At 53.4% G+C, this 124541-nt stretch overlaps 8 protein-coding genes across 15 annotated transcripts; 5 read left to right on the top strand and 3 right to left on the bottom strand.

The window, feature by feature from the left end:
- Positions 1–25271: 25271 nt before the first annotated feature.
- CSK (C-terminal Src kinase) lies at positions 25272–43213 on the top strand. Its single transcript, XM_036844258.1, has 13 exons — positions 25272–25925; positions 38226–38305; positions 38658–38771; positions 38875–38987; positions 39337–39556; positions 40357–40450; positions 40645–40710; positions 40794–40893; positions 40983–41073; positions 41564–41637; positions 41721–41916; positions 42025–42111; positions 42360–43213. Exons 2-13 carry the CDS (start codon positions 38291–38293, stop codon positions 42540–42542), a joined length of 1353 nt encoding a protein of 450 aa, XP_036700153.1. The 5' UTR covers positions 25272–25925; positions 38226–38290; the 3' UTR covers positions 42543–43213.
- Positions 43214–46691: 3478 nt separating this feature from the next.
- On the top strand, positions 46692–59600 carry LMAN1L (lectin, mannose binding 1 like). The gene is made up of 15 exons (XM_036841991.1): positions 46692–46742; positions 48167–48482; positions 50816–50970; positions 51084–51191; positions 51283–51341; positions 52794–52893; positions 53262–53382; positions 53957–54012; positions 54641–54773; positions 55079–55230; positions 55911–55976; positions 56338–56405; positions 57365–57488; positions 58147–58280; positions 59347–59600. The coding sequence occupies exons 1-15, from the start codon at positions 46692–46694 to the stop codon at positions 59492–59494; spliced, it is 1791 nt and encodes a 596-aa protein (XP_036697886.1). The 3' UTR covers positions 59495–59600.
- Positions 59601–60458: 858 nt separating this feature from the next.
- CPLX3 (complexin 3) lies at positions 60459–64855 on the top strand. Its single transcript, XM_036843957.1, has 3 exons — positions 60459–60726; positions 61897–61984; positions 63703–64855. The coding sequence occupies exons 1-3, from the start codon at positions 60563–60565 to the stop codon at positions 63925–63927; spliced, it is 477 nt and encodes a 158-aa protein (XP_036699852.1). The 5' UTR covers positions 60459–60562; the 3' UTR covers positions 63928–64855.
- A 3213-nt stretch (positions 64856–68068) lies between these two features.
- On the bottom strand, positions 68069–75039 carry ULK3 (unc-51 like kinase 3). Its single transcript, XM_036844853.1, has 16 exons — positions 74893–75039; positions 74073–74213; positions 73868–73988; positions 73200–73304; positions 72256–72399; positions 71994–72076; positions 71298–71453; positions 71021–71126; positions 70795–70835; positions 70475–70577; positions 70274–70338; positions 70109–70187; positions 69993–70033; positions 69579–69626; positions 69336–69402; positions 68069–69215 (listed from the first exon to the last, which is right to left on the bottom strand). Exons 1-16 carry the CDS (start codon positions 74992–74994, stop codon positions 69199–69201), a joined length of 1419 nt encoding a protein of 472 aa, XP_036700748.1. The 5' UTR covers positions 74995–75039; the 3' UTR covers positions 68069–69198.
- Positions 75040–75993: 954 nt separating this feature from the next.
- SCAMP2 (secretory carrier membrane protein 2) lies at positions 75994–98527 on the bottom strand. Of its 2 annotated transcripts, XM_036843665.1 has the most exons (10): positions 98351–98522; positions 88014–88121; positions 86172–86240; positions 85635–85733; positions 83549–83666; positions 82890–83018; positions 82034–82193; positions 80809–80910; positions 77782–77899; positions 75994–77525 (listed from the first exon to the last, which is right to left on the bottom strand). In XM_036843665.1, the coding sequence occupies exons 1-10, from the start codon at positions 98405–98407 to the stop codon at positions 77391–77393; spliced, it is 1095 nt and encodes a 364-aa protein (XP_036699560.1). In that variant the 5' UTR covers positions 98408–98522; the 3' UTR covers positions 75994–77390. The 2 variants fall into 2 exon arrangements, with proteins under 2 accessions (XP_036699560.1, XP_036699561.1); XM_036843666.1 differs by lacking the exon at positions 88014–88121 and having other exon boundaries at positions 98351–98527.
- LOC118890609 (60S ribosomal protein L31-like) lies at positions 91269–91747 on the top strand. The gene has a single exon (XM_036843672.1). The coding sequence runs from the start codon at positions 91316–91318 to the stop codon at positions 91691–91693; it is 378 nt and encodes a 125-aa protein (XP_036699567.1). The 5' UTR covers positions 91269–91315; the 3' UTR covers positions 91694–91747.
- A 4474-nt stretch (positions 98528–103001) lies between the features above and the next one.
- Positions 103002–110342, top strand: MPI (mannose phosphate isomerase). Of its 6 annotated transcripts, none has more exons than XM_036843659.1 (8): positions 103002–103075; positions 103560–103687; positions 104629–104829; positions 105877–106018; positions 106354–106536; positions 108245–108418; positions 109108–109316; positions 109625–110342. In XM_036843659.1, the coding sequence occupies exons 1-8, from the start codon at positions 103060–103062 to the stop codon at positions 109841–109843; spliced, it is 1272 nt and encodes a 423-aa protein (XP_036699554.1). In that variant the 5' UTR covers positions 103002–103059; the 3' UTR covers positions 109844–110342. The 6 variants fall into 6 exon arrangements, with proteins under 6 accessions (XP_036699554.1, XP_036699559.1, XP_036699558.1 ...); XM_036843662.1 differs by having other exon boundaries at positions 103048–103075; positions 104613–104829; positions 109625–110340; XM_036843660.1 differs by having other exon boundaries at positions 103048–103151; positions 109625–110340.
- Positions 110343–111497: 1155 nt separating this feature from the next.
- FAM219B (family with sequence similarity 219 member B) lies at positions 111498–117291 on the bottom strand. 2 transcript variants are annotated; one of them, XM_036843670.1, is made up of 5 exons: positions 116820–117291; positions 116529–116616; positions 115720–115797; positions 115231–115279; positions 111498–113745 (listed from the first exon to the last, which is right to left on the bottom strand). In XM_036843670.1, the coding sequence occupies exons 1-5, from the start codon at positions 117016–117018 to the stop codon at positions 113581–113583; spliced, it is 579 nt and encodes a 192-aa protein (XP_036699565.1). In that variant the 5' UTR covers positions 117019–117291; the 3' UTR covers positions 111498–113580. The 2 variants fall into 2 exon arrangements, with proteins under 2 accessions (XP_036699565.1, XP_036699564.1); XM_036843669.1 differs by having other exon boundaries at positions 111498–113748; positions 116820–117271.
- Between the last annotated feature and the right edge of the window lie 7250 nt (positions 117292–124541).

Here is a 124541-nt window from a genome sequence, read left to right as displayed (position 1 = left end):
GGAGGAAATATTTCCAAATCATATATCTGATATTTTGGTTAATATCCAAAATATATAAAGACTCACACAATGCAATAGCAAAACCCCCAAACAGTCCAATTTAAAAATGGGCAGAGGAACTGAATAGACATTTTTCCAAAGAAGACATACAGATAGCCAACAGATAAATGAAAGGTGCTCAATATCACCAATCATCAGGGAAATACAAATCAAAACCACAATGAGATATCACCTCACATCTGTCAGAATGGCTATTATCCATCCATCCAACGGTCCATCAATGGATGAATGAATAAAGATAATATGGGATATATATATATTATGATTATATATATTTATAATTCAGCCATAAAAAAGGAAATCTTGCAATTTGCAACAACATGAATGAATCTTGAGGGCATTCTGCTAAGTGAAATAAGCCAGGCAGAGAAAGCCAAATACCATATCAACTAACTTATATGTGAAATCCAAAAACAAACAAGCAAAAAACCCCAACACCCCCAAACAAACAAAAAGACCAAGCTCATGGGTATAGAGAACAAATTGGTGGTTGCCAGAGGTTCGGGTGAGGGCAGGGGGTGCAAAATGGGTGAAGGGTGTTAAAAAGTACAAACTTCCAACTATAAAATAAATAAGTAATGAGAATGTAATATACAGCGTGGTGACTAGAGTTAACAATATTATACTGAATATTTGAAACTTGTTAAGAGAGTAAATCTTAAAAGTTCTCATCACAAGAAAAAAATTGTAACTATGCGTGGTGACTGATGTTAACTAGATTTATTGTGGTGATCATTTTGCAATATATACAAGTATTGAATTATTATGTTTTACACCTGACACTAATATAATGTTATACGTCAATTATATCTCAATTTAAAAAATGAACATTAATGTGTTGGTGAGGACATGGAAAGATTGTGGCCCTTGTGCATTACAAGTGGGAATATAAAATGGTACAGTCCCTGTGGAAAATGCTTTGGCAGTTCCTCAAAAAGTTAAGCATAGGGGCTTCCCTGGTGGCGCAGTGGTTGAGAATCTGCCTGCCAATGCAGGGGACACGGGTTCGAGCCCTGGTCTGGGAAGATCCCACATGCCGTGGAGCAACTAGGCCCATGAGCCACAACTACTGAGCCTGCGTGTCTGGAGCCTGTGCTCCGCAACAAGAGAGGCCGCGATAGTGAGAGGCCCGTGCACCGCGATGAAGAGTGGCCCCCGCTTGCCGCAACTAGAGAATGCCCTCGCACAGAAATGAAGACCCAACAGAGCCAAAAATAAAATAAATAAAATAAATAATTAAAAAAAAAAAAGTTAAGCATATAATTACGTATAACCCAACAAGTTCACTCCTAGCTATCTACCCAAAAGAATTGAAAACAGGTGTTCAAACAAAAACTGGCACAGGAATGTTCATAGCAGCATTATTCTCAATAATTAAAAGGTGGAAACAACCAGGGTCCAACAACAGATATTTGGATAAATAAAATGTGGCCTAGACATACAATGGAATATTATTCAACCATAAAAAGGAATGGCATTCTGATGCATTCTACAACACAGGTAAACTTTGAAAACATTATACCAAGTGAAATAAGCCAGGTACAAAAGGACAAATATTGTATGATTCCACTTACATGAGGTATCTAGATTAGGCAAATTTACAGAGAAAAAAGTATTGTAGAGGTTACCAGGGCTGGGGCAGGTGGGGTGGGGAGGGAAGAGTAGAGAGTTATTGTTTAATGAGTTCAGAGTTTCTGTTTGGGACAAAGAAAAAGTTCTAGAAATGAATAGTAGTGATAGTAGCACAGCATTGTGAATATACTTAATGCCACTGAATTACACATTTTAAAATGGTTAAAATAGTAAATTTTATGTATCTTTTACCACATTTTTTTTTTTTAATCTTTTGGCTGCACCGCACAACATATGGGATCTTAGTTCCCTGACCAGGAATCGAACCCGCGCCCCCTGCATTGGCAGCATGGAGTCTTAACCACTGGACTGCCAGGGAAGTCCCTTACCACAATTTTTAAAGGCAAGTAACACAATAAAACATTGTGTGCAATAAAAAGAAACAAGCATCAAAACCACGAAAAGACATGGAGGAACTTTAAATACATATTGCTAAGTCAAAGAAGCCAATCTGAAAAGGTTACCTATTTTATGAATCCAACTATATGACATCCTGGAAAAGGCAAAACTATGGAGACCATCAGTGGTTGCCAGGATTTCAGGGGTGAAGGGGTGGGTGGGAGGAGGGGGAGATGAACAGGTGGAGCACAGAGGGTTTTTAGGGCAGTGAAATGATTCTGTATTATACTGTAATCGTGGGTACACAGCATTATACACTTGTCAAAACCCAAAGAATGTACAACACGAAGAGTGAACCCTAATGTAAACTATGGACTCTAGTTAATAAAAGTGTATCAATACTGGTTCATCAATTGTAAAATAATTACCTACTAATGCAAGACATTAATAACAGGGGAAACTGGGAGCAGGGAGGGCAGGTACATGGGCACTCTCGGTACATTCTGCTCATTTTTCTATAACCTACCACTGCTCCAAAACTAAAGTCTATCAGTTAAAAACACAAAAGGCAAGTAATCCAATAAAATATTGGCAAAACATGAGGGGAAAAAGGCCCAGGCCTTACCCTCTCTTCACACAGCCCTGGGGGTGGAGCACGCACTGAGCTCACTTCCATAGTGCCAGAGCCCCCTTTTCTGCTCCGAAGCTCCCTAATTTCACCTCCAGTGTTTCCACCTGCAAAATGGAGGCAAAGAGTTAAATTAGTTTATCTCATAAGAGCCCTCGATTCTAAGTGCATAAGAAGTTTGCTTTGGTCTTCGCAAAATGAAAGACCTGTTCATTATGTTTTATACGCAAGAGCAAGGCCCTTCACCACTGAAAAAAATGGATACAGAAAAACAGAGCTTGAGGATGCTGAGATTTGGGCTTTGTGCCTTCCCACACACACTTGAACTGACCACTGCTTCCTTATTGCCCCTCCAGCCCAAGGCTCTTTCCAAGGACATACCTTTATGCCTGGAGGGATCAACTGGGTATAGTGTGACTCCAGAGTACCCACCCTGGGGTTTGGGGATGAAGGAAGGAAAATGATGGAGGAATTCTCAGGGAGGATCCTAGAAAGAGATAGAAGAGAATGACACAGAAAGAATGGCTGTGCCTGCACATCTATCCTGATGCCCTGCTTTCTGGAATAGCCTCATACAGCCACATGGGCAGTAGAGTGGATCTCTGCAAAGTGAATCCTATTTTCCTATTGCCTTTCATTACTGCATTAGAGATGTGTTCTGTAGGGAAAATAGCCACTAATAGTTCAAAATGAAAATTTAGTAAGAAGATGGTTCAAATAGTGACCAACCCCTAGCTGTTGTGGTCCTAGGAGTGAGTTTACAGAGTTTTGACCCTGCCAGCGCTCCTTTCCAAGTAGCCCATATACATGGCTGCTGGACCTCACTTCCTACCACTTCTGAGCAGTAACCACAAGGACTAATAGGGCTAAGCTGTAATGCCACCCGACCAACAGGAGCTGCTACCTAACATATGCCATCTGCACTCTTGCTGAAGCGTTCCTTCAGTTTGTTTATTTTTGTTTTTTTTAAGGGAACTTTATTATTTGTTTTTTTTTTTTATTTTTGGCTGCGTTGGGTCTTCATTGCTGCGCGCAGGCTTTTTTTAGTTGCGGCGAGCGGGGGCTACTCTTTGTTGTGTGCGGGCTTCTCACTGTGGTGACTTCTCTTGTTGCAGAGCACGGGCTCTAGGCACGCGGGCTTCAGTAGTTGTGGCGTGCGGGCTCAGTAGTTGTGACTCGAGGGCTCTAGAGCACAGGCTCAGTAGTTGCGACGCACGGGCTTAGTTGCCCTGCGGCATGTGGGATCTTCTGGGACCAGGGCTCGAACCCGTGTCCCCTGCATTAGCAGGCGGATTCTTAACCACTGCGCCACCAGGGAAGCCCCTTCAGTTTGTTTTTGCCTTCTCTATTACTAATCAAGACTCGGCCTTATCTGTCCTGCAAATTATGATTTTCTGAGATGAGATGAAAATGAGCCAGACCTCATTTTCAAAGTGTTCATCCAGTGGCAGAATTGCCCCAACATTCTGGAAATAATCACGGCTGTCTGTGGCTTTGAAGAAAATAATAAATTTAAGAATAAAATCAGCCGGATTCTGTGCTAAAGTCCTGGAAGGGAGGAAGCACCTCACCTGAACTCCACTTGTTTGTCCTCAAACCCACAGCAAACTCCTCAAGGAACCCGTTGAGGAAACTCAGCTCACCTGTCAGACGAAGGAGGCCCAGCTCTGCCCTAGGGAACTCCAGTCTGAGGGGGAAGATAGTCCTGTCCTGGGAACCTGAGGCTGAGCAGGACGTGACCCTGTCCTGCACGTCACAAGCAGAGGGAGGAGACACAGGCCAACCTGGGGACTCCAGTCTGAGGGGGAACTGAACCTGCTCTAAAAGTCCCAGTCTGATGAGGAGGATGCAGCCCATGCCCCGGAATCTCAGGAAACACGGCCCCGTCTGAGGAAAGAGACAAGCCCTTGTTCTGGGAGCTCCAGTCTGTCGGGGACATGGTCCTATCCTTCAGAGCCCCTAACTAGTGGAAAATTCCATTGAAGCACCCTAGTGGCACACGTAAAGACCCCCAACAAGCAACAAACAGACATTGCCATACTTTGTCAATCCAAGACTCAGCCGAGGCCCAGCTCCCTGGGAAATTTCAGGCCCAGTGGTCACTCAGGGTCACTGCCCTGTCTGGCTCCCTGTGGTCAGGAACTGGCCTGAGCTTCTCACGCACACCTGGCCAATCTTTAACTCATTTGGGCTGGCTTAGGGCTCCCCTCTGGCCAGAGCCACAGGAGGAGAAATTGGACATGGAGACTTTGCCCCCCACAGCAGGCTGGAGGTAGACTGCAACGGTTCTGTCCTGCCCCTCCCTGGGCAGGTCCTGGACACACACCATCCCAGGCTGTTCTCACAACAACCCCAGGAGGCAGACACCATTATAGCCCCTTTAGAGATAAGGAACACAAGGCTCGGAAAGCCTGAGCTGGGAAATGGTCGGGGAGGGACTCAGGGCTGTCTCTTATACCCTGTGCAGAGTCTCTTGCCCTGCCTCACCCACATAGCCAGGACTGTTCGGATAGAACAGGGCAGCTCAGAAAGGCAACATGAGCATTGAACCGTGTGCAGAGTTGGAAAGAACACTGGGCTGGAGGATTAGGAACCCTGAGCTCAGGTTTTACCTGTGGGTGACCTTGGGCGAGTCCCTCCCTCTCTCTGGGCCTCAGATCCCCCATCTTCAGCCACCTCTGAGGTCTTCTCCAGCACCATAAACCTGAAGATCAGGCCACTGGGAATGACCCCTCGTCTGCCAGCCTCCCTTAAGGCTGTGGGCGAAATCCTGTGAGAATCTGGCAAACTGTGGGGTGTAGTGCACTGGGGAGGGGTAATTTGGTGAAGATGAAATGGTGGGAAAAGCCCTGGGCTGGGAATCCCACGTCAGCCTCACAGGGAAAATTAAGTGATTTTCTTAAGTCTCCTAGCTTATCCAGTTCAGTCTCTCAACTCCTTTTATCTCAAGCATCCACCACTAACCAGCTCTTTCCTTTACTTAACTCAGTTCAGGTTCTTGAGAAAGGAGTTTGATTGAACCAGGCCATGTGTCAGTCAGTGTTGAGTCCCCTTGGAGCAACATCTGTCTTTGGTCCAAGTAGTCACAGCACACATGCCACCTTGGCAGGTGGACCCTTCACACCAAGCCCAGAGAAGACAATGGTACAGGAGAAAGCTTACAGAGTCACACAAAAGACTCCATTTGTTATTTTCTCCTGCCCTGCCCACCCCTCCCCATACCTTTAGTGCAAAGCAATCTTGCCCTCACTCTCAGTCTTCCCTGAGACTCCAAAAGGTTAGGTTTCTTGACAAATTACAGAAGAAAACATCACTATTCTTATTTTGGCCCAGCTCATCCTTTTTCTGATAGGGACTGTGACACAGGGGTAGGTGGTCCTGCCTGGCCCCTTTTTTCCTCAGGGTGACCTCCTCCCAGGATCCCCTTGGTCCCTGTGCAAATAAACCCAGTCACTGGGGACACCCCCCAGATCTGCCCAGATAAGTCTTAGTCCAAAGGCAACTTGCTCCCCAAGGAAGGATTTTCCAAGTGACAAAGGACTCGGAGGAGGGAGCAGACTTCTGAAAGAAGAGTGGTGAGTGCACCATCTGGGTGGGGGAAACCAGACGCTGGGTTTTCCTAGTCCAAAGTTTATATGGTTCAAAGAGGCAATCCATGAGTCAGCCCTCCACCTTATCCCTGTCATTGGCTCCTGTCCCTGAGGGGGGGGCTGCCACCAGAGGTCATCACACCCTGAGCCAAGTTCCCCATCCCTTAATGATCCCCTCTCTCAAAATTTGCCCCCCAAGATCCTGCACTCTGGTTACCCCTGTACCACGACATAACACCAGGTTCGCAGGATGCCCCTGGAATTGGGGCCGTGATTCAAGGTTGTGCAACTGTAGCAGCAGCTCTCAGGTTGTGCAGGGGAGCCTACCCAACAGCCCTCAACCTGCACTGATGAGGGAGACAGCCTCTGGTCTCCACTGAAGCCACTTGTGCTCTCCCTGCCAGCCCTGCATGCCAGCAGATGTTTCTAGTATTAGAAGGATGACATGGTGATACTTGATATGCTTCCCCAAGCCACCCCCTCACCTGTGCACCCTCTATGCTATCCTGGGCCAGTAATTAATGATAAGAGTCTAATCCCCAGCAGGGCCTGGGAAAGGGAAAGGGGATAAGGTAGGAGGCTGGCTCGCAAAGAGAGGTGTAAACCCCAGCTCGCCCACTGATGCTGGGCCAGTTGCATAACCTTCCTGAGTCTAGATTTTCTCAGCTTGCAACTGGGGATGATAATCCTACCCTGCAGGGTTGGGGAGGGCCTAATGAGATGGAGTGTGTAAAGTGTCAGGTATTAAATCAGTGCTACACACACACACACACACGCACACCGGGAATGCTGGGAAAGGTGGTCTCGGGGCAGGACTGAACCCGGGACATGGGCATGGCATGTGCAGCTGTGCATATACCAGGTCCATGTGTGTGAGCCGGCATTCCCGGGACCCCACACCCTCTCACTGGGGTCCTGCCAGGGCCTGGGCTCAGCCTACTTCCTTCCACTGCTCCCCCCACCCAGCAGCTGGGGAGGGCTGGGGGTGCTGGCGTGCCAGGGAACAATGGGCCCCCAACCCCTTCCGGCCCATTGCGTGAGAAGGAGCTGCCGGAAGGAAACTCACCTCCCAGTGGGACAGGCCACCGCCCCCCTGATGACTGCCCCAGGGAAGACTGGAGACCCCCCATGCTGCTCAAGGGGAGGGATTGTGCACTCTAGGCCTCTCATTCTTGGTACATTCTGTCCTTGAACCTGGACTGGCCTCCCCCACTTCCTTTCAGAGGCATCCCTGACCCCCTCCCCAGGGGCTGGGCTGGGTCCTCCTGCAAGAGTCCAGGGCCCTGTTCTCATTCATCTCTGTGGCCCCAGAGTGGCCTGGCTAGAGCAGTCCCAATTGATGAGTATTGACCAACTGAGTAAGTAACTGAGTGCAAGAAGCCAGTCCAGGGATGGTCAGGGCCCAGGGGCTGAGCCAGGAAAGATGAGAGACAGAAGGATCCATCTCAGGGCTCAGCCAAAACTCCTACATTGCAGATAGGGATGAGGTCACAGCCCCAGAAATCCCTCCAGAGAGCACAGGGCACGCTGCTGGGGGACCAAGGATGTTCTCCCCCCAGAAGTCCTTCCGGTACGCAGGGTTTCACTTATGTAGCAGCATCTTCACCTACACCCCCAACTTCCTCTCTCATGCACAATCACCCTCACCCCAGGTGGGTCCAGCGCCTCCACCCTCAGATGGGGAGCCCCCTGATGTGGGGGGAGGGGGCCCTTCCACTGTGCCTGTCCACACCCAGCAGGTTGTCTCGGAGGGTTCACCCCTGGTGGGCTGCTGACCAGAGGCTCTGGACAAGATGCACCCTGTCTGGGCCTCAGTTTCCCCACGTGGCAGCCTGTGTGGGGAGTGGACTGGGTGGGACCATCCGCGTAGCTGGGCCCTCCTGGCCTGGCTGCCCAGCGCACAGCTCTGTCTGATCTGCATCTCTCTCCGCTACTCCTTTTCAACACCACAACTCCCCAAAGCTCTGGGCAGGGTCTCAGCTTGCCCTGTCCAGGCAGATGGCGTCACCAGATCCAGGTCTCCAGGCTCTCAGGCGTGACCATCGTCAGCGAGCGGGAGGAGCAGAAACACGTTTCGCAAACCTGACTGGTTACCCCACCGGCCGCCTCCCCACCTCCACCCCCACCTCGGAGGACGTGCTAACCTGGGGCCTGAGAGATTCCTCAATTCCCACGGCAAGAAGGACTCTCAGGCACGCGAGCAAGCAGCTCCCGTGGCCCTGAGGGCGCAGGAGACAGCAGGCACACCTGCAAACACACGCCTGGCTGCAAGCACGCACATACCTGGCTGGCATGCTGATCCACCTGAACGCACACCTGGCAGACTCACGCACAGGTACACCCCTGACCACGCCAGGCTCGTGCTTGCCCATGTGCACGCACGCACAGAGAGAGGGTGCCCCACACCTGTGGGCTTATCCACCCCCCCAGGACTAGCCTTGACATGCATGCCCACCCCCACCCCACTCCCCACCAGCCCACTGGTACTCTTGGCTGGGCCACCCTGCAGGAACGCCACCTTCTTTTTTTTTGTTTTATTTATTTATTTATTTATTTATTTATTTATGGCTGCGTTTGGGTCTTCGTTGCTGCATGCGGGCTTTCTCTAGTGGTGGCGAGTGGGAGCTACTCTTCGATGCGGTGCGCGGGCTTCTTGTTGCGGTGGCTTCTCTTATTGCGGAGCATGGGCTCTAGGCGCGCAGGCTTCAGTAGTTGTGGCGTGCAGTTTCAGTAGTTGTGGCGCACGGGCTCAGTTGCTCCGCAGCATGGGCTCTAGGCGTGCAGGCTTCAGTAGTTGTGGCGTGCAGGCTCAGTAGTTGTGGCGCACGGGCTCAGTTGCTCCGCAGCATGTGGGATCTTCCCAGACCAGGGCTCGAACCCGTGTCCCCTGCATTGGCCGGTGGATTCTTAACCACTGTGCCACCAGGGAAGCCCTCCACCTTCTTATGGACCCACACCATGTCCACTTTGGCAGCTCAGAGGATACTAGGGGTATGGCAGGGCTTTGGACATGAACCCCAGGCAGGGCCCAGGGGTAAACATGGGGTCTAGTGCTATGGAACAAATGATACAGCAGTGAGTTTTTGTGCCCAGAAATGCTACCGATTCATTCATTCATTCATGTAAGTTTTTACTAAAAGGTAACATTTCAAATTAATGGGGCAAAGATATGTTACTGAATAAATCATGTTGAAAATAATTGGAAAGATCGATCTTACTACATAAAAATAAATCATTTCTACATTTAAAAGAATCATAAAGTCAAAAGACATACAACAAATGTGTGCTGGATTTCTTCCATTTTGCCCCTCCAGATCCCCTCTCTACCCTTGTCTACCCTGCTCTCTGTCTTGTGAAGCTGGTCTGCAGGGGCCTCAGCCACAGGGTCCCTTGCCCTCTGGTTTCTAGTTGGTTTCCTGGAACCAAATCTCTAATGGGAGATGGGAAAGGTGACCTCTCAGGCATCCCTCCGCGTGCAGCTCTTTCCCTGAGGGTCTAGTAACAGCTCCCTCTAGTGGCATCCTTCGGGCAACTGAACTACCCCGAGAGCCCCCACTACTCCCTGCCTATATACCCTTGTAAATAATCCCTTATTAACCCTTCCCCAAATTAACCTGAATTGAGAATTCCATCTGTTTCCTGCTGGAACGCTGCATGATACACAGATAAAAGAATAATGTCCTTAATATGCAAAGAGGTCCAACCAAAAAACAACAATCCAATAAAAGATGGACAAAAAACATGATTAACAGAAGAGGAAAATACAAATAAATTTTAAACTATAAAGAGATACTTATACAATATTGTACATCAACTATATCTTAATAAAAAACAAAAGAGAGAGATGCTTGACCTCGCTTATAATAAAAGAAATATAAACGACATACAATTTTTCACCAATCAGATCGGCAAAGATGAAATGTCTGCTAACGCACTGTGCTGGAAAGGGTGTTGAAAACAGACCCTCATATTCATTTTGGTGAAGGTGCATTTAAGTTAAAAGTAAACCTCTAAAAAATAAATCTGGGGCTTCCCTGGTGGCGCAGTGGTTGAGAATCTGCCTGCCAATGCAGGGGACACGGGTTCGAGCCCTGGTCTGGGAAGATCCCACATGCCGCGGAGCGACTAGGCCCGTGAGCCACAACTACTGAGCCTGCGCGTCTGGAGCCTGTGCTCCGCAACAAGAGAGGCCGTGATAGTGAGAGGCCCGCGCACCGCGATGAAGAGTGGCCCCCACTTGCCACAACTAGAGAAAGCCCTCGCACAGAAACGAAGACCCAACACAGCCATAAATAAATAAATAAAAATTTTAAAAAATAAATAAATAAATAAATCTGACAGTATTCATCAAAATTTTCGAAGTACATACTCTTTGACCCAGCAATTCCACTTCTAGAAATTGATCCTTCACTTAAGCTTACACAAATGACAATAATATGTTCAAGGATCTTTGCTGCAGCATTCCATTATTTCCAATAATCTGGAAATGACTAAGTAAATTATTATTATTATTATTTTTAAATGTGATTTTTCAGGCTTTATTTATTATTTTATTTTTTTCGGCTGTGTTGGGTCTTCATTGCTGTACGCGGGCTTTCTCTAGCTGCGGCGAGTGGGGGGCTGCTCGTTGTTGCAGTGCAAGGGCTTCTGATTGCAGTGGCTTCTCTTGTTGTGGAGCACAGGCTCTAGGTGCATGGGCTTCGGTAGTTGTGGCTTGCGGGCTCTAGGGCGCAGGCTCAGTAGTTGTGGCTCGCGGGCTTAGTTGCTCCGCGGCATGTGGGATCTTCCTGGACCAGGGCTCGAACCCGTGTCCCCTGCACTGGCAGGCGGACTCTCAACCACTGTGCCACCAGGGAAGCCCCTAAGTAAATTATGATAGATCCATACAAAATAATATGCATGATATGGACGATTCTCCAGAACAAAGTATCTAGTTTTGTTACCATTTATGTTTTTGTGTTTTTTTTTAACATCTTTATTGGAGTATAATTGCTTTACAATGGTGTGTTAGTTTCTGCTTTATAACAAAGTGAATCAGTTATACATATACATATGTTCCCATATCTCTTCCCTCTTGCATCTCCCTCCCTCCCACCCTCCCTATCCCACCCCTCTAGGTGGTCACAAACCACCGAGCTGAACCATTTATGTTTTTAAACACACTATACTAATACATGCAGAGAAGATCCTGCAAGGATGTATAAGAAAAAGTAAGTCTCTTCTCTAAAGAAAGTAACGGATGTCCAGAGGACATGTGTTTGAGAGAGATTTTATCCTTTTGTAACTTTTGAATTTTGTATCATGTGTATAGATTTCCTATTCCAAAAAAAGGAATTTACATCATATTGATTGAATATCTACTATGTACTAGGTTCTGTGCTAGCTGGTGGAGACACAGCTGTGAACAAGATTAGCATATGGTTATTTCTGCTCTCATAGAGCTTAAAGTCTAGTGAAGAAACAGACTAAAAAAAGTAAACATACAAGTAAATACCCAATTACAAATTGTAATGAGATTTCTGAAGAAGAAGCAAAAGTGCAATAAAGATACAAACAAGGATGATGGCTTTAGATGGGTGGATCAAGGCAGGCTTCTCCCAGGAGGTAGAATTAAATAGGAAGGGAAGAGGAAAAAAGAGTTCTGGACAGAGGGAGCAATATGCACAAAGGTCCTGAGGCAGGAAGGGGCTTACTGTGTGCCCAAGGCAAATCACCGCCCTTCTCAGGGAAGGCACAGCCTCACAAGTGAAATAACTCCATTGAAGAGATGGAGAGACAGAGCCTCAGACAGGGAAGACGGCTTCCCCAGGAAAGTTGGCGTGGCAGGACCGACACCTGTATCTTTTGAGTCCGTGAACTCAGTGCTATTCTCAGTTCATTTGGGGACGTTTTTTGCAGGATCACAGAGACCAGGAGCAGAGGTAAAGAGGGGAAAAGTTGGCCATTCCCCTGGCTCTTTCCACGATCTCAGGGCCTGAGGGAGGGGGAAATCAGAGACTTCGTGCACGTGCAAGCGTGTACACACACACCATGAGCACCAGCCACACCCCATACAGCTGAGCTGCTAACCTACCGTGGTCATCTCAGGCCTGAAGTCAGATACTCCCTCTACTGTGCCCCAGACTTTGAAATGTGCCTCTTTTAAAACAATTTTTTTTTTAATATTTATTTATTTATTTGGCTATGCTGGGTCTTAGTTGCAGCACATGCGATCTTTTTTAGTTGCGGCATGCAGGATCTTTAGCTGCAGCATGCAAACTCTTAGTTGCAGCATGTGGGATCTAGTTTCCTGACCAGGGATCGAACCTGGGCCCCCTGCATTGGGAGCACGGAGTCTTAGCCACTGGACCACCAGGGAAGTCTCGAAAGGTGCCTCTTTTAGAATGCTGCTTCTTTTGTGTACAAACCTCAGGGCATGCAAGTATGTGTGTCCTTGTGTATCTGCAAGCTTATGTGTGAGTATTCTCAGTGTGTTTATACTGAGCGTTCCCCAAGAACAGCATCCAGTTCCCATTTTCCTCGTTGTGTAATAATAATTTAATCAACAATCCTATGGGGCACACACTACTATTCACCCCTTTTTACAGATGAGGAAACTGAGGCCCAGATCATCACATAAATTGTCCAGCAAGTAAGTGGCAAAGACTCAGACCCAGGGGTGTGAGATGGCAAAGCCTCTGCCCTTAGCTCAACACTAGATAAACATGCAATGAATAAATGAATAAGTGAACCTCATGGCATAGATGGGGAAACTGAGGTCTAGATAGGCACCTAGCAAGCTGATGTAGGCAAGGCTAAAACCCTAGCCTTCATTCTTCCCAGGCGGGCCCCCTCCCAGGAGCCACCCTCCTCAGGACTGCAAGATCCTGTCCTCCTGCCAGGCTCCCACACAGCTGGGCAGGCAGGCAGTAGATGGGAACGGGCAGGATATCCTCTTTGCCATCCTGGCATGTGGCTGAACTCTCTGGCCCCTGTCCTGTACCCCCAGCTTGCAGCCCAAGGGAGTCCTGGCCTTCTCTGCCCTGCACCCGCAGGGATGCACCAGATGATGAGTGTGACAAGGGGCTGCCTTCCCCCTAGGCTACTCCTTCACCCTATCTCCTCATCCAGAGAGGGCCCCAGGCCCCACTCTGAGGGCAGGTGGAAGTCCTTTGCTTACCCACAGCTGTGCCTGTGCTAAGCCCATGCAGAGCCCAGGGGAGCAGCTGACCTGGGAGGAGGCCAGGAGCTCTGAAATGAGCATACTCATTACACACAGGCCTGCTCCCTCCCACACCAGAGCCCCCCTTTAGCCTCCTTTCCCTGTGAGGTCTGTTTCCCTGGAGGGATGTGCAAGCCCAGGATACTGGAAAGCCTGCACCACGGTCTTCCCTCCCAGGGGATGATGAGAGGTACTCCAGGAAGGGCTATAGACCACAGCTCACCACCCCCCATGCCTCCCACCTGGGGTCAGCACTGCCCTCCAGGCTCCTCTCCTCCTGTGCTCTAGGCCCCCTCTTCCCTCCTCCCAGCAGCCATATGCTTACATTCTCCTTGCCCCAGAGGAGGGGGAATCTGTCCCTAGAGTGCCCCACCCCTGCAGCTGTTCGATTCTGTGCCCCTCTTCCTGCCCCCAGATCTCAGATCAGGATCTGCCTCCATCCTCCTGCTTGGAGCTGGAGCAGCGATAATGCAGTCTGGGCTGCCCCCTCGTGACCACTCAGAGAAGCACATGCTTCCCAAAGCCACTGACCCATCACCTGCAGCCCTGGGAACCCCATGCCAAATAAATAGACAATCGAAGGAAAAGTGAGTTTATTTCGCAAATGCAGCTTCAAGACAACTCTCAAGTCCTTCCTTCCCAGAAACTGTGGATGGGGAAGCCACTAAGAATGGCCAGAGGACTCTCCTCCCAACCCCTTCCCTCTCATTCCCCGGCCTGGTCTTCAGAGACACACCTAAAGTAGAAATTCCCTGTCCAGCTTCCTGATAGGCATTCACTTCCATTCTCTTACTTCCAGAGACAGGGAACTCGCCCAAGGCTGACCCATCATCTTTTCTGTTCTGGGGCACCAGGAACACTGACAGTGTAGACCCACTCCTGATGTCCTAGGACTCACACTGCTCAGGTAAGCAAACAAGGGCCTCAGGTGCACTGACCGGCACAGAGATGGGCGTGGCCATCTACAAGGACCTACACATTCACCTACCTCTTCTCGGGGGTCTTTTTGGGTTTTTTTGGCTGCGTTGGGTCTTCGTTGCTGCGCGCGGGCTTTCTCTAGTTGCAGCGAGCGGGGGCTACTCTTCGTTGTGGTGCTCGGGCTTCTCATTGCAGTGGCTTCTTTTGCAGCGTAGCACGGGCTCCAGATGTGCAGGCTTCAGCAGTTGTGGTGCGTGGGCTCAATAGTTGTGGCGCACGGGGGCCTAGCCGCTCCGCGGCATGTGGGATCCTCCCGGACCAGGGCTCGAACTCGTGTCCCCTGCATTGGCAGGCGGATTCTTAACCACTGCGCCACCAGGGAAGCCCTTCTCAGGGGTCTTGTAGTCAAAGGAATTTAGCCCTGGAATCTTGAAGATATCTGGAGGCTGACTGCCCCCTTAATTCTGCTTGAGAATCAGCCAGAGTCCTGTGAGCACTTGCTCTCTGCCAGGTCCCTCCTGGTACTTTGCCCCACTTAGAACTCACAACACTGTGAGGGCAGTGCACTCGTGTCTGCTGGGCAGATGGGGATGGGGTGCAGAGCGGGAGGTCACCCACCCAGGATGTCATGGCTAGTCATTTGCAGAGTTGGACTTGACCTCAGCCTTGCTGGTGGCTCCTGCGGCTCATGCAGAATACCCTGTCCCAACGCATGACGTCTGGGCCCAAGCCAGACCTGCTGAGAAGGTTCAAGGTGGACTCTGAAGCCAGAAGTTTGATCCCAGCCTGCCCCCTCATGCCCCTCCCTTCCAGCTCTGCCTCCACCAGTGCCCCCACCTTGAGGCCCAGGGCCATTCCAACCAGACCCTCCTGCCCTGCACCAGCAGCTCCTCTATACCTCGAGGGAGGACTGGCCGGCGGGATGTAAACATCCTCCCCACAGCTCACTGCCCCTTCACTGCCAAGCAAACCTATGGCCTGGGGACTCTGGAACTGCCGTCTGAGACCAACCTCATGGGGCAGGAGAGAGAGCCCAGGCTTTGAGATGGTTCTGCAAATCACCTTCTGTGGGCCTCCCTTGCCATACAGATAAGATCTAGATGCTACTGTTTTCCTTGAAGGATAGTGATCAAATGAAATCCAACGTACAAACACCCAGCACACAGTAGGTGTTCAACAAAGCATGCCTTCCTTATCGACCTTGCCTTGCTCTTGTTATTCGGAAGAATACCAGGAGCATCAGCAATGCTCAGGCCAGTCCAGGCACCTGGGACCAGTGTGGTAATGGCCTTGGAATCAGAGAACAGTCCAAGGTGGGGGACCCTGGGGAATTCTGGCAGCCAGGACAGATCTGGCTGTCCCCCACCAGCATCCCGTGTGGAAAAGCCCTTCCAGAACCAGACAACAGCCACTGGGGGTGGTTTCTGGAACAGCTGGATTCTGCCCCTCTGTAAAGGGATGACCAACCCACCCATGCTTTCCAGAAGTGGCCGTATCTCCTCCCCTTCTAGCTGCCCTGGGTTCTCTGTCCTCATCTACCCTGGCCAGTCCTGCTCAGAACCCACCCTGTGGCACTCTCAGTTGGTGAGGGTCAGCTCTGGCTCTGGCCCTCGTTGAGCCCTGGACAGGGTCCTGCCCAGGCTTCTAGAAGCCAACTTTTTCAGAGCAGACACCTGCTCTTCAGGTGAGGCCCTGGGGCTGTTGGCCAGGACCTTGTGACTGCCTTGCCTCCAGCCCCATCACTTTCCCTTCCCCTTGGGATCTGCACTCTGGCCACCAGGAGGCGCTGTTCCCCCTCAGACCCGATGAGACCACAGGCCTCATCGTTAAATGAGACCAAATTCTAAGAGACAGCAAAAGGCAAGTCATAGCGGAGACTGCAAGGGGAAGACAATGGCCTTTGTCTAATCGCTGCTATGAATCTGGCACTTCCCACGCAGGACCGTACCTCATCCTCCAGCCGCCACGATGGGGGCGGGGTCGGGGGCACGGGGTGGGGTTCTGAGTCACAAACAACAGAAACCGACCTCTGGCTAACAAGCAAAAAATAAATGTGCTGTTCACCAAAACAACAGAAAAGATAGTCACTCAAAGAAGACAGCCAACATCAGGCCTCCAGTGTGGTTTGAACAGGATGCTGCCCCCAGCCTCTTGGCTCCCAGCTGCAACTGAAAATAATCAAGGGTCCCTAGAGTTCGTGGCACTGCTTTCCTCTGTTACACACCCTCACCCTAGCTGACTTTGAAGCTTCATGTTCCCTTTGCACCACGAGCTCAGGGAAGCAACCAGCTCCTCCCAAGTTTTCGACCTATCACCCCAACCTTCATCCTTCACTCATATCAACATCAGGCACCTAGGACCCAGTCTCCCAGACTCAGGCAGGCCTGCCTTTCCTCTGAGGCTGCCACCCTCACTGCTGACTGGCCACACGGTTGAGGGCCAGGGGGAGTGGGGGAAGGCTGGCTGCACTAGGTGTACCTGAAACTGGAGTTGCATGGCCCCAGGGATGGGGGGGGGGTCTTTGGAGATAAGAGGACCACCTCTACAACCAGAACTGGCTTTGGCTGGAGAGAGATGTGACCTGGACCTCTATGTCAGGAGAGCACTCCTGGAGACCCAGTGGTTAAGAGCAGCAGTCTAAGAAGATGGGCTGGGGGGAAGGACAACAGGGAGGCAGGCAAGGCCCTTTTCCTTGGGATGGGAGCCCTGAGACCCATGGCAAGAATGGCAGCCAGAGACCCCAAGGAGAACTCGGTTGCTCACTTATTCACTCAATACACATTTACTGCTACAGGCTCTGTTTGCCCCATGGAGAGACAGTCCCTCTCCTCTCCACCCAGGCACCCACTCTTCAGAACTAAACTCTGAGGGCCTTAAAAACCAAAGGGAAGGGACATTTCCCTCCAGGTGCCCGTCCCTGTCTCAGGCAGCTTCTAAAACCTCCTCCGCTCAGGGAGGATCTCCTCCCTGCGCAGTTTCACCCCACTCTTCCAAAAGCTCCCCCGATCTCAGACACAGACACACAAGTTTATTCACAGGTACAACACCTGGGCAAGAGGATTTGCATGTGATTTGCAAAAGCTTGGCCTGAGGCTCACCAGCACCCAGCTGTTCTCCCTTTGCAGCCCAAGCCAGGCAAACTTCCTGCTCCTTCTCCTTGCCCACCCCCATCCTAGGCCAAGTTTCCAACTTTTGTACCGTGAAGAACCCAGAACCCCTTTTCGGCTTTCCCCCAAACAGTTCCCAAAAGAAAGGCAGAACAACACCAACTGGGTTTCCAATCTGTGCAGTTGAGCCTGGGGACTTCTGGGTGGAGGTTGGTCCAGCTCAAAGATGACACGTGGCAGGAGAAGGTCTCCAGGCAGCCTTGAGGGGGAAGCATCAAACTTTCAGAAGCTTTCCGAGCCCAGGACTCCAGGTACCAAGAACCAAGGAAGCTCTGGCCCTGCCTGACCCCAGGGGCTCTGGTGCCTGGGAAGTAGTACACATGCCCTCAATATTTGGGGCATGGATGGAGGAGGGTTACTGTTCACAAGCCATTGTGAAACTGTAGGCTCAGGAACAGACAAAAGCCTCAGGAAGCTGGACTTAGAGGACAGCAGGGGAGAGCCAGTACTACACAGCCTGTTTCAGGAGTCAGAGAAAAAATATTCATCTCACTGCCAGTGAGTGCAAGTGTGCCTGGGGCCAAAGCACTGTGCTAAGTGATTAACTTTTCTTCTTCTCTGTTTAGCATCACAAGTGAGGTGAGCCTCTTATTTTAGAGATCAGGAAACTGAGGCTCAGAAAGGTTATATGACTTTTACTTAAGGTCACACAGCTGGGCAGGAGTGAGGCCAGGACTCTAATCCAGAAGCTGTTAAAATAAATCGGGTGAGAATGATACAATGGCATCCTGAATCCTTCCTCTCCTACGCAGGGTCTGGTGGCTGAGTTCCCTCATGGAATCCCCTTCAGTTCCTTTTCTGCAAAACGGAGAGAATAATGATACATACCTTGCAAATATATTACAAGGATTAAATGACACTTAAGACATGTAAAGTGCTTACGACAGTGTCTGGCGGCATATGGTAAAGCCTATATCAGTGTTAACTATTGTTGTTGTTATTATTATTATTATTATTATTAATTAAAATTCACATCACTCAGTCATTCAACCAACATCTGAGCACCGTGTTTCAGCCTCCAGTGGCAGACCAGGAAACTCACACAAAGCAGGTAGTCAATGCTACAAAGCTGAGAAGAGGGCCCACTGAGGGGCACAGCAGAGGGGAGTGATCTAGCCTGGGGATTTGGGAAAGGCCATTGCAGCTTCCTGGAGGACAAAAAGCCAGTCAATTCTCCATCAACTGGAAGAAGTGATCTTTTAAAAATGCAAACACAGGGACTTCCCTGGTGGCACAGTGGTTAAGAATCCGCCTGCCAACGCAAGGGACACAGGTTTGATCCCTGGTCCGGGAAAATCCCACATGCACAGAGCAACTAAGCCCATGCGCCACAACTACTGAGCCTGCGCTCTAGAGCCCGCAAGCCACAACTACTGAGCCTGTGCGCCACAACTACTGATGCCCGTGCACCTTGAGCCTGTGCTCCACAGCAAGAGAAGCCACTGCAACACAAAGCCCGCGCACCGCAACGAAGAGTAGCCCCTGCTCGCCGCAACTAGAGAAGGCCTGCATGCAGCAGCAAAGACCCAACGCAGCCAAAAAATAAATTAATTAATTTTTAAAAAATGCAAACACACAGCTGAGGCATTGGCGAAACCCTCAAAGAGCAGGGTCCCTCTGCCCTGAGGTGGACACAGGAGGCCCTGCAGGCTCTGGCCACTGACCTCTGCTCCCAAGACTGCCCCCCATGCCCTGCACCTCAGCCCATCCTGGCCTGTTTCTGCTTCTCCCAAAGCTCAACCCCTTCCAGCTCCAGGGCCTCTGCTCCTATTATCCCAGGCATCTCTCCTCCTGCAGGGTCTGAGCGCTCAGGTGAGGAGCGCTCCTCTGCTGTGCACCTGCATCACACCTGCACATCCCTCCCAGTAACTCTCATCACGCTGTTTAACATCTGTGCCCCACCAGACAGAACATTCCAAAACCAAGGACCAAGGAGGAAAGAAATATGTGCCATGAGGAAGGCACCAGATAGTTTGCAGGGATCCCAGGTTCCTTGACCAATTCATGTCATGAACTTGGCTCTGCATCTGCCTGCTCCAGAGAGATTCTGAATTGGGAAGCCCAGACCCATGACCTTCAAGGTTAGGAGACCAGCCAATTAACCCCTGTGGTGTGGTCGAGGAAGCCCTATGTACCGGCTGCCTCAAGCCACAAGAGTGAGGTCCTCCAGCTCCCAATGGCCTCTCGGTTGGGTCACCACCACCGCTAACACCACAAAAGCCAAAAAGCCACCAAGCCATCAGCACCAAGACTTCTGCCACCATCATGGCGGAAACAAACAAACAAGTTTCCTTAGAAATCCCCTTAGAGCAAACTGTTGCGGTAAAGAGAAGAGACCTTAATCTGACATTAAAAATGTTTGTGGGCTTCCCTGGTGGCGCAGTGGTTGAGAATCTGCCTGCCAATGCAGGGGACAAGGGTTCGAGCCCTTGTCCGGGAAGATCCCACATGCTGTGGAGCGACTAGGCCCGTGAGCCACAATTGCTGAGCCTGCGCGTCTGGAGCCTGTGCTCCGCAACAAGAGAGGCCGTGATAGTGAGAGGCCCGCGCACCGTGATGAAGAGTGGCCCCCACTTGCCGCAACTAGAGAAAGCCCTCGCACAGAAATGAAGACCCAACACAGCCATAAATAAGTTAATTAATTAATTAATTTAAAAAAAATGTTTGTGCATAGTAAGTGTCCAGTAAAAATCAGTATCATCATCAATAATAATAATAAAGTATCGGCACATAGCAGGTGCTCAGTAAATGGTAGTTCCCTGGTCCCAGGGGGACAGAAGTTGGAGTCCGTTGGCAGCTGCCCACCCTCCCCATGGCCAGGGCCTCCACTTGTGCACAAGGAGTCAGAGCTGCAGGAGATCACCAGATGCAACCCTTCGGTACACAGGAGGGGAAACTGAGGCCTGGATGGGGAGGACTTGCCCAAAATCAGAAGCCAGTCTGTCCCTAGAACCTGGGTCTCCCAGGCCAATGCCTTGTCCTCATGATAAACTCAGCCAGCCCAAGGAGGGAGGTTTTCAATGCGTGATGCCTCAGGATGCAGGTGGGCAATGCTTACTCCCAAGGACAGCTTTGTGAGGGTGGGGTCTCAGGCCCCTTGAGGAGAGCACAGGGCTTATCTGGAAGGTCAAGGCTTTGCCTCTGCATGAGGCAGGCGTAGCTTCTTGCCTTGACGGAGCCCACGGAAGCCAGCTCTCCTGCGGGTCGGGAAGGGAAAGAGGTCACAGGGGAGGCCCCTGGTTCCCTGAGCCTTTAGCAGCTGTGGATATCAGCTTGGCCAACCCGCCGAGCGGTCCCTGATGTTGAGATGGCCACTGTGGCCACTTGCTTTCTCCTGGTTCTGCCCTTCCCTAGGCCTCTCAGGCCCCAGCATTGGTCCAGTCTCCCTGGCTACCTTCCCTGAAGCCCCCCTTTGCATTGCTTCTACCCCTCGACCCACTCCCACAGGCAGTGAGACCCTACAGCAAGAAGTGGCATTCACACCAGGCCTGAGCGATCCCAAAGCCCATGCCCTCTCCGCCTGGTCTCACTGCCTCCTAGGTGTCCTCAGGTGCTGTTTCCTGTTGGTGCCACCACTAGGCCTCCTTCCACCTTCCACAGCCTCTTTCTGGAGGAGGCTCATTCCCCCAAGGGCCTGGCAGGAGCTTCCTGTGGGGATGGTGATGACGAGGTTGAAGAACAGCTCCTAAAGCAGGAGAGCCGGCCTCTGCAGAGCCACCCAGAGGTGCTGTCAGCAAGGGAAGCTGCTCACAGTCAGCTCAGCCTGAGCACCTGCTCTGCAGGAAGTAGAAGGGGACTTTGCTGGAAATGTGCCTTTAATCTTGGCTTCCTGTTTTCTGCCCTGAGGGACTGCCCAGACATCTGAGTTTCAAACTATTTCACACCAGTTTCTCTAAACTGTCATTTCAGAGCAAAGAGGCTCGGGGAGAGGAGGAGGCTGCTTGGCGGGAGGTCCTTCCCTTCCCAGGGGACCCTGGGATCAGAGCTCAGTCCACCCATAAAGGTGCTTAAGCTCTGGACTTCTGGCGACCAACCCAACTTTGCATCGAGCTACTGCGGTGGCGTTGTGTCATCAAAGGCAGACAGAAGTCCTAAGCCCTGTTCCCACATCCAGGGGTCTCAAGCCTCCCCTCTTTTTCCATTCCCCCAAGGTGGGGACAATAGCTCAGCCTGGGAAAGCTAGCACTTGAGCCTACCTGGCAGGGAGGGGCTCCTCTTAAATTTCCTCCCCTGTCCTAAAACCCGAAGACCCTTCTCTGATGAGTTCCTTTCCTAGGGTCTGCTGAGAGGGGAGGCTGTTTGGTGCCCCAGGCTTTGGAGGTCCTCAGACTGGAACCCCAATTCTGGGAGGGGGACTCTGGGAAAGTTCTGAGTTCTTCGAGCCTCAGTGGCCTTGTCTGTAAAACGTGGCTCCAAACGCCGACTTGACATCTCCTTGTCTCACAGGTGTCTTAACTTCAGCTTGTCCAAAGTACAGCTCCTGAGCACTACCCCCAGCCTGCCCTTCTCCCAGGTCCTCCCTACCTCAGCAAAAAGCACCAGCATTTCCCCATGTTCCAGCTGTACCGGAGGATCAGGCCCACTTTCTCCTGGGGCCTCACTCCCCCAAACAGCCCATCACCCAGAGCTGCCACGTGGCTCTCTTTTGTCCACTGGGGTCCATGCCCATCATCACTGGCCATAATATGCAAAGTCTCCTCACTGGTCTCTTGACCTCTGCTCAATCGTGTCACTCCCCTGCTTAAAAATCCTTCAGCGGCTCCCCATCGCTCATGTAATAAAATCCAAACTCATGTAATAAAACCCCCGCCCCATAACACCCTACCAGCTCCAGCCCCTTCCTCTCATACTACTCCCCCTCGCTTGCTGGTCTTGTCACCTTGGCCTTCTGGCTGTCCCTTAAGCCGCTGGGCCCTCTGTGTCTGTTTCCCCGCCCCGTGCTCTCCTCCATCAAGCATTCATTGCCCTCATGCCACAGTGTCTGATTGCCCTGCTTATTTATTTATCCCATGAGGCAACAACCATGGTGGTCTTTCTCGCCCCTTCAACTCCTGCATCCAGGATAGTGCCAGGCACTTAGTAGGTGCTCAGTAAGTATTTGAGTGAGGGAATGAATGAATAAATGAACGGTGGTGAGGCTGGAAATTCATTGGCTCTTCCACTCGAGGATAGCTCTGTGGGGCAGGACCCTTTATTGATTTGTCCCCTGTGCCTGGGGTTCAGGGAAGTTAACAAATTTATTTCATTCTACCGTGAAGAGGTGGAACCAGGATGCAAATACAAGTCTATTTGACTCCAAAGTTCACACTTAGGCCACAGCAAACCCAGGGGAAAATGTCAAACGCGTCTGGGGGTAAAGGAAAACAGATTGGTGAAAAACTGGGGCAGGGATTAGAGCATTTTCCACATATCCCCACAGCCCTTTCCCATTTTGCCAGCTTATTCAGTCAGGGGAGGGGAGATATCAACTTGGCACTTCCAGAAGCCTTCGCAGAGCTGCTGAAGTGCTTTCCTTTAGGCTGAGAGGTGGCCCCATCCGGTCCCACTTTATCATTCCATCTTGACCTCAGAGGAAAGAAAGGGAAACCAGCTAAGCTGAGCACCCTCCCCACCTCCCCCACCCCTAGGCCATTATCTTGCTGAATCTGCACCATCTCTTGTGAGACAGTTGCATTTTGAGCTTGATCTTACAGAGGAGGAAACTGAGCTCAGAGACGTTAAGTAACTAACCCAAGATCACACAACTAGGAAGTGGCCCAGCTGAAATTTAACTTTACAGTTCGAACCCCAAATCCATGCTTTTTCCTGTTACACCATAGCTACCTCTGAGACTTACTGGATGTCTCCTCAAAGGGCAGTGGTGTGACTACCACTTCCCTCCTTGAAGGGCTGGCTCCTTTCTGGAAAACGGCCAAGGGGTGCATTGGGTCAGAGGGCCATCCTGCAGTTTGTCTGGGGAGGCACACCCAACTCCTGTTCTTTGCAATGTACAGCTACACTGTCTTCTCAACTCACTCTCCTCCAGGACCCTAGTCCCTCACTTATTTTGAATTTCAAGACTTTGCCAGGGGCTTCCCTGGTGGCGCAGTGGTTGACAGTCCACCTGCCAATGCAGGGGACACAGGTTCAAGCCCTGGTCTGGGAGGATCCCACATGCCGCGGAGCAACTAAGTCCGTGTGCCACAACTACCGAGCCCACGTGCCACAACTACTGAAGCCCATGCGCCTAGAGCCCGTGCTCCACAACAAGAGAAGCCACTGCAGTGAGAAGCCTGTGCACCGCAACAAAGAGTAGCCCCCGCTCACTGCAACTAGAGAAAGCCCGCGCACCGCAACGAAGACCCAACGCAGCCAAAAATAAATAAATAAAATAAATAAATTTATTTTAAAAATAAATAAAGTGAGGCAGGCAGGGTCTTGAGACTGGCTGGGACCTACCCACAATAATGTCCCAAATGGGGATCCTTGTTAACTGCTAAATGAAAATAAAAAGATAACATATAGAGAAAGGCCCCCTTCTTTAAAAAAAAAAAAAAAAAAAGACTTTGCCTGTACACCTCATTTTCCCCACCACAGAATGCCCCTCCCCTCTGCCCCGCCAACCCTGACCCTTCCTTCAGGGCCCAGTCCCTAGGAAGTGCCCTGCCTCCTTGTACCCACACTGGAGTCTCTGGTCTCTCCTCCATCATTGCCCCCGCCCCCAACTCTATGCTCCCCCCTCACACACACACGCACACACACGCACACACACACACACACACACTGTCTGCTCCTGAGCTCAGAGCAGATCACGCCCTGCTCCTCGTTAACAGTAATATATAATAACAGGTGATACTTAGCTAAGGGCTGACCATGTGCCAGCCGCTGCACGCTAAGCACTTTAAGGGTATTAACTCATTTCCTCCCCACAAAACCTTAAGAAGTTGGTGCTATTACTTTCCCCATTTGGTAAACTAGAGCACAGAGAGGTTAAGTAACTTTCCCAAAATCACATAGCTATTGACAACTTCCTCACTGCTACCAGGCTGAAAACAAAGTCCAGGAAAGTTCCATAAGGGCCTTTGGATCTCTCTTGTCTCTGGGGCTTGCAGGGACCCCATCTCCCACTACTTTCCTGGACCCACACAGCAAACTGCAGCCGTACTGAGCTATTTACAGTTCCCAGAGCCATCAAGTGCTCTCACCTCTCCCTACCTTTGTCCATGCTGTTCCTTCTGCCTAAGGTCCCAGCTCTGTGAAGTCTCATTAGGCCTTCCCTCTTTTCTGCTTCCTGTGGACTTTGTACATCACTTCTTCACTTTTATCAGTTATTTCTTAGCGCTTGTCTGTTGGCCTGTCAGTACTGGGAACTCCTTGACGGTAACGAAGTGGTCCTACTAGTAGACTCCTGAATTGTCACATTGTCAGCGCCAGGAAATGCTTGTGAATCTATGAATGCTGCTGTGAGTGAGGCCCACTCTCCACAAACAGATCCGAGGAGAGGGGACCAGGCATGGCCTCAATCGCTTCTACATCGAGGGAGCTGCGCCCGGGGAAGGCTTGCACGTTGCTCCAAGGCGGGCTGGTCGGCCCTCGGTGAGGGACCTTCAGGATCCTTCAGCGCCAGTGGGCAGGTGGGGGCAGGGCGTGGGCGCGGACACACCCCCCCGCAGTGCCCCCGGCGCCCGGCAGGGGGCGCCGCCCCGCCGGCCCACGCCCCGCGGCGCGCCGGGCCGGCTCCCTCGCGCAGGCGCGCTGCCGCGGGCGGAGGATCCGGGCCGCGCTTCCTCTCGCCAGGCCTGCGAGCTTCCTCCCAGCGGAGCCCAGGGCGAGCCGAGCTTGGCCGCCGCCACTGAGACCGCCGTCGCCCTCCCGCTCTCGCCCCACCCCGCACCCTGCCCGGAGGTCTTGCCGGGGTGGGGTCCGAGCGGGGCGATCGCCCGCCCGCGCCGCCGTCGGGGCCATCCCCCGGCCAGCGGTCTCTCCCGCTCCAGCCAGCCTGTGGCCGCCGGAGCCTCCGGGACGTGGAACGCGGAGACCCCCCTGCGGCCCCGATCCAGGGTCCGGGGCAGCCCCGGGCACCCGGCGCGACGTCCCCAAATCGAACCTCTGTGGCGGCGTTCGGAAGCGGAACTCTACCGGGGCCGCGCCGGCTACATTGTTTCCTCCCCCCGACTCCCTCCCGCCCCCCTTCCCCCGCCTTTCTTCCCTCCCCGACCCGGGCCGCGAGGCCATCCCCCTGCCTCTGTCTGGCCGTCCCTCCTCCCCCTCCTTTCGCACCCAGACCTCTTTGTACCGCACAACCCGGGGACCCCTGCGCCCCTCCCCTCCCCCCTGGCCGCATGGACTGCCCCGCAGGCCGCTGATGCTGCCCGCAGCGAGGTGGACCGGACCGCAGTGCCCCGAGAGAGGTGAGTGCCTGGCAGACCTGGAGGAGGTGGGCGTCCGAGTGCTTCCCGGCGGGAGGCGGGTGGAGGTCGCTCGTCCCGCTTCTGTTGCTTCTGTTGCAGCTGCCGTGGCGTCCACACCCATCCCCCACCTCCCTTACCCCCTCCTTCCCGGGTTCGAAATCTCCCGGGAGTCACTGTCAGCCCGACTGGGAGGGGAGCGCACGAGGGAGGTACTGCCTTTCGAGCGCCACAGACTTGTCTTAGGCCACCCCGAGTCTGTCCTCCCCCTCTTGTGGGGGCTGGCTGGAGCCTGGAGGGAGGGGGTCGGCATGGGCCAGGGCCCAGGGAAATGGGCGGTTTGCCATTCCCGGCCCAGGGCCTCCCTGCAGGTTCCTTGGCCTGCCTGGTTCTGACCCCTCCCGCATTCCCCTGCGGAGGCCCTGCCGTCTCCAGGAAGCCCAGGGCCCAGCCACCTCCCTTGAGCCTGCCAGAGGTTGAGCCTGTCACCCTCGGCCTCCCAGAAGACCAGGCCTAAGCCAAGGGACCTCTGACCCTAGGGTGGGGAAACTGGGCAGGGCCTCTGTCCTGGGTGGAGGTGACACTGGGCATTAGGACCATGCCCCCACCTCCTGGCAGCCTTGTCAGCCCATTCTCCCAGGCTCCTCAGGGCCCAGCCAGGTGTCAGGAAGGGGCGTGTCCAGCCACTAGATTCTTGGAGCTTAACTAGGGGTTTATTTTCCCTCCTATTTTATAGACCAGGGGACTGAGGCTTAAAGGGGGAAGTTGCTATCCCAGGCCTCTGGCAGAGTTAGGCTGTCTGTCCTTTCATCGCCCCTGCTCTGCAGGGCTGGACTGATGTGGGTAGCGAGAAACCAGGCAGGTGCCTTTACCCACCAGGGACATAAGCCCCCAGCCTGGCCCATGGGTCCTTGCGGGGTGAGCACGTGCTCCCCTACAGAGAGCTAGAGAGAAGGGAGAGGGCTTCCGGCCCTGGCTCTGCCTGGGTCTGGGCTCGGGCAGCATCGGCACTGCCCGTGGGATTTCCCCCTGGTGCCTGAGGCTGGGCCCCACTGAGGGATGCGGTGAGTGTGTGGGGCACCCACGGGGTGCAGCCCTAGTGCTGAACTGAAACAGCCTGGTGGTCATTCCTGACCCCTCCCTCCTATACACCTTTGGCTCAGCTGGTGAATGGGATCTGGATGGGGAAGGCGAGAGCCCCGTTTCCACAGGGAGCACCCTACAGCCTTGGCATGGGAGCATTGTCAGAGTGGGGACACCCAGGGGGTGTCTTCCAAGTTCCCTACACCCTGGTGTTCCCAGTGTCTTTCTTGGTGGGGCCCCAGCAGGAACAGGGTGAAGGCAGCAGGAAGGAGATTGGGACTGTGGCAGGATCCTTTTGCTGCTGGAAGTGTGGGAGGTTCCCTGGAGGATACTTAGCCATGTCTGGGGCCCCTTGGGGCTGCTGGCAGTTTTGTCCCGCTCAGGCCTCTGCCCTTGATTTAGAGTTGTTTCCGGTTGCCCTGACATGCACAGTGGAAGGGACACAGATGTGTTGGGCCTGTGAGGCTCCCCTCACCCAGCCCTAACTTCCTTGCCAGCCTGAGGGCCTGGGGCTGAAGCCTGACGTGGTTGGATGCCTGTGAGCTGTTGGGTGCAGGCCGGGGTCCCAAGACCCTAGTAGAAAGGGGTCTGGCCTCAAGCAAGCACGTGTGCAGGGCTTCACTTTTTGTGTGGCGAGCTTGGTGCCTTCCTCCCTGCTCTTCTCTCTGCCTTGGGTCTGAGACAGAGAAGGACCAGAAGACGGTCCCCAGCACCACTGCAGAGGGCACCAGGCCCCAAGGGGTTGAGCCATCACAGAACAGACCAGAGTACAGGCAGAGACAGAGGCCCAGGGCTCACAGTGTGACGTGGCCGCCCCAACAAGCCTGATCTGGCAGGACGGCTTGGGTCCAGTTCTGAGCTTGTTCTTTGGGAGGTTTTGAATCTCATTGTCCCCAAAGGTGTTTGATCTGGGAAAGAGAAGGTAGGGAAGGACCCTCATGTGTCTGAGGGGCTGTCCCAAATCAGAAAGGCCATCCCTTGATGTCCCAGACACCAGGACCAGAGCTGGGTGGCAGGTGGGTCCCCAGGAAGCAAATCTGAGCTCATTACGAGAAAACTACGTATGTAGGTAAATAGTATTAGGGTTCTTAATTAAGAAAGTAACAAAACAGCGCTACAGAAAATTTAGAACACGGAAAATTCACCCACTGTTTCTTCACCGGCACAGTGACTGTTAGTATCTTGGAACTCCCAGCCAGTCTTTTCCTGATCTTTTTTTCCTTTGTCGCTGTTTTCATTTGGGTGTGCGTGCCATCACACCTTTTTTCATTTAATACCATATCTGGGCATTTTGTCATGTTGCTACACAATCTGTGCAACTTTGCCCCTAAAAAGCTATAAAATATTCCCGAAAGCTCTGCCACAGCAACCTCACCCCAACCCTCTTACCAAGCTTGTGCATTGTTGTTTCCCATCTGTTGCTGTTGTAATTGTTGTTACTGCAGGCCCCCAAAGCAGCTGAGGGTGTAGGAGAGAGTGGGCAGCTTGGCACGCAACCAACGTGATTCCAGGCCCAGCTGTGCCATTTAGGCCAGGGAAGAGGGACCTTGGACAGGTCATCCTTTGAGCCAGAGTTCCTTTATATACACAACAGGGACGGTGATACCTACTTCAGAGGGGAGTGTGCGGACACGGAACTAACTAACCAAGGTACTAGAAGGTGCCTGGCACACCCCCTGGCATCCACTAGGCGCTCTGTAAGAAGGGGTAGGCTTTGTTGAAGGAGTGCCCACTGCAGGCTGCCTCAGCGTGTGCAGAAGACACCCGGGCCAGGGCTGGCTGATGGCTCACCTAGCCAAGGGTGGTCTCTGCCCAGGGAGCCCTTCAGAAACCCTGTGTTCAGAGACTGCTCTGGCCAGTATCCTGTCCCCGCCTCTGCCTTCCCCCATCCCCATCACCATGTGGAAGGTGGGCTACTGGTTGGTTTCTGGGGCCTGGCCCTACCCATTCTCCCTCTGTTCTTCCAGCATCAGGGCTGAATGGACGAGGCCTTTTCCCTGAGAGCCTGGCCACCTCCTGTCCCCCAGCTTCAGCTACTTCCTAGGCCAGCCCCACATGTCCCCAGTGGAGACAGAGGCCTACTTTCCCTGGGAAAACTGAGTCTTAGCAAGGAACCCAGGCATCCTGAGCCCCAAGCCAGGGACAGCCATGCCTGCCTCATCCTCCCGCCCAGCGGCTGGGGAAGGGAAGACAGTTGGGGTCAGAAGGCAGAGATTCTAGAGCCTCCCAGCTGGGAGTTGAAGGGGAACATAGATGGTCCACAAATCACTAGGGAAGTCTTGTGTGTTAGTGTCCTTCTCTTCAGCAGGTGCTCCCCAGGTCTAATCTGAGCGTGTACTGCTGTGACATCGCTTGCTTCCTCTTGTTCCACTTCTGTGGAGATCAGAGAACTGGGAATGCCCTGCTAGGGTCAGCCCATGGACAGTAGGAGGAGACCAGTCTCAGCTTGGCACTCCCAGGGCCTAGGAGACCATAGCCCCAGATGACCCTGGTATGGCTCAGGACTAACCTAGGTAGAGGGTTCTCCCCAAGGTGGCCCATTCATTGCAGAGGGCTCCCAGGCGCATGACCTCGGACTCTGGCCGCCAGACTTTTGCCTTTGGAGTGTCCCCCTCCTCCCTGGTCTTGGCGCAGGGGAGGCGGGCATTACAACTGCCCTCCTGTCCCACAGCTCGGGCTGGGATGAGGTCACAGGGTGCGGTCCTCTCCAAGATGCTGGCCTGGCTGGGGTGAGCACTTTGGGAGTTTCTCAGTGCCCCCCCTCCTTGGTTGGGGACAGGATGGGTGGAGGAGGCAGGCCACCCTCCACACCAGGCAGGGAGCACTGCCTCCCCTCCTCCTCTCCTCTGGGTCCCTTCATCCAAGGGCTGGAAATAGAATCCGCTAAGTAATGATTAAAGTCAAATTCAGACCTAAAAATAAAGAGCTGGTGAGGAAGAGCTAGTGTGCTCCCTGCGTGGCTGAGGGGAGAAGCAAGCAGGGCGAGGCTGGTTTCGGGGGGCCAAGCCCTGCTACCCGGGAGAGGCCAGAGCCTGCTGGGGGACCAGGAGTACTCCACTAACTGGCGGGGGGGGGGTCTCTTGTATCAGGCATGATGCAGCCCGTACCAATCAGGGTCACACTGGCAGGACCAGGGAGAGAATCCCATTTTTCCCATGGGGAAACTGAGGCCTGGGAGGGACAAGTGTTTGTCCAGCGACTGTCCAGGAGCTCCCCTTGGCAGGCCCCCAGGGACCTGAGGGCCCCATGCAGCCCAGCTCGCCCTTCTGCCAGCTCGGTTTCTCTTCCTGGTTTTGAGGTACTGTGATGAGGGTAGCTTCTCATCACACACCAGCTATGTACGCCTCAGTGGGGCTGGGCCTCCAACCGCAGCTTCCCTCCGCCTCCCCCTCCCCTTCCGTGGTCTAGGCCCCTAGAAGCAGGAGAGGCTGCCTGGTGCCCCCCTCCTCCCCGCGGGTCCTGCTCTCTGCACAGTTGGAAGCCTTGTGAGTGGGTGAAAACCTGGGTGTCATCTGACGCCTGCACACCCTGGCTGCTGCTTCTCAGCCCTGCCCAGCCCAGCCCCTGCTCCTCACCCGGGCCGGACATCTGTGGCCCATGCTGTCAGGGAGACTGGAGGGGAGAGGAGAGAAGGACCCGTGAAGCCCCCCTGCCGACCAACAGAGGAGGCCAGAGTCAGAGAGGAGTCAGTCAGTGGGGAGAGGCCTGTGGTTCCAACTTCCTGGCGGGGCTGGGGGGAGCTCAGAAGCTGAGGATCTGTGTAGGCTGGAGCAGCCAGGAGGGCTTCCTGGAGAGGAAGGGCCATGAAAATCAAGAAGCATTTGAGAAAGAGACAGGGTAGGGGCAGAGGTCCTTGCTTAGAGCTGCTACACTCTCTAGGGCTGCTGGCTTCTCTAGTTGCTGTGCGAGGCACGGTATGGCACAGATGTAACCCATCCTTCCCAGAGCAGGAGGGCCGATCTCTGGGTGGACCTCCCCTCAGCCGCCCACTCTCACCTCTCTGTCCAGGGTGTCATCTGTCCTGCCTAAGGAAAGGGAGGGGTTTTCTCCCGACCAAGTTCAGACAAATCTGAGCTGAAATCCTTGCTCTACCCCTTGGAAGCTGGGTGATCCTCCTCAGCCTGGTTCCTCCTCTGTCAAACAAATCAGCAGGAAAACCTCATGGGGTTTTTTGGAGGACTAAGTAACTAAGGCAGGATTGGGTCAGTAGGCTCTCCCTCTTCGTGCTTTCATTTTTACAGTCCATCCTGTGGGGCGAGGGTGTTGGTAACCCTTCTCCCTACACTGGGTAGCAAGGCTGCACGTCCTTTGAGTTGGGGCCCCTCAGCTTTACCTTCTGAGCCGTGTGTTCTCGGGGTCCCAGTTCTGAGATGGGGAGACCAGGAATCTGGGGGCCAGCTCACCGGCCTCTGGCCCGCAGTCTCCCCACCTATAACGTGGCTAGGGGACTTTGGGTTGAGGGACAAGGACACTCTGGTTTTTAAGGGTTCGTTGGAGGTGGTTTTTAAGGGTTCATTGGAGGTCAGTGCTGAGAGGCTGTATGTAAATGTAGGCAAATGAAGATGCAAAGACCACAGCCTGTGCTGAGGGGGGTGGCGGAACAGAGGCCTGGAGTCCCCACTGCCCAGTGCATGTAGGTAATTAGGCTCCTGAGCGGTAATTAGAAACCTTTCTGGGCCAGGAGTGTCGGCCTCAAGCTGCAGCGGTGCCTGGGGAAGGAGGCTCCCCTTCCTTATTAGCCTCCTCTAGCTCCAGCCCCCACTGAGCCATTGGAGGGCAGGAAAAAAGCCAGTGAGTTGCTGTAATTTGGTTTTTAACACTTTGCAGCCATTAAACTCACCCCTCCCCTTAGGGCAGGGGTGCTGGATGCTGAGGGAACGCTGGGGGTGAGGGTGGGGCAGCTCACACTGGAGACAAAGTGGGACCGTCCATCCTTCCAGCCCTCTCCTGACCCCCAGGGAGGTTCGGGTCTCTCCAAGGGTCTTGTGCCCAATTCTGCAGCTGCCCAGCTGAGGGCTCTGGGACCACCCATCTGGCTCAGTGGGAACCAGCCTCCAGCCCATGGCCTGGTGTGTGGCCAGGGGCATCACAGTGCCATCAGCCTGGGTGCCCTGTGCAGAACCAGAGGTGGGGCTGATTTTACTGCTGCCAAACCAGCCCAGCTGCTGTTGGTGCCCCGCCCTCCTCAGGTGTCTTTCGGAGGGGCGTGCCCAATCAGAAACGCAGAGCTGTGTGCCAGACTGCCTGGGTTCAGAGCCTCTGTGGACCCTCACCCCCCTCACCCTGAGCCTCCTCCAGCCTTAATTAACTCTCTCTGTACCACTGTTTGAAATCCTAATCCTGGCCCGATCTAGCACAGTCGCTTCTACCTGAGATCCTCCCCTCCCCTCCCCCTCTTCCTGGAAGCCTTCCCCAGTGGCCTTTGTCTCTCTCCTCTGCTGAGGCACCAAGCACACCTGGCCGTGATTGATCACCTGGTAGCCAGGAGGGCTGGAGCAGGGCTGGGGACAGAGGAGAGATGCTGGGTAGCATTCTTGGGGTCCCAAGGGCAGGACCTCCTGGGCCCTTCCCCCCTCCTGTCCCTCCTGGCCCCCACACATGGAGCTGGGCTCACAGGGAGCCTCTTGAAACAGTGGCTCAAAGAATGAGAGGGCAAGGTGGACCTGCTTGTTGCCTCTGGGGGCTGCCCTGCCCCGCAGAGGCTCCAGCTGGGTCCTGTGGCAGGACCAGAGTCTCTGGGGGCTGTGGCCCCTAGAGTTCCCCCAGGTCTCTTGTGCACTTCCCTTTTCAGTGGCTATTTTTAGCTGGGTGTAAACAGTTACAGAAGGCTCCCACGCCCCATTAGGCAGTGGAGTTTTGGTGAGGGGGGCAGGGCAGGAGCCCCTTAACCTACCCTGGCCCTCAGCACGTGCTAGGCTGTGAGGGTCTACAGCTTCCCCAAGGCAGGGAAAGGGCAGTTGCTGGGCTTCCCCCCTCCCTGCCAGCCTGGGCTCCCAAGAAAGGCCTGCCTGAGGCTGTGGCCACTGACCTCAGCGCTTGGGCACAATACCCAGCCTGTTCCCGGGACCCCAGCACAAGAACTCCTGGGAGCAGGGTTTGGGGCAGGAAGTCGGAGTGAAAGCCCCCTGTCCCCCAGCCCTGTGGGGGTGGGGTGGCAACTGCTGTCCCTTTGGGGTTAAATATAGTCCTGTCAGTTACGGGACCACAGTGTGGTGCAGCCAGCCTAGCTTCCCCCTGTTGTTTGTTGGTTCATTCATTCATTCAGCACTCACGCGCTGAGCAGCCGCCCTGGGCCCGGCTCTCCTCCTGCAGGGGCTCCCAGGCCAGGGTCAGTGAGCTTCTCACTGGAGCGTCGGGCGTGAGAGGCTCTGGAGGCCCGGAGCAGCCGCCACAGCTGGGGAGCCACGGAAGGCTCCTGGCACAAGTGGTTTTCAAAAAGTTATTGAGTTTCTTACTAATCTTATTTTTAGGGGGAAGGTAATAGATGCATGTGGTTAAAAAAACAAAAGTTAAAAGAACAGAATAGCAAATATACAACGAACAGTAAGTTTCCCTTGAACTTGATACTCACTACTCCTTCCCATTCCCAGAGACAACCTCTGTTATCAGTTTCTTCTGTCTTTCAGAGATAATCCGTGCATATCTAAGGTTAGGGGTGAATGGTATGTCCTTTTAAAAAACAATAATTTGTAATATACCATGGGGGATGTCCTGCACCCTGCTTTTTTTTTTTGGTCTTTGAGTATTTCAGACCTACCAAGAAGCTGAAATAATGGTATAATGAATACCCATGTATACTTTACCCAGATTCACCAGTTCTTAGCATTTTGCCACATTCGCTTTACCTCTTCTTTTATATACATGGACGTATGTGTATACGTATTTTTTTTTGCTGATTTATTTGAGTGTTAGTTGCAGGCATCGTACCTTTCTCTCCTAAGTACTTTATCATGTATCTCTTACATAATCACAGTACCATGATCACAGCTAAGAAAATTAACATTAATTCCATAACATTATCTAACATTTCATTTTCCCAGTTGTCCCCAAATGATCTTTATAGCTATTTTTTCCCTCTGATCCAGAATCTGATTCAGAATCACTCATTGAATCTTGCTATCATGTGTCTTTTCTTTTTTTCTTTTCCAGCTTTGTTGAGATATAATTGCGATTTAATGTTGTGTAAGTTTAAGGTATACAGTGTGATGATTTGATATATGTGCATATTGTGAAACGATTACCACGATAAGGTTACTTAACACATCATTCATCTCACGTAATTACCATTTTGTTGTTCTGTCATGTTTCTTTTGTGTCTTGTTTAATCCAGAACATTCCCCAGCCTTTCTTTGTTTGTTTTGTCTTTTATGACATTGACTCTAAGAGTCCAGGCCAGTTATTTGGTCTCTGTCTGCCTACGTCTTCCTGACTGGAGTCAGGTTAAGCAGCTCTGAGGGCCCATCGCACAGAGGATGCTGTGCCCTCCTTAGTGCAGGAGGCACTCAGTGTGCTCCTCTCATTATTGGAGATGCTTAATTTGATCACTCGGTTAACGAGGCATCTGCCACATCTCCCTGTGGTGGAGGTGCTTTTTCCTCTCTGTGATTAATCTGGAGGGTGGTACTTAGATGCCATGTCACTGTCCTATTCCCCCAGCAATGTTTCCTTCATGACTTGAGCTGGCTTTTTGCCATTTCTACTTACTCTGTCATGGGGAGGTTTCTGTATCAGCACCTAGAGATCCGTCCTGGCCCCATAACAGCTGGAGTTGTGTTGTTGCCTTTTAGGGCTATCTGGTCATTTATTTACTTGGTTCTTTATTAACGGACATAAAGCTTGTCTCCCAATCTCTTGCTACAACAAACAGTACTGCAGGGACTGTCCTACTACATTTTTTTAGGCACATGTGCAACCCTGAAGGTTGAGTGGAAGTTCCTTGGGTAGAGAAGTGGGGAGGGAGTGGAGAGGGAATGCCAAGGCGGGGAGGTGGGTGGGGCACCGGGGTCCTAGGAGCAGCAGGTGAGAAAGGGATCTGGTTCAGGTGCTGGAGAGCCAGTGAGTCCCAGAAGGGTCAAGGGACTTTCCCAAGGTCACACAACAAGTTGGTGGCAGAGCCAGGAACAGGACTCAGAGCCCTTGACTCCCAGGATGATGTTCCTGCACTTCTTCCACAAAGTGGCCTGAAACAAGGTTCACATAACCCTGGAAGGGCCCCTCTGTGCCTGATCAAGGCCTGACTAGAGGCCTAGGTTTGCAGTAGCCCCTCCCAGCCACTCTGACTCTTGGCCTCTGACCTGGAGGGGGATAGCCCAGCTGGACCCTCAGAGCCCTAAGGACGGGACTGGCCTGGCCTCATGACTTCACCAGGGAGGAGCCGTCAGAGAGGGTCTGCAGCTCCTGCTGGCAGGATTTCTGTGGGAAGAAAGCAGGCTTCAGAACAGCCCTGGGAGCTGTAGGGTTGTCACCAGCCCATTGTACAGATGGGGAAACTGAGTCCTGAAGTCATAGCCAGTAGAGCAAAGGGGAAAGGCTAGCTCCTTCCTCTCGTTTCCATATCTGTCATCGTCAAAACCCAGACCCTCAAGGAAGGCCACCCTGACCCTCCTGGCCTTGCCCCTTCCTCTGAGCACCGCTTGCTTCTCCCTCTTCCCTTGCACTCTGTTTTCTAGGCCAGTGTGGTCCCAGCCTGCTGGCAGCCCCCGCGTGGTGCGTGCATATAAGGCAGGGATGCACCAGGGGTGGGGGTCAATGCTCAGGCATATGACACCTGCGTGGGGCAGGATGCTCACTGGAGGTGTAGCCTCAGGTAAGGCCTCTTGCCTCTCGGCCTGGCTCAGCATGCTCATCTGTAAAATGGGGATAATAATGGCCTCTCTCTCTCTCAGTTGTTAGAGGATTTGATGAGCCATAATGTGCCAAGGACAGGGCCCGGCACAGAATAAGTGCTCAGCAAACAGGACCTATTATTATTTTTGTTATTATCATCTCGTCAGTGGGGAGGCGGCAGCAGCAGCTGCAGGCCTGCAGGGGAGGGAGTGTTTGCAAACTGACAGCTGGGAGGGTGACTAATGGTGCCTCAGCCTCCTTGCCCTCTCGCCCTCGGTGGTGGTGAATCTTGCGAGGGAGGGGGAGGCATGGGGATGTGGAGAGCTGGCAGAGCCCCTATTCAGAAGGTCTTGAAGGCTGGGGACCCAGCCAGCCACAGAGGGACCCCAGTTCAAGTTCCGGACCATCACCCCTAACTAGCTGTGTGACGTAGGGCAAGTTGTTCAAACCTTACGAGCCTCAGTTTCCATTTCTATAAAATGGGGGCAAGAGGAGCTCACGGCTCCCACATGTGGTTCTTGGGAGCCTGGAGGTGCTTCCTATACTCATGGTGGCTCAGTCATGTCAATGTATGTGTGTGTAAGGGAGTCCAGGCTCATCCTTCTTGTGCCCCAGGCTCCCTGCCCAGATGGCAGAGGTTGACGGGCTGGCTTTGGGACAGGAAGCACTATGTATTCCGGGAGGAAGGGAAGCCTGGAAGCGGGGCCTGGACGCCATGGTGCTTCTCCCCAGCTCTGTTCTCCCCGGCTCCTTCTGGTCTCCAAGACCACACACTCCCCTGCTGAGGCCCCCAGACCCCATGGCCCTCAGAAGCAAACCCTATTTCTTCACATCAGCATGTGAAGCCCCCGCCATCCCTGCAAGTTTTGTGCCAGGCGGACCCAGTACACACGGTCCCCTGCAGCAGACTGACAGGGTGCTCAGACCGTCAGGGTCTGTTTCCTGCCCTCCTCACCATGGGCTTCCAGCCTGGGGTGCCCCTGCCTTTTTTAGCCCTCCAGCCTTCAGGGCTCAGCTCCAGCGCTCCCTCCTCCAGGAAGCCCACCTAAGCTCTGCAGTCCTCACTCACCTCACACCCCTAGGCACTTGCACTCAAATGTCTTCTTCCACCGCCTGGCCTGGGGTAGGTGGTAAAGTTTGTGAGTGTCAACCAGGCCCCAGGCCTTGTGTGTCCTGCAAATGAGCCTGAAAACAAGGCACATTGAGGAGTTTTTCTTCTAACATACTGTGAGCACGGAGTAGTCACTGGCCCTGTCTAAGCCTCAGTTTCCCCATCTGTCAGAAGAGAACAGTAGCCCCATCCCTCTGCTTCCTGGGACAGGTACACGGGCGCTCTGGGCTGTGTTTGGGAAGATGCTGGTCATAGAGGGAGTGCTGAGCTGGGGCCACAAAGAGTGTGTGTGCAAGACGGGGTTGACTTGCTGCTCTTGGGGCGTGGGGTTGGCTGGGGTAACTTTCTTGGAGTAGTCAACTTTATTGAAGAAAACACATACACCAAAACGTATACCAGCCACAAGGCTACAGCTCAGTGAAGTGCTACAGAGTTGAGCTTGCCCCCTTCCAGTCACTGCCTCCTCCAAGGGGAGTCGCCATCGTGCACTGGAAAATCCCGATTGTGAAGCTTATACAAATGGAATCACACGGCACGTGTGCTTTCTGTCTGGCGTCTTGGTTAGCATGTTTACATGCATCAGTGTTGTTTCATAGCTGTAGTTTATTCATGTTTACTGCTGTCCAGTACTCTGTGAATGTACACAGTTTATCCATCACTCCTGTAGGGCATCTGGGCAGTTCCCAGTGTGAGGTCTGTTACAGATCGTGCTACTGTGTGTGCTCCTGTGCCTGTCTCAGCAGTGCCTGGCCTGTTTTCTCTTGGGCGTGTGCTGGGAAGTGGGGCTTCCAGGCCATGGGGTTGGCATACATTTGGCTTCAGAGATACTGCCTGGGCGAGTTTTTATAGGTGACAGAACTAAGAGGCCCACAGAGGACAAGGGACTTTCCCAAGGTCCCAAGCACCTTCCCCAGGTTCACAGCTGCCCTGTGGTCCCCCACAGACCACTTAGCTGATATCCAGCCATGGGGCTGGTGGGGCAGGCACTACTCACCCCCTACGCTTTGTAGCCTCTGTTGGTCATTCCGAGGGCTGTAAGGCCACAATGGGCTCAGGGTTGACAGCCCTCTGTCCTTGGGGGTCCTCAGCCCTCATCCCCTGCCTCCTCCCCTGCCCAGTGCCCTCAGCCTGCTGAAACTGGAGAGGACAGCCCTTGCCCCAAGTCCCAGCCCTGGAAGCCTCTGGCATCTCTTCGCATTGCTATGGGGAAGGAGCAGGGTCTCAGTGACGGAGGGAACTATCTCCTCTCACAGCCTTCCCTCAATCTTCCCCTCTCCCCACAGCTCTCATGGTACCAAGTGACAGGTTGGCCTTCCTGTGACACGGGGACACCAGATCTTCTGAGAAGATGTCGGCAATTCAGGTACTGCAGGGGCAGGGGTCTAGGGCAGTGGAGTATCCCCACCACCACCACGGGGTGCTGAGAAGAGAGAGAATGAGGATTCAGGTCGATTCACTCCCCTTTTCCCCAGTCCTGGCTTTCAACAAAATGGAATTCCAGGGCCCACTGTCAGATGGGGGGCCCTCAAGATGGGAGCACAGGTCTGGGGGCAGTGGGGAAGTCTCAGCTAGAAGACACCCAGAGCTCTCCGGCGGAAGGGCACCTCACCCAGACTCAGGGAGGCCAGCCAAGAGGCTGTGACCTTGAGGGCTTGCAGGCAGGTGGGTGGGGGCTGCCCCAGGCTGCACCCGCCCACGTGTCGCCTGCCCTGCAGGCTGCCTGGCCATCCGGTACAGAATGTATTGCCAAGTACAACTTTCACGGCACTGCTGAGCAGGACCTTCCCTTCTGCAAAGGAGACGTGCTCACCATTGTGGCTGTCACCAAGGTAACTAGGGACTTCACACCCCTACCCGCTTCCTACCTCTGGGTTTTGTCTCCCCTGCACGTGAGGGTGAGCCTGAGAGCTGTCTGGGCTCCCCTCTCCCCAGGACCCCAACTGGTACAAAGCCAAGAACAAGGTGGGCCGTGAGGGCATCATCCCAGCCAACTACGTCCAGAAGCGGGAGGGCGTGAAGGCAGGCACCAAGCTCAGCCTCATGCCGTGAGTACCTCTGAGGAGCGGTTGGGAATTCCCAGTCTGGGAGGAAGGAGGACGGGGAGCCCTGTTACCCCTAGAAGAGAGTCAGGAAAGCAGGGAGGCGAGAGTAAGGGGCTGGGATGTCCATGAGGGCCTTTCGAGACGAGGGGAAGGGCCTGGGTGCTGGACCTCAAAGGGGAGGACGGAGCTAGGAGGGCTGAAGAAAGAAGGGCAGGAGGCAGAGGATGAGGGCCTCCAGAGCCTGTCTGAGCCCTGAACTGTGGAGAGGTGCCAGCCAGAGGGAGGGCCTTCGGGAAGTGGAGCCTGGCAGTGCCCTTGGGCCACCATGACCCCAGGCCTGGCCTCCCCGCAGCTGGTTCCATGGCAAGATCACGCGGGAGCAGGCAGAGCGGCTCCTGTGCCCGCCAGAGACAGGCCTGTTCCTGGTGCGGGAAAGCACCAACTACCCCGGGGACTACACGCTGTGCGTGAGCTGCGACGGCAAGGTGGAGCATTACCGCATCATATACCACGCCAGCAAGCTCAGCATCGATGAGGAGGTGTACTTCGAGAACCTCATGCAGCTGGTGGAGGTGAGCGGCCCTGATTCTGGCTACAGTCCCACCGCTCTAGCTGGGTGACCTTGGGCATGTCCTGCAGCCTCTGCAAGCCCACATTTCCTCACGCCTCGATAGAGCCCATGCTGTGTGCCAGGGTTGATCTCTGACCCCACAACGCCTGCACAGGGAGGTGGTCCCCCAGTTCATAGGCCAGGAAACAGAGGTTCAGAGCAGTTAAGGGACCTGCCTCTGGTCACACAGCTGTGAATTGGAGGTGCCAGGACTAGAATCTGAGTATTCTGATCCCAGAACTAGCTTCCTTCCAGCCGCTCATAGAACTGTATGTCCAGCTGTGTGTACGTAAACATGTCCTCATGAGCTTTACCTTGATGGCCCACATGTCCCTGCAGCTCCCAAGGCCATCTCTGCCCCAGGCAGCCTCCAGATGCCTCCTGTACTCACTCTCAGCACATTCCCCCTGTTGGCCTGGCTTGGCCTATGGCAGGGGAGGGTCCTGTGCACACCTGGCTAGAGGCTGGTATTAGACTGAGCCAGGACTTGTCCTCTGCTTTGGGATGCTGGTGAGGCCCAGAGTGATCACAACATCCCGGTATCCGTCCAGCACCTGGGTGTGGGGTGGCATGGGAGATGGGCCATGTGTCTGGGGCCTCCCTAACCCCTGCTAGAAATGGAGAGCCCTCCTGACCCAAACCAACTCTGGGCTGGGTGGGACAAGCCTCTGCTGCCGTCTGGTGGTCAGACCGGGGCAGTGCATGGGAGCCGCGGGTGGTGCACAGGGGGCTGGCCCTGATCGCCTGCCCTGCCCACTACAGCACTACACCTCAGACGCAGATGGACTCTGTACTCGCCTCATCAAGCCAAAGGTCATGGAGGGCACCGTGGCGGCCCAGGATGAGTTCTTCCGCAGTGAGTGCCACCCCCCCACGCCCACTCCTCACTTGCCCACTCGCCTCCTCCCACCCAGGCTTCCTGGCACCACCCCATCCTGGAGGCTCTGGAGACGCCCAGGGAACCCCACATAAGTCACAGTCCAGTCTGCCTCTGCTGTGACCCCTGCTCTGACTTCAGCACCCCTCACTCACCACCCACTCCCCCCACAGGCGGCTGGGCGCTGAACATGAAGGACCTGAAGCTGCTGCAGACCATTGGGAAGGGGGAGTTTGGAGGTGAGCCAGAGAGGGTGGGAGCCCTAGGAGAGGCTGGTGACTGGGGGGAGTCCAGGAAACGACCCCCAACTCTCTTGCCCCAGACGTGATGCTGGGTGACTACCGAGGGAACAAAGTCGCCGTCAAGTGCATTAAGAACGACGCCACTGCCCAGGCCTTCCTGGCTGAAGCCTCGGTCATGACGTGAGTTGGGGCAGGGGGTGGGGAGGTCACCCGGGGCCAAGAGGTGATGGGGAGGCTTGGCAGGCTCTGACCACCCCGTCCTGCCCCAGGCAACTTCGGCATAGCAACCTGGTACAGCTTCTGGGCGTGATCGTAGAGGAGAAAGGTGGGCTCTACATCGTCACCGAGTACATGGCCAAGGTGTGTGCCTGCCCCGCGATCCAACTGCCATCCTGGAGCTGAACACTGGGGCTTGAGCCTTCCAGCCGCCGCAAGCCCCCCACCATACCCTTGGGTCCCTGCTCCCTCAGTCCCTTCTCTCCAACTGGTCTTTGAAGTCACCAGGGCTTGGCTTTTGTCTTGGCTCACCATTTATTCACTACGACCTTGGAAAAGTTGTGTCACCCCTCCAAACCTCAGGTCCTCATCTGTGAATGGAGATAGTAACAAAGTTTACCTCAGAGATTTATGAAGATTAAGAGATAATGCATGAAAATTGCTGAGCACAGCGTCTGGCGTCTAGACTCTGATATTTCTTCAGTAGTGACGTCCTGACCTCTCCCCTGCCCCTCCCCTCTCCTCACACCTCCCTTGAGTGTCGCCATTTACCCAGCCCCAGACCCACTGTTCCCAGGGTCTAGAGGGCAAGTCTGACCTATAGGGCCTGTTGGTCTGTCTGTCCTGCCCCTAGGGGAGTCTGGTGGACTACCTGCGGTCTCGGGGCCGGTCGGTGCTGGGCGGAGACTGTCTCCTCAAGTTCTCACTGTGAGTGAAGCAATGCCTGATTGGGAGGGGGGGGCGGCTATGGGATCCCTGTCTGAGGGGACATGTGGCTGGCTCGCCCCCAGAGATGTCTGCGAGGCCATGGAATACCTGGAGGGCAACAACTTCGTGCACCGGGACCTGGCTGCCCGCAACGTGCTGGTGTCCGAGGACAACGTGGCCAAGGTCAGCGACTTCGGCCTCACCAAGGAGGCTTCCAGCACCCAGGACACGGGCAAGCTGCCAGTCAAGTGGACAGCCCCCGAGGCCCTGAGAGAGAAGGTGGGCGCGCCTCTCCTCAGGGCCTGAGCAGTGGTGGATGGGGTTCCCGGGTCACCCGCACCCCCCAGTTCCCAGGACCTGACACTGCCTCTCCCATCCACGTGGCAGAAATTCTCCACCAAGTCTGACGTGTGGAGTTTCGGGATCCTCCTCTGGGAAATCTACTCTTTCGGGCGAGTGCCTTATCCGAGAATTGTGAGTGTGGGCGCTGGGGCTGGGTGGGGCTTGGAGCAAGAGAGGGGGTGACGGGGAGGGGTACCGGCTGGGCCCCGCCTCCCCGGCCTGAGCCCTAGAAGCTGCAGACCTGCCCTCGGGACCTTCCAGGCCGCTCCCCGGGCCGGGGCTGAGGCGGAACTAGGGGGTCCTTGGAGAGCAACGCTGAGTGGGGGTCCCCTCGGGGTCAGGCCTTACACCGATTCGTACCACCACCCACCTGCCCGCAGCCCCTGAAGGACGTTGTCCCGCGGGTGGAGAAGGGCTACAAGATGGACGCCCCTGATGGCTGCCCACCTGCGGTCTACGAGGTCATGAAGAACTGCTGGCACCTGGACGCCGCCCTGCGGCCCTCCTTCCTGCAGCTCCGTGAGCAGCTGGAGCACATCAAGACCCACGAGCTGCACCTGTGACTGCCGGCCTCCGCCCAGGTCGTGGGCCTGTGGGGACTGAACCCGGAGAGGGTGCGGACCTGGCGCCCCACTCGCTGGGCCCAAACCCGAACTGAGCCCAGCAGGACCGTGGGCCTCTTTTCTCTGTCGCAGCCTGCGCCCCTTCTGGCCCCCGGAGACCCCGCCTAGGCCTGGCACCTTCTCTCATGGACCCACCTGTGGGGCTTTGGGAACCCCGCCCAAGGGCCAAGAAGGGAGGAGGCTGAGGAGCCCTACTGGGGCCCGGCTCCCCCTGGCCTCCCGTATCTCGCCTTCTTAGAGTTTTATCCCTTTCCTTTTTTGAGATTTTTTTCCGTGTGTTTATTTTTTATTATTTTTCAAGATAAGGAGAAAGAAAGTACCCAGCAAATGGGCATTTTACAAGAAGTACGAATCTTATTTTTCCTGTCCTGCCCACAAGGGTTGGGGAGACCAGGCCCCTCTCTCGGGACCCATCGCCCCAGCCTCGTTCCCCACCCCGTGTTCCTTGTCCGTGTTGCCTCGGTCGCCCCGTGTCTGCGCTTGACCATGTTGCACTGTTTGCATGCGCCCGAGGCAGACGTCTGTCAGGGGCTTGGAGTCCGTGTGCCGCTGCCGCCCGCCCACCCACCTGCCTTGTGAGATGGAATCGTAATAAACCACTCCATGAGGACCCCGCTGCCCGGTCTCGGCGCTTCCTCCGCCGAGCCTGCCCGTCCCACCCGGCCTCCCATCCCCGTGCCATCTTGTCCAACCCCCTGTCTCTGTGAGTGAGGCTGTGCTTGCCCTGTGAGTGGGGCGGGGTGGGGAGCACCGCGGGGAGATGTAGCCGCCGCCTATGTCAGCTGCACGAGCGAGTGTCCTGTGTCTGCCGTGGGAGAGCTCTCACTACCCGCCTCTCCCAGTGTCCCGCTGCCGGGCAGTCTCGGCCCTGAGGCCGTCCCGGGCTTGGGTCCCGTCCACAGGGTGATGCCTGAGCATCCCGGCCGCCTCTCCTGCCGTGTTGTTCAGGCCCTCAGCACGAGGGGGGCTGGAGCCACGGACGGGGGAGAAAGGCAGGCCTGACCAGCTGGAGATGGGCTCCCCTTGGTAGGAGGCAGGATAAATGTCTCGTGCTTCAGAGGAGATGGTGACCTGGAGCGGGATGGGGAAGGGGAGACTCTGATACGCCGGTGGTTCTCACAGTCCGCCTAAGATGTAGCACTGCCGCCCCGTCCCCAGCCCTATGTGTGCCCAGCCCCGTGCCTGAGGACGCAAAGGTCGGGGGGGGGGGGTCTTCCCCACCCCACCTTGTGGGGCACAGATGGAGAATGTGGACCAGCCATGGGATTTTCTCCTCTCGGGTTCCCCAGGGCCAGTGGTCAGTGCAGAACCTCTGAGGGCTGTGGGGGGGCTCACCGCATTCACTGAGACAGGCAGCAGGGGTGGGGTTCCCCTTGTTGTTGGCACTCTGCGCCCGCCTTTCCTAGCCAGCAAGCCCTGAAATCCAGGCAGTTCTGACTTGGCAGTAGGCCTCGCATCTGCAGCTCCTCGGCCCGCTGTGGTCCAGCACCATCACCTCCCACAGCCCAGTGCTGCCACCCCTCACCTCCCCGAATCCGTTCTCTCTGCACACAGCCAGACTCATTTTTCTAAAACTAGACTGTTCATTCAACAACAAATATTTGGATACCTGCTGTGTGTAGGACTGGGGTTCAGCAGTGAGAAAAACAGACCCCGTGGAGTTCACAGTTGGGAAGACAATCACATAGACAATTACAAACTGATAAGTGCTGTGAAAGAAACGTATATCATGGGAATCGGGCCTTGACTGTAGATCAGGGAGGACTTCCCAGAAGAGGCAGCATGTAAGCTGAGGTCAGAAGGATGAACGGGAGGGCAAGGGAGTGGGTAGCAGCATACCAAGAGGGAGGAGCCAGCTGGTCCCCGCTTCCCAGAAATCATGGGAGAGGGGAACTGAGCCTGCCATAGGTGTTAGCCACAAGGAGGTTGCTGGTGACTTTAGCAAGACCTGAGTTTGCTGGGGGTGGATTCCAGATCACAACGGCTAGAGGAGGTGCGAGGAATGCGGGAGGGTAGACAATCTTTGGAGGAACCTAGCTGTAATGAAGAGGAGAGGGGGTGAGAAGATATTTAAGGCAGCAGAGGCTTGAGCAAATCTGACTGCCAAAGGGAAGGACATTTACCTTGGGATAGTGTCCACATACTGAGAGGGAGGCGGAAAATATAGAGGGGAGGTCATGGTAGTGATTGAAGGTGGAACCTTCCCTAGAGCAATGTCGGGCAGCTGGAATCCAGACCGTAAGGGGCAGTGGGTCTGCGATGGGAGAGGGACTGTCCTGGTGAGACAGCCGAGGAGAGGGAATCACGCAGTGGCACACTGGTAAATGTCTGACACTCAGGTCTAGGGCAGGTGTGGGGGAAGGGAGCTCTGATGTATAGTGTGCCGGTGTCCATGGTGTACCCTCTGCCAGGGTAGATTTCATGCTACCAACCTGACTTCATTGAAAGCAGGGATCAGGGTGGATTTTGACAATTGGCTCTCACTAGCTGGTCCGGAAGCCAGTTCAGGTTCAGAAACATGCAAAGATGCCTGTGGCCATGAGGTCACAAGAAGGGGCCAGGCAGGCGTCATAATGGAGAATTGCACCAAGTGTGACAAGCAAAAATAAAGGGGCAAGTTCGGCTGATGGGGCGCTGCGGGAATGCAGGCGCAGGTAACGGGATGTTCCTTCTACCTGGTGGCATGTGAGCCCCCCTCCTGCCCCCATTCCTTCATTACTTCTCCCCTCTCTCCCTTGGTTTATGGTTTTTTATTTTCCCCCTCTTTCTTCTCTCTCATCCTCCCCTTGTGCTCTACTGGCAACTACTGGCAACTGGCATGTCATAGATGAGCGAGACAGAGTTCTCACCCAAGGAGCTTACAGACCTGGGGGAATCCGCTCAGGACTCAGCTCGGTGCCCAGACATCTGGTGGGTGTTGCCCACTGCCAGCACCGAACCAGTGAGGCAGAGGACGGAGGCGTGGGGCGGCTTCTCAGACGTGCGGAGAACAGTCAGGGACAGGGTGCCGTGATCCTGGCAAGGGAAGGGCACTGACTGGGCAAAGGCGGTGAGGTGCTTAAGTGTGGCCGGGCTAAGGTGCCAAGGGGTGTAGTTTGGGAGCAAGTGAGGCTGAAGAGAAAGCAGGGCCCAGACCCCACCTGGCTTTGCAGGCCCCTGAAGGAGTTTAACTTTATGCAAAGATGACCAAGAGCAATTGAAGGATTTAGGGCAGAGTGACATAGATCTGCATTTTAGAAAGATCATTCTGGCTGCAGTCTGGCTAGAGGAGGTTGTTGCCAAGATCTTGGTTCTCTGTGCACCGCTGCCGAACGGAAATACAGAGACAGAGTTATAGAGGAGAAAGAAAGAGTGGCTTTATTTCTTTGCCAGGCAAAGAGGGAACACAGTAGTCTAGCGCCTCAAGAACTCTGAGCCACTCTTTCTTTCTCCTCCATAACTCTGTCTCCGTATTTCTGTTCGGCAACAGTGCACAGAGAGCCAAGATTTTGGCAACAGGGTGGTGGTGTCTGGAGTGGAGACAGGGAGATGGTGGGGAAGCTGAGAGGCCAGACAGGAGGTGACTGATGGTGGCCTGGACTGGGGAAGCTGGTAGGAGGTGGAGAGGAAGATGAACACAGTTGGTGTTTTACTGAGCTGAGTTCTGTCACGCCTTGTTCTAATGGACGTATTACCTCACGTAACCCTCCAAACAACTCTTGGAGATATACGCTATTATTATCTCCATTTTACAGATAAGGAAAGTAAGGCTTGGAGAGATTAAAGCATCAGGTAACAGTATGGGAGTGGCAGGAGCAAATTGAAGAGCTCCCTGATGGCTGATGCGAGGATGAGGCAGAGGAAGGGATCTGGGGGGATTCCAGTCTCCAGCTTGATAAGGTGGGTGGTGCCACCCATTTCCCCCCAGCCCTGGAGGAGGATGTGCTGGGGGTTGGAGAAGAGGAGTTTGGTTTGGACATGTTGTCTGGTTTGGACATGTTGTCTGGGGGCCTTTGAGACATCCGAGCAGAGAGGTCTACTCCAGGGTTAGACATTCATTCGGGGCTGTGGCTCCAGGAGAAGCCAGGCTGAAAGTAGAGATTTGGGATCATGGGCACAGCAATGGTGGTTGAAGCCATGGACGTGGACGAGCTTGGCCAGGTAGCACGTGGAGCCTGAGGAGAGACGTGACCCGTAAGGGGCCAGGGAGGGAGAACAGTGACCAAGAAGCAGGTCCTGGGATGGCCCAGGGCAGCAGAGAGGCAGGTGAGCCCTGGGGCAGGGGTTCTCAGAGCAGGGGGAAGAGAGTGGGTGTCCACAGCATTTCACGTTGCAGAGACTGTGTTGAGAATTGTCCACTAGGCACAGAGAACGGGCATCGTCAGGCCTTGCTGGAGCAGTTTTCCTGGGAGGCGGAGGTGGGGAGGGCAGGAGCTGGAAGGACTTAGGGGGAGGCGAGGAAGCAGGGCTGGAGGGGAGCCCACCTTTCCACAGCTTGGCTGTGAAGGTGAAGGGGGAGAGCAGGTGGAGGTAGCTGAGGGCTTAGTGTAGAGAAATGAAGTTCTTCTTTTAGCGTGTCCTAAAATTTTCCATTTACAGCCTTGGTTTTAATTACCTTGTGGAGCTTCAGAATCTTAATCCTACTGGGGGTTTACAAAGTACAGTAAAACTTCAGCTACCCAGAAATCTTGGCAAGCGAGCTACTCTGGAAAACCAAAATGTATTTGGATGAAAATATTTGAAATATAGGATTTCTTACTTTTTAAAAACTTTTTTGATTATGGAAATTATCAAACAGTTAAAAGTAGAAAGAAGAATATAAGGAAGCCCCACTACCCAACTTTATCACTTATCAGCTCAAGGCCAATCCTGTGCCATCCACACCCTGTTCCCCTCAAGCTCTGGGATATTTGGAAGCAAATCCTAGATGTTACATCAGTTCATCCGTAAAGCTTTAGTATGTTTCTCCGGAAGACATAAAAAAAAAAAAAAAACACTACCACAATACCACTATTACTCCTAAAAATTCTAACAAGAATTCCTTAATTTAATCAACTATCCATTGTTCAAATTTCCCCAGTTGTCTCATTTTTTCCCCCATTTAGTTGGTTAAAATTAGGCTCCAAACAAGGTCTATGCATTGCATTTATTTACTCTGTCTCTTAAGACTCCCTTTCTATTTTCATATACTTTATTTGTTGAGGAAACCAGGTTGCTTGGAGGCATGAGCGTTTGGGAATATGGCAGAGAGCCGAGTATCGCAGCAGGGAGAGCAGGATAGGGAAGGATGGGGTGGGTAGGTAATGACCAGACAGTGGGGACATCCATCTGTGGGAAGGAGGCAGGATGTAGGGGCCCATCCCAGGCAGGGAGGAAAGTCAGAGCTGCGGAGGGTGGCCCGTCCCAGTGATCCCTGAGGCCCTGCAGCCGCTGGGGCAGAAGGGAGGTAGAAGGATGGCCTGAGCCAAGGAGCAGGGGCAGAGCACAGGTTGGCAAGAGGTCGGGCTGCCCGTCAGGCTGGAGGTGAAGTGACAGGCGGGGCCTGAGGTCAGGCCTGGAAGGAACAAGATGTCTGTGCTGGGCAGGTGGGGAGAGGACAGTGCCAAAACCCAGCTCCTGGCCCATCCCAGCTCCTCCCCACCTGGCCCCATCCCAGGAGGCCCTCCCTAGCCTCCCAGCTGCAAATCCACCCTTGGGCCCGGATACCAGATCCTTTCACAACGCTGGTGGTCCGTGGCCTGGATCCCTTGCTCAGCTTTCTCCTCCTCCTCTTACTCCTGGACCCTCACAGCCCTGAGTGGGGCCACCCTCCTCAGCGAAGGTTTGAGTACAAGCTCAGCTTCAAAGGACCAAGGCTGGCATTGCCTGGGGCTGGAATACCCTTCTGGAGCCATCACGGAGGTAAGGGGACCAGCCATGCCCAGGGTGGAACACTGGAGGGGCTGACCAGCTCTGAGTGGCTGTGACTTGGTGGGGAGCAGGCCTGCCAGTACCAGCCACTGCCCAAGATGGGGCCAGGCCTGGGCAGCCAGTGCCAGGGGCCCAGGACCCCTCCCAGACCTGTCTCCTGCTCCACGACAACCCCACCCCCACCCAGCAGCCTCAGTTTCTCCTCTCTGCTTCTCCTCTTCTTTGCCCTGGGACTTCTCTCTTCTCCTTTTTTTTACCCCTCCTTGGAGGACCCCTCACCCTGCCTCTTGGACCTGTGAACACACACACACACACACACACACACACACACACACGTTCATATGCTGAGTCCCAGACACACAGACACCAGGCAACTTGGACCAGCACCAACCTACACTTCGGCTCCACGCTGTTGGGTCTGTGGCTGTCCAAGAGAACTAGGGGGCTGCCTGGAGGGAGGCATCCCCATGGCCAGCTGTTTTGCCAGAGAGGGCCCCAGCCCTGCCCTGTATGTTTGTTGGGTGGAAGCAAGCATGAGAGCATCTTAGCCCATACTTTGTATCCAGGGCCTTCCAAATCCAGACCTATGAAGAATCTGTCTTCTGCTTGGTCTTGTTCTAAAAAGATTCTGGAGGACTTATAGGGACCTATGCAATGGAGAGAAGTTTAAATTAGGAGTGAGCAATAAGAATAAGACTTAGGGTTGAGGCCTGAAATGAGTTCAAGAATGTGGCTTGTTGCCAAAACATATGCTGTGAAGTCTGCCCACCCTTCAGAGTTGGGCCATGGATCTGGTTCAGAGCCTCCTAGCAGACAAACCAAAGAGAGAAAGCAGATCCATTGTGTATTTCCGTGTCTGTGAGATGAAATTTCTGAAAAACAGCATGATTCCTAACTGAGACCAGAACAAATATCCCTTTAAGAAGATGGGCCCTCTCAGCAGGGTTTTAGGCCCAGTCCTCCCTCACAGAGACACAGGAGGTAAGCAAAGGAGGGGGCTGTCCCTCATAGCCCCGAGCCAGGCCCTGCCTCAGGGCCAGGATGCCTGAGGGCCAGGATGGCCAGGCCCGTACCACGCTGGCTGCTCTGGGCCATGCCAAGTCTGGGGTGTTCCAGGCCATAGAGGGGAGCAGAGGTATATTCCTCAAGGTCACCCAGTGATATGCTCATTGTCCATTCATTCATTCCTCCTTTTGTCAGACTCACCCCATGCCCTGTGTGCCCAGCCCAGAGACACAGGGCTGAGTCTGGTTCAAGGAGCCCACAGTCTAGGGGGAGGTCCCATGAACAATCCACATGAGGCAGAGCACAGAAGGGTGGCAGGTGTGGGCAATCTCTGCCTCCTGCCTGCCACTCCAGAGGCAGTGGTGGCTCCCAAGGGCTCCAGCACTCCTGGCCTTGCAGCCCCTGAGCCTCCCTGCCCCCAGCTCTGGCCTTTGCCAAGCAAACAGGCTGGGTTATCAGTCTCTAGAACGGCCGGCAGAGACTGGGCCCTGGGCCAGGTTCCAGGCTGGCAGGCCGCAGAGGAGGGGAGCCAGCAGGGGCGGGGCCTCTGATCGCCCTTCTCCTTTTCCTGCCAAGCCTGCCTCAGTTTCTCACCCCTTTCTTCCCTCCTCCCCCACCCCACCCGCACCAGTGGTAATTCTCACACTCTCTCCATCCCTCACCCTTTCCTCAGTCCTGCAGACCAGTTCCCACCTTCGCTTTCATACTTTCCCCACCCTGAGATGTCCCCTAGGTGCCCCCATCAGGAAGGCCCAGCCGCGCATGGACACACCCAAGTGTCCGTTCAGGGTCTAGAGTCCTGACCCTCCACGTGGTTATTCTCTCCAGGTGATCCCCAGTGTTCTGTGGTCTCAGGCATGTCCTTTCCCTCATAGGGCCTCTGTTTCCTCATCTGAGAAACACAAAGGGTTGGACACAAATCTCTCTCATGGCGGAAAAAGCTTGTACTTTGGAGTCAGACGGAGCTGAGTTCCAATTCACTCAGTTCCTTAACTTTTCTGAGCCTCAGCTTCCTCATCTATAAAAGGGGGTCTTATAAAAGCAGGCCACACAGACCTGTGGTGAGGCTTACATGAGAATGCGGGGAAAGTGCTCTGTGTGGGTTTGGCCTCCGTTGCCCTCCCTTGGCAAAGGCCCATCCAGCCGTGCTGGGGTCCCACTTCTTCGGTGGATTCCTGTGTTGGACTAGCCAGCCTGGTATCTAATGGCTGTGATGTTACCTCCTTCCTCCTCCTGGAGCCCAGCCTTGACCAATGAGAGAGAATGATGGGGGAGCAGGGGCTGGCGGGGCCCAGGCTCTGAGCTGCCCTGGTCCGCAGATGCCATCCCAGGCCTGGAGGAGGTACGGCTGGCCCCAGCCATGCAGAACCGGAATGACGCCGTGTGGAGCAGGACCCCTGTCCTCTTCTCTGCCTGGGAGGTGGAAATGCAGATGAGGGTGACGGGGCCGGGGCGCCGGGGAGCCCAGGGCATGGTGAGTGGCCCCACCAAGGTCCAGCAGAGGGGGTGAGTCAGGGGGGCTGGTGGTGAGCCCAGGGTTCCAGTGTCCTGCAGGGACCCTTGAGCTGAGCAGCTGGGGACCCGCAGGCCGTGTGGTACACCCAGGGCAGGGGCCAAGTAGGCTCTGTCCTGGGGGCGCTGGACTCGGGGGACGGCATTGGGATCCTCTTCGACTCCTCGGCTGAGGATACCCAGGTGAGTCATGGTCTCCTGCCCGCCGTCCCGCCCACACCCTCACCCTCCTCCCTGTGCCCGTGGCTCAGGCTGCTTGTCACCTCCCACACAGTACAGCCCTGCCATCCGTGTGCTGGCCAGTGATGGGCACACCCCCTACGAGGTGCTTGGGTAAGGCCCCGCCTGGCCTGGCCTGCACCCCATTCCTGCGCTGCGAGGGGCTTGGCGGTTACCCGCTCTGCCCACCATGCCCCTGCCCTGGCCTCTGGCGGGGAGCCCCGCTCCTAGGGCGGTGCCCTCCTTTCTGGTCTCTCATCTAAGCTGATGGCACTGCCCTGGGACTCCCTCCCACTCGGTCCCAGCGGTGCCTCCTCCTCCGGGGCCTGGGACCAGAGTTTGCTTGCTGTTCCTGGGAACCGCCCACTGAGTCCTCAACTCCTTCAACCCAACAGCCCCAGGCAGTGGGAGCAGAGAAATGATGCGGGGTGGGGCCCATGCTCAGTGTTTTCACTCACATCATCTCATGTTGACACTCTTGAGAAGTGGGGATTATTAGTGCCCAGTTACAGGTGAGGACGCTGAGGCCCAGAGAGGGGAAGTGATTTGCCCCAGGTCACACAGCTGTGCACAGAGCTGAGCTATGAGGGCAGACTTGCCCATGAGTGTCCACGCCTTTCCCGCACCAGCTGCCTGCCTGCCTGCACCGGCTCTTTCTCTCAGATGACGCGGCTGCCCGTCCCTCCTCAGCCAGGCTGCCTCCTCAGTAGCTGGGCCAGTTCGTCAGTGTCTCTCGGCAGACATCCCTTAGCTCGTAACAATTAGAATAATTGCTAACGTTTATGACCTGAGCTTACTGTACACCAGGCACAGCGCCAAGTGCTTCACATTCATTACTTGGTTGACCCTCATAACAATGTTATGAGGGAATCTCAATTATTATCTTCATTTTAAAGGTGGGGAAACTCGTGTTTGGAAAGGTGAGGTAACTTGCCCCAGGTCACACGGCTCAGAATGCAGATACGGCGGCAGCTCTGGAGCTGGCTCTTCCCCTGCCCCGCGCCGCCTCCCTCTTGGCTGAAGGCAGTGGTGACAGGCTCTCTGGTGTGAGAGCTTCTGCGTGTCCATGAGCCCAGAAAGACTCAGGACGGCTCGGGCTCAACACTCCTAACGCCCAGAGCAAGCGGCACCGCCCCTGGGGGGAGGCAGGCTGGTCATACTGTCCTTGGCTGCTAGGGTGAGTCTCGTGTTGTCTGTCCTGCTGCAGGCCAAGCTTGGCAGAGGGAGAGGCAAGAGAAGCCGTACCCAGAGGGAAGCCCGTGGGACGAGGCCTGGGGGCCTGGGGGTGGAAACCCCACTGTTGGTCCAGGCTCTGCCCCCTAGGGAGGAGTCCCAGGGAGGGTCAAGTCCCAGCATTCTGCCAGGTAAGGCCTGCTTTCCCGCTCCCCTCTCTTCTGCTACGGGAGCAGAAGACAGCAAGGGAGGCTCGAGCTAGACAGCAAGGACAGGTCCTGCACCAGTGGGGGTGGGTGGCACTGCAGGCCTGGGCAGAACGGCCTCTGGGACCACCCCTGCTGGTTAGGCCTTGGGTCCTGTGCGGCCTGGCTGGATTCCAAGTGCCCACAGGGATGGAGCCAGCCGGGTGCTGGGCTCCTGCCACCAGGACTTCCGGAACCAACCTTACCCCTTCAGAGCACGGATCACCTACTGGGGGCAGAGGCTGCGTGTGAGTCGCCCCTCCTGCTTTTGTGGGCCCACCGGGCAGGGAGTGCAGATGACAGGGCTCGGAGCTTTATGAAGGCCCATGACCCCACAGACACACCTGTGACACCACACAGGGTCCCTGGTACATGCGAGCAACACCCCAGGGATCCTCCTCCCTACACGGACTCCTAACTGGCCCTGAGCACATGCTTGGGAGGGCTGGCGTGAGACCAAGTGTGCCAGCCCCTCCGCACCACTCTGACACCAAACTGCTGCCTGCCTTCCGGGCCAGGGGAGCCAGTGAGTAAGGCGGGGACGATCCCCTTGCCGGGGTCAGCGGAGAGGAGGGGGCTCCCTCTGCAAGGGGCTCACGCCCTCTGTGCCCCTCAGGTGTCTTTGAACAGTGACCTCACTCCCAGCGACCCGGATGAGGTCTGTGTCGATGTGGGGCCCCTGCTTTTGGCCCCTGGAGGTTTCTTTGGGGTCTCGGCAGCCACCAGCACCCTGGCAGGTGAGGGCCCCTAGCTGGGAGCTGCGTGGCAAGAGGAAGAGGGACAGCCGCAAGGGACATTTAGAGAAATGGGGCAAAGGGATGTGATATAATAGAGAACCCATGGAGGAACTCAGCTGGAAAGCAGGGAGCAACCAGAGGTGGGAGTCCTGGAATGCCAGGGCTTTGGTCTTTAGACTCTGGGTGCTGGGGAGCCATGGAAGGTTTCTGAGGAGAACAGTGACATGGTCAGAGCCATGCGCAGGAGGCGGCCTCCCTGTGGTGGCTCCTGCCGGCAGGGCCTGGGCCTGAGGGTGCTGCTCGGCCTGTGGTCACGGCTCTAGGTCAGGACCGTCCAGTTTTCTCACTCACTGGGGGTCCCCCTCTGGCTCTGTGTGTGGGTCAACCCTCACAGCCCACCCATCTGCTAGTCTGATCCTCACGCCTTTCCCATGCAGTGAACAAGACAAGGGTCAGAGCTGCCCAAAGTCACAGATCTCTTGCCTGCCAGGAACGTAATGGAGGCTGGGGAGAGAGGGCTGAGTGAGTGAGTTGCCGGGTGGAAGCTACCTTCCCTCTCTACCCCCTTTTCCAGATGACCATGATGTCCTGTCCTTCCTGACCTTCAGTCTGCGTGAGCCGGGTGCAGAGGTAGCGCTGGCCCTGGGCCTTCCCTGGGGGTAGGGCTGGGGGAGAGGCAGCCCAGGGTTCCCTCCCCTCCCCGGATGCTCTGCTCATGTCCAGCTACCAGACCTGTCATTCCAACCCTTATCTCTACCTGCTCATGGAGCTCTGCTCAGGCCAAGCCTTGTGCTAGGCAGTGCTGGGGACCAGAGGTGACCCAGAGCCAGGCCAAGTCTGTCCTCAAGGACCTCCCAGCCTGACTATAGGAGCTATGGGAGCACAGAGGGGTCCTAACCAGCCAGGAGAGCAGGGAAGACCGCATGGCAAAGATGAGCTTGAAAGAACACAGGGAGTGGCATGGACAAAGGCCTGAGGCCTGAGAGAGCTGCTGGGGTCTGGGCTGCAGCAGGAGGGAAGGGTGTGAGGGTCGGCAGTGCAGTGGGGCTGGGAGGACTGGAAAGTTCTGGGCCTGGTGGCGGAAGGAGAACCAGCTGTATGGGGAGGAGAACCAGCGGGGCGGGGGTGTCTTCCCATGCTGGGGTGAATGTTTGGTCAGGGAGGGGGGACTGGGCTTGTGGGAGGCCCTGTGAGGAGACTCCCCGGCCCCCAGATCTCCCATGGGTTTGGGGCCTAAGTTTTCATCTTCTTCCTCCAGCCTCCCCCGCAGCCCTTCCTGGAGACAGAGCAGCTTCGCCTGGCGAGGCAGCTGGAAGGGCTGCGGGCAAGGCTGGCCCTGGGCACCAAGGAGGACATGATTCCAAAGCCGAACTGTGAAGTCCAGGAAGAGGGTAGGGACCCAGGGAACGGGCAGGTGGGGCATGGCCCCGATTGAGGGTCACAGGATCCTCTTCCCTTCGAACCAGGAGTCCTTTAACCAGTGAGGACATGGAGGCCTGAGGATGCCATATGTAAGCAGGCTCTGGGGCCCAGGTGATGTGTCCTGTCCCTGCCCCACCACCCAGACACCTCTTTCCAGGGGGTCTTGGAGGCAGAAGCCACACCTTTCTGGCCCTCCAAGAAGCCTTCGAAAGATAGGATCTGTTGCCCCACCCCAGCTGCCGGCTGCCTGTCCCAGCTCTGCCCCAATCCCCAGGGGAAAGAAGCTTTGACCTGGAGGAGACACTGCACAGACACAGCCAGATTCTGCAGGCTCTCCAGGGTCTCTCCAAGCACTTGGCACAGGCTGAGAGGCAATGGAAGAAGCAGCTGGTGTCCCCAGGCCAGGCCAGGCCGGAGGGAGCCTGGGTGAGTGGCCCCTCAGGCATCCAAGGGTCTGCCTGCAGGCCTGGAGAAGCCGAGCCCCATAGGCACTGGGTCTGATGGCACCAGTGGGCTCCCTCTGTCCAGAAAGAGGAGCAAGCACCGTACTTGGGAACTAGTCTCCCCCAAGGTCTGGAGGGAAAGGAGGGCAGGGGTGAAATGCTGCAGGTCGCAGGATGGGGTGGACCTGCCAGGCAGGGGAATGGGCAGGAGGGCGGCTCTGCACAAGAGAAGGCTCACAGAGCCCCACGGCTGGCGCTGGGGAAATGAGTTGCCACGTATTTAGATGTGGGTCTCCAGACAAGTGACAGAAATAGACCGGGTGTTTATCTGCATGTAGCTCCACGTGTGATTTGATTCACATACGCTTGCTTAATGCTCAGAGGCACCAGAATCCTCGTTTCCCCTCCACTGCCATCCTGGCTTCTCCCCTGGGGAGTCATGTCCCACGGCAGACCCAGCCTGGGGCCTGACAGCTGAGCTCAGTCAAGATGTTAGATGCTGGGCAGAAGAGGCCAGCGGCTCCTGTGAGCTTTGCTGGGCTCTGGCAGCTCGAGGTTTGAATCATGTCCTCAGGACAGAGCAGCTGAGGCTGGGCTGCTGGAGTGGGGCAGAGGGGAGGGAGGCCACACTCCAAGGCCAGGTCTCCCTGATCCTACTGCCAGACCCAGGACTCCCCCTGCCAGGTTCTACCCACCCCTGAGAGAGGTGGCCAACTCTCCAGGTCACTCGTCAAGACAACGGCCCAAGCACCGGGAGTTGACTGTGCCCTGGGGGAAGTGGGGAGGAGAGGACTGGCCTCCTTTGGGGGCAGCACCACTTCTGGAAAGGGGAGGGACTTTGAGAAAGCTCCCAATTGGCCACTGTCAAGGGGGAAACCACCATCCTCAAGGAGAGGCTTTGAGAGGAGGGAGGAGTCAGAAGCCCAGGTGGAGAGGGTCAGATAAACCTAACGTATCCCAAATGAGGAGGGTCCAGGTAATGGGGTAAGGCCTCTAGAAGGAAGAGGGCTGCAAACCCCTGGGGAAGGTGAACTCTGAGAAGAGAGGGGCTGTGCCCTGGGCCATAGAGAAGAGGCTGGCACTCCTGCAGGACTCAGCTAAGGTCAGTGCCCTACTCCGTGGACAGTGGACTCTGCTCCAAGGCCTGCAAGAGATGAGGTAAGGGCACAGGGAGATGAGGATCCTGGGGGAGAGGGAGGAGAAGTCCCCATCCACCAACTTGGCTTCTCTGCCTGAAGACCCCCCCATTAGTCCTCTATTCCTTTCATCATTTCCTGAGCACCCAGCACAAAGTCTGGAGCATAGCGAGGGGCTAGGGGCCGAGTTAGGTTTGTTGAACTGACCTGAAATTAACTGAATCAAGTTAAAATTTTGAAACTCCTAGTTTAAGCACAACTCCCTGAGACATTCTCACCCCAGGGAGCGTTAGTAAATTTGAGCCTTCCTTCAGTGATAGCTTCTGGAAGGAGGGAACTTTTTTTTTGGCTGCTCCACGGGGCATGCGGGATCGAACCTGCACCCCTTGCATTGGCAGCGCGGAGTCTTAACCACTGGACTGCCAGGGAAGTCCCAGCAGGGAACATTTTGATGGGGTTCTTGGAGGGAGCCCAAGCAAAATCAGGCCCAGTTTTGGGGTGGGCAGTCCATGACTTCATTTTACCCTCCTCTGGCCTCCCAGCATCCCTCTCTAGGCCAGGCCTCTGGAGTTACCCACGGAGCCCTGGGTGCGGGGGGTCACCTTGATGCCACGGGAGGAGGATGGCTTCAGGTTGTATGCTGTGGCTGCACCCAACCCCAGCCCTCCTCCCTACATCTAGATGCCTGGAGGAGGGAAGATGGGATGAGGAAGAGGATCTAAATCCCTGGGGGCCAGAGACTGATGGCAGAGCCCAGGGAGCCTGGGGTTGAGACAGACAGCTTTAGGGAGATGCTTCTCTGAGCTAAAGCTGTCTTGAGGAGAAGCTCTGGGGTAAAAAGACCAGTCCCCAAAAGGAGCCGTATGGATGGTGCCTGTTCCTCACCCAGGTGCTGCCTTTGGGGATTATGAGAAATGGTTAGGCAGTTTGGGTGCAATCAGAGGGGATAATGAGCTCTTTCCCTTGGTTTCCACCCTCCAGGGATGCAGCTGCTCACATGGCCTCAAGAGCCCAGGTCTTCTATCTGCCTGTGGGCACCAAGCATCATTTCTTAGAGCTGGCCCAGATCCTGAGCCTTCTGCAGAAGGACCTGCGGGGTCCAGTGGTGAGGGGCAAGGAAGGGGGGACCGTGGGGCTCAGCCCCCTTCTTCCAGCACTTCTGCAGCCCCAGGCCCCTCCTGCCTTTGCCCTCCCCTCCTGGGAATCCTGTCAGGCACACCTGTGTCTGTGTCTGTGTGTGCATGCACACAGGCATGCAGGCACATGGAGCTCATCTTCTCTCTGCCTTCTCTGCTCTCTGGAGAGTCCCACAGACCTCAGAACCAGCAGAGCCCTGGAGACCACTTGGCCCAACTCCCACAATGACCAGAAGATAAATGGGAATGGGCTGTGCCCAAGATCATTCAAAGCTTCGTGGTGAAGTCCACTCTTCCTTGTGCCCCGCCCCATCTTGCTCTTTTCCTTGCCCTCTCCATCACGCTGTCTTTCGCTCTCTACTTCTCTCTCTTGCTTATCTCTAGAGACTTCGGCCCCCTGGAGATCCCAGGCCCCAGGCCCTCCCAGCTGTTCCCACAGATGGAGCCATGGGACCTGGGGTGGGGAGGCAGCTTTGTACTCTGCCCTCTCTCCAAGTTCCCTGGATGAGAGTCAGGGTACCCCAACACTGGGAGGGGGAAACAAAGCCAACAGTGGCCCAGATTCTAGGTCCCCTCCCTCCTTCTGGGTAAGAAGCTGATCCAGGATCTTAGAACATCTCCTTTCAGAAAGCGGCAGCCAAGCACTCCTGCCCACCTGGTCGGCCCCGGCCCCCAGAGGTTTCCTCGTGCCTGCAGCCTGGCATCTTCCTGTTCTTCCTCCTCATCCAGACTGCAGGCTTCTTCTGCTATGTACACTTCAGGTGGGCCTTCCCATGGCAGGACTCCCCACACCTACCTAGCATCTCTTGGGTCTGGGCCATAGCCATTCAATTTGAGAGAGGGGATACTGAGGCCCAGCGGGGGACCTGCATGGTCCACCAGCTGGCAAGGAGCAGCACCCAAGTTAGGACCCATTTTTTCAATAGAGACTACTGACTATCTGCTCATCTGCTGGTCCCATCTAGGTCCTACCCTCACAGAACTCACTCTCTAATGTGAGAAACTGACAAGTAACTGACAGTCACATCCTTTGTGGTCAATGCCATGATGGCAGGAAGCTCAGGGGCGTTAAGAGCGCAGGAAAAAGTACTTGAGCCAGCTTGGGGAGATCAGGGAATCACCTGGAAGGGACATTTGATATGGGTCATCAAGGCCACCAGGAGTTTTCCAGCCTGACAAGATAAGTAAAGGCATTGATATAGAGGAAATAGCATGAGAAAAGGCATGGAAGCATGAAAAAATATATATTTTGGAGAAAAAGTGGCAAGTTCAATACTGTAGAGCAAAGGGTGGGACCAGTTTGTGAAACTGGGCAAAGAGAATTTAAAAGGTTGGGGGGAGGTCACTGTTTCTGCTTAATGAGTGTTTGTAAATGAATGAAACACTTAGAGATGTAAGGTGTGCTAAGGAGCTTAGAAACGAGACAGTCCTTGTTGGTGGTATTTCGAGACAAGAAGAATCAGTGTGCGTTGGGATGGTCCTGGAGGAGGAGTGAAGTGTGCTGAGTTTTAAAAACACAGTGGGAGAGGGGATGGCCTGCAGATGTGGAGAACAGCAAAGGTATGAGGTGGAAATGATGACAGGCTTATGTGTTATATATGATTGCAATGGTGGCCATAAGGCTGGAACCACCTGGACAGACCTTGAATGCCAGGAGGAAAGTGTGGTACTGATGGAGCAGGCCCAAGGGAGCCATAGAAGGCCCCAGAGCAGGGGGTGCTATGGTACAGTGAGTGTAGGGAGGTGGGTGTAGTAAATATAAGGAGCCTGGTCTCAAGAGCCCAGAAGGGAGAAGACCAAGTAGACTTCTTCTCTCCCTGGCAACAGGCAGGAGCTGGACAAGAACCTTCAGGACGATTTGTCCACAGGCAGCCTTCCTTTGAGTCCTGCACCACAAGTCCCTAGGACCCTGGGGGCTCTGAGGAGGCAGCCCCTCTCCCCCAGCATACATGGGCGACCTACCTCAACGCCCTGAAGAAATGTCCACTTCTCATCACTAGGAAGTCACTCTATGTCTGGGAGGTGGAGAGCTTGGCCAGTGTCCTCTGCCTCTGGGTACCCAGCTCTTACCCACACCTTAGCTTTTGGGGAGCTCCAACCTTATTAAAGGTGATTTCCCTCTCCTCACGCTTTGATATGCTCATTTACCGTCCAGCTTCACCTTAATCTCTCTGAAGGCAGCCTCTTCTAGATGGTAGCTGAGAGTGGGCTCCAAGCAGGCAAGGAGGCCAAGGACTGGCTTGACTGACAAAAGACCAGATACCCCACAGGCCTTGAACCCTGGGCTATGGTGGGAGATGGAGTCACAGCTGTGTATAATTCTGTCCCCAAATTCAGCCAGAACAAGGAGTGGTGCCTCCAGGTGCCCTTCCTGGTCCAGCCCAGGCAGCATCACCATGAACAACTCTCTCTCGCTGCTCCCTGTAGCTCCAGGGGTCAGCAGGGCAGGCGCGTGACCCAGAACTCTGAGAGGCGACCCATGGAGCCATAATTGGGATTCCCTGCTCTCTGATCTCCCTCCCTTTCCCAGTGTCAAGCTCTCTGGGCAGCTGCTGGGGCAGCGGGTTGGAAAGAAGGTTGGGGAGGGCCCAGGGCTACTCGCATTCCCAGCTGAAATCCTGGCTACCCGGCGGAGGAGGAAGTGGGGGCGAGAATAGGGAGCAGTGTACTGGGCGCATAACAGCACAGCTCGTTCCCCTGGGGAGCGACCCCCCTCCCCGAACCCCTCGCGGCCGGCCCCAATCCGTTGGCAGCAGTGCCCAGATGAGCTTGGCATTGAAGGAGGCACGTGGGGGAGGCGGGAGTGAGGAGCGGGCACGTGGTCCAGCCTCCTCAGCCCCGTGCATGCCCCCCGCCCCCTGTGAGGAGGGGTTTGGGGAGGTGGAGGCGGGCCCGGACAGGGGCGGGCGGTGGGCGGTGCAGAGCGCGGGGCTCCTGCCGCAGGCAGGAGCTGTCCGTAAGACCTAGTGCTGAAGTAGGCGCGGACGTGCCTGGGTGCCCGCCGCGTGGTACCCGGCGCCCGGTGCCCGGGCCAGCGAAGACCATGGCGTTCATGGTGAAGACCATGGTGGGCGGCCAGCTGAAGAACCTCACTGGGAGCCTGGGGGGCGGCGAGGACAAGGGGGACGGGGACAAGTCGGCCGCCGAAGCGCAGGGCATGAGCCGAGAGGAGTATGAGGAGTACCAGAAGCAACTGGTGGAAGAGAAGTGAGTGGGATCCCTTCCTGGCTCCAGCAGCCCTCCCCACCCCCCAAGGGCCGCCCGGCCCACCCTTAGGGCAGTCTCAGACCCCGAGCCCCTCCCCTACTTTTCTAGACGAGGTGAGAGGCAGGGATGCGCCCTCTAGGCTGCCCCCAGAGCCATCCCATCTCAAACCCAGAACCCCGCTCCACATTCGGGCCCAGAGGGAGTGGGGGAAGGGGAGATAGGGGCCTGGGACAAGGTGAGGCCACGTGCATTTCTGACGAAACAAGTAATCCCTTAATCCGATCTGGTCCCAGCCGTCTGTGTCTTCCAACTGGAGCTCTTCTGAGCCTGAGGCTCTGAGAAAAGCGGTGCAGCTGAGGCGGAATCAGTCATGGAGACAGATCCTGAGATGGGGTCACTCATAGATAATTGAGGCTACTTGTGTGAGGACGACGCTGGGACAGAGAGGGAGCTGCAGTGGCGTTAGGGGCTGAACTCCACAGCTAGGCTGTTTGGGTCAGATCCTGGCTTCGCTTCTTTTTATCTGGGTGACCCTAGGCAAGTTACTTAACCTTTCTGTGCCTTGGTCTCTTCTTCTGTAAAATGGCAATGGTAATAAGACATGCCTTATATACTTATGAGGGTTAAATTACTTAAGGCACATAAACTGCTTAGCGGAGCGCCTGGAACATGGCAAATCATTAAATGTTAGCTATTATTTCACTTAGTCGTGATAACAGTTTTGTGAGTTGCAAAGTCTTATCCCCATTTTACAAAAGAGGAAGGTAAGTGACTTAAAGACATAAAGTGGTAGTGGATCCAGGACGCGAACCCATGTCTGTCCCGAATACTTTGCCCCACACGACACAACCTGTCAGGAAAGGAAAAGACCAAGTCGGAGACTGCGAGGGACATATGTTAGGGTCCGCAGAGACAGACAGCCAGACACCCCCGCCCCGCTAGCTCCCGTCCAGCGACGGGTACGGAGGCGATAAAGGGCTCTGTGATAGCTGGCAGAGGCAGTAAAGATTAATCCCGGCTGGTCAGAGCGCCGAGCACCCAACATACAGGCCCGCGGGCAGGAGGGATGCAAACTGCGCCCAGGACCCAGAGACCCTTCCCGCCCCTTCCTCGCAGACCCCGCCCATTTTCTCAGCCCGGGCAGTGATTCCGTCCCCGGTGCCCCCACAGGATGGAGCGGGACGCGCAGTTCACGCAGAGGAAGGCAGAGCGGGCCACGCTGCGGAGCCACTTCCGAGACAAATACCGGCTGCCCAAGGTAAGCTTAGGAGCCCGGGCTGTAAGGCACCACCGGGACCCCTGAGCTCTGGGCTCCGGACTCCTTTGCCCCACTCCCGGCGCCGCAGCTCTCAGGGAGTGTTTGATTAAATCATGGGTTCTCTCACTCGTTCATTCATTCACCGTTAACTGGAGCCCACCAAGGGCCAGGGCTTGGCGCTGAGGGGTAGTCCAGTCCTCGGGAGACTGATAGGTTTGTGTTTCTGGAGCCAGTCCAGGCCCCTTCTCTCCTCCAACGCCCACTCACCCAACCCAGAGTCAGGCCTAGGCAGATGGAGAGTTGGAAGGCAGTAGATTTTACCACAGGTAAAATCTCTTGGGGCTTCTGAAAACCCAGGGAGGGAGGTGGGTGGAAAGAAGGCAGCACCTTCTGTGGGCCAGGCACTTGACATTCACACCCTTACCTAACCCCTCAGTAACTCTGCCAGTTAGCTACTACCCACATCTACAAATAAGGAAACTGAGGCTCAGAGAGATTAAGGGACTTGGCTAAGGCCGTACAGCCAGCGAGCGATGGAACTAGGATCAGAGATCAAGCCTCTGCCTGCTGAGCCTGCACTTGCTCCCGGACCCCTGGCTGCCTTCCGGAGTATGAAGTCTGTCTGCAGAGAGCAAAGGAACCCCTTTGGTTGGCCAAGCAGCCAGGAGGATGTCTCCCCTAGGTACTGCAGCATCAGATGACCATGTAAGTGTTCTACTCCTGTTGCCTAAGGAGGGAACTGAGGCACAAGCCACTCCCAGTGCCCAGAATTGTGCTAGACTCTGAAGAGAAACAGAAGCACAGGCTACGGTACACCTGACCTTGATCTTGCACTTGAATTGGAAGATCAGATATGTGAATGTCACATTCACTCACTCAACAAATGTTTACTGAGCCCCTGGCTGCCTCTGACTCCCCACAGCACACTAGTCTTTTGAACATCTCTCTAAGGGAGAGTTAAACTCAGCTAGGAATGGAGTCATTCCTCCAATGCTCGCACTAAGCATATAAGAGACACAACTCTGCCATCGGGGAACACTGAGTCCAGTAGGAGAGAGAAGACTTGGCTGTAACTGAGTAGGACATAAAGTGGAAAGCCCCAGGGCCCCCAAAGGGACAGCGAAGTGCAATGACAATCAGTAGGCAGGTGCTGTGCAAGAAGAGCACAGATGTTGGAATCAGGGACATAGGTTTAAATCTAGCTCCCTCACTTCCTAGTGGTGTGACCTTGGGCAAGTTACTTAAGTTATCTGAGCCTCAATTTCCTTTTTTGTAAAATGGAGCAAACAATACCTACCTCACAGGGTTGTTGTGAGAATTAAAAGCACTCAGCTCAGTGTCAGCCACAGGATAGGTGTTTGGTGAATGGAACCCATCACTGTGATTGATAACATCCTTCAGTGTAGTTAATGATAGTCAACACATGACTTAGCTGACTCAGTCTGACTCTGAAGGATTTTCATGTTGTCATTACTCACTATGCTAGTGTCTTACCTTCAGCATCTCAGAGTGAAGTAAGGTGGTGTAAAAGTGCAAGGTCTCCATATCCAAGCGTCAAAAGCTTGATCCTGGGATGGGGGAGGGGGACTGAGCTCACTGGAACATGAAGCTCCAGAATCTTGGGGCCTGGAACCCAGTCCAGGCCTCCTCCCTGCCACTCAACTCTGGGTTCTCACAGACCTCCAACCCCACCCCACCCCTTCTCCTCTTCCCTTCAGAACGAGACAGATGAGAGCCAGATCCAGATGGCAGGTGGAGACGTGGAGCTGCCCCGGGAGCTGGCCAAGATGATTGAGGAGGACACAGAGGAGGAGGAGGAAAGGGCCTCGGTCCTTGGGCAGCTGGCCAGTCTCCCTGGCTTGGACCTTGGCTCACTTAAGGACAAGGCCCAGACCACATTGGGGGACCTCAAGCAATCAGCTGAGAAGTGCCACATCATGTGACTACTTCCTCTGGGGTTGCCCACTGGGGTGACCAGAGGGCTGGCCCCACATAAGTGCTAACAGCATGCCTCAAATTCCAGGGACCCATATCCCATCTTGGCTTTGTTTCCCTGCCCCAGGCCAGCCCCAGGACCCTTCTCATCCATGGCTCCAATCTGCCTTCTGCTTTCTCCCTCTCCACTGGGAGCAAAGTCTCCATTCCTCACCCTACCCCTCAGGACCCACCCTCCCTACTCAGCCTGGGAAGGCCTCCCAAGATTGTAAGAATAGGCCCGATCCTCTCTGGCCATGGCCCCAAGTTCCTGAACATAGAAGCACACATAGAGGGACACACAGAGGGACACAGAGACCCTGGCATGTGCAGAGGGATATGCCGCAGATGCATCCTGGCACACGCAAACACAAACACAGGCCAGCTCCCCTGGGTGCCTAGCTCCTCTAGACACCGACATTCAGATGCGCTTAGAGAGGGGCTTGAGGCAGACACCCTCAGCAGTCAGGAGGCCTGAGTTCAAGTCTCCACATTTACTCTCCTTAAAACCCAGTGTCCTTTCTGGGCCTTATTTCATCATCTATAAAATGGGAATGGACTGGGTGATTTCTAAGACTTTCTAGCTTGGCCTCCCTGGCCCCTGAGAGTCAACCCCACACCCCTCGTTGGGTAGGGCAGCAGCTGCAGCCATAGTCTCAAGCGGCTGCCACTGTGGGCTCTGGCTCTTGGAAGCTGAGTGATGCTGTGTGAGGGGCCGAGTGCCAAGGATGAAGCTGGCACTGAACAGCAGCCCAGGTGGCTCCGGGCCTTCTCTGGGCCCAGGGCCCAGCCAATTTCTGTTCTGTTCCTGTAGAACTCTCTCTGGATTCCATAGCTGGATTTCCTCTCTCAGCTCAGTGAAAAATAAAAATTCCAGATGACCTGCCTATTCTCCCACTTCTTACTGCCCTCCAGGAATCTTGGGTTTCACAGGCCCCTAACCCTGCCCTTGGAGGGGTGTCCTCTGCCTCCTCACCCACAGCTTCACAGGAGTGCCAGCTCCTATAAGATAAGATATTCAAGCTCTGCCCTCTCAGGGCCCTGGGCTGGGGCGGGGTCCCCACACTGACGGAGCACCAGGTTCAGCCTGTGGCGAGATGAAATAGATCTGGGTTTTGAGGAGGCTGTGGCAGCCATCTGGATGGGCAGCACCTCAGGAAGGCAGGGCCTCTGGGTCACTACCTGAGACTGTAGGAGGGGCTGAGGCTCAACCACAGCTGTCTCTGGCACCTGTGCCTATATCCCCCTCCACACCTTGGAAATGGAAGGTGTAACAAAAAGAAGGCAGGGCAACTGTGTTCCAGCCCAGACACTGCTGTGTGACTTTGAGCAGGTCCCTTTCCCTCTTTGAACCTGTTTTCCCCCCTGTGAAATTAAGAGCCCCCACCCCTGCGCAATAATAATACCTGTTTCAAAAGGTGACCATTTGTAAAGCTCTTGGCACATGATGGACCATATCAATAAATGGTAACCCATTCTTTAAAAAAAAGTGAAGAGTCCAAATCTCATCCTCTCATCCTGCTCACTGGTGTGTGTGTGTGGGGGGGGGTGTCCAGGAGACCAACCAGGAGGGTCCACAAGCAGGCCATCCCAGGGGCCGGAGAGGAACAAGGTGCTACAGGCTGACCCTGGTGCCCCCACTTGACACCAGCCTGTGGAGAAGCCAGCCAAGATTTACAGGTGGAAGAGCCATCCGAGGGTTTGGTTTCAAGGGCAAAGCTTCTGTTAGGGCTCCTTTGTAAAATAAGAACAAGGAACATAAAACCTGTGCGATAGGTAACGTGGGGAGGGACAGGTGGAGGAAACAGGACGAGGAGTTAGGAGGGTGGAGGCAGGGAAGGACGCAGGCCCAGGAGCTGGGCAGTGCTGCTCAGGCTGTCACGCTGGGCCTTCTCTCTTGAGCATCCCAGGGGAAGGGGTCTGGTCCTCTGAGCTGCTCCTAGGCTGCCCCCCGGGGTAGTCACTGGACAAAAACCCCTCCTGATCTTCCTGGAGCTGGAGGAGACCAAGTCCCGGCCCCAGGCTGTGTGTGGGGGGCGGGCATGGGCCTCCTTGGCAGCGTCAGCAGCAAGGCTCACATCAGCACTCCACCCTCCGGGGCCTTCTGCCTAATGGGATTGGACAGACCCCTTTCCCCTCAGTGGTTTGCAGGACCAAGAGCAAAAGAGGCAGGAATGCGGGCCGTGGGGAGGCTGGGGGGTGAGCACTCACTGAACCCTCACAAAATGGGCTGGTTGGGGCCTGGGGTTAGGGAGCGGGAGGTTACTTCCTCACAGCCTGAGAACCCTAAGCAGCTCTGGCCTGTCTGCACGTCCCTGGAATCGGGGTGGGGGGGGTGGGTAGCGGAGGCTCTGGGGCAGGAGCTGGCTCTGGGGCTCAGGCAGAGATGGGCACGGAGGGCAGGCTGAGGGGTCCCCAGGCTCTGCTGGCCTCCCCGCCTCCCGCTTCCTTCCCCTGCTCTTCTCCCACGGTTGGTCCCTTGGGAGAAGGGCCCAATGCTGGCTGGGCTTGGGGGACTTAGTGGAGGTAGGAGGACAGGGCAGAGTGAGCGCCCAGATGCTGGGGGGGTGGTGGGCAGCAGCGGGTGGAGGGGGCCTGCCCCCCTGCCTTAGGCACTTTCTTTCTTTTTGTTTTTTTACAGACCTAGTTCTAACTGGTAGTCGAGAACCATAGATACATCACAAACATTACTTGGGCACTTTCAAAGTTTTAAAGGTGAGAGACAGAAACAACTCTCGCTCCTAGGAGAAAAAACATATTATTAAAAAAGCAGATTAGCATATTTCCCATAGGCCTCTGTCATTCAAAGAAAGCCCTAGGGAGCCCCACCTCCTCTGGCTGGGCTGCCTCCCTCCTTGGCAGGTGGCTTAGACACATCTAAATGTCTTGCCCGGGAAGGGCCCTTCCCCAGGGCCTCCTCCACCGGCCTCAGCCTCCCAGGCCTTTCCTGTACCCAGTGCCCCCATGGGGGCCCACTCCTCTCCACATCCACATGTATCATAATACCAGGCCCCTGTTCCCAGCCAGCCAATACAGACATCACAAACAAACAACTGGGGTCTGAGGGGCCAACCTTTCATCCCATCATCCTTCTATTCAATTAGTCTTTCACAAACCCTGTCCTCCTCATTCCCACTCTCCCTCCCACCCATTCTTCTCCATTCACCCACCCAGCTGGGCCATTCATTCTCCTCCTTCCTTCCCCTCATTTTACTCACTGAGGCTTTTTCGTCCAGCCCATTCCCCATCTGAAAATAACATTTATTGAATTCTGTGTGCCAGGCTCATGTACGGTGACTCATTTAATCCTTAACATTCCCACAGGGCATTTATCTTCATCCTCGTTTTACTGAGAAACAGGCTAATCAATGGGTCCCAAGCTTCAGGGCCAAATAGCAAGGCCAGAATTTTAGCTATGCCTCCTGCCCTCTGGGCCACTGCTCTACACTGCCTCCCAACAGTCAGGCTTCAGGGAAATTAGGTCCCTCCTCACGTTTCCTTCCCTGTACAGCAGCGCTTTAAGGTCTGCATGGAAGGCTGAGCAGCCTTGGTGGCTATTCAGGGGGTGAGCTCCCCTTCCCCTAAGTCCCCAAAGATGCTCCTGAGTGCCATTCAGGCCAAGACCCCATCAGTGGCTGGGGTGAGGGCTGCTGGAAACCACCCCAACTTGGGGGGCCTGGGGAGCTGAGCATGAACACAGGACACCCTAGAGGATGCCCTTTCCCCAATCTAGCTCACTGCCCACTCACTGGCCCAGGGTAAGAGGGGGTAGCAGCTGGGGTGAGGGAGTGTACAGTGCAGAGCACAGAGGGTTAACAGGACTGCACTCTTGCCATTGAGCCCTCCTCCACGTGCAGAGAGGAAGGGCCTTGCCTGGGCTCCCAGGCCTGTGCTGGTCTCCTGGGTGGTGGGAGGACTGGTGGCTGGTCCACCTGACTTTCCCGCATCTCCCAGGGGCTAAGGGCAGGAGGCAGATGTGGCTCTCACTCCCCCACCCTGGGGCGTCCCCCAGCCCTCCCTCATGTCACCCAGCTTTTCCTGGGGCTCCTCTAGTCCCAGCCTGTGAACAGGGCCTACCTCCAGTTTTTCCCAGGTCAAGAAGAGAAGAACAAGTTTAAAAAATAATTTAATAGAAAAACAATGAGTTACATTCTTTACACCCAGCCTCCTACAGGGAAGGCAGACAACTCTTGCCCCAAGGAGGCATTTAAGGGCAGAAGGGTTAGAAATCACTAACACCCTCTCTGACTTTTCAGAAAAGAAACCCCTAAACAACTCTAGGTGTATATATTCTTTCCAGATTAAAGTCACTTTGTTCTCCTGAAAGCCCATGTAGGGGGTTGAGGAGATAGTAGCAGTCCCATTGGAGAGATGGGGAGACCCAGGCCCAGAAAGGGGAAGGAGCTTGCCCGGGGTCACACACTGGAGTAGCAGCAGTGTCAGACCTAGAATCAGGTCTCCTGGATCACTGGGTCCCCTGGAGACTGACAGGCCAGGCAATCCCCATGCCTCCCCCTCCTAGGCCAGGACCAGCTCTGAGGCCAGTAAGGGCATTCCCCACAGAGGGATGAAGGTGGGAGGGATGACTGAGGACCCCTCCCCTTGTACCCCCCAGGCCAGGGCAAGAACAAGGCATGGGTTTCTCAAATTTGCCCCACCTCTACAAAAGATATTATTTTCATGCATGAAGGATTATCTTAAAATATTGAGAGGGTGGGCAGGGGTCAGCTCCCAGGAAGACTGGTGAGTTCTGCGGGGCTGAGTGCATATGGTGGGATGGGTGCTCCCTGAGGGGTCTTGGAGTGCCCTGCTCCAGTGCAAGGAGGGAGGTGAGTTGCAATAAAGGCTCCCAGGAAGGAAAGGGGTGGGCACAGGGCACAGCTGCCTCCTGGCAAGGAGGGGAAAGAGAACAAGTGTCCTGCAGAGGGCTCCCTGCTCGTCTCAGAGCAAAAACAGAAATCAACAGGCTCAGGGCTCAGCAACCACCAAATAACAAAAGTCACGTGAAAGAAACACTCTTCTCCCAGAGTCCTCCCCACCCCAGTGCTCCCAGTACACACAGTGGGTAGGGGGTTAAGAATCTTTCAGGTGGTGCTGGGGATGCTGGGATGTGGGGCGTCCCAGAGTTGCCCATCCAGGAAGCCTGCTCCGCAGGGTGGCAGAGGGCCACAGAATTCGGAGCATCAGCTGGGGCGAGCGTGTCCCCAATTCCCAGTGACCTGTCCAATCATCCTGCAGGGTCACTGCAGAGTACAAGCTGTGGCGGGGAAAGTGGGGAGCGTCAGTCTCAGGTCTCTAGCAAAAGAGGCAGAATCCAGGGCTGCCCCAGCTCTCACCCCTCCTTGCGGGGAAGGTCAGACCCCAGGGCAGGACTCACAGCTACGAACAGACTCCGACAGCCCCTCTTTGTCCAGGGCCTCAGCTTCCCAATGAGACTCCCTCATCTGCGGAACATAAAGGGCAGAGACAGTGATGGAGAGGCCTTCAGACAGAGATGAGAGGGAGACATACACAGCGGGGAGTGGGGGACACACAATGGGGAGCAGGGGACAGACAGCCACAGGCAGAGAGGAACAGAATACATATAGCTTCGCCCCAGTGTGGGCACCCATGTGCCCACCTTGACCTGCTCCTTCAGGTATTCAGCTCGAGCCATGAGATTCTGAACCTGCCAAAGGAAGACATGCCCATGGACGTGGGGCGAGGAGAGGCCTTCAAATTGAGCTCCTCCTCACTCCCGATGCTCTCCAGAGCCCTCTGCCTCATTAGAACAACCTGCCTCTGAGTCCTTATCTGCTCCTTCCTCCAGGAAGCCTCCCGATTGCTGCTGAGTTCCCAGATCCTGCCTGTCCCCTTGCCCTGACCTGAGCACCCAAGCCCTGATGGAGTGCGAGGGGCCACCAACTTAGCAAGTCTGTGTGGTCTAACTCCCAGACTTGGAGCACCCTGAGGGAACCCAAGGAGGTCCCCACAAATGGGAGCGGGGCAAACGGGGAAGAGGAAGCCCCCCAAGCCTCCCGACCCCAGTGGGCACCTCAGTGTGAAGCAGCTCCCGCCTCCGGCCTGGGGGCTCCGCTGCAGAGAGAGGGAGGGCACGTGGTGAGGGCAGGGCAGCCAAGGGCTGAGGGGAGTATGGTGATGGGGCCTCACCTGCCAGCAGTAGAAGCAGCTCCCCCAGGCCGTGCTGGTACAGGGCCAGAGCATCCTGCTCCCCGCCAGCCTCGTCCTCCTGCAGCCACAGGGACACCAGGTCATTTAGGGGCATGACTTGGATTCCTCCCTGCCCTGCCCGGACCCCTCCCACTGGCTACAAACCTTAGCCATGGCAGCTGAAGCCACTTCCAGGGCAGCTAGGAGGCGCGGCTTGTCCCGGGCCATCTCTGGGATGAGGCGCAAAGGCTCAGGGTGAGGGGAGCAGCCTGCTTTCTCATCTCAGGATGCCTACCCCAACCTGCCTCCCCCTCAGGCTAGAGGGGACTTGCTGGGAACTGGTGGTCAGCCAGGATTGGGGCCTACCTCTGAGCAGGTCTCGGGCAGAGGTCCCCTGCCTCAACAGGGCCCGATTGGAGGAGGAGACGATGGCCTTGAGCTCCTCAGCCCGGGACACGTACTGTCCTACCTGCAGGAGGGCAAGGGGCCGAGGAAGGGCTCTCGCACCTTGCCTGCCTCGCCAGCACCCACCTCCAGGTTCTCCCTCAGGGACCGCCCCAAACTGTAACGTCAGAGGTCAACTGAGGCTGGCCTGACCCCCTTCCCAGGGAGAGAAGTTCCTCTAAGAGCCAATCCCCAGAGGCCCTGGGATCCCTCACCCATTTCCTCAGGGGACTCTCATTCACCTTTGCCTTAATTGCCTCCTTCCGGTGGGTGTCCACTTCATCTGCAGAAAGTGCGGGTTTATATGAGGAGTCTAGAGCGAGGAGACGCCTGCCCCACACCAAACCCTCTGGAATCCCCCAAAGCACTAAGTTCCAGATTTACCCTCTGCCTTGTCTCCCACAAAATTCTGGAAGAGGAGCTGCTTCTGGAAGACCCCACCCCTGCTGCACCCGGCCTGGCACTCACAGTGCAGGGCAGGCACGAAGAAGTCCAGAGCCTTGCAGTAGAGAGATAAGGCGGCCGCGGCGTCCCCCTCCTGGTCCTTCTTCACAGCCTGCACCACCAGGGTGGTCTGGGGGACGGACAGATGAGAAGTCATGCCCACCCCCCATACTCACCGCAAGGGGCGATGCCCTGAGCCCACCCTCTGCCTCCTGCTGGGCAAGTCACCTGGTCACCACTGAAAGGGGTAGATGAAACCCCCAATCTGCCCTCAGCCCACCCATTTCCATTGGTTGCTCACTGCTCGTGCCAGGCTCTCCCCACTGGGCATGTGCTCCAGGTCCACCCAAGGGTGGGCAAAGAAGTCCTGGAAGGAGATGCGGCGGCTGGGGTCCCGCTCCAGGAGCCGCTGCAGCAGGTCCCGGCATTCCTGGGAGAGGGCGGGACGCAGGGGGAGCTGCGGGGGTGGGGGAGGTACAGATCACACTAGGCTCCGGCACCTCGGCCCCCAGCCCCACGTGCCGGTCAGGACCACCCTATCCTGGGACGCCCCAGAGATACACATTTGACAGATAGAGAAAGTGAGACCAGGAGGAACAGTGATGGGTCAAAATGTCGCAGTCAGTGAGAGCCAAGCCTCCTCCCCCAGGGTCCTGTCCACGCCCTCACTGGAACCCGTAGCCGTCATGGAACCCTGTTTCCAGATCCTTTTCCTCTCTCTGGAATGTTTCTGGGAAGGCTGGGCCTAGATCTGCTTTGGCCTTCTCCCCATGGGGGGCCTGTAGCGGGCTGTGGGGCAGTCCCTTTGCTCCCCGTTGTGGCTGACCTGGGTCCCTGGAACTGAATGGAGCCGACTTCCAGGCTAGAGTGTGCCCCAGCTCCACGAAGGTGGCCTGGAGCCCACACCCCAGTCTGTGCAGGTGGAAGTGAGGTCTCCTACCTCAGGGCCCTGACTCTCTCCGCCCCGCAGCAGGTGCCGAGGCCCTGCTAGACCTACCTCAATAACCCGGTTGCTCCGGATCTTCTCTTCCAGCTCCGAGAACGACCTGGAGGCAAAGGGGGGCTGCCCGAAGAGGGCTTCTGTGGAAGGGAGGCAGAGGGGAGGCTGGGAGGGGATAGGGTCAAGTCTGGCCTGGCCCACTCCTGGGGAGCGGCCCCAGACCAGGAGAGTCAGCGTTCTCATTAAAACCCTTCAGGAGTGGCCCAGAGAGGCCTTGCAGTGCAGGCCTCCAGGTGGGGGCAGGGGACAGCGCTCTCACCATACAGGATGACCCCCACGGACCAGAGGTCCACACGGGCGTCGTACTGCCGCTGACACACCATCTCGGGAGCCATGTAGAGGGGAGAGCCACGGAGCACGTGTTTCTCATCCCAGGGGGACATGTGCTGTGCAAAGCCAAAGTCTGCAGGCAAGAGGCCAGGCAGCAGGGCTCAGATTCCAGCTGCTTCTGCCCCTGGCCTTCACAGCCTCACCCTGGGCTCCAGTGCAGGGCTCCTCCCACCCCCTAGACTCACCACGATTCATCCCTACTTTGCTCACTTTCCTACTTTGCTCACGCCGTTTCTCTCATTATAAACCTGGAACACACTCCTACCTCTGTGGGGGCATATATCCTACCCATCCTGCACAGTCTCCTCAGCACCTTTTTCCCAGGAAGCCCACCCTGATCACACCAGCGATGTGGATAAGGGTCCACTAAGGGGTTAGAACTCTCCGTCACTGTCCCACCGAGCTCAGTGGGCCTCTCTGGCTTCCAGTTTCAGGTTAATGGGCCTCTCTGGCCTCCAGTTTCAGGTTAATGGGCCTCTCTGGCCTCCAGTTTCAGGTTAATGGGCCTCTCTGGCCTCCAGTTTCAAGTCAGTTCTCCTCCAAATTTTATCAGGGGCCACAACCACTGCTTTCCCACCTCATGCTCTCCAACACTGCCACCACAGATTGAGTCATATTCTGAGCCCCAATCTTGGTGGCAGATAAAGTACTAACCCTGGTCACACTCTGAAACCTGACTCTGGTCACACACTGAGCCCTGACCCCATCCATGACACTGCTGGAGTCAGAGCATGGGTAGCCTGAGAAAGGCCCTACCTTTTGGTGACAGGGCCCATCCCTGGACCTCCCAGTCTGTCACTGTTTGATGACTCAATAGAGGGCTCCATGAGAGCCACCCTCCAAACCTCCATGCCTTTTGTTCCAGACTCACACCTGCCAGTTTAAGGTGGGGCTTCTCCAAGGAGCTCAGCAAAATGTTCTGTGGCTTCAGGTCCAGGTGAGAGACGTTCCGTTCATGCAGGAACTGCAGGGCACTAGCTGGGGAGTAGGACCCATGCAGACAGACAGGTCAGAGAAGCCCATCTCCCACACCCTCTCACCTCCCCAGCCTTATATCTGCCCCTTCAAGCCTGCACAACCCCAGTTTTGACCTGGCTAGTCTACCAAATGCTTTACATACAAGCACCACGCTCCCCCTTCTGCTAAGAATTTTCCCCACCCCCACCTCAAGTGACCTCCTTCCTCCCTTGTACCCCTTCACAAGTCTCCCCTCCTCCTAGAAGCTTCCCTAGATGCCCCAGCCCTTTAGGTCCTTGCTCTCTTCCTTAGCAAAGCACTTGGGTCTTTGGTATGTTCTATGAGGTCTTTGCATTACATTCCACATGTGGAAGCCTGTAGTCCCCACAGATGGGGCTCCTCCCCATCTCTCTCACAGCATCCTTAAGCCAGGGATGGGCACATAGGAAGGATGGGCCCTAAAAATCCAAGCTGGGATGGGAGACGACTGCTAAGAGTGTCAGAGCTCTAAGTCTGGGGCAGGGGTAGTGTGAGAGGACAGAGATCATGGGAAGGGGTGTCAGGCTGGGGTCAGAGGCTTTTACCCAACTGCTGCATGAAGACCCGAGCCACCTTCTCAGGAAGAATCCTGCGGGTATGGATGAAGCGAGACAGGTCACCTCCTGCACAGAACTCCATGATGAGGTAGATGTTGTCACTGTCCCACTGTGGTTAAAGGCAGAGAGGAGGCTTGAAGAGAGTGTCTCTTCTCCAGCCCCCTTTAGGGGTGGCCCCATCCCAGGCCCACACCTGGAAGTCTTTCAGCTGTACGATGTGGCGGTGTCGAATGCCCTTGAGGATCTCAATCTCTGTCAGGAGGTTTTCCACAGATGCCTTGTTCAGACTCTTCTTGGCCACGCACTTTATGGCTACCACCTCACGAGTATCCTTCTGTGGGGAAAGGAGATTTGAGGGCTCTGCCTTGAGGGTACCAGGGACTATGTGCGGCCAGAAGGGCTCTGGTTCCCTCTGCCCTCTCCCCCTCACAGGGCCTACCCACGCACACTAGCATCCAGGCTTCCCAGCTGCCCCTTCTCAGGCCAATGAGGCACCCGGATTCCGGAATCCCGGCTTCCCCACCAGCCTGGTGTTCTCTGCTCCACAATCCCTTTCATTGTATTCTAGAGTGCCCCTGCTAAAGCATGTTATTCACTGTTCTAAACTGCCCACTCTGCTTCCTAAGTGGGTCCAGCTTTCTAGAACCCTGCCCCAGACTCCTCCTAGCCCACAGGTATCCCCCCTGTTTTGAGCCTGTTTTTCAGCCACGGACACCGAGGCTCCATCGAGGTCTCCACCTGTCTCTTCACACAACAGGGGTGTGTGTATGTGTGTTTGTTTTGAAGACCTATTGGTGGCGGTCACCACCCACCTCCACGGAAGGTCGGCCTGGGACAGGGCAGGCCGTGGGCCCCTAACGGCTCTCACACCCTCTCTAACCCTTTCTAGTTTCCCGGCCCGGCACCCGCCTGGGCTTGCTCAGGGTCTGGCGGGCACCGGGGCCAGGCCCTCAGAAGTTCTCGTGCCCCCGATTCCTGCCTCGCACAGAAGCCCCGGGGCGCCCCGCACCCACCTTGGCGTAGGCCTTGTACACCGTGGCGTACGTGCCACTGCCCAGGCGCTCGGTGAGAATGAAACCGTCCAGCCGCGGGGGGCCCCAGCCAGGGCCCGCCATCCCGACCGCCCCGCGCCCGCTGCCGGGAGCTTCCTGGTTCCCGGCGCCAGGTTCCGGCCAGGAGCCCAGAACAGACAGCGCGCGGCTGTAGGACAGAACTCCACGCTGCCCCCAGCGGAGCCCGCCGAAAGTGCAGCGCGGCGGGTGGGGCGGGGCGCCGGCTCCCCACCGTCCCCGAGCCCCGCCCCCTCCAGGTGCTCCAGGGGCTGCTCCTGGGCGCCTCCACCCGCACTGGAAATCACATGACCCGCCAGTACCCGCAAGATCCGTTTGGGGATACTGAGGAGCTCGCGGGCCTAACGGGAGTTAGTGGAGGCCAGCAGACGAGGTCACCTGGGGAATCCCATCCAGGCTCAGACAGCAACCTAGAGATCGCCCACGTGAAGGAGCGATGAGAGAAGCCCGGCTGAGCAGGTGTGTAAGATGGGCAGGGAGGGTTCAAAGAGGTCCCCCGCCCCCAAGACCAGCAGCTCTGAAAGTGGAAGTACTGGTACAAGAAAGTACCATGGAAGACAACAAGCAATCTCAGTACGGGGCTCACCCCCAGGGATGAGGGGCTTGGCCTGTCACAAACCAGCCAGGGGGTAGAGCAGCCAGACGCAGCGTCTTCACTGTCTCCTCTCGCCTATGGCTGGTGTGCCTCAGCCCCTACCCTATGGGCCACTCCCATCCTCCCAAGTCCAACAGACACGAGGACCAGTATTTTTTTTTTTTAAATAAATTTATTTATTTATTTATTTTTGGCTGTGTTGGGTCTTCGTTTCTGTGCGAGTTGCAGCGAGCAGGGGCCACTCTTCATCGCGGTGCACGGGCCTCTCACGTCGCGGCCTCTCCCGTCACGGAGCACAGGCTCCAGACGCGCAGGCTCAGCAGTTGTGGCTCACGGGCCCAGTTGCTCCGCATGTGGGATCCTCCCGGACCAGGGCACAAACCCGTGTCCCCCGCATTGGCAGGCGCACTCCCAACCACTGCGCCACCAGGGAAGCCCGAGGACCAGTATTGTCTGAAAATGTCTTGTTTTTATTTAAGGACAAAATTGAGACATAATATACATTTGTACACAGAGAAAAACATACCAGAAAGGAGTTTACAAAACCTTGGTCACTACCATTATCATTCAGTGGCTCTGGGGCTGTGTAAGCTGGCAGCCTGAGGGCTGTCTCTGGGTAGCAGGCTGGCCAGCTTTTTGAGAAGTCCCCTCAGTCCACCCACCAACTCCTACCGCCTCTGGAGGACAGGGTACAGGTTTTAACCGTGAACTCCTAAGCACCCATCACAGTGACACACCTCCTTGGGAATCCCCAGGACTAGTGGAAGGTGACCTAGACTCTACTTGGGAGTATGGGAGAACCCTAGAGGATTAGTCTGGAACCCTCAGAAAGGTGGCCTGAAGGATGCAGTTCTGAACTGATTCCCCCTGCCCTCCCTATGAGTCATACAAGCTAGATATTGCTGATGGTGAGGGGCAGGGGTGGGGTAGAGTCTGAGGCCAAGGGAAAAGGCAGCTATCTCTCCGGAAGAGAAGAAATCAAATCAGGCAGGACCAAATAAACCAAAACCAAACAGTCAAACCCACCTTCCTAGAAGACAGCCAAAGGCTGGCCAAGACAACTTTGGGTCGGCGTCCTCTATCCCTCTCAATTCGCAAATCCCTACCAACCCCATTGCACATTCAGTAAGTCTAAAGAGGGAAGGGCCCCAGAGGGCACACTGGGAGGGTGCAGGGGGCCTAAAGGGCTATGCAACTGTTTGTGAGAAACATGAGGCAGGAAAGAGGCTGGGGCAACCAGGCCAGAGGCTCTGGAAGCCCGGAGACCACCCCAGTGATCTGAGCAACAGAGCTCAGACTGAAGCTCATCTAAAGGGGAGCCCTTAGGAGGCTACCCAAGCCTGGGCAGGAAAGAAGGGCAGGACTGTGGGAGCCACAGGCTGGGTCTGTGACACCAGATTCAGGCCAGGCCTGCTGGGGAAAGAGTGGAATCTCAGGACTCCAGCAGAAATAAAACTCCAGCTGGGGTGGGCCCAGGGCAGCCAGTGACCCCAATTGTTTACATGTGTGTCTGTATGTGTGTGAGTACATGTGTGTGTATGTGTGTAGGGAGAAGAGAACTTCAGTCCCGCTGCTTCCAGAGAGACAAAAAAATCCTACCAAACCACCACCAGAGAAGGAAAGACAGCTGTTTTTTTTCCTCTTGTGTAAAAAACAGTCCCCGTCCCTCCCTCCACTTTCCTCAGGTGGAAGGGAGAGCTGGTTGCTGAGGAAGGAGGAAGAGCCACGGGCAAGACCCTCCCCAGGTCTGTGCTGGGCATAACCACTGCTTAAGGCACCCACGGAAAGTGCAGCTCAGAAGGCAGGTGAGAGAAAAGGCCAGGGCAGAGGAAGAGAGTCAGGAGGACTAATTCCCCTGGAAGGCTCCTCGGGCAGCAGATGAGGCGGCGCTGCGGAAGGTCCTGTTACTGAAGATGCCCTGGGAAAACTCCTCTTGGGCCTGCTGGAAGCTGGCCCCCGTCCGGCGGTACAGGGAGTGCACCTGCGGAAAGAGGCTGTGGTGAGAAAAGCCCCGCCTTGTGGGCCACCAGGAACCAAGTCATCCAGGTTATATTCCCAAGGGAGCCACCACAAACCCCAGCCTGCCTGACCTCTCACCCAGAACCCTGGAGGAAGCTGCTGGACCTTTGAGGACCCAGGAGGCCCAACTGCTGTAGTGATGAACACCCCCATGGAGAAGGCAGGAGAGAGGTGCCTGCTTCCTTGGGTTTGCAGCTGGCCCAGCACCCACCACTCACCCGCTTCAGGAGGAAGAGAGCGAGCACGGCACAGAGGGTGAAGAAGCCAGCCACCACCATCATGATAATCGACACAGCCAAGTCTTGCTTCAGTATAGACAGGGCTGCGATCCAACCACTGCAAGAGAGGAAGAGGCCGGAGGGGGTGTAGTGGGATTGGGCCCCAGAGCTCCCCGTGAGGGGCTCTTCTCCAAATGGCCACTGTGTGCTGAACACTGCCCAGGCATCTCCCTGCAGCACAGAGCCCTGTGGGCCAGAAACCCTTGGCCTGTGAGAGGCCAGGCCTCTGTGAAGGCCATCAGGCCCCACACTGCCCATTGGGAATCTTTGGGCCATGTGAGGTCTGGAAGGGAGGATGTGGCTGCTGCTTTCACAGTCAGGAATAGCCCTGGGTAGAGCCTTTTCCTGCTGCTCTGGGGGTTAGGGGGACATGGAAAGCCTGGCTGCTCACTCCTGAGGGCCCTCCCTCTGGGAAGGAGGACCACTGGCCAACCCACTACATTCATCCCCTCACCTCAGCTCCTCCCACTGCAGCTCAGGGACAGCCCCTCTGCCTCCAGCCAGTCATGTCTCCTTCCTGAGCCCCAGTGTCCTCATCAATAAAGGGGATGTCCTCACATTTTCTGATTTAAAAACTTACTACAAAGCTATAGCTATCAAGACAGTACGGTACTGGCATCAGGACAGATGTATAGATCAATGGAATAGAATTGAGAGTCCAGAAACAAACCTATGTATTATTGTCAACTGATTTTTTTTTTTTTTTGGCCGCGTGGCATGTGAGATCTTAGTTCCCCGGAAGCGTGGAGTCCCAACCACTGGACTGCCAGGGAAATCCCAATCGTCAACTGATTTTTGACAAGTGTGCCAAGACCACTGAATGGGGAAAAAATGGCCTCTTCAACAAATGGTGCAGGGACAACTGGATATCCACATGCAAAACAATGAAGGGGGACCCTACTTCGACCACATACAAAAATTAACTCAAACCTAATAATAACTAAACTATTGGATTTCATCAAAATTTAAAACCTTTGTACATCAAAGGATACTATCAAGAGTGAAAAACACACAGAAAGGAAAAAATTTATATCTGATAAGCAGCTACAATGCTGAATATATAAAGAACTCAACAATAGACAACCCAATTACTAAATTAGCAAACGATATGAATAGACATTTCTCCAAAGAAAATATACAAATGGCCAAACAAGCATATAAAAGATGGCCAACATCACAATCATTCAGGAAACAGCAATCAAAACCACAATGAATTACCACACTTCTCGATTGGCTATAATAGAAAAAAGGAAAAAAAAAGAGGAAAATAACAAGTGCTGGTGAGGATATGGAGGGGCCAGAACTCTCATACATTGCTATTGGGAACGTGAAATGGTTCAGCCTCTGCGGGAAACAGTTTGGCAGTTCCTCAATAAATTACACACAGAATTACCATATGACCCAGCAATTCCACCCCTGGATACATACCCAAAAGAACTGAAAACAGGTACTCAAAAACCTGTACACAAATGTTCACAGCAGCACTATTCACAACAGCAAAAAGGCGGAAACCCAAATGTTTATCAAGCGATGAGTGGATAAACAAAATGCAGTATCTCCAAAAACAATGGAACATTATTGAGCCATAAAATGGAATGAAGTAATAACATGAACCTTGAAAACATTATGCTAAGTGAAAGAAGCCAGGCACAAAAAAGCCACATGTTGTATGATTCCGTTTATATGAGATGTTCAGAATAGGCAAATCCAGAGAGACAGAAAGCAGTTCAATGGTTGCCAGGGGCTCAGGGAACAAGGGAACGAGGGAATGAGGAATGACTGCTTAATGGGCATGGAGTTTCCTTATGGGGTGAAACAAATGTTCTGAAACTAGACAGTGGTGATGTTTGCACAACACTGTGAATGTACTAAATGCCACTGAATTGTACATTTTAAAATGGTTTAAGTGGTAAATAAAATGATAAATTTTATGTTATGTGTATTTTACAATCAATAACAAAAAAGGGAGGGGGGATTATATCCACCCAATCGGGGGGATTCTGAGGTGAGATGAGAAAGGCACTGGGAGGCTGGAGGCTGCAGAGCTCATCCAGGCAGGGCAGTGAGGGGCTGAGCCAGGACCAGAACTCAAGCCTTCTGGCTCCCAGTCCGGGGTATAAACAGCAGTTATTAATCACAGCCTTTTACCAGGACCTCACTTAGGGTAATGAGTAATGAAACTGGGTCACCAGTCAAAGAGAAAAGGGGCCAGATTAGAAACAGCAAGGTGAGAAGGAAGAGGGGTGGGAGGAGGGCAGCGTGCACTTGCTCCTAGTGCGAGCTGAGTCACCCCTCCCCACCACTCTGGACTTGCCAGCTCCACTGGAGGGAGGGGACCAAAATAGTACAGCCCTTCCAGGCTCAGGCTTTCAGCCAAGTGCCAGCCTGACCTTTCTGTAATGTTCCCTGTGCACTGGAGCAGAAAGGAAAACATCAGCCATCGGCTTTTCTTTCTGAGACTAATTCTGAGCTGAAGACTGCAGTAGCCAGGGCACTCAAGCCAGCTGTGCTCAAGGAGAGCAGCCAGAAGGAGCCGATCCACGAGGGGCAAGGGCTCCATCTCCTGAGATGACAGGGCCTCTGGAAAAAGTCACAGTTCACAGGTTGCAAAGGCCAGGACACCCATCAGCAGCTGCCCAAACCTCGGCTTGTCTGGGGCCTGTGAGAGTAGCACCAGCCTCTAGGAGGGCATGGCAGGAGAAAAGGAAGAGGAGGCCACCCAGGGCAGGACACAGCCCTGGTAGCCTAGGATTCAGGCCAAATCCACTCACAATGCCCCAGAAAGTGGTGAGCAAGGCAAGACAGTGAGTGTAGGTTACCAGTGAAGAAGTGGACGGGGGCACGAAGGCAGACCCCAGCTGACCCACCGTCCCCTCTCCCTGCCATGTGGAAGATGGGTCATCTGCAGGGGCTTTCTAGGAGCAGAGAAACAGGGCACAACTCCCTCTGTGCTGCCCCAGCTCTCACCTGTCCCCCAAGCTAGGGATGCCGACCAACTGGATGATGTAGATCCCTATTTGACAAAAAAATACAAAGAAGAACACGAAGAAGCTGAAAGAGTTGTCGGACCTGTGGAGAGAGGGGGAAATGAGAAGTCACAAGAGGGTTTGGGGCTCATTCCTCAGCCTTCCTCACTTGCTATGACACCTTCCTCACTAGGAGCCACGAGGTAGGATGCTAGTAGAAAGAGCTCCAGTGGGCCAGCCACGCTGTCCATAAGGACACAGGCACTCACCACCGTAATCAGAAAGGGCTTGCCTTCCACTGCCTTCCAATTTAAGGGGTCAGTGCTGGACTCCTTCCTCAAAGAACTAATAAAGTTGCTCACCCCAAGGACAATGTAAACAGCCTAACAGTCCATTTCCTGGAGTACTTATTTGCATTATAACAGGGAAGAAAATCTAAGCCTGTTATAAAAATGATAAATCTTTTATAATAAAACTGCAGTCCTGGGCGGAAGAAAAGGTATTTGGGGAGTAGGGAATATCAGACAAAACTGGTGTTTTGAGTACTTCCATCTCGGTGTCCTGGAGGGCTAGAATACAGTGAGAGTGCAGGTTTTACCTGCTGAGTGCATGGGAGGGTTCAGCCACTTGCCCCGCCCCCTCTTCCAGGGGCCTGCTGGGCTCTCTGTCCTGAAAGCATCAACTCTGAGGCACAATTCTAAAAGCCCTAGGGGGGTGTGAGGTGGATTCATTCATGTCCACAGAATCGACTCTAGGTCAACCGGTCAAATACTGGCACTCAGCGATGCTCAAGAGTCATTGGGGAGGTGGGGGAGGAGCAGAAATGAGCATGGAGGGGTAAGCCACTGAGAGCTTATCCGACTCTGTCAGACTCTGTCTGACTATCAGAGAAGTCCCACTTCTATCAGAGAAGCACACCCTCTTCCCAGTGACTAAAATCCCACCGAACCAGACAAACTGGGAGCAGGGGGATGGCAAGTAAGGCTCCTGATTTCCTCTCTAGGTCTCCTGTGTCTAGTCCAAGGACAGGGCCCAGAGCAGACTTCAGGTACAACTGAGGAAAACAGCTTTCCTGTCTGCTCTCACTATGGGTGGAAATGGGAAAGTGAATTTCCCCACCAATCCATTCTGCTCTAAGACTGGGATGGGGCCCCAGGGCTTATGGCCCGTGGCCTGCAACCGGGGATGCCAGCCATACACTCACCCCTTGCCCCAGCCCCACTCACCTAAAAGCCTTGTAGATGGGTCGGTACCAACAAAGGAAGGCACAGGGGGTGAAGATCACAAACCACAAGATCGAGAGGCCAAAGTCTACTCCCCTGGAGGTGTCGACTAAGAACCAGGCCAGGCAGGCAAGCAGGTTCAGAAACAGAGTCACTGAATGCACTGGGGAAGGAGAGGGGAGAGAGAGAGAGGCTTGTACCAAGGTGACTGAAGGCTTCCCCAACAAGGCAAACCACCCCCTGCAGAGGAAATGAAGTCCAGGCTATGAGGGCAGCTGCAGAAATACTAGAGGACCTCGGTCTGTACACTGGCAGGGTTAGCTCCCAAATCCCGGTTTTCTGCGACCTTAAAACCAAGGACCAAACCAAGTTCCTAAGAGACGAAGGGACAGCCTAGGTATCTGAGGAGTGGCAGTGTAGGGGCAGATGCAGACCCAAGGGCTGACCCTTGGGGACTGAAGTCTTTCTCTCAGCAACTCTTTCCCCTGGTCCTGCACAGCCCACAATGGAGCTACAGGAAGTCTTTTATCCTCACTCTTAGGAGCTGAGGGGACTGTGGGGAGGGGAGGCCTTCACCTCAGGAGGGTCCTTTAGCGCAGTGAGCTCTGCAGGAACTCAGAAGCCTCCAGCTAGTCCCACCCTACCTGATCCATGGTCTGGACTGGCCCTTGAGGGGAGGTTCCTAGGACAGGCAGCAGACTGTAGAAGGCCAATTATGTGGGCAGAAGGCACCCCCCAGCCCAGCCCAGCACTGAGAAAGGCTGGAGCCCGCCAGGGAGGAGCAGCCAGAGCAGAGACAGGGCTCTCGAGTCACAGCCCATCTCACCCTGGAGCTCAAAGGGGCAGGAGCGGGACTCACACATCCAGAGATAGTAGAGCATCTTGCATATCCGCTGGTAGTCGGCAGGGATCTCTGTGGAGAAATCCTGATAGAAGCAGGGCTTGACAGGGCACCACATGGGCAGGGGCGGCCAGTTGTTCTCTCTCACTGTGTGGAAAGAGGTGAGGAGGTGAGCCCAGCCTCAGCAGCAGCTTGGCGGAATGCACACACCGGCCTCGTTCATGGGCCAAACCAGGGCTCCCAGAGCGGCGCCAGCAGGCGGGGCTCGGGGTCTACGGATACGGAGTGGGATGGGAAAAGGGTGATGGGACACAAACACCCATGAGCTCACTCAAAGATAATGGACCCCAAATGTACTGGGAAACACAGAGCTCAACAGCCTAAGTGATTATTTTCAGTAACAACCAGACCATAAGCGCAAAGGGTCATCATCATGAGTAAGGAGTCCTGGGACCAGTGCCCCCACTCTATCTAAGAATTCTAGAGCTGGGAAGGAGTGCAGAAATAATCTATATCCATTAGGACTACATGGCAAGTCTCCTGACCTCCACCTTACTTGGTATTCCCCAGGGCCAACGCCATTCTAAGATGAACAAGAGCTCAGCAAAGCTCCGAGGCTGCCCCAGAACAAGAGGGCTCGGGGAACTCCCTAAGCCAAGCACGGCAGCCTCCCTTACTGTGTAAGCTGGCCACAGTGTTCTGCAGCTCCCGCTCCTTGCGTTCCAGCTCAGCTGCTTTCCTGTCCAGTTCTTCCTGCTGCCGGAGGAGACTCGCCTGGGCTGCAGAGGCCACAGCCTGGAGGGAACAGAGGAGGTGGCGGGGGGCCAGACACAAGAGACAGTGAGACAGTGTCAGCATGAGCAGAAGTCAGAGGGGCCTTGCCCCCATGCAGGGAGAGCCCACAATCCTAGCCCCAGGGTGTCTTGGGTACCTGAGACCACCGTAGAGAGGCCAAGGTGACCTGCCCCCTACCGCCTCTATACCACCTCTGGCTCCTTAGCCATTACCAGGGCTCTTCTCTCCCCTTCATCCCTGAGCTTGAGTTAGGGTTAGGGTTATTTCCCATATTGGAGTCCAGGCAAAGTTCAGTTAAAGTGATTTCTGGAGTAATGGCAAAGGGAAAAAGACCTCACTAGAAACTAACCTACAGCCAGAAACCCAGAGACCCAACCTCACTTGAAGAGTGTGGGTGGGTGGGTGGGTGAGGCGGGGGTGTGTATGTGTGTGTATGTGAAGGGGAAACAGTGCAAACCTGCCAGCAGTGCGAGGGGAAGGGAGATACTTGAGCGCAGCCTTGGGTACCCAGAGCCTCGGGGATCTATGTTTAAGCACCCCCCGCCCCACCCCCAGGAGCTGCCCAGAGGTCCACCTGAACTGTTACCCAGTATAACCCAGGACAGCCCTTTAGGCTTGGCCCTGCTTCGCCTGGCTTTCATGGCATGAAGAGTCCAAGCTTTATCCCTCTCCAGGCAGAGCCGGGCCTCTGAGTGAGGCAGCTAGGAGACTACACGTGAGGCTGAATACAGCTGGGCTTGGGTCCGGTGTTCCAGCCCAGGGCCCTGCTCCTCCTGTTGGAACCTGGTTCCTCCTGAAGTCTACAGTCCTCTTTAGGGAGTAGGTATCAAACAGGTCATCTCACAGGATAACAAGGCAGGCATACCTGTACATACGTAGCTGCGCCCGTGCGCGCTCTCTCTCTCTCCAAAAGGCGTTCTCCAAAGAGCTAAGGCTGCCTTCAGGAGGTAAACTTCAGGCAGTGGGGGCGGAAGAATTGACCACCCGAGACCACGTGGAGGGGCTTAGCCTCCTCTCCCAAGTCTGCAACATCAGCTGAGTAGGACTAGGTCCCTACGGCCCACCACCCAGCCGAACAGGAAAGTCACCCCTGCCTCTAAGCCTTGCCTCACCTCCACAGGGTTCTAGGGCCATGGGTGGGGCTCAGGAGCCCAGGCAGGGCAGAACGTTCAGAGCAAGTCCAGTCAGACGGTAGGAGCAGCCTGGGGCCCACTAGAGTCCACAGCCCAGCTTGGGCAGGCTCCAGGGGCCTTGCCCTCACTCTTGCTCATCTATACTTTGCCTACCTTCGGAAGGTTTCGCATGTAGCTGTCTCTGAGAATACTATCTCCTCCTAGTAGCATCTGCCTCTCTGAGAGCTTGCTCACTGCCAGGAATCTGGTAGGCAGGAACTTGCTGGCCTGTCTAAGCAGGAGCTGCAACATACAACTCCACTGTGGGCCATGCTCACCGGGGGCAGTGAGGAACGTGGGGTAGGGCAGTGAGGCATGGAGGGGAGTGTCGGGCACAAAGCAGACAGATTCACAGTATTTGGTGAACGGACAAAGGAAAACAGGAAGGTGGGCAGGAATAAATGAGGTTAAAAAAAAAAGGAGGAGGAGAGAGAGAGAGGGAGAGAGGGAGAGAAGAGAGATTCTGGGCCCTGCGTAAGAGAGAACAAACCAAAGGCCCAAGGAGGATGTGGAATGGCACAAAAGAGGCAAATGCTCTCTCTGACACCAAGGACCCTGGCCTGGTGAGTAGAGCTTATTTTGGGTGGTGGAAGTAGGGTGGGGGGAGAGGATATAGGTTAGCAGAGCAGACTCTCCATCTGCAAGTGACCAACTTCCAAGAGATGATCCAGAGGGCCCTGAAAGGGGAGCCAGGGATGAAAGCCCTCTGCCCACCCCTCAATCTCAGGGCTCAGCTACTGGTCTGGGTGTGTCCCTTTCTAGAAAGGAGCGGTCAGAGGGATCTTGTCAACAGTACCTGGGGGGTTGGCTGTGTTGGCTCCACTGAGGGCTGGAGAACTGCCGGCTGCGAGGGCCCAGGGAGCTGTGTGACAGGAACCGTTGTCGCTGCATTTGTCTGCATGGGGCAGATCAGAGGAGGGAGGTGAGTGGGCCTCCACTAGTTGGCCATGTGGGGACAAACCCACAGCAGGGTGAGTGATATGCCCCTGCCTGTGACGGGCACTCCCTCTGGGCCTGCCCTGGGCCTCCTTCCGCAGCTTCTTGGCCAATGAGCCTCAGGCTCTGGGTGATGTGATGCTTAACCCAGACCCTTGCTGGATCCAGAGCTCCCCAGCATTGCCTGGCCCTGTTCCGGGAGGCGCCCAGATCATGGATCCCAAGGGGAGAATGGATGAGTTCCTCATCCTTACCCCACCCCGCTGAGTTCACATTACGACTGTCCCTTTGAGGACTGCAGCTTTTCTGTTTCTGTCTCTGCCAAGTCTCCTTACCCCAGAGATGCCAGCACCACCCAGAGGACCCAAGGACTCAGAAAGAGGGCATGCTCACCAACCTCAGAGAAGGGGTTGAATTCAGCCAGGCCTCCTTGTGGCGCACTGGTCAGCTGGGTCACAGAGGGATCCTGAGAAGGTGAAAAAGAGCCATTAGACGCTAGGGAAAAGGGAGAACCTTGGTGAGGAAGGGGGAGATCACCATCTCTCGGCCCCTCCCAGGGACACCTGGCTGAAGTGAGGTTGCTGATGGCCCTTCCTAGTGCCCTGGAAAGCCTCTCCCGAAGGCTCCTGTGCCCAGCCCCTGCCACACCACAGCTGCAATCGCTTCTCCCTTTCTGGAAACGGAGCAGTTCAGCCCAGATGACTTCCCGGAAGAGACCCAGAGCAAGGTCTACACTCTGAGGCGTGCGAATAGACACCACACATGTTCCTATTAGTGCCCTTTAGAAATTCAAAATGGTTAGAGAATTCCCTGGAGCTCCAGTGGTTGGGAGTTGGTGCTTTCACTGCTGGGGCCCGGGTTCAAGCCAGTGAACTAAGATCGGGGAACTAAGATCCCACAAGCCACGCAGCACAGCCAAAAAAAAAAAAGAGAGGGCTTCCCTGGTGGCACAGTGGTTGAGAATGTGCCTGCCAATGCAGGGAACACGGGTTCGAGCCTTGGTGCAGGAAGTTCCCACATGCTGCGGAGCAAATGGGCCCGTGAGCCACAATTACTGAGCCTGCGCGTCTGGAGCCTGTGCTCCGCAACAAAAGAGGCCGCGATAGTGAGAAGCCCACGCACCGCGATGAAGAGTGGCCCCCGCTTGCCACAACTAGAGAAAGCCCTCGCACAGAAACGAAGATCCAAAAAAAAAAAAAAAAAAAAGAGAAATTTAAAATGGTTTATAGTATTCACCTCCAGGGAGGGTTTGTTTTGTTTTTTGGAGGGGAAGCAGGCGGGCAAGGCGGGTAAATGAGGTGGCGGGGATGGATACGTACTTTTCACTTTCTAACCTCTCTGTACTGTTTTATTTATTATTTTACAGAAAACATTTATTCCTCTTATTTTTTAAAGGACAGTTTAAGATTCTGGAACAAAAACATGCTGCTGGCTGCCAGTGCTAATTTTATTAAATCATGCACACTTGCTAGGAATACAGATATGAAGGACTCAGATGAAAAGCCAAGAAATTGTTTTGGGGTTTTTTTTTCCAGATTCTTTTCAGAAAATGCAAAAATGTCCTCAGAACACAGCCTTTTCCCAAGTTTTCAATCTTCCCTTTCCCATCTGATCTCTGCCGAGGCCAACCCTTCATGCTGAGGGCCTCACGCAGGGATCTCCACCACCCTCTCCACCAGAGCAGCTTCCGTGCTGGCCTGAGGCTGGGCTGTCTTCATCCTGCCCCTCACCCAACAGAGCTCCTGTACACTCCCTCCCCTTCCCCATACAAAATAGTATGGGACTCAGGTCCAGCTGGACAGAGATGCCTCTGGGGGAAACAGCTGCCACCAGACTCTGCCAAGGTCCCCGTTATAAGGCCTCACCTAGGCTCCCCTGTCTGTACACCTCACCCCTAGTCCCTCACTACTGGTCCGGATGCTCCTGTCCTTCATGCCCAGCTTCCCCTCCAGCAGGAAGCCTCCATAGATTGGATTCTTAAACACAATGTTAACAATAGACAGATCCTCAGAGAACCACCCCTCAATTTTTAGATGTGGAAACGGATATTCGCCACAGTGCAGTACTTGTCCTACGTCTCAAAATGGGAGCTGGCTCGCTATTCTGAACATTTACAGAGCCAGGGGTCAGCACCAAACGTGCCTTTTTCACACACACTAACTTCCTACCAAGGCCATCAGCTCCTAGAAGGTGAGCCTGTGTCTGCAGGGCCCCAGGGCCTAGCCCAGCCCCAACTCACTTCCCGTCTCTGGATGGTCCTTGTCCTCTGCACCTCACCCAGTCTCCTCTGCAAAGAGGCAGTGTGGCTGTGTCCTTTCTGCTGGACACCATCCCTGCCTGGTGGCTCCTACAACTTGGACAAAGTGACAAGGGTGAGGCTTGAGAGGCCACCTGAAGTTGGAGGAACTGGCCTTGAGGTTATTTGTTGGCTGAACATCTAGCAGATTTCTCCCAGAATTACTGAGCTGCCTTCCTGCATGAAAGATCTGGGGCTCAGTATCTGTTCCCCTTTCAGACTCTGCAGACATCAAGCCACAGCAGAGAAAGTGAGCTGAAGTCACTGAAATCAGATCCACTGTCCAAGGAACTTGAGTCTGTCACTACAGGACAAGGACAGCAGGGCAGCTCTGGCAGCAGTTTCAGGAGCCAGCGTACATGCCTGGCTGTGGTACGCATGTTTAACAGGCAGCCTCCAGAGCCACGAAGAGACGTCATTTCCTTTACCAAGGTCAGCCAGAAGAGGATTCTGGGAGGCAGGGGGACTGACTACCCTATCCATAGTGATCCCTCCTCCTTTCTCTAAAATCTTAAAAAAACTGGCCCTGGACCCTCACCAGGCTCACCACAAACAAATCCTGTCTCCTCTAGCAGGCTATAAACTCTGCAGCCAGGTGTTTCTGGATCTAGTTCATATTTCTGGCTTCCTAGTGCTTGGTGAAGAGAGCCTGATGCAAGCAGAAGCTCAGGTAATGTCTGAGAGTAAGTGCTAGATGCTGTAGGCCCTCCTCTGCTTTCTCCGGGAGGTACTGCCCAAATGCTAGGGCACACAGAAGGGGAGGGCCACTTGCATCACAGCAGCAGCCCTGGGGCCCAGAAGCACCTTGCCTGGGAAAAGGAGCCTGGAACACTCTGGGAGACACGGGTACTTTCCACCTGAGGAGACCTAGGCTCTTTCTGAAAGATGTATATGGCTTCAAGAGAGGCTGAGGCCTGGTGAGAAAGGGAGGGAAGAAGAGGGACAGACAAGGGAGCAGACGTTTACTGAGTGTCTACCATGTGCCAGGCTCATCACACAGCGATGCTACTGTGGAATTCTAGTCATCCCAGAACTGGCCACTGTGTCAAGCCACCAGAAAAGAAGGTTCTACCAGGTTCTTTTTCAACCTGGTTCCTCGACAGAATTAAGCCCCACTGCCCCAAGGCATCCACTGTCTGCAATGACTTGACTTCTCTCCTGCGCATCTAGAACAGTCCTGGTTATGTTCCATCCTTGGGAGAATGGAGTAAACACTAGCTCCACTCAGCTTCTGTGTTCCACAGCTCAGCTGAGCAGCACTGGCTGAGAAAAGCTACAACGCACCTCCTCATTCAACCTCACAACCATCCTGTGAGGGAGGAGTATGCAGATGAAGAAAGCCCCAGCTCAGAGAGGGGAAGTAGCTCATCCAAGACCTCAGGGACTGTAGTGGCTGAGCCAGATTTTGTTTTTGTTAGTTAGTTAGTCAGTTAGTTAGTTAGTTAGTTAGTTAGTTAGTTATGGTCGCATTGGGGCTTTCTCTAGTTGCAGCAAGCGGGGGCTACTCTTTGTTGCGGTGCGCGGGCTTCTCATTGCAGTGGCTTCTCTTGTTGTGGAGCACGGGCTCTAGGGTGTGCGGGATTCAGTAGTTGCGGCCCGTGGGCTCAGTAGTTGTGGCTCGAGGGCTCTAGAGCGCAGGCTCAGTAGTTGTGGCGCACGGGCTTAGTTGTTCCACAGCATGTGGGATCTTCCCGGACCAGTGCTCGAACCCGTGCCCCCTGCATCGGCAGGCGGATTCTTAACCACTGCGCCACCAGGGAAGTCCCTGAGCCCAATTTTGAATCCAAGTCTGTCTGTCTCCAAAGACACGAGTGGTAAACCTGAGTGGGCAGTGCGTCCCCAAAGCCTGGCTTGGGGGCTGACCAACAGAAGGTGTTCAGTCAACGTGGGGTTGAGGGGTCGAGGGATGCTGACAAGGGCACCGTGAGTGACTGGGACGACTGCTTCTGCTCGGCTCTTTATTCCCGGACTTCAGAGCAGTGTTTCCTGGCGAACACCCCTGGTAGGACGCAGGCAGAGAATCTTACAAGTAAGGACCACACTAACTGGCCTGAATGAGGACCCTCAGATTTTACTCCAAGTCACAAGTAAGAAGTCAACAGCAGCAACCTTCCTTCCCACTCACCCAGCATCAGCTGGCTCATAAGTGGGTCAAGTAGTTATTTAAAAGCATGGTAAAAGCTAAGTTTCAACTACAAAGAAGTAACCTGACACTCCCTCAGTGCCCAAAGGACTCAAACTGCTTAATGCCCTTTACTGAATTTATAACAAACAGAACGCTCCTGATCTCAGTTCTTTTCATTCAGCAAACAGTCACAAACATTGTGAGGGACACACCAAGAGGAAAAGGACGCAGCTCTTGCCCTTCTGGAGACCAAAATCTGGTAGCTGAGACACGTGCACACAGCACGAGAGTAAAAACAGGAGGGGAGGGGAGGGGAGGGGAGAGTAGGCCCAGGCGGGCTTGGAGAAAGGCACGGTTCCAAGAGGAGGGGAGGAAGGGGAGCAAAGGCCCAGTCGGTAAGCTCAGGCCACCACAGCTGCAGGGCAAAGGAACACTCCGTGGAGCTGGGGTGTGAGGGACTGAGAAAAAGAGGCAGCACAGCTAGGCTGCAACTCTGCCGGGGAAGGGGCTTGAAAAACACACTTGCTTTCACTAGTTTGGCAACCCCTTTCCATGCATCTCCCAGGTCCTGGCTGTGCTCGAGTTTACTGTGACTCTTCCTTGCTTTCCCACCCTACACTCCACCCAGGCTCCCAATGTAAGATTTATTTCAGGCTCCGAATAAACACATTAAATAAATACCTCATGGACTAAAAGAAACTCGGCCATTTTCTCCGGGAGGCAGAGAGTCACCAATACTTTGGAACCTCTGTGAAGTCCTATTTGCTTCAGCGACAAGGCTGTGTGTCATAGAACAAGAAGGGGCAGTCATCCCCAGATCGGCTGGCTGGGTCCCAGGCGTACAAAGAGCCACAGTTAACCTTGGCACTCTGTGAGCCAGAGCCTGAGAAGCCATCCAAAGGAAACATGATGAAAATATGTAAAAATCTGTATCTGCAAATGTATTCATTGCACCAGTATTTACAACCGGGGGAAAAAAGCAGGGAATGACTTAAATATCCAGTGACAGCGAGCACAAGTACATTTTGGTGCACATTCCCTCAATGGCCTAAACAGCCACTAAAAATCACAGCTATGGACAATCCCTCCCGGTCTTCCTTTCTAACCTCGGCCGGGCGAGATGGCTCCCGCAAAGAAGGGCGGCGAGAAGAAGAAGGGCCGGTCCGCCATCAACGAGGTGGTGACCAGAGAATACACCATCAACATTCACAAGCGCATCCATGGAGTGGGTTTCAAGAAGCGTGCCCCTCGGGCACTCAAAGAAATACGGAAATTTGCCATGAAGGAGATGGGAACTCCAGACGTACGCATTGACACCAGGCTCAACAAAGCTGTCTGGGCCAAAGGAATAAGGAATGTCCCATACCGTATCCATGTGCGGTTGTCCAGAAAACGGAATGAAGATGAAGATTCACCAAACAAGCTCTATACGTTGGTTACCTATGTACCTGTCACCACTTTCAAAAACCTACAGACAGTTAATGTGGATGAGAACTAACGGCTGATTGTCCAATAAAGTTATAGAGCTGCAAAAAAAAAAAAAAAAAAAAAATCACAGCTATGAACACAGGGCAGCAATAAAGAAAAGGCTTGGTTATATGAATATCAAATGACGATTCTGTCAGAAGTACTCATATAGAAAACACATCAAAATAACAATGGTTGCAAAAGACTGGTAGAAATATGGATGATTTACTTTGTTTTACAAATTTTCTATAATGGGATTATGTTATGTTTATGTTAAACACACACGTACACCACGTACACACTTATTTTTAAAAAGAAAGCCTGAGGGGGGCTTCCCTGGTGGCGCAGTGGTTGAGAATCTGCCTGCCAATGCAGGGGACACGGGTTCGAGCCCTGGTCTGGGAAGATCCCACATGCCGTGGAGCAACTGGGCCCGTGAGCCACAATTACTGAGCCTGCGCGCCTGGAGCCTGTGCTCCGCAACAAGAGAGGCGTGATAGTGAGAGGCCCGCGCACCGTGATGAAGAGTGGCCCCCACTTGCCGCAACTGGAGAAAGCCCTCGCACAGAAACGAAGACCCAACACAGCCATAAATAAATTAATTAATTAATTAAAAAAAAAAAAAGAGAGAGAGCCTGAGAACCCACCAAATAAGCAACACGCACCTTGGGGCCTCCCTCCCTGCCACAGCAGTGACGTACAGAAGCACCCAAAAAAGTGAGTCTAAGTCCCTGGCCTGGCGTTGAGGCCCTCCCTGACCTGGCACCAGCTCTCCTCTCGGCACAGCCTGTCCTCAATCAAACGGAGCCCCCGCCATCTCCTTCCACCTCAGTCTGTTTACTCCCTACACAAACCATTCCACACCAGCACAGGGCAAGGGCACCAAGAAAAGGCCTTGGTTCCTGCCCCCAAGAAGCAAATAGCACAGAGAACACAACAGAAGCCAGGGTAAGAAGTGACAGCACGTGATCAATGCTGAACAAGGTGCGGGCAAGTGCAATAGGCTCGCAGAGGAGGGAGTGAGGAAGCTGTCTGGAGACTCAGGGAAGGCTTCACTGAGGTGGCATCTGAGCTGGATCTTGAGAGAGGAAAGAAATTTAGCAAGCACTAAAGAGGGAGAGAAGAACAGCATTTGCAAAGACACAGCATCTTTAAAAAGAGCTTGCGTGTGTTCAGGGAGAAGGTTCTGGAGGCAGTGGGGCGAAGTGCGTATAAAGAGAGAGGAGCACCAGGGACCCAGCCTAGGAGAAGAGGTTAGGCCGGACTGCAGGGGTTCAGACTTCACCCTGTGGGCAACGTGGACAACTAGAGATTGTGAGCAGTGATCACCTCTACCAGCAGTGAGGAGAGTGTGATGCGTGGGGAAGGAGGATGGTGGGAAGACTGGCTGGGACACAAGAATCCATGTGGGTGATAATAAGGCCTGAACTAAGGGATGACTCTGGAGATGGAGAAGAGGGTACGGGCTCCAGAGACCCTTCTCAGGTAGATGGCACAGGCTCAGCCACTCCCCGGGATGGTCGAAGTATGGAGTTACTGCAGGACAAGACGGGGAGGGGAGGGGAGGGGAGGGTGGCACTGAGCAAGGCGGTCATGGGAGAAGAGGAAAAGGATTTTCAGGAGCAGGTGTGTGGGAGTGGGGAGAGGATCTGAGAAAGTACTGAGTCGCACTGGAGAGACGTATAAAATGTATCTCGGGACTTCCCTGGTGGCGCAGTGGTTAAGAATCCACCTGCCAATGCAGGGGACACAGGTTTGAGCCCTGGTCCGGGAAGATCCCACATGCTGCGGAGCAACTGAGCCCATGCGCCACAACTACTGAGCCCATGTGCCACAAATACTGAAGCCCACGTACCTAGAAGCCACCACAAGGAGAAGCCCACGCACTGCAATGAAGAGTAGTCCCTGCTCACCGCAACTAGAGAAAGCCAGCACGCAGCAACAAAGACCCAACACAGCCAAAAAATAAATAAAATTAATTAATTAATTTAAAAAAAATGCATCTGGGTGGAATGGGTAGAAATGTCCAGGTGAGAGTTGGAAGTACTGGTTTGAAGCTCAGGAGAAGGGTGAGGGCTAGAGTTCTAGATCTGGGACCGCTGGTATGCAGATGCTATTCTGAAGCCATAAAAGTGGGAGGACTTACTTGGAAAGGTATACAGTGAGAACAAAGTCAAGGACAGAACTCCAGGACACCCTTAAAGGTATGAGACAGGAAGACAAAACAGACGGAAGGAGGTGAGAGTTACCAGTGTAAAGAGGCCAAGGACAGAGATAATTTCAAGAGAGACTGGCCAAACGAGCCTGTGCATCACAAGCAGCAGACATATCGTGGGCCCATGGCTCCCAGAGAGACCACAGGATCCAAGAGTTAGGAGGCGCCTGGGGCTGCGGGGGTGACAGTGCGTGGAAGCGACTTTAAGTTCTTGGCGCTCCTTCACCAGAGATACCTTCTCTTACCATATGCCAGGCTTTCTGCTCTCAGCTCAAGCCCTTCCTACCACGAGACTCTGCCTCGTTCCTCCTCAGATCCCTCACAGATCCTTTTGGCAAGTTTTGACTGCCCTTTACGCACCACGGCATGCTGTCATGATCAGTGAGCATTTCTTAGCTCTCCTGCCAGATTACAAGCTCTGACAGGCCATGTGCCCATTTATCTTGGTCACCTGCACAGGATCTTGGAGCAGCAGTGGCTCAGTTATGTGCAAAAACATGTCAGCATCTCAAAGGAGCACTGCTGGACGGGTCACACCTTGCTAATTAATGTGCACGGCACTCTTTTCTTGAAGAAGCAGCAGGTACCCCTTGTTTGTCCTGGTTAAATATTACCATTTCTCTGAACCCAGGATCATCCTACACCAAGTGGCTCCAAAGAAAACTTAATAGTGTAGGGTCAAAGTTCAGCTGTGTCTCTGGCCTAGTGCTTTCAAACACCCAGCCTGGCTCCAGGCGCCAACCATAAAGTCAAGGACACCTCTCTCACCCCCTGCCCCCATCTGGGCAGCTGTCTGGGATCAGTTAAACTATATGAACCTTGCCATTTTCAAATTTCTCGAGACAATGCTCCTGTTCCACAGGAAAGTTCTACCAGGTCCAACTGGTGGTTTTGAGAATTCCCAAAGGTACAGTCAAGCTGGAGCCCACCCTCTCTGGGAAGTGACAAAGCCCTCAGTGTCTGTGCAGGGAACTTCATGTAACTCTGTTCACACCCAAATCACGTTTCTGCCACCACTTTCTCCTCCCACAGGAGAGAAACGTTTTAAATCCTTGGAAGCAGCCACACCACTGAGATTATCTTTTAACTGCAAGGAGGCAACGTGTGAAAGTGATATGGTGTGATTTGGCAACTCATGAACGCTGAAAGGCTTTCTCTGTTCAGCACCACCAGCTAGTCCACTCCCCCTCCTTGAGATCAATGCCGACTGCCTGGGGTAACCTGGCAGATACGCCAAGTAGGAAAGCAGCCCAGGCATTTGCCTGGGTGAGCTGCTTGTTAGTGGACTGCTGAAAAAGAAAACGGGGAGTACAATGCCTACCTGTAGCCCTCAACCTCTTCATCACCCAAGACTTCCTGAGAAAATTTTGGCAACAGACATGCTGGAAAGAAGGACCTGCATACCCAGATGGTACAAAGCAGATGTGCCATAATTCACAGAGGGATTAGGGAGTGCCAGTGGAGGTTGGGAAATCAGCCACACTTGGCTTGCAGTTTCCTGCTTCCTCCTAGGAGTTTGGTAAAACCTCTTCTGCACTCTTGTGACAACTTTCCACTCACAGTGTTACTGTGCAGGAAGTTTTCTAATAATCCCACTATAACTATACACAAGGAGGGGATCATAAAAACCCATGCCCACAGTTCGGGGTGGGGATGAGAGTAGGGTATACCTAAAGAACATTTATAAGGAAGTCAACTTAAAGGCACACCAGGAGCTTCAGGGGATATTACAAGAGTTAGCAGAAAAAGGATCCTGTGGTTGAATAACTTTGAGAAAGGCTGGGTCAAACAAAGTTGAGCAAACATCTTTATTGTAGCATTTCTCGGAGCCTTTAACAAACTAAAAAGCCTGGTCAACTTTCAAGAAAAATGATTCCTAAACTTACTGGACCACAGAACCCTGAGCACCTTTCAGGACTGGTATTACTCAGAACACATGCTGCATTACAGTACCATCTTAAAAAGCACAATACAATCCATATTATTCCAGCGCCATCCACTGAACAACAACAAAAAAGCTTACCTAATATTAATTTGTTGGCCTCAATAACGCCAAGGCAGTTTAAAACCTTTAAAACAGCACTGTCCTGAGAATGAGACCTGGATCTGAGTCCCTTCCTGCTTCAAATTAGCTGGTGACTCTGGTATGTCCCATCCTCCCTGGGTTCTTGGTTTCCTCATCTCTAAACTGAAGGGGTTAGAAGAGATTTCTGAGGATGTTCCAGCTCTAAAAGTCAACCATGGACTCCCGAACACTAAGTATATTTTTGTAAACCACCACGGAGGAAAAAAAAAAGACTCTGCTCTGAAGGCCGGCTAGGTGTGACAGTTTCTGAGCCTATCTCCTCTCCACCTGCTCTCTCCTGAGCTCTGTGCCAACACCCTAGGTAAATTAAGCTGGGTTCACACCCAGTCACCCAAGGGCTGCACCCTCCCAATGTCCCAGCTCTGGCAGTCAGGAAAGCAGACACTACCATCACAAGGAGAGGGAGAGCAGCTCTCCAGAAGAAGGAGATCTGGGGCCTCACACCCAAAGCTCTTTCTCCCCACACAGCTGTGCGCCAAGAGGAAAAACCCAGCCCAGGGTCAGGAGGAGCAGAATCGCAGCCAGCCAGGTCTCTTCTTCCCACACAGGCTTCCCCTCCAGCTATTGCTCTTTACAGGACCACAGCTGCTTCCTGTCCTGCCATATCCTGGGGCTGCCTGATGGACAGACTGTCTTGCTTGAATGCAGAAGTTACTTCTACCACAGTTTGCACAATCATTTCTGGGGTTGGAGATATGGTTTAAGACTTTCAAGCTGCTATTTATACAGGGCAGAGTTTAGGCCAACTATTTGTCCCACTGCTAGCACTAAGGACAAGCTCTCTGCATCTTTGGACAGCTGACTGCCTCTGTCAGATGGCAGCAGACATTTTATTTCTGATTTTGACAGGACAAAAAAAAAAAAAAAGGAAGAAAGAAAAAGGCACATCATTACACAGCACACATACCAAAAGGCTACTAGATCCTTACTAAAACTCAAACTCCAGTATCATACAGAACTTTTATAACTAAAGCAAAACAGTTACCTGAAGACACTGGCAGAAGAAAAAAATGCAAATGTTCTTTCTTTACTCAAATAGAGATGACTGCATTACATAAGAGATATAGTCCTCCAAATAGTTTAAGAAGCATTAAGCTACATGAGGAATGTCAGGAATTTCCTGAGGTTACAAAGCTATCAAAATTTGCCTTGAGGGCTCCCAGTGGCTAAGTCACCTTGAGACCAAGAAAGAGACAAAATTTTTACTCTCAGACATTCATTCTAGTCTCCTTCGTGTTTGTCTAACCCCTGAAGGGATTCAAGGTGGGAAAGTTCATGCTGTGAGTTGCAGGAAGGACCCCTCCAAGAACTTCCCCTACACCTGCAGGAAACTTAAAGTTGCCAATGACCAAAATAAAGTACAAGCAGGATGAGTTCATGTGCCTGGTGACATCCTGACAAAGCAGAAAGCTCAGGGCTCATAAATCACCAGTCAGCACAAGCAAGCTTCCCTAGAACTGGTTTTGAGTAGACATGAAACAAGAGGCATAGGAACTTTGGAGCTAACAGGAGTTCCAATCCTTCATCATGGAAAAGAATACCCTTGTGCTCTTAGCTCAAAGGCAGAAGAGTTTTGGCTTTAAACAGGAAGTCTCTTTCTTCCTCCGGTCGATTGTTCAAAAGGTCAGGCCAGCTCATAGGTCAGTGCATCTCAACTACCCTGCCACCATACACAGGACCATCAGACCAACATTCCTTGCACTTCAAGACCCTCGGAGGCTCCTCACTTATCCTCCCTCCCTAACCTGGGCTCTCTCATCTAGCCAAAACCCAGTCCAAACTAGATCCATGGCCAAGGTGTGAAATTGTTATCAAGGCCGTATTTCAGCTTGGGTTACCAGCCTTCCTTTCCTGACAAATTTCAGGGGCTCTCCTATACCTTATAGACTAGTTGGCTGTGTGTATGTTGCGGGGGGGTGGTGTTCTTGGGATCTTCTCACATTTCTCCGTCCCACTAGAGGGTTCCACCTCCTCATTATGTTGCTGTCACCCCCTCTCCTAAAGTGACTCAAGGCTGGTGTCTCTCCAAGACTGCGGGATGTGGTAGCCACACTTCCCCTTCAGGTAAAGTCGCTTCTCTCCCTGAAGCTGGGGGTCTCCCTGATCGTGTATGCGCCAGTCCCCTTCCCCAGCAGTATCCAGTTAGAGGGGCTACGTCCCGGGAGCTCGACAGTCCCACCTCTTCCCGGAGTACAGCACCCCGCCCCGTCCGCTATTCCACCTGCTGCTAGTCCCGCCCCCCAGACGCTACGATAGGCCAGCCCTCAAAGCCCGCTCTCCCATTGGGCAGACGGCCCGTCCCTCCTACGCCACGTCTCCCGGCTCTGGCGAAGAGGCCCGGGCGGCGGCCTTTGGCACTAGACAGCGCTGTAAGATGAGGGCTCTACCTGGAAGGGGTTTACGTCCACTGGGTCCGCGAAGGGGTTGGTGTCGAAAGACGACATGGCGGTCGGGGACCGACGGGGAAGCTCCGAGAGCGCTTCTGCCTCCGGGCACCCAGACCCAGCGGCACTCTGCGTGTAGACCCTCCACTTCCGGGAGCGAGGCAGCCGTTCTGGCGCAGGCGCAGCGTCCTCTCAGAGGGGCGTGGTCATGTGACATCACAGAAGTCCGCTCCGCCCTCCTGCCCAACCCACTGTGGAGCTGCTGGAGGGCGTTCCGCTTCTATTGGCTTTTTCGTTGTGCCTGTGCTTCACGGGTTGGGGAGGCCCCGAGGGATTTGGGAGACAGAGGAGGGGCTGGAGCCGTTGCCAACTGCCTCTCGGTCAGATAGGTTCCAACATGGTATTGGGAACTCCCCAAAGTGGAGCTGGAAACTTAACCCTTTTGCTTTCTTGGAGGGCAAGTTTGGGAAGTACGCACTGGTTCAGGCAGGGGACAGAAGTTCGAGCCAACGGCGGGAGCGGGGAATGGAGTTCCTGACTCGAGAGGACTTCGCCAAGCTAGGAAAGGGTTCTGGTGGTAGGAGCCGAGCAGAGAGGTTCTTTTCGGAAGAACCGACCGTGCCCCTGTCCCCCACACTAGCTGAGCCCTGCCTCTCTTAGGCCTTGCTCCCGGATGTCAAGTTTTATCGTTTTAGGGATGAGGATCCCTGAGCCCAGACAGGTTTAGGGCCTGAGCTGGGATTAACCTAGCGTTTATTAAGTGAATGAGGGAGTTCCGCAGTAGAGCCATCAAGCATGGGGGAGATGGCTGATTCACTCTCCGCAAACCCACGTTATTTATTCATATCTTTGTATATTTCTGCGGCCTCTGAATCCAGCCACTGTCATCCCTTACCCTGGACAAGTACAGGGCTGCTAATTGGTCTATTGTTGTTCATGTTGTAACTAGAGATCCATTCAAAGGGGGCAAAATTACTACGGAACTTTCTGTTTAAAATCCTTCAGTTATTTTCCATGAAGGCCCAAATTCTTCGTTTGGCCTCTAGGACCTGCAAGATCTGTGCCCCACCTATCAATCCTTCCCATTCCTTCTTGTGCCTACCCCACCACCACGTCCCACACCGCTGTGCATTCTAGCCCTCCTAGTGGCTTTTCAGTTCCTCAAACTTCCCTTGTTCCTCCCTGCCTCAGGGCCTTTGTACTGGCCTTTCCCTCTTCCTGGTATGCTTTTAGCCCATGCCCTCCTCAACCCCTAGTTAACACCTGCTTATCTTTCAAATCTAGGCCTACAGGCCCCTTGCTCAGGAGTGGTCTCTCTTCACCATAGATTAGAGCACTCCTCCCCCACAAGGTAAGCTCTTCTATTACCCTGTGCTTTTCCCTCATAATACCTATTGCAGGTTGTAATTACACACTTGTAAAGGTGGTTATTTATGTCTGTCCCTCCCACCAGATTGTAATCTCCACGAGGGCAGAAGTAGCATCTGTTTTGCTCACTGTTGTATTTCTGGCACTAACATAGTACCAAGCAGGTGATAAGCATTTAGGAAATATTTTACTATTTCCCTCATCCACTTTTCTTAGGGTCCAGCTCAACATTTTTTCAGGAAATGTCCTGAAGTGGGGGAATGGTAGGGATCTATGTTTGTGTCCCCTTAGAAACTACTTACCCGTAACCCTCCCCCCTGCCCCCCCATGGCTACCCCTTTTAGGGCAGTATAAGGAAAACCTCTCGTGTTTCCCCTTTACTAGTCACACAGGACATTTCTGTTACCAGACGTGGAGTTTTTTTCCCCACACTAATCAATTTTCTGATACCAGCTGGGTGTCATTCAATTTAGTTCTGACACTATCTACCTGGAGTTAGGGTCAGATCCCACAGGTTAAGTAAGCACTCAGTCCCACAAGATTGCCTCCACTTCAGAGGCCAATTACAAGTCCGGGTGTCATGTCATCACCTGCACCTCTATAAATCGGGGTTCCCACTACCCCCTCCTTAGGTTCAATAATTTGCTAGAATGGCTTCCAGAACTCAGAGAAACACATTTACTGGCTTATTATATAATAAAGGAGATGATAAAGGATTCAGATGAATGGACAGTTGAAGAGATACATAGGGCGAGGTCTGGGTTCTGAGCGCAGGAGCTTCTGTCCTTGTAGAGCTGGGGTTTGCCACCCTTCTGGTAAGGAGATGTGTTCAACGCAGAAGCTCTCTAAACCAGTAGTTCAGGTATTTTTATGGACGCATCATCATGTAGGCGTGATCAACTATTAATGCGATCTCTCCCTTCCCCGTAAGATGGGAGGTGTGGCTGAAGGTTCCAAGCTTCTAATTGTGGCTTAGTCTTTCTGGTGACCAGCCCCCATCCTGATGCTATCCAGGAGCCCACCAACAGTTGCCTCATTAGGACAAAAGATGCTCCGATCACCCAGGAAATTCCAAGGGATTTAGGAGCTCCGTGTCAGGAACCAGGGTCAAAGACCAAGTATTAGAACAAAAGATGCCCCTAGTACTCTTACTGCTTAGGAAATTACAAAGGTTTTAGGAGCTCTCGCCAGGAGCCAGTTATTCTATCACAGTATCACAGGCAACACACAGAGATCTTTGCTGTCTGCAGCCTGAGAGGAGAGCAGTCCACACAACATGAGGCTGTCCTGCCTCCTCCTTGTCTGCCCAGCCTCGTACATTGCTGAACTGTTGAAGAAAGAATGGAATTTGATATCGCCAACGTGAAGCTTTTCCACCCATCTATCTCTGAAGACCCCTGGGATCTGTCTACTTCCCTCTGAGAGAGACATCATACATTTATTCACTCATTAACTTGTTCAACAAGAGAGGAGGTATAGTAAATTGGAACTCTATGCTCTTGGACCTGTTACCTCTCCAAGACCCATTTTTCTCATCTCGAAAATGGGGCTAATGACAGTACCTATCTCATAGGGTTGTCCTGAGAATTCTTGAAAAGGGCTAGCATAATCGTTAGTACATAACAAATAAATGTTAGCTGCTATTATCGCTTGAGCATCAGCTGGGCACTGGCAGAAATGTGAAGCTGAATTAGACGTATGGTCTAGATGGAGAGAGAGGAAAGTAGATCATCACTAGATAACAAAGTGTGATCAGTTCTATTAGAGGTAGACAAGCAAGAGTTAAGGGCGAAAGGTTCTAGGTTCTCCAAACACCCTAGTTCCCTTCTAGATATATTTTTCTGTGTGTAGGGAGGGTGGTAAGGGGTGGGGGCTCTGTCCCAACAATCTAAGTTCTTCCTTCCCTGTGCAGAGGTACTGTGAGGAAGGGACTCTAACTTGACTTCAGTGATGATGATAGTGGGAGGTGCTCTAAGAACTCCCTATGCCTAGACTAATCCCTCATTCTTCTCCCAGAAGGTTCATATTGCTGGAGGAGTGGGGATGAGAGGAAGGAGAGGTATTCAAAGTTAGGAGGTATGTGAGATGTGCTGTTTGTATCGTTCATTTTCTTATTCCTTAGTGTATGGTGAAGCTTCCTTTGAACTGCAGGCTGATTTATCTGAGCCAGGGGACCCTTAGGGAGGTCGATGTCCATAGCTGGGCAGAACATTGCAGAGAAAACAGTACCCCTCTTTCCCCTGGACATGTGTGGTAGACGCCATGGGAATCAGTACGGGAGGAAAGAGGAGGCAGAGTCAGGATTATAGGCCCTTACTCCAGGTTCCCTGGAGCTTTGACTGCTATGCTCCTGGGCCCCTCCAGCTGGCCGCCCTCTTCCTGGGTTGTTGAGTGAGGAGAGCCGTATGTCAGAGCCTTTCTCTCCAGGATATAGCAAGATTACTCCACAGCCAAGGCCAAGCCCAGCCTTCACAATGCAGGACTCCTGGTGACTTCCCTTGACTTCTGTGTGTGTGACTTGTGAACAGCTCAGCCTGGAGGAGAAGCTAGGGTTCTGAGTCCTGCAGTACTTAGGGCAGGGAGAATCAGAGGAGCACCAAGCACTGCCTGCCTGCCTGAGTCCCACATCATCCCATCTCACCCTCCAACAAGCCTGTCAGTCCAGCATTATTATCCCCATTTTACAGAGGAAGAAACTGAAACTCAGATTAAGGGCCTTGCGTGTGACATTTGCCATCATCATCAAGCATCAGTGAGTTCCTGATGAGATCCTAACAATTCTTTGCTCAAACCGGCTAATGAAAACCTGAAGTCGTGACAATAGCCTACGGAGTTCTGCCCATTGCCTTTCCTCTCTAACCACCTCACTTCCACCCTTCCTGCTCACTCTGCTCCAGCCACTCTGGACTGTTTGCTATTTACTCCGTAAAATGCCAGGCACATTTCCACGTTCCCACCTTAGGGCCTTTGTTTTTCCTTCACAAGAATGTAAGCTCTACAAAGGCAAAGTAATCGTCATCTCGTTCTCGGATGTATCTCCAGCCCTCAGAACAGTCCGTGGCATTTAGCAGGTTCTCAATAAATGTGTGCCTGGTGAATGAACAAATAAATGAATACTGAGACCTAAGATTGTGGGCTGGAAGCCTCTGGACTGGAGGGTATTCGTTCTGAGAGGTGGAGGGTGAGAGAGGGATTCGGAGTGCGGGGAGTGGCCACAACAGGCGCACGGGTCTCCGAAAAGGCCCTCGAGAAACTACACTTCCCATGAAGCTCTGGGGGCAGAGGGGCCGAGGGTGCTGCCGGGAAAAGTATACGTGGGCGAAGCCGGGTCTGGTGCTGTGAAGATGGCCGCTCAGAGAGGTGGGCTGTTGGCTGGGGTGCCAGCGAGCGTGGGGGTGGGTCGCGTCCTCGGACCCTTCCCGACCTGATATGCCAGGTAGAACCCACCCGCGGAGCTCTGCGGAAGGATGGATGGGCGCCGGGCAGAGGAGGGGGCACCTGCGATGGGAATTGAGCCGTTATTGCAGCCCTCGAAGAAGGGTCTTGAGGGGAGGGGGCTGCGCGTGGGTTACTTCGAGACCCGGTGCGGTGGAAATAGATTCCTCCCACTCCCTCCCCGTCACCTTAACGCAACTATCTGCCTCACGTCAGCAGAAGATCTTTACTGCCCGTCTTAGAGATGGGAACATCGAGGCCTGCAGAAGGGTCTCAACTAACAACCTACAAACTCCTTATTTGACTCTATCCCCCAGACAGAACCCTCAGCTAGGGTGTAGTTTCCCCGGGACAGGAGGGTCAGGCCTCAGGAGTGGAGTGGAAACTGACGCTCTGTCTGTACCCCCAGTATTCCCACTTTCCTGTGTGGTGCAGCAGTATGCCTGGGGGAAGATGGGTTCCAACAGTGAAGTGGCTCGGCTGCTGGCTAGCAGTGACCCACTGGCCCAGATCTCAGAGGACAAACCATATGCAGAGGTGAGACCCGGGCTGTATTTTAGCCTACTTTACCAGCAGGTGGGATCAAGGTACTCCTCCACTCAAGGGGCCCCAGGCAAGTCATGTGAATCAGCTGGGAAGGGAAGACAGGAAAGAGAGAGGAGGCCTCCTTGCCTTTTCAGATCTGTGCAGGTTGATGAACCCACATGGTAGCACCAGAAGAAGTGAGGTTTTGTCATAATAGACTGGAATTTGCCAAGAACTGTCAGCACTTACTGACTTTTATTTTATTTTATTTATTTATTTATGGCTACATTGGGTCTTCGTTGCTGCGCGGGCTTTCTCTAGTTGCGGCGAGCGGGGGCTACTCTTCGTTGCGGTGCACAGGTTTCTCATTTCGGTGGCTTCTCTTGTTGCGGAGCACGGGCTCTAGGCGCGCGGGCTTCAGTAGTTGTAGCTCGCGGGCTCTAGAGCGCAGGCTCAGTAGTTGTGGCGCACGGGCTTAGTTGCTCCGTGGCATGTGGGATCTTCCCAGACCAGGGATCGAATCCACATCCCCTGCTTTGGAGACGGATTCTTAACCACTGCACCACCAGGGAAGTCCCAGCACTTACTGAATTTTAATTCAGCCCTCCGTGACAATTAAAATTTTTACTTTGACTAAGTTTGACATTTTTAATAACCTAAAATATATATTTTTCCTGCCCATTTAGTAGAGAAAAAGCCAAAGCACAGGAAGGCTTAGCCTCTACTTCTGAGACTAGAATAAATGAATGTTAACCCCTCACAGAGCCACCTCAGAGTCAGAGCTCTGCTGCCCTCATGTATGTCTCTGATGGTATGAGCATTTATACCCAGTCTTGGGAGTCCCATTTCAGAACTTAGCTGCCCTGTGGGGAGCACAGGGTAACGGATTGGGGCAGGCCAGTGGGTGGTGCCAGCTTCTTCCTTTTTCCCTCCCAAGTTTCCTGTTTTTACAGCTGTGGATGGGGACCCACCCCCGGGGAGATGCCAAGATCCTTGACAACAGCATCTTGCAGAAGACCCTAGGCCAGTGGATTGCTGAGAACCAGGACTGCTTGGGTTCGAAAGTCAAGGACACCTTTAATGGCAAGCTGCCCTTTCTCTTCAAAGTGCTCTCAGTTGAAACGGCCCTGTCTATCCAGGCACACCCTAACAAGGTACAGGATCAGGGTAGGGCACAGAGGTCAGGGTAGAGAAGAACTTATGTCAAGGCCCTCCCACAACTTTTACTGCTGCTTTTACCCTGCCCATGCCAGGCTCCAGCCCCAAATTAAATCCAAGCCTGTCAACTCCCAATTTAGCTCTGCCAAGCTGATTGCTGGTGACACATGTGGCAGCTAAGTTTAAGTGGACAGCTGACCAGCCTGTGCCAGGGGAGCTTCTCCATGCTTGTTCCTGGGCTCCCCTCAGCCAACCCAGGACTATTCGTATCTGCCATTTTTCCACCTGGCTCTCTCAAAGAGTTTACCTTCCAAAGCAGGGCAAGTACCCTAGTCATTGCCTCAGCTCCACTCCCATGTCTTTCTGCACAAGCCCGTGAGTCGCAGCCTAAGCATTTGTCTGTCCAAACTCCTCATTTCTAGATGAGCAAAGTAAGACCCAGAGAAGAGAGGGATTTACCCAAAGTCACACAGCTTGTTAGTGTCAGAGCTTGGCTTGGTGTTTGGGTTTCCTGATTCGCAGTCCTTTTTTTTTTTAATTTTTCTTTATTTATTTATGGCTGTGTTGGGTCTTCGTTTCTGTGCGAGGGCTTTCTCTAGTTGTGGCAAGCAGGGGCCACTCTTCATCGCGGTGCGCGGGCCTCTCACTATCACGGACTCTCTTGTTGCGGAGCACAGGCTCCAGATGCGCAGGCTCAGTAGTTGTGGCTCACGGGCCCAGTTGCTCCGCGGCATGTGGGATCTTCCCAGACCAGGGCTTGAACCCGTGTCCCCTGCATTGGCAGGCAGATTCTCAACCACTGCGCCACCAGGGAAGCCCTCGCAGTCCTCTTAAAGCCTGCCCCACCTCTCCCCCAGAGTTGGTCCACGTGCCTGCCTTGGGTTGGCTGAGCCCTGAGTTTCTGAATTATGCCTTGACTGGGCTCAGTGCCAGAGGTAGGAAGCTGACTGGGGAGTGTCGAGAGCAAGGTCTGGGTGAGATTGGTGTCTTCCTAGATGATGGCTGCACCTTAACCATTCTCCTCTTCCCTGGCTATGCCACAGGAGCTGGCAGAGAAGCTGCACCTCCAGGCTCCACAGCACTACCCCGATGCCAACCATAAGCCAGAGATGGCGATTGCCCTCACCCCCTTCCAGGGCTTATGTGGCTTCCGGCCAGTTGAGGAGATTGTGACCTTTTTGACAAGTAAGTTTGGGCAAAATGCTGAGAGCATGCATATTGGCCTAGGATGCATGGGCAGCCCAGGGCAGAGCTGGAACAGTGGCAGAGAACAGAGGCTGAATGTCACAGGAACTGAGGAGCTGGTTGACCTCATGAATTCTTGACACTCCGAGGGCAGGCCCATGAGACCAGGCTCGGGTGTGATTGCTGAGGGTTGGTGGTGAGCAGTCGCTTTTCACTGCAAAGCTTGCCTGGCTCCTTGGTTAGGGATGAGATGGGGAGGCCTCCTCCAGCTTCCCACTTTTGCCGGTTCCATCTTAACCATTCCTGATATGGGCCCTGGCCTGACCTTCCTGCAGAGGTGCCCGAGTTCCAGTTTCTAATTGGAGATAATGCAGCAACACAGCTGAAGCAGAGCCTGAGCCGTGACTCCCAGGCTGTGGCCTTTGCTCTGCGGAGCTGTTTCTCCCACCTGATGAAGAGTGAGAAGAAGGTAGTGGTGGAGCAGCTCAACCTGTTGGTGAAGCGGATCTCCCAGCAAGGTAGGTGTCTCAGGCCTGGGTGCAATGCCCCGTCCTGGACCCCTGGCACAGACACTAGGCTGTGGGGATAGGGTTCTCAACCCCTTTGTTCAAGTAGAACACCAAAACGGGCCTGACTTAGATGGCCTGTTAGTGACTTAGCATTTCTTTCCCAGTCTTTGTGGAACAAGGCCCTAGGTTGAATGCTGCTTCTAGCTGTTCTCCATGGAGGGTTTTATACTTTGGGGCTAGAGAGCAGGAAGGAGATGAAGGGATCCTCTCTCTCCTCCAAAGGCCTGAAGTCCAGAGCTCTCAATCAGTAGATCTTTCCTTAAATACCTGCTCTGTGCCCAACCTTGTGCTAACTAAGGAGAGTTCAGGAAATGACTGTGATGGGTATGGTTGTGTCACCTTTGGGTTGGAGAGTCAATACAAGCAGTGAAAAACAAGGCAGAATGGACTCTCTGCTAGGAGCTTATATGGCACATGTGATGAGGCCCCAGCTCCTTTTCCAGGCAAGCCCAGAGCTCTTCTGGTTCTGTTTCTACCCATTTCCCCTACTACCTTTGACCCACACGGAACTATTTATTTTACCCAAGCATATCCTACGTTTTGTTTTGTTTTTTACTGTCTTCTCTGCTTGCATGCCTCTCCCTTTAGGGCTTCTTGCACTTACAGCAGAGCTGATTACTTCTGCTCAGAGCTCCCATAACACCCCGTTCATACGTCAGGTATAGCCCTTAACACCTGTGAGTAGATATCATCACATGCACACCTGTTAAAACTGGAGTTTTCTCTAGGCCAGGGACCCGTCTCCTTGACCTTCGTGTGTCCCCACAGTGCTTAGCACAAAGTAGGCATTCAGCATGTCTCTGTATGAAGACTCGAAACAACCCTCCAATCCAGACCAACTGGTCTCTTCATTGTGGCACTGACACACTCTGCTTTTACTTAGAGACACCCTCCCCCTTCTCTCCACAGTCAAGGAAGCCCAGCTCACCACCCTCCCCTCCTCCCCCCAGTTCCCAAGAAGCCTTCCGCCACCACTCTAGCTCAGGCTGAGCTCATCTCCCCTGCTCAGCCTCCAGGACACATTTTGGCCCTTGGTTGCATCCTGCCTCATGCTATCTGGGGTGACCAACCATCTCAGTTTGCCTGGGACTGAGTGATTTTCAGTGTTAAGGGAAAGGCCTGGGCTAACTGGGACAGTTCGTCACCCCACATGGAACCCTTGGGTTATCTCCTAACTAGATTTTAAACTCCTAGAGCAGAGGTTGTCAACCAGGGGACACTGGCAGTCTGGAGACATTTTTGGTTGTCAAACCCAGGTTTGGGGTGCCAGTGGTATCTCGTGGGTGGAGGCCAGGGATGCTACTGAACATTCTGCAATGCACAGGACAGTCCCCACAACAAAGAATTACCTGTCCCCAAATGTCAATAATGCTGAGGTTGAGAAACACTGTCTAAAAGGACTACAGTCTAGCCCTTTTAGTGCCTAGTAGGGTGGTGGGCATATAGATAGTCAAAATGGGGAAAACGGCCATCTGTGTAGGCTGGAATATCAAGGAATGCTGGCCCCCAAAGGGTGGGGGATGTGACTAGGAGAATATGCCCACCAGTTTCTGGATTCCTTGGGTAGGATCTTCTCCAGGACTCTCCTTGGCCAAGGTGGGGCTGTGAACACCGCTGAGGGTTCCTAAGTGGCCTTGGGGTGCTCTGTGACCCTCAGTGGCTGCTGGAAACAACATGGAGGACATCTATGGGGAACTCTTGCTGCAGCTGCACCAGCAGTACCCAGGTGATATCGGATGCTTTGCCATCTACTTCCTGAACCTGCTTACCCTGAAGCCGGGGGAGGCCATGTTTCTGGAGGCCAACGTGCCCCATGCCTACCTGAAAGGAGGTGAGCCGCATTTCAGCAGTGAGCCCCACTGCCATCCGCCTCAGGCCTTGTTTCCCCGCCTGGACAAGATAGGAAGGGGTGGTCGAGGAGACCACTTTTAAAGTCCTATCCAGCTCTGACCTCCCAGGGTTCCTGGGGTCAGCAGGGAAGTGACCAATAGGGATGATGAATGCCAGCTTGAGTTGGACACTGCTTGGATCCTCACACCACCCCTGTGAGGTCATGATGCTCTCATGTTAAGACCTGTCAATATGTGTGGGAACCACAGTTTGAGTCCAGGCTATATTGGATCAAGGCCATTGTTCTCTTCCCTGCCTTCACATGTCTGTCCTGTCTTCGCAGAGATTTTATGTTAAAAAACACATTGCCGCAGAATGGTGTCACATTTTGACTGTTGGCCGTTTATCCACTCGTGGACAGGATTCTGTGGTAGAAGGGGAGAATACAAAGTCTCCAGAGGGTTGGGGCTCCTCCAGGGGATAACATGACTCCCCTTGACAATGGTGGGTGATGTGTCACCTGTTTTGGTATCTGTTATCTTAGCCCATTCTCACAGAAGACGCAATTCACACATTTTTACCTAATTCTACAGGGAGCTCATGGCACTCAAGTTAGAAGGCCCTGCCCTGGAGAGCCAAATTCCAAGGCATCCTTCATTAGCTTACCACATGACAACTGTCTGTCCCCAGACTGCGTGGAGTGCATGGCATGTTCAGACAACACGGTGCGTGCTGGCCTGACACCTAAGTTCATCGATGTGCCAACTTTGTGTGAAATGCTCAGCTATATCCCCAGCCCCAGCCAGGACAGGCTCTTTCCTCCAGCATGGAGTCAGGAAGACCCCTACCTCTCTATCTATGATCCCCCCGTGCCAGACTTCACCGTTATGAAGATGGAGGTGAGTGACGGCTATCGTGGGTGTTTTTTGTGTGGCATGAAGAACGCTGGTAAGGGCCACAATGTGGAGTATACCTGGGGCTGGGTTTCCTTTCCGCCAAGCTCACGTCGTGGGAGAATGGCCACAGGGCCTGTCTGTGGCTCTCTGCACCAGGGACCAGACAAGGGCCTCCGTGCTGACAAAAGCCTGAGCCGTGGGGGAGAAGGCGGCAGAACTCTCCCTCTCACTGTCCTTGGGGCTGTCCCGGGACCCCTGTGAGCTAACAGCGGCTCAGACCCTGCTCCATCTTGCTGTTTCTTTCTGCCCAGGTGCCTGGCTCCGTCACTGAATACAGGGTCTTGGCGCTGGACTCTGCCAGTATCCTCCTGGTGGTGCAGGGGACAGTGACAGCCAGCACCCGCACAGCCCAGGCCACGATCTCCCTGAAGCGTGGCGGGGTGCTCTTCATTGGGGCCAACGAGAGTGTCTCACTGAAGCTCACGCTGCCTGAGGACCTGCTGATGTTCCGTGCCTGCTGCCTGCTGTAGAGGCCACAGCCTTCCTGGCTCTTCTCTGCCAGTCACCCTACGTCCTGGCCAGCCTCACCTCCTCAGGCCCAGCCCAAATCGCTTCCCTGTTCCGGGCTCTTTGGGTACACCCTGAAAGAGCTCGGGTAGAAGAGCTTGAAGTCAGTGACTCCTGAGCAGGCCTAGGCTGAACCGTCTTCTTCCTGGTAGGAGGGGCCCACGTGAGAACTGAGGGCTGATACTCCCCTTGTATTCTTGCCACCCTTGAGCCAGGCTCTCCCGCACGAAGCGGCAGCTCTGTTCCAGCCTATAGCATTAGGCAGGCTGGTGAAATCTATGATTAGCTCAGCATCAGTCACGGCAAGATAGGTAATTAATTTGGAAGAACAGCGTTCTGGCCCTGGGACTGCCCATTTTCCTCAGTGCAGAGAAGGAGGGAAAAGGGTAGGCCTGTGGACTAATGCTGCTCTGTCAAAGCAATTAAAGATCACCTGTGTTGAGGCCTTTGGGCTAAAGAGCACTCAGCCTTTTCCATTCCAGTCCCTGAAGCGGGCTGAAAGAGCCCTCCCTGGATGTTGTCCAGTTTTTGCTTTATTCCTGTTTCAGACAGCTTCCTGAGGTAGGCAGGCTAGACTCCAGAGACCTTTTAAAGGAAGGTGTGGGAGAGATAGCCTGCTGTAGCCTCAGCTGCAGAGCTTGCAGGCAAACCTTGGGCCCTCCAGCCCTGCAGACAGTGGAAGATGGGTCTAAAGAAAGGCATTGTCAGTGCAGAGGTTCTTCTCTCCAGTGCTTTAGTTGGCTTTAGGGCAGGGATCATCAGGCTAAGGCCAGCAGGCTGGATCTGGCCACACCCTTTCATGTACATACTGTCCAGCTCCATTCAGGCTACAATGGCAAAGTTGAGTAGGTGCACCGAACTGTATGGCCTGCAAAGCCAAATGTACTGACTGGCCCTTCACAAAGGTTGTCAACCACTTCTCTAGAGCACATTCAGTCACTAGATACAGGGACTAAAGGACAGGACAATCTAATTAGTGTTGTGAAGAGAAATCAAGCTACTTTTTTTCTACGTTGGCAGGAAGTACCTATGAGGGCATCTACTCTCCCTGTGCCTACCCTCTAGAGGTGGGACACACCCAGGAGGTTGCACAGCTGTGTGTTTTGCCACTGAAGTTTCTGACTAGCAGTCTTAGATGCTATCACCCCAGACTAAGCAGAGACCCAGGCTAGTGGCTCCTTCCTGTAGGTAAGGGATTAATCTCACACAAAAGAATCTTTCTGGGCTGCTGCCCACACTAGACCTGTAAAATGGAATTCCAGGAAACTACCTTCAAAAAAGTTGTAGCCAATCTGTTCGGCTTTTTTTGGCTTCCAGTAAATTTTCTTCAGCTGAAAAAAAAAAAACCCTGAAAAGCAAAACAAAACCTGGGAAGAAAGGGTCTGCCAAAGGGAATTCATTCTAAAGAGAAGTGATATGCAAAGGCCTATTCCATCCATGGTCCCCAATGAGCAGGCCTGAAAACGAGGCCTATTGGGAACAAGAGAAAGGAGAGGCAGTCCTCAGAACAGTTGGGGCTATTAGGCTATTTCTTCATTTCAGAATTCAGAAGGGGCAATGACCGTAGTCTAGGCCTTTGTTAAAAATCCTATTGCAACACAGAGACTCAGGCTCAACTAGCATGATTGTATTTATTCTTACAAACTTACAGAGCTATAGAAGCCTAAGCCAAGAGTTCTGTAAACACCATACAGTACTACTCCCATCTGTGAGGTAAGCCTGAATACCTCCCTGTCTCCTCGGAGTGCTGTCACCTGCAAAACACCCAGCACTTTTAATTAAGGCAGTCTGGTTCTAGACACCTTGGTGCCTTTATTCGTGACATTAGGCTTTATTCGTGACATTCGTGGCTTCTAGCTCCAAGCAATCGACCATTTCTACCCTTCCTTGCTGTACAATGTTCCTGCAACTTTTTCTGCGAAGGTAATGCCTTCCACACAGGGTCAACCAGCTCTGAAACATTCCGGGGAGAGGTGCAGCCAAATACACCAGTGGCTTTATAACAGCAACCACCGGAGGGCCTTGTTCTTGGGGTCCTGCTGCCATCCTCACCCCCAGCAGCTGTCAAACACTCAGGCTACTCTGTCCTAACCAAATGAAGCAACAGACTGGGCAAGTTCCCAAGTTGGGGCCACACCTCAATCCTGACTACCCTACCCCTTAGGCTGGGAACCCTGTCCACTCCCATTCAGTCCCATTTGGTTTTAGGTAAGGCCAAAAAAAAAGAGAACCACTAAAAAATTAAATTCCATAGAGAGGTCTGGTATAGCAAGAGATGCTATCTACTGGGGGTCACAGGGGAGATTATGCCGGCCTTTTGGTGTGTTCAAACTGGGGACTGAAAGAGGCTGTATTGCACCCAGAGGTTTACTGTAAAGCCCAATCCTGAGTATCCACTGTGAGGCCCATGCTGTCTGTGGTCAGAGGAATCTGGATGCAACAGAATGGCTTTCCCTAAGGTGAAGGGAGGCCCTCTGCAATGGCAAGATTATTTCCTCAGGTGGGGGCCGTGGGAGCTTTCACAGGTCCCTCCTCCTCATCCCATCTGTGAGCCTCTGTCTCTGTCAAAGCCCACATATCTGCACCAGTATACTTCTCACCCATTGCTGCTCCTCAAGTGTAAAAAGTTAAACAAATAGGGGAATTCCCTGGCGGTCCAGTGGTTAGGACTCCGCGCTTCCACTGCAGGGGCCTGGGGTTCATCCCTCCCTGGTGGGGGAACCAACATTGCCACAAGCCGCGGTGCGGCCGGGGTGGGGGAAAAAAAAAAGTTAAAACAAATTGGGAAGGCACCTAACTACTCCTGCAGCTCCCTCTGCTGGTAAGCAAAAAGTGCAGGCTTCCGGGGCGAGCTCCAGAACCTTCACCCAACCTTAGCTCAAGGACTGGGTGAAGATACTAGCTAAGACCAAGGTGAAGAATGGCAACCAAGGGAAGACAAATAAATTTTGTCTACACAGTAGAGCAGTTTTTCTCTAAGGATGGACGGACCAAGTTACTAAGCTCACCCAGACAGTTGGACCAGATGGGAATGCTCTGCTTCCAGGGATTCTGGAAGCCTTGATCAAGTTGTGCCATTAAGCAACCTGCTGTACAGTCAAACAGGAACAACTGGAAGAGGGCCAAAGGGCCCTGCTTTATGTTCCTTTGAAGGTCAAACAGGTAACCCATCTTGGAGCTAGGAAGAGGAGAAGAGCACATGGAATTTCTTGAACTGGATTGGTCCCAAATAGTTAAATTCTTTTTCAAAGACTCCCAGCTGCAAGCCATAAAGTGCTGTTCTCTGCCTCCACACAACACCATCCAGCATAGCCTGGGCGCAGAAGCTCTCCTTTCCCCTCTATAGGGCATGGTGACAAATACCACTCAAGATATCTGCAAGTTTTTCTCTTAGCCAACTTTGTCACTCACCGTAAGAACCAGAATTCCTCTGTTCCTCCCCTTACTAAAGTGGTTTCTCCAAACTCTACTCCAACAGCAGAGGAAAACTGCAGAATTCCACCTATCCCCTATGGCCCAGGTGGGGGCCTCTGGCCTGAGAAGCACCAGGTATGGGGTAACTGCGGTCACTGACTTTCCCAGAGGGTCAGTGTCTCCAGTGATTCTGGGGTTGACAGCAGTTCCCACTGCACTGTGACCAATGAAGGGCCAACAGGACTCTGCAGGCATGGTGAACAGGGCCCATCTTAGGGGGTTATGTCTACTGGAGGGTACAGAAGGAAGCATCCCTAAGACAGCACCAGCAGCAGGAGCATGTTGAGGAGGTCATAGGCTTGGGGGGAATGAGGTCCAAGTCCTCATCATCTGGAATCTCATCCAGGTGGTACCCATCCTGGAGCAGCTGCCGGCTCACATCCTGGTTCACCTGCTAAGAGCAGGAGAGGAGAGAACTATAAGCCAGGCTACAAGGCAGAAATAACTGCTGCCCAAAAGGCAGACCCACATTTCCTTACTATGCATGCTCCACCCTCAGGCCAAGGCCACACAACCCTGGATTACAGGAGGAAGTGCCTCACCCAGCAGGGAGGGACATCCAGGGGCCTGAGCCAGTACTATCCAGGCTGCATTGTCACTAGCCCCCAGGGAAGCTGCCCTCACTAAAGAATCCTGAGAAAGCTGATATAAATATCAGATTACAGATTATGTTTGAAAGTCAAGCCCTGACCATTCCCACTGGGAACCCAGGTTGGTCCCTATGAAGGCTGAAGAATATGGAACAATGATACCAGAACAATCGGGTAGAAGGGTAGAGGAATATGGGTTAGAGTTGAATGGGGTGGGGAACAGCTTTTTCTGCACTGCCAGTTAGACATGTCATCCTTTGATGCCAACAGAGCTCATTCCTTGCAAAGTGGAACCTGTCAGCCCGGCTTCACCAATTCCACTGAGCAGAAGGAAAAATGAGACTGCAGAGTGTAGGACTTTCTCTGGTTCTTGGCTAATTTTTTTTTCTTTTTTTTTAAACAATCTTAGGCACCCAGATGTTCAAGGAGGATACAATTTTCAAACTGCCTGTATTCTCTGGCAGAAACTCAGGGGGCGGCCAAGGGTTTCCAGGAGAATAAGGAAGAAATACCAGTGGTATACAGTCAGGTCCCCAGCACTTCATCTCTGTCAAAGGCAGTAAGCCGCACATGCCAGAACTTTACGTCCCCATGTTTCTGTCTGGGCCAGTCACTCTGGAAACTGTCCAGAAGTCCAGCCCAGGAGTATCTATCTCTGTCTCAGTTCCCATAGATGGAACAACTGAAGGAACAGAAGTTGGCCTGGAAGAAAGCAAGCTTGGAGGAGGATGGCCAGGGCAGGGACAGGAATGCTAATCTCAGATAAAAGACAATCAAAAGAAGGGAGACTAGAATTACTGTGTGACACTGGAGGCAGGACTAGGACCACTAAGTCCAAGCTGCAGGAGACACTTCCAATTAACAAGGAAGACTTCTCTACGATCTACCTGAATTGTGTGTGCCGGTGGGGGAAGATAGGCAGCAAGGTTTCTTGAAGGTAGTACTCACTACTCACTACCCAATTACAAGAAGCATTCAAACAAGCAGAGGATGGTAAACACTTAGCTGGGATTTATCAAGAGGATTCCTTTTCTAAGTGGTGGCCTGGATTAGAAGACTAGTGAGGTCATTTCCATCCCTAAGGGTCTATGGTCTCCTGGACTTTCAACAGCGCTCCTCAGACACCTAAACTTCTGCTGGGGGAAGAGGGCAGAGTAGAAGATTGGAGAACAGACTGGAAGTCTAGCACAGTGCCATGCATACAGCAGGAACCAGACAAGCATTTGGCAGTGGCAGTGACACTGCCTGCAGCCTGGCCCCACCACAGAAAGGTGCTCTGGACTTGCCTCTGCAGAGGAATACCCGGAGGAGTATCTGGATTCCAGCTCCCCATCACTAGGAGAAAAGGAAGACAGTCAGTTCGGGGAGATGCCCGTGGAGCACAGCTACAAATGGCAAGGTGCACAGCATGCAAAGGGGTCTGGAGGACTTGTGAAGCAAAGACCACACACCATAGAACTCAAACCCATAATCTGCCATGAGTATAAATGGCTCCTTCCATTGGCTCCAGCAGGGACAGGGTCACTGTCACTAACAGTGCAGACATAATAGGGCAGGATGACTCCCCCAGACAAGGTTGGTGCTTCAAATCCAAGAGCAGCAAGATCACCTATGAGTCCTCTAAGCAAGCCATCCTGGGAAGAGATAGTGCTCTGAAGCAGCAGCCCTGGAACATGCACAAAAGGTCTTGGAAGAGACAGGGAATAAGCGAAGCAAGTGATCTGAAATTTTACCCAAGTCACTCCCCAAGGGGTATTTTCAAGGAGGGCACTCACCTGTCAGAGTCGAGGGACACCAGGTTTTCATCTGGACTCTGACTAAGAGCAGTATAGCCCTTGTTAAACTTCACTGACCTGAGGGGAGATGGGGGGGACAGACCAAGCATAGATGAAACGCCAGCATTTCACAGGGAAAGCCAGAGTCCTCGCCCTTATGGGAAAAAAAAAAACAAACTGCACTACTCCTGACTTGCCTTCTGTCTGGACAGCCACCACTGCCTGCACAGCCACCACTGCCTGCCATGTATCTGGCCACAGCTCCTCAGAATGTGCATGTCCCCACACCACTCCCCCTGCTGCTCCCGAGCAAAAGCACACCTCCTCTTTCATGAAGCAGGAAAAGCCCCATCTCCCCACCTTATTTAACCAGAGAACAGAAAAACCAAAGTCCTTAGACAAATTCCTTCACCTGCTTTAGCTCTTTGTAAAAGAGGCCCTGGATAAGGTCCCATCCAGCCCTCAGAGTTTACCGTTCTGTTAAGAAAAAAATACAGCCCTGGCTGTTTCCACACTGCTCTCCATCCTCACTCCTGGGGACCCCAGCCACTATGCTCCCCCCTAATTTAGACAGTGAATGATCCTAGGCACTGACGAAAACTCTTATTCCAAAGCTCCTTCCCTGACGCCATCACATCCTGGAAGGGAAAGACAAGGTCGTTCCTCTTCCCCTTTTAAAACAGTGAACCGGACAGGTTGGCCTCAGGGGCATCACTAGCTGGGCCTTAAGCGTGGGTGCTCTGTCTCCCAGACTACACTAAGGCCTTCTCTGGAAACGCTTGCACAGAGGAGGTGGCGCCTGCTGAGACCTTTTCCCTGAAGAGTCGGGGCGGTTCGGCGCGGCCCCCAGCATGCGTTTTCTCCGCAGAACTGCCTTAGCCAGGTCCCGGTGCTTCTCTGGAAGTCAAAGGGACCGGGTCAGCGGGCTGTTCCCCACTCCGCCGTGCCTCCCAAACGCCAGGAGCCCGCTCTCCGAACAGACTTCCGGGTGCGGGAGCGGGCTGTAGGAGCCCCTCCGGGGTCGCCCCAGCGGCGCTCCGGAGCCCGCCCGGGACGCGGCAGCCCGCCCAAGCAGAGACCCCTCATCGGGCCGCACTCACGCAGCTTGGCCTGACTGGAAGGCGCGCGCGCCACCATGTACGGCCCCCGCTTCTCCACAGCCGCCGGGGTCCGCTCCCCCAGCCAGGGGACTCCAATGCCGCTTCGCTCGGTGGGCGGCCCCGCAGCTCCGGTTCCGCTGGGCCGGGGTGCCGGGTGAGACGCCCTCACCACAGGCCCGCTGGGCTCCGCGGTCGCCATCGCCTGGCCACGCCCCGCCGAGTCGCGGAGCCCCGCCTCCTGGCTAACCAGCCGTCAGCCGGGAGAGAGGCGGTCCCTCCTCGAGCAAGATGGCGGCGCGCAGGTGTGGATCGTAAGCGCCCGAATTTTCTGGTCGCGCCTGCTTCAGGGTTGGCTCAATTGTTCCGCCCTTCTGGGGGCTGGATTGTTTCAGTCCCTCTTTTCTAGCACCCTGCGGTGCTCGTAGTCGGCCTGAGCCTGGGGATGTCAAGCCAAGTTATGTCTCTAGTCGAAATTAAATATCGATATTTCTGAGGGGCTGCGGGTGCGCGCCCTCAGACTCAGAGCCCGTTAGGCCCTGGCGCGCACGCGCTCCCCGCAGTGTTTCCGCACAGGTCCTCTCGCCACAGCCGGAGCTCCCCAAGGGCGGAGCGGGGAGGGGCTGGATTGAACCGAAAAGAGCGGTATGACAAAGGGAGGTATTAGCTCCCGTCTCTACAAAAGGAAACAGGATAGAGAGAAAGGTTCAAGGACCTTGTGGAGGTCACACAAACTAGAGGCAGTGCCTTGGTAACGCCAAACCTTCGTTATTTCCAACACCACGCTGTGCCCGAGACCTTGGATGAGACCTGACTTTCTCTAGGCCTCAGTTTCCACATTTTTTAAAAAATTATTATTATTTATTTATTATTTATTTTTGGCTGTGTTGGGTCTTTGTTTCTGTGCGAGGGCTTTCTCTAGTCGCGGCAAGCAGGGACCACTCTTCATGGCGATGCGCAGGCTTCTCACTATCGCGGCCTCTCTTGTTGCGGAGCACAGGCTCCAGACGCGCAGGCTCAGTAGTTGTGGCTCACGGGCCTAGTTGCTCCGCGGCATGTGGGATCTTCCCAGACCAGGGCTCGAACCCGTGTCCCCTGCATTGGCAGGCAGATTCTCAACCCCTGCTCCACCAGGGAAGCCCATCCACATTTTAAAATGGAACCAACGTCACTACCTGTCTTACAGTGATAAACAAGGACAAAATAGGACTTGGAAAGAAGAGCAAAAGTGCGTTGTGTTTGGGACTTCCCTAGTGGTCCAGTGGTTAAGACTCCACGCTCCCAATGCAAGGGACCGGGTTCCATCCCTGGTCAGGGAACTAGATCCCCGATGCGTGCCAGGCAACTAAAGATCCCACAGGCAGCAACGACGATCCGGCGCAGCCAAATAAATAATAACTATTAAGAAAGAAAGAAAGTGCGCTGCGTTTGTGTGCGTCGGGGCATGGAGCTGTCATGGCTCTTGACGTTTCTGGACCCCAAGGGATGTGCTTGTGGCTGGCTGGAAAGTAGCTCCAGGTCCTTGTAGTAATTGCCAAATCTCACGAAGCTGTCCCAAGGTGAAGTTATTAGCTTCCACAGGGTAGGTCAACAGTGTGCAACTTATGAACCCCCAGGGCCACCCAGAGAGTTGAGCAGGAGTATGCCGCAGACAGGATAAGAGGAAAGGACTAAATTTTTTGAAAAATCAGAAGCGCAAAGGAATGCTATTTTGGTAGATTCCACCGCTGTTTTTGACCTCCAGAAACAGCAATTTCATGTGGCTCAACTTAATATTTAATCCTCCTGACCTCCCAATGAAGCACTGTTACTCCCATTAAGCAAATGAGGCTTAGATTTGGTCAAACTCACCAGTTAAGTGGTAAACCTGGAATTTGTTATTTATTATGTTTTTATATTTTTTTGAATTTTATTTATTTTTTTATACAGCAGGTTCTTATTAGTTATCCATTTTATACATGTTAGTGTATATATGTCAATCCCAATCTCCCAATTCATCACATCTGCATCTATTGAGATGATAATACAATTTTCATCCTTTTATTTTGTTAATGTGATGTTCATTAAGTCCCCTACATACAACCAAGTTCTGTTTTGAGAACGTATTTGTAAGTCCAATTTGTTCATAAGTCCAACAAAGCTAGCCTAGGTAGCCAACTAACACAATTGGCTATATAGTACTGTACTGTAATAGGTTTATAGTATTTTTCACACAAATAATACATAAAAAACAAACACAAATATAAAGAAAACATTTTAAATCTTAAAAGTAAGTACCTTGAAAAGTATGCCAGACACGTGAACTAACTCAAGTGATTGGACATACGAACGCACGTTCGCATCTTTGAAAGTTCACAACTTGAAGGTTCGTATGTAGGGGACTTACTGTATCATGTTGATTGATTTGTGGATATCGAACCATCCTTGAATTCCTGGAATAAATTCCACTTGATAATATTGTATGATACTTTAAATATATTGTTGAATTCTGTTTCCTACTATTTTGTTGAGGATCTTTGCATCTGTGTTCATCAGGGGTGAATTTTTTATCCTGCTACTTCTTTCTGAGGTTCTCTTTCCCCATCTCACTAGGCTTCAGATTCTACCTTTTGACTTTTCCTATTATTGGTAGAGCACAGATAACTGACAAATGGAGCCTATGAATCTGTGGGTCTTTCTGGGTTTCCAGGTCACCAGCCCCACCTTAATCCCCACATTAATTCATGTCATCTCCCTCGAGGGAAGAGATATTTCCTGATCCTCATAGCATCCTCATATGGTACTGTCATACCTACTTCACATATATATAAGGAAAGTGACAGTCACAGGGATTAACTGATTTGCCAAAGGCCACAAAGTTGTATAGGTAAGAGTTGAATCCTTATTTGCCTCAAAGGCCTGACCTATTTTTATACATCAGGTGTATGTCTTTAATGTTATGGACTGAATTGTGCCCCCACTCACCCAAATTCATATGTTGAAGCCCTAATCCCCAATGTGCCTTTATTCAGAGCTAAAGCCTTTAAGGGGGTGATTAAGGTTAAATGAGGTCATAAGGGTGGAGCTGTAATCCAATAGGACTGGTGTCCTTATAAGAAAAGAGACACCAGGGAATTCCCTGGCAGTCCAGTGGTTAGGACTCTGCACTTCCACTGAAGGGGACACGGTTCAATCCCTGGTCAGGGAACTAAGATCCTGCATGCCATGCAGTGTGGCCAAAAAAAAAAAGAGACACCAAAGATGTGTGCACACAGAGAAAAAGCCCTTGTGAGGACACTGAGAGAAGGCAGCTCTCTGCAAGCAAGGCAGACAGTCTCATCAGAAACCAACCCTGCTGGCACCTTGATCTTGGACTTCCAGCCTCCAGAATTGTGAGAAATAAATTTGGTTTTTTTTTTTCTTTTTTTTGGCCACACAGCTTTCAGGATCTCAGTTTCCCAACCAGGGATGGAACCTGGGCCACGGCAGTGAAAGTGCCGAATCCTAACCACTAGACCACCAGGGAACTCCTAAATTTCTGTTCTTTAAGCCTGTGGTATTGTTATGGCAGCCCTAGCATACTAATACAAATGACATTCTCCAAATTTTCAGAATTTACTTCCAGAGCTTAATACTTGCTCTAACATGATACTTCTAAAATTAAAATGCTGGGCAGAAAGCTAATCATAAATAAAAGCATGACCACAGCTGTGGTGAGCCAAGGCTACCACAGAATGACATCACTTTTTTTTTTTTAACATCTTTATTGGAGTATAATTGCTTTACAATGGTGTGTTAGTTTCTGCTGTATAACAAAGTGAATCAGCGATACACATACATATATCCCCATATCTCCTCCCTCTTGCGTCTCCCTCCCACCCTCCCTACCCCACCCCTCTAGGTGGTCACAAAGCACCGAGCTGATCTCCCTGTGCTACGTGGCTGCTTCCCACTAGCTATCTATTTTACATTTGTTAGTATAGATAAGTCCATGCCACTCTCTCACTTCGTCCCAGCTTACCCTTCCCCCTCCCACTTTTCTTTGTTTTGAACAAACTTCCCCAACGTAGGAAAATTATGCAAAATTGGGCCAAATGAACTTGCCTTTGCAAAACATGGAAGATGGACTCCATGTGCTTCTAAGGACAAGCGCCCTGGCATCTGAACAAACAGGAGAAACTGCATTGGCAGCTAGCAAAGCTTAGGAAAGAATGGCTAGGCTTAAACCATTTTCCTAAGCACCATGATTATAAAAATGATTATAATGAATAAGACCTAATCTTATTAATCTTTCATTCTCATTATAAGCCTGCAAAGTAGCTCCCATTTTCAGATCATAAAACAGAAGCACAGGAAGGTTAGCTAACTTATCCGTAGTCACATAACTGCTATATAGAATGGGATTTGAACATAGGTCTGAATACAAACCATTTTCTCACCCTATTTCTACATTGTGTTGCCTTCCGTCGGCTGATGGGTAGATGTAAAAAAAAAAAAAAAAATGCTGGACATACTAACATCATGTCCCCTTGAGGCGATATAATTGGAATTTCACATCATCTGTGTAGTACTGTAGCACCCCCTTACCCACGCGGGATACATTCCAGGACCCCCAGTGGATGCCTGAAACTGGGGATAGTACCGAACCCTGTAAAGACTATGTTTTTTCCTATACATACCTATGATAAAGTTTAATTTATAAATTAGGCACAGTAAGAGATTAATAATAACAACAATGTAGTGTAATAAAAGTTATGTGAATGTGGTCTCTCTCTCTCCCTCAGAATATCTTATTGTACAAATTTAATGTCTTTCCATCTTAACTAAGGGCTTATCTCACTGTGGCTGTTAACTTTTGCAGTTCAAGGTTCAACAGTAAAACTAGCACAAATTTTTTTCCTTCTTCACAATAAAACAGACTGGAGTTGTTCTTAGACCTTAGCACCCTCAGCATAGGACTTTTTTTTTTCTTTCCTTATTAAGTCAAGAACTTTCACCTTTTCACTTAAAGGAAGCACTTTTCAGGTTCTCTTTAGCATATGCAAATTGCCAGCATTACTACTCTTGCACTTTGGGGATATTATTAAGTAAAGTTATTTGAACACAAGCACTGTAATATCACGATAGTCAACCTGATAACTAAGACAGCTACTAAGTGACTAATGGGATGGATGGGATGGAGAGGGAAGGCAAAAGATTTCATTATGCTACTCAGAACAGTGCTCAATTTAAAACATGTTTATTTCTGGAGTTTTCCATTTAATATTTTTGTACCTCAGTTTACTATGGGTAACAAATTGCGGAAAGCAAAACTGCAGATAAGGGAGGGGACTACTATATCTTTGCCAGAAACGTTTAACTGGATTTTAACATGAGGAAACAATCAGGAAGATGCAGATGCAGGACATTCTACACCACTGGCTTGGCCTCTTCAGAAAAATCAATTATATATATTTTATGCCAAACTTCTTGAAGTATGTTAATGGTACTGTGGTTATTTAGGAGGAAAAGGCCTCTCTCTTAGACGTTGCTTAAGTATTTAGGGGTAGGGGCTTCCCTGGTGGCGCAATGGTTAAGAATCTGCCTGCCAATGCAGGGGACACGGGTTCGAGCCCTGGTCTGGGAAGATCCCATGTGCTGTGGAGCAACTAAGCTCGTGTGCCACAACTACTGAGCCTGTGCTCTAGGGCCCATGAGCCACAACTACTGAGCCCACGTGCCACAACTACTGAAGCCCACATGCCTAGAGCCCGTGCTCTGCAACAAGAGAAGCCACCACAATGAGAAGCCCGCGCACCCCAACAAAGAGTAGTCCCTGCTCGCCGCAACTACAGAAAAGCCCAAGTGCAGCAACGAAGACCCAACGCAGCCAAAATAAATAAATAAAATTAATAAATTTATTTTTTAAAAAGTACTTAGGGGTAAAGTGTCACATCTTGAACTCACTTTCAACTGATTGAGGAAAAAAGTGTGTATATATACTAGAACGAAACAATTGTAGCAAACTATTAATCGGTTTGAAATTTTTCAAAACAAAGAGTAGGGAAAGAAAAAGCTAGAGACCCCATTCTGTTAGGGTAGAAGCCCTACCCATCATCAAGCGGTGACTCTGTTCTAGCTCTACCTAAAAGTAGACCATGTTGTTAGTTTCACATCTCTACTTCTTAAAAAGCGGGAAAGTGGGACGTTTTGGTAGGGAATCAGCCTTCTATAAAAGGTCATTTGTGTTAAATCTTACCAAAACTGATTTTTCTTTTCTTTTTTTGGCCACACTGCGTGGCATGCAGGATCTTATTTCCCCGACCAGGAATCGAACCCATGCCCCCTGCAGTGGAAGCGCGGAGTCTAAACCACTGGACCGCCAGGGAAGTACCCGAAAACTGATTTTACTAACATTTCCTTACGTGGCTTTAGGAGAGAAGACATCTAAATTTCAACCTAGTATTAATCCAATTCGCCTGATGCTGCAGTCTGAACTGGCTGTATTATAAGTCACTCAAACCTAAAACCTCTTTATCCAGCAGCTGGTTTCTACTATTATGGGGCTTCTAAAGTAAGACAGGATTTGTGTATTTTATTCTCTCAAGTAAACTTGGACTTCCCTGGTGGCGCAGTGGTTAAGAATCCGCCTGCCAACGCGGGGGTCACGGGTTCGAGCCCTGATCCAGGAAGATCCCACATGCTGCAGAGCAACTAAGCCCGTGCGCCAGAGCCCTCTAGCCACAACTACTGGGCCCGCGTGCTGCAACTACCGAAGCCAGTGCGCCTAGAGCCTGCGCTCCACAGCAATAAGAAGCCTGTGCACCGGGCTTCCCTGGTGGCGCAGTGGTTGAGAATCTGCCTGCCAATGCAGGGGACACGGGTTCAAGCCCTGGTCTGGGAAGATCCCACATGCCACGGAGCAACTGGGCCCGTGAGCCACAATTACTGAGCCTGCGCGTCTGGAGCCTGTGCTCCGCAACAAGAGAGGCCGCGATGGTGAGAGGCCCGCGCACCGCGATGAAGAGTGGTCCCCACTTGCCACAACTAGAGAAAGCCCTCGCACAGAAACGAAGACTCAACACAGTCATAAATAAATAAATAAATAAATAAATAAATAAAAAAGAACGTGAATTTCTTAAAAAAAAAAAAAAAAAAAAAAGAAGCCTGTGCACCGCAATGAAGAGTAGCCCCCGCTGGCTGCAACTAGACAGAAAGCCTGCACGCAGCAACAAAGACCCAATGCAGCCAAAAAAATAAAAAATAAAAAATAAATAAAATTACTTAAAAAAAACCCGAAACTCATTTACTCAGTTCTTTAAGCAGAAAGCCTCCAAATCTACCCCAGCAAAGTCTTCGATGTCCAAGGCTAATACTGTACTGCGAGGGAAGAACATGTAGGGAAAAAAAGAGGCACTAAGGGGCTGGCTATTATCAGCACATCCTCAAGACTATATTAATGACCACTTTAAAACTTTATTTCACCCATTTTTAAAAAATTTACTTATTTATTTTTGGCTGTGTTGGGTCTTCGTTTTTCTGTGCGAGGGCTGTCTCCAGTTGCGGCAAGCAGGGGCCACTCTTCGTCGCGGTGCGCGGGCCTCTCACTATCGCGGCCTCTCTTGTTGCGGAGCACAGGCTCCAGACGCGCAGGCTCAGTAGCTGTGGCTCACGGGCCCAGCTGCTCCGCGGCACGTGGGATCTTCCCAGATCAGGGCTCGAACCCGTGTCCCCTGCATCGGCAGGCAGATTCTCAACCACTGCGCC

Source organism: Balaenoptera musculus, chromosome 2, assembly GCF_009873245.2.
Source record: "Balaenoptera musculus isolate JJ_BM4_2016_0621 chromosome 2, mBalMus1.pri.v3, whole genome shotgun sequence".
Taxonomy (NCBI): Eukaryota; Metazoa; Chordata; class Mammalia; order Artiodactyla; family Balaenopteridae; genus Balaenoptera; species Balaenoptera musculus.
Note: the sequence above shows the minus strand (reverse complement) of the source record. Positions and strands in the feature narration are given on the sequence as shown.

Bases quoted from the DNA above. Each gene is read 5' to 3' on its own strand.
- CSK (XM_036844258.1), top strand. The intron at 40,711-40,793 runs GTGAGCCAGAGA...CTCTTGCCCCAG, and splicing joins TGGGAAGGGGGAGTTTGGAG to ACGTGATGCTGGGTGACTAC. The intron at 42,112-42,359 runs GTGAGTGTGGGC...ACCTGCCCGCAG, and splicing joins GAGTGCCTTATCCGAGAATT to CCCCTGAAGGACGTTGTCCC.
- LMAN1L (XM_036841991.1), top strand. From the start codon at position 46,692: ATGGGCACAGCAATGGTGGTTGAAGCCATGGACGTGGACGAGCTTGGC. The intron at 51,342-52,793 runs GTAAGGCCCCGC...AAGTGCCCACAG, and splicing joins ACCCCCTACGAGGTGCTTGG to GGATGGAGCCAGCCGGGTGC. The intron at 52,894-53,261 runs GTGAGTCGCCCC...TGTGCCCCTCAG, and splicing joins ACTGGGGGCAGAGGCTGCGT to GTGTCTTTGAACAGTGACCT.
- CPLX3 (XM_036843957.1), top strand. From the start codon at position 60,563: ATGGCGTTCATGGTGAAGACCATGGTGGGCGGCCAGCTGAAGAACCTC. The intron at 60,727-61,896 runs GTGAGTGGGATC...GTGCCCCCACAG, and splicing joins AAGCAACTGGTGGAAGAGAA to GATGGAGCGGGACGCGCAGT. The intron at 61,985-63,702 runs GTAAGCTTAGGA...TCTTCCCTTCAG, and splicing joins ACAAATACCGGCTGCCCAAG to AACGAGACAGATGAGAGCCA.
- ULK3 (XM_036844853.1), bottom strand. From the start codon at position 74,994: ATGGCGGGCCCTGGCTGGGGCCCCCCGCGGCTGGACGGTTTCATTCTC. The intron at 73,989-74,072 runs GTGTGGGCCTGG...CTTTAACCACAG, and splicing joins TACAGCTGAAAGACTTCCAG to TGGGACAGTGACAACATCTA. The intron at 71,127-71,297 runs GTGAGCAACCAA...TCCGTCCCCCAG, and splicing joins GGGAGAGCCTGGCACGAGCA to ACCACCCTGGTGGTGCAGGC.
- LOC118890609 (XM_036843672.1), top strand. From the start codon at position 91,316: ATGGCTCCCGCAAAGAAGGGCGGCGAGAAGAAGAAGGGCCGGTCCGCC.
- SCAMP2 (XM_036843665.1), bottom strand. From the start codon at position 98,407: ATGTCGTCTTTCGACACCAACCCCTTCGCGGACCCAGTGGACGTAAAC. The intron at 88,122-98,350 runs GTAGAGCCCTCA...TCCAAGTTGTAG, and splicing joins TGGACGTAAACCCCTTCCAG to GAGCCACCAGGCAGGGATGG. The intron at 77,900-80,808 runs GTGAGAGCTGGG...CCTCTCTTGCAG, and splicing joins ATCCCTAGCTTGGGGGACAG to TGGTTGGATCGCAGCCCTGT.
- MPI (XM_036843659.1), top strand. The intron at 104,830-105,876 runs GTACAGGATCAG...GCTATGCCACAG, and splicing joins TCCAGGCACACCCTAACAAG to GAGCTGGCAGAGAAGCTGCA. The intron at 106,019-106,353 runs GTAAGTTTGGGC...ACCTTCCTGCAG, and splicing joins GATTGTGACCTTTTTGACAA to AGGTGCCCGAGTTCCAGTTT.
- FAM219B (XM_036843669.1), bottom strand. From the start codon at position 117,018: ATGGCGACCGCGGAGCCCAGCGGGCCTGTGGTGAGGGCGTCTCACCCG. The intron at 116,617-116,819 runs GTGAGTGCGGCC...TTTGACTTCCAG, and splicing joins TTCCAGTCAGGCCAAGCTGC to AGAAGCACCGGGACCTGGCT. The intron at 115,280-115,719 runs GTGAGTGCCCTC...CTTTTCTCCTAG, and splicing joins GTGTCCCTCGACTCTGACAG to TGATGGGGAGCTGGAATCCA.